Below are 137,736 nucleotides of genomic sequence, written 5' to 3'. Positions count from 1 at the left end.
TTCTAGAGTTGATAAGTTGTGTGAATCGATGGAGAAGGTGATGTCTGTAAGTCAGAACGTTGTGTTGAAAGAGAGAAGGCCACAAAAGAAATGAAGACAAATCTTGACACTGAGGTGGGAATTCTGTGTGCACGAATGGAAAATATCGAGCAGAAAATGTCTAATAAAGAGGCGAAGAAGAAGAGTTTTGATCCAGATTTTTCGCTGATTGTTGTGTGGCTTCCTCATTCAGAGGGAGAGGATTTAATTGCTAAAGTGAAAGACCTGCTGCGCATTGGCCTTAGATGTAACACTGCACTCTGCCCCGCTGCGGTGGAGCGGATGCGGGCGCGTGGAGACCGACCGGGGTCCGGGGCTTGTTAAAGTGGAGCTGAGCTCGGTTCAGGAGAAAGTGGCCGTGTTGCACAGAAAATCAGAGCTGAAAGATAACGACAGCTTCAAGGACATATACATGTCTTCAGCGAAATCACATGCCGAACGGATGATGGACTTTAACTTTAGAACTTTGATCCGTGAAACTGCAGTCGGGAGGGACTTCTACTTGGCAGCCAATGGACGCATGGTGAAGCGGACGCAGTCGCCTTCGAGAGAGTGATTGGCAGCTAATGGCGGTCATACTTGAGAAGGGCTTGTCCAGCCCGTCAGGTTTGTTAATGAACAGTTTTTGTTAGCCCACTGGAATGGGTGGACGTTGTCAAACTGTGAACTCAGGAGACTGCTACTTGAATCTTTAGACACTGACTTCATTTCCCTTAACGAAACTCACTTATGCAATGATACACTGGACTTTGATGGATTTACTTGGTTTGGACATAATCGTATTGCCCATAAGAGGGCTGTTAAAGCCTCGGGTGAAGTTGGATTCTTGGTTAAAAATGCTGTGTTGGAGCGGTATTCAGTTAGCATTGTTGATATAACATTTGATGGAATATTTTGTTTACGCTTTGAGCATAGAGAATCGCAATTTTTTTTTATTTTAATTTCATGTTACCTGTCCCCAGAATCATCTGTCTGGGGCAGGAATGCAGATCTCTACTTCAGCCATTTATTGGCATTGCTATATACTGTACTGTTTCCGACCAGGTGGATTCAATTTATATATGTGGTGATGTTAACAGCCGAACCGGGGGGCTTAAGGACTATGTGGAAGGAGATGACCTTGCTCCTCGAATAGTTTTGGACACGAATGTAAATAAGCATGGTCATACCTTTATGGAATTTTTGAAGAACTCTAAATGTTGTATACTTAATGGGAGGTTAAATTCTGAAAATGACAACTTTACTTCGATTTCTGTAAGGGGCAAAGCTGTTGTTGATTACATAGTGACACCTCATGTTGATTTGAAAACATGTCTTGGATTTAATTTTTATTCCCCTTCTGAGCTTACTGACAGGGTTGGTCCAGAAAGTTTTAATTTGATTGGTGATCATAGTAGACTCCCTGACCATTCAGTTCTTTGTTTACGTTTTCAAGCTGGGGAGGTAGTTAATATTCAGAATAATTTTGACTGTTTACAGCATGCAAAAAGACGAGACAGGAATTACCCTGTTGATTTTATGTCTTCAAAGATGTGTTGTAGGGCCCTTTTGGAGGTAATAGGCCAATTACAGATTGTACAGGAAAATCAGGAAATGCTGGACCAGTGTTATACTAATCTCTGTACTCTTTTACATGCTGAGATGGAGAAATATTGTTCTGTAAAAATGGGTCCTACAAAGAAATATTACAGAGCTAAACAACCTTATTGGAATAATGAATTAAATGAGTTATGGTTGAAGTTGCGTTCTGCAGAGAGAATATTTCTTAAATGTGGTCCTGGGGAACCTTGGAAGAGGAGGAGGGCCTTGCATAGTGAATTCATACAATGCCAGACTAATTTTGATAGAAAGCTTAGGTTCTTCAAAACAAGGTTTAAAAGAGGCCAAGCCCTCAAATTAGAACAGTTACAAACTGGTAATCCTCAGCAATTCTGGAGGGAAATACATAAGTTAGGCCCAAAAAAGAAAACATTAATACCGATGGAGGTTTTATTAGAAAGTGGTGGATCTTCTTCTGAATTTGGTAAAATATTAAAAAAGTGGGAAAAAGATTACGGTGATTTATATGGTTATGGTAGTTCAACTTTATTTGATGATCATTTCTTAGAAGAAATTTGTAAAGTAAAACTAGAGCTGGAAATGGGTATGAATATGATATACTATCAAAATGATATACTGAACAGTGATATTACATTAGATGAGGTACTTTAAGTGCTAGACAAAGCCAAGGAAAATAAAGCTGTGGGCATTGAAGATCTCCCTAACGAGGTACTTAAGAACCCTAACTTGTGTAATGTTCTACATTGTTTGTGTCACATGTGTTTTCAAAATGGTATTATCCCATCTGAGTGGAATAGATCAATTATCAAACCCATCCCGAAATCTATAAAAGATGACCCTAGAGTCCTGTTAAACTATAGAGGGATTAGTTTGATCAGCGCAGTCTATAAAATTTACTCTGGAGTCCTTAACAACAGACTTAATACTTTTTTGGAGGTTTATGGAGGGTTGGTAGATGAACAGAATGGTTTTAGGAAGAACAGGGCCTGTATTGGTCATATTTATGTGTTATCCTCTGTGGTGAGAGCTTGTTTGGACAAGGGTAAAAGTACTTTTGCCTGCTTTGTTGACTTCAAAAAGGCGTTTGGTTGTGTTAACCGAGATCTTTTGCTGTTTAAATTACTTTCATCGGGTATCAATGGAAAATTTTATAATGCTATAAAAGCCCTTTACAAAGACCCCATTGCTTGGGTACAAATAAATAATTTAAAAACGGATTGGTTCCCAACGCCTTTTGGGGTGAAGCAGGGAGACTTACTCTCCCCTTCCTTATTTGCTTTTTATATAAATGATTTAGCTCAAGAAATTAAGCAGGGTAATTTTGGTGTGCCAATTGAGGACATGAATCTAAGTATTCTGCTTTATGCAGATGACATTGTTTTGATAGCAGAAAATGAAGTGAATTTACAAAATATGCTGAATATAATGAGTTTATGGTGTAGTAAATGGCGTCTTACTATTAATAGCGAAAAAACACAAGTTGTTCATTTTCGGGGAAAAAGTGAATTACAAAGTATTCATATATTTCAGTTTGCCCTGTGCCCTTAAAGTATACTCGTTATTATAAATATCTTGGTTTTGTTTTTGATAAAAATATGAAGTTTATGGAGCGAAGGAAAATACTAACAGAGTCTGCGGGAAGAGCATTAGGTTCCGTGTTGAGCAAAATGAAACTATGTACAGATCTTGGTTTTTCTACATTTACACAATTGTATAAATCTTTGGTTGACTCCGTTTTGTTTTATGCTGCAGGAGTTTGGGGTTTTGAAGAGGTTTTTGATTGTAACTCTGTTCAAAATCGTGCTTTAAGGTGTTTTCTTGGTGTGCATAAATATGCAGCAAAGGTAGCTGTTAATGGGGATGCAGGATGGGATCCATGTATTGTAAAACAAAGGTGTGAAATGGTGCGATTGTGGAACCATCTTGTCAGTCTGCCAGAGGAAAGGCTAACTCGGAAAATTTTTAATTGGGACAGAGTAAAGCATCACCCCTGGTCTGCAGAGGTTTCAATAATACTGTTTGCGTCTGACTTGCATATAATGTATCAAAATAATCTCCAATGTAATATAAATGTTGTCAGACAAAGATTGTTAAGTAATCAATGGAAACAGGATATATGGAAGAAGCCAAAATTAAGAAATTATGTTCAGTTTAAGAATGATTATGTTACAGAACCTTATATTTTCCTTAATCTAAAGAGAAGGCAGAGGTCCTGGTATTTGCGGCAAAGTATTTTGTATCCCATATGACAAGCCATCTCTATTTGTATGTGCACTTATTTTTATTGGTTTAGTTATGTTATGTTGGGTTCTGTGTTACGTCACGTGTCTATCTGGAGATAATTGTTAAATTATTACTGTAGTGTCTAATAAGCCCATGAGGGCTGGGCACCTTGGTATTTGGCACTTAAATAAACAAATCAATCAATCAATCTTAGCTAAAAAAAAATGCTTATCCCAAAGGGATGTGTTCAAAAAAATAGCAGTGTGGCATTCGATCACTGAGGTCATCAATTTTGTGAAAAAAACAGGTGTGAATCAGGTGGCCTCTATTTAAGGATGAAGCCAGCACTTGTTGAACATGCATTTGAAAGCCTGAGGAAAATTTGTTGTTCAAGACATTGTTCAGAAGAACAGCGTACTTTGATAAAAAAAATTGATTGGAGAGCGGAAAACCTATAAAAAGGTGCAAAACATTATAAATGTGTTGTAAACCAGAGAGACGTGAAAAAAAAAAAAAACTCAAGACAACCATCAAAATGGATTGAAGAATAACCAGAATGGCAAAGGCTCAGCCAATGATCAGCTGCAGTATGATCAAAGACAGTCTTGAGTACTGTGACAGTAAGAATACATCTGTGTGAAGCTAATCTATTTACAAGAACCCCCCGCAAAGTCCCTCTGTTAAAAAAAGGCATGTGCAGAAGAGGTTACAATTTGCCAAAGAACACATCAACTGGCCTAAAGAGAAATGGAGGAACATTTTGTGGACTGATGAGAGTAAAATTGTTCTTTTTGGGTCCAAGGGCCACAGACAGTTTGTGAGATGACCCCCAAACTCTGAATTCAAGCACCAGTCAAAGTGAAGACAGTGAAGCATGGTGGTGCAAGCATCATGATATGGGCATGTTTCTCCTAGTATGGTGTTGGGCGTAAATCCAATCCAATCCCTAGTTAATCCAATTTGTGGGGTGATATCAAAAATGCTGTTTCTGAAGCAAAACCAAGAAATGTAAATGAATTGTGGAATGTTGTTAAAGAATCATGGAGTGGATTAACAGCTGAGAGTTGCCAAAAGTTGGTTGACTCCATGCCACAAATATTTGAAGCAGTTTAAAAAAACTGTGGTCATAAAACTAAATATTAGTTTAGTGATTCACAGGATTGAAGGATCCTAGAAACAAAAACGTTTGTGCAAAATAGTTTTGAGTTTGTACAGTCAACGGCAGACACTGCTATTTTTTTAAACACACCCCTTCAACTAATTGCCAAATTGCACAGCCTTACGAGCGTGCATATCATGAATGCTGGGTCTTGTTTGTTTTCTGAGAATCTACTGCACCTACTGGTAACATGTTTGCCACCTAGCAATAACAACTATACTAAAAACCTGGATTATTCTGGTTAGTCACATTGGATAAGAGTATTCTTCATGGATATCAAGGTTCCGTGTGTTATGCTAATATATACAGAAATGGGCATTTAAAAATAAAACCAAATATTCACTGGACTAAATGTGCGTGACAACAAGCCCCGGTTCCCTACATATTCTGCATTTTAATTGTTTATACTGTATTGCATATCTTATGCCACAGTGTTGTAAACCCTGTTGATTGATTTCTGCTGCTATTCTGATAGATAATTCTCTATTAAGGATTAATGATGTACCTACTTTCAGTGTTTTAAAATCCTGTTCTACATCCGTGTTAGGTAAATTACTTACACCAGAGCTGCGACCAACCTGTTGTCCTGTCCTGTCCTGTCCTCATTCAGGTCCTCCTAATGCTGCTCAACATAATAGTTGTAGCAGTGTGGTGATGATGCCACAGACAAAGGCTCCATTTATAAACTTGAAGGAGGTTGGCTACAACACTTCTGACTGCCTACCTGCCCAAGACTTTTCCGTATGGCAAGCCAACTGAACATTTATTCATTGAAAGCTAAGCTTCTAAAAAGTTAAGGCAGTGCTCGAATTGAAGTGGGGCTGGGGGTCCCGGACCTCCCATAAGCATTAAGGGACCCCCCATAACACCCAAACAAATATACTTGGTGGGTCCCCTAGTTGTCCAATAAAACTTTAATACTTAAAATGAAGTTTTGTTTGCTGTATTAAAGTTAGACCTATTTTATTTGTATACCTTTTTGCGACGTTGCTCATTATAACCAATCACACACGATTCTGTTGAGTTTAGGAATGCAGTAGCCAATGAGAGGCGTTCAGATTAGTCATCGCTGAACCCCAGAGTTTTTTTCAGAATGAAACTTGCGAATTCCCTCATCATAAGCAACAAAGTGCGTATGTATGTTGGGAACTCAGAAGCGAAGACCAGGGGACGTTGGGGTATCTTTCATACAGAAGTTACTCTTTATTGAGCACTCGCTGTGCGTCGCTGCAGTCATCCAAGTCTCACCAAAGCAGTGATACTTTGGAGTTTATATAGATTTCAAGGGGGAGGGATACATTGAGGTGGAGTCAACTGGTATTTTCCCAGCCTTGATCTCATCAGCATACAGGATCATTAAAATGCATAGGTGCTAATTCAATCATTCTTAAAAAGCCAAATAGCAAGAAAGAGTACAAAGACAAAAGGTCATTATAGGTGCTAATTCAATCAGTTAACCTGGGTTGCTTGATTTGATCATCTCAGAATGTCATCATCTTAACCTCAAAATGTAAAAACACAATGTACATACTATTTAACATTTAACATTTTATAAATTTGTAATCCCACAGTACATACGATGTAAATTAGAGATTAATTTAATATCACACCATGTATGGTCAGCTTCATTGATTATAAGAGGAGTTATGAGTGCTTCAACACTAGCTAGTCTGAATGCTCATTTAGAGTGTGTTCTTTCAATGATTGATTCAGTCTAATAAAATGCATTTAGAATCCTCCCAAAATTCAAGATATGGGTGGCAGAAAAAGTATATATTTATAACATTTCATATAGAGTGCAAAGAGTGCAATTATTTTTTCGCAAAAATCTCAAATGTGATATTGATTTTATATAACAGCTCAATAACTATTTATATAAATAATTAGGGGTGTAACGATACGCAAAAATCACGGTTCGGTACGTGCCTTTTGAAAACCTTAGGCCGGTGACACACTGGCTTATTGCACCTGTCAAACATAGTCTATTTTGCCGTCAATACTGTTGACGGTGTCCTTTATCAGTAGGCTTTATATTTATGCTCAACATGAAGTATAGATATTGTTGTCGTGAAGACAAGATCCTGTTCTTTCGGCGGTCTCCCTCTATGTCACCTATAGTAGCAGCAGCACACCAGCACCGTGTCAGGCACGCTTCTGGTGTGTAAAGACAGAAAACACGAAGCAGTCGTTACGCAACTGACACACAGCAGAAACGCCACACTCACGCCACGCAGCCAATGTGTCACCGGCCTTAAGCCGCCTTTCCACTGCACACGACATTCGCATACGATTGTCGCATTTCGCCCCCTTAGTGTCACTCGCATTGAACTTTCATTACGATCGTACGCGGTAACATGGGAGAAAAGTTGATCCTTGGCGTCTCCGAATATCCCATTCTATATGATATTACGCTCGAATCATATAGAAACGTCACGAGGAAAAATTAAGCTTGGAAGAGAGTTAGCGAGATCGTCAGTCTGCCAGGTGTGTTTTGATTGACAAATGTGAAGAATGAATGCAAATCTTTGTCCCGCCTAAATTACCATCTAGCCTAGTATTTCAATGCAGTAGTATTATTCCACGTGGTTAACATAACAATGAACAGTGCTATCAATTTAAAAAAAAATATATATATATAAAGTTATGTTCATATGCTACTGTGATATGAACTAGCAGTATGGAATTTAAAAAATAGCAGTATTAGCTAGCAGTATGAAATTAGCAGTGTTGGGTGGAGGCTAATGCATTAATAATAACCTAAATTAAAATAAGGGATCAGTCTTTATGTTTTTGTTATTTGATTAGTTACCTATGATGTAAGTTTACAGTAAATTGAGTTAATTTTACAGTTATGTAATTGTTTTTAAACTTAACAGTGGATGAGTGCAGGAAAAAGTGGGGGGATCTCCGTGATGTATATGTCAGGGAAAGGAGAGAGGAGAAGAAGAGAAAAAGCAGAGCAGCGGCCAGCCAGAAACGCCCTTGGCATTACTATCATATAATGTCTTTCCTCCAACCATTTATCTTTTCTCGTCCCACATCTGGGAACATGGAAGTGGAGAGAGAAGAAGGGACAAGAAATGAGGAAGATAGTGCAGAAGTAATGGCAGAAGAAATGCATGTGCAAGAAAAGCAGGGAGGACAGGACACAACAGAAATAAGAGCAGAGTTCAGTGCAGAAGAGAGTAGGATGGGCTGTCTGGGAGAGGACATGACTGTAGAGGAGGATAGCAGAAAGAGGCAGTGTGGAACAGACTTTGGACAGCCACGACCACGCCGGAGGAGAGTTGAAGGAGGATCTATGTCTTCTTTTGAGCGGACACTAGTTGAAGCCATACAAACTTCCTGTCCTGTCCCAGCTGGATCAGAAGATCCTGACATGCAGTTTCTGCAAAGTTTGCTGCCAGCCCTAAAGAGACTCGATCCGAAATGCAGGGAACTCACCAAGCTGAAGATCCACCAGCTAATATTTGAGGCTGTTTAACTGTGAGTTTTGAAGATCTCTCTTTATTTTATGTTTTTTAATAAAATGTCAATAATGGTGCTAAAGTTATCTCTCCTTTTCTTGCAGAAATTTTCAACTATTTAGTATTATTTAAATAGGTTTAATAGCTTAAGCATGAACATAAATAATAGACATCATACAAACTGAACTGGAAAAAAGCCTTTTGTGAAACTTTGGTCTGTTGGAAGGACTTCTTCACCAGATGCTGCCATGGAACCTCACCATGTACCGAGGAAAAGTAAGATGCGTAGGTTTCCCTCACATGGACAGCCTCCCTCGAGGAATTGTTAGCACCTTGACGGGCGATGCTTTGCATGCTGCTGTTTGTTCCATCGTTGGTGCAGAGTGGTTTTGCTTCTCCGCAGGAGATTGTGGAGGACACATGTCGCTTTAACACATGCTTCAACATTTTGAGGGTGCTGACCCATTACCCTATGGTACATCCTGAACCTAGATGTAAGAATGCCAAATGCATTTTCCACAACTAGCCTGGCCCGGGACAGGCGGTAATTGAAAATCCGTTGGCATCTTTGCAGGTTCATTCCTGGATAGGGCCGCAGGAGATGGCGTCGGAGTGGGAAAGCTTCATCCGCAACGAAAGCATGAGGAAGTGGGCCTAGATGTTCAGCACCTGGTATCTGGTGGGATTGTCAGGGTGCCGTCTTCAAGGGCCCTGCCAAAAGCAGAGTCTCTCAAGGTTCCACCATCGCTTCCACCGCCATAAGCACCCACATTTATCACCCTAAAGCAGTAGTTGGCATCAACTACTGCAAGTAATACGATGGAATAGGTTCCTTTATAAATGTAAAAATGGGAGCCTGAGTTGGGTGGAGCTTGGATGACCATATGCTTACCTGGCCTCTAAACAATTAGGGAAATTTCAGCGCACATTAAAGTCCTGGGAGATCGTCTGCCAATCTTCTTCTTGTGGCACTGGCATGTACTGATGGACCAGACCCTCCCAGATAGCGTTTGCCACCTCAGGGACAATGGTGGACACTAGACCAGCCCACTCTGAAGCGATAGGACATTGAGTGGTATGAATCTCCAGTTGCTAGGTATCTGAAAATATAATCTGTGTGTGAGTGTGTGTGTGTGTACACATGCACACATGGGCCTATATACAGTACATAATCATATATACATATTTATATTGTTTCTATATTACTGATTTAAGTTTGTACCTGAGACAAATTGCCAGGCGCTCGGCTGGGCTGATGGATTCCCGGAATGAAGTATCCTCCCTGATAATTTTTGGGCCAACAGCCTGGAGAATCTCATCAAATTCCTCTCGTGAGACCCGAAAATACTCACGGAAATCTTCCCCGTTTTGGTGTAGACACATCTCTTGCACTAAACAGTGATACTCGCCGAGATGTTTCCTCCGAGCCAGATAGTGTTTTACCCACACTGATTTGGAGTATTTCTTTTTGCATCTCCAGTAAATGAGTGCAACAACAAGAGCCTTTATTCTCCATGCATTTGCCATGGTTGAATGAATGAATGAAAACATCAAAAATGACCGCCAATAATTGTGGAGGGAAAATGAATACAAAATTAAAAACAATAATATATATTAAATTAATCATTTTTATACTAATGTATGAATAAACATGCCTTTTTAAAAAGTATTAAGTGTTTCGGATCAAGATTTTTAAAAAAAGTATTAATAATTCTTAACTTGCGCACACTGATTTGATTGTACTACATTGGAATACATCACATCCGGTCGGCCGGTCGCATACGGTCTATTCGCAGAAGTTCAGATATTTCAATGGATCCAAAGCTCAAATCGGATCCGAAATTTGCGCATACGCATATGATCGGAAGTCTACGCAGCTCCTACACGACTCTCCATTGGAGATGAATGATTTCCGGTCTAACGGCTATCGTTTGTCGTGTGCAGTGGAAAGGCGGCTTTAGAATCAGCTGCAGGGCGGGATTTGTGCTGAACGCGGAGACTTCCGCCACTTAATATGTTAGTTTGGAAACACGAAAATGTACCTATGTTCCGCACACAAAATTTTGCATTCGGTCATTCAGTACACACGTGCACCGTACCGAAAGCCCTGTACCGAAACGGTCCGGTACGAATACACGTACCGATACACCCCTATAAACAATAAATAAATATAATATAATTTTATAAATATAATAATATATAGTTAATATTAAGAGACTCACGTTTTAGACACCATATTGCCTATTTTTTGTTGTTGTTGTTGTTGCTCTATTTCGCCAACAAAAATGGTTCCAAACAAAGCCACAGCACTGTTTTGAATCTCTGAAAAACATGACGGGTTTTGTTCCTTAATGAATCAACCTTTAAAATGATTTGGTTCAATTGCAATGATTCTCTTATTAACAGTGTCTTGCTGCCACCTGCTGGCGGTTTTTTAAATTCACATGGTAAAGTACCTTTTTATTTATTTTTTTTAATAATTTAAAATATCAGTATTCAATGTTTTAGAATTAAAATATCAAAATATTATTTATGGATTTGTAACTGCAGGTTAAAGCATTCATTTCTTGCATTAAACAAGACGTGTATATATGCATCTAAATGCCACTTCAGATGCAGCTTCTGTGTTCCCTCTGCATTGCATTAATTTTGTTGATAATGATTCTTATTTGTTTGGTAACAGCCCCAAATGTCTTATTATTGTAATTAACTTTGATTAAATGTAAGAATTTGACACTTCTAGAACAAAATGGCTTTACAAATGTAAAAAAAATCATTTAACTGGGTGTAAAATATTAATTTCTGTCACTTCTGTGAATGACCATCACACAGAATCAGCTATCCATGGCAGTCCTGCAGTGCAACACAATCAGCAAATTATCATCTGTTTATCTATCTTTATCATTAAAATCCCAGAAAATATAGAGATATCATGTTTTGTCAATATCACACACTCCTAGGTTGGATATTTAAATATTCTTTGCTTAGTGAGAGCTGAAAGGGGGCGGGGTTTATGACCCGTACTGCAGCCAGGCACCAGGGGCGTGCAAAGAGCCTGCATACTGCATATCCTTTCAACACAACAAAAAAAGCTAATTTACATTTTAACCTGTAAAAATTCAAATCATAGGTTCTAATTTCTTCATTAGTAACTACTCAATTTGTTAGCGCATACACTACATGTCAATCATCTTACAAAGAGGTTCATAGGGGGGTTAACACCATTTGAAAACGGCTCATTAATGGGACTGTGACAATGACTGAAATGTATTAGCATTTTTTATTCAAAGAAAATAGAAAGACTCACAATAGCAAGATCTTTTATCTTTTCAATCAGACACCACCTGCATTACAACAAACAACCTATAAACAATTATAGATCTTTCTGAAATCTTAATTTACATGACACTGCATCCATACAGTTCTTTACTTAATTGTTATAAAATTATAAAATCATCTTTATACTTGTACATACAAACACGTGGATGTAAAAATGCACAGCTCTTGCATTTAAGAAAACGATTCATTCATTCCATCGCTGATAAAGAGGCGCATGCCAGCACTGCTAGCAAAAGAGAAACCCATTCTTGATATAAATGACCTTAACTGTTCAGTCAGAAGATGAGGTGATCAAGTCCTGGGGTCAGATCTGCCATAAATGGCACAAAGAAACAAATTAAGACAGCAGACAGGGCCAGAGGACAGGGCGGCTCAGGGCTGGGTATCTGCATGGCAGCGGTGAGCGAGTGAAGCTTTCTTAAAACGCAGGCACTTAGGAATATCGGTCCGAGTCGCTGCTGTCCCGGCTCAAGTCTATGCGGAGAGCGAGCTCCTTGAAGGATGGCCGAAGACTAGGATCGTTGTCCCAGCATTCCTGCATGATCTCCCACATCTAAAAAAATTCAAAGACAATACTTTACAATTTGCTGAATAGGAATCGCCAGACATATCATACAATTGTCCAATACAATTTTTAACATGTTTTTGAAGAAAAAAATACAGTATAACATTATTATTGTGAAACATCACTTATAATTTAAAAGAATGGTTTTCTGTTTGGACTGTAACAAATCGTCCCCTTGGAATTTTAAGGTTCTTTCTGACCTTTTTGTCAAAATTGAGTTATTCACATAGTCCTATTCTGACAACTTACTTACATTCTGTGATAGATTTTTTTTAATGTTGTGTACATTTTTGGAGTTTATTTAAAAAAAAAAAAAAAAGTTGAATGGAACGCATTAACTTTGAAGCACAAAACTACTCGGAATGCAGATAGAATCTTATAATTCCAAGGGAACGAAATGTCAAATGTCTACAGATTCTTAATAGGATTTTTGTACTATACGTTGGCTAATTGTTTGTAAATCAACCTTATGACAACTGTACATTAGCAGTGACGGTCTTGATCTGATTAAGACATTGTGTACCTCTGAAGGACAGCCCATAGGCTGGGGTAAACGGTTTCCTCTTTTCAAGAGCTCAACGAGATGATAGACTATTGTTTGTCCCTGCTTGTCCCCTCCCATCATACTCAGAAATACCTGGACACAACAAAACAGAGATAAAAACAATTCAAAACAAGCAACTGTTAAAAGCTGCCCTTAAGACGTGCAGAAAAAAAACAAGAAACTTACTGTAGGTGGGCTACAGAGCTTGTCACTGTATGTAAAGAGTTCGTACAGAACCACTCCAAAACTCCAGATGTCTGACGCTACTGAGAACTTGCTCTCAGTTAGAGACTCGGGTGCATACCTGTCACAACGAACAACAATTCAACTACCTAACAGACACAACAGTCAGATCAAAAGCACAACTTTCTTCTGTGAATCCTTCTGCTAAATGCGTTTCACAGAAGCATAAAAAGTTGTATGGGTTTGAATGAAAACAAACTAAATAAAATGTACCAGAATATTGGACTCTCTCCGGGTTCTTTAACCTTGTAGTACTCTTTGCCCTGAGGTAAAACCTTGGTCAAGCCAAAGTCACCAATCTTCACCTTGAACTCACTCTCCACTAGGATGTTACGTGTGGCCAGGTCTCTGTGAATGTACCGCTTTGTCGCAAGGTATTCCATGCCCTTTAGAGACAGAACAGCAGATGTGACAATTTCAGGAGACTCAATACTGACTTGGGAAGAAGAAAATGCAAAAGGGGAAAGACATGCAAGTTTAAACAATAAAAACATGTTTGAAATGAAGCAAAAGAAAGAAGAGGTATACAGACCAAAATTAGTAGAGATGCAAGTTATTACTACTATACGAGTTGTTCTCAACCTTAGAGTTCACAACAATATTCAAAGACCCCATGACTTTTCTAGTTGTTTGTGATTTACTGGATTACGATAAAAAGTATTTCTATCCGATAAAATATTTTAGAGCTTGGCATAATTATAAAAATATATATTTATAATCAAAATGCCCATGGAGTCTTAAAATTGTATGAAACATTTTCCAGGTTTAGAAATCACACTTTTATATGAGACTTAGTTGTCCAAGAAAGTAGGAATGCTGGTTTTTCCAAGAAAAAACAAGACAGTTGCTGACTGAATAAAAATAAAAACATCTGAAATTATTTTATCTTAATTCAAAGCATATTTTAAGTAATTTTTAGTCATCTTGAGGTCCCAGGTTGAGAACCACTGATGTAAGAGTAAAAGTCCTCATTACCTTGCATATTTGAGATGCATAATGCAGAAGTTTCTTGTGGTCAATCCTGTCTCTGTTCTTGTTGAGATAGTCCCGTAGACTGCCGTGAGGCAGGTACTCCATAACCAATCGTAAGTTTCTCCTTCCTAAGAGAACAAGAAATCATGCAAAAGCTTACAATTACAGAAATTTCTTCTTCTTCAAAAAAAAAAGCTTTGGCTAGATGAACTTTCACATTTTAGACTTTAATATGTTTGAACTGCACTGCAAATTTTCATTAACAAATGTAATCACTCTGTAGTTCTTTATAAATGCAGTTACTGTGCTGGTCAGTTGGGAGACTGATGTCAAGGGTTTCAACACCATAAGCATTATCTTAAAGCTGCATTCCATAACTATTTTTCATGAAACATTAACCAAAAGTCTAAAATTTTGAGCAAGTATATAACCAATCATTGTACAAAATCATAGGTTACTTGGGTATTCCCGGTTCTTTGATGGCATTAAGTGAGGTGTCTCACTATTGGATAGGCCCCTTCTTGCATATTCCACAGAAGCCCAATTACATTTCGCCAGCCCCCATTAGCTGGCAGACATGATGCGGTGTCATGGGGGGGCTCTCTCCTCTAAAGCACGACATGCGCACCTTCATAAACTGGCATACTAAAGGATGCTGCCCAACAGTTTTGTTATCAAACCCTACATGACAAGCAGATGCAGTGGCCAGAAACAGCTGAATGGTTAAAAACAATTTACCCTGGTCTATCAGATCCTGCATAAAAGATCGAACACTGAAAGGGAATTACTACAATTTAACTGCACACCAACACTCAAACACGCTCCATTTACATTCATAAAGTGACAAGAGTGGACAGCACTAGAATTTTGTATAGTTCGGGTTATAGTGTCTGGCAGACCAGTCACATTCAAACTGAACCACTCACTCGCTAGGCCCACAGATGAAAAATCTCCCCCCTGCCTGTGCCAGCAGATCCCTGCGCAGCGGCAGGGACCATGGCTCTGCATATAGCATTTGATCTCCACCAGCCAATATTTCCCTGGCCACCAAGGAGCTATCAGTAACATGTTCAGTCCCTCCTCCCTCACTCTGTGAAAGGCTGGGGATGCGTAAAGGTGAGTGCGAGGTGACTCGTGTGCTAGTGCATCTTGAGGTGCGCTCTGATCTTTCGGTAGATATTTAGGACACCCTCAGGCTGAGGAAGAGCCTGAAAGGAAGAACTAGATATTCTTAGTGCATGTACAGTACTCTCTCCACCCTCAATACCACGACTTAGGTGCCCTTGAGCAAGGCATCCAACCCCCAACTGCTCCCCGGGCGCCGCAGCATAAACGGCTGCCCACTGCTCCGGGTGTGTGTTCACAGTGTGTGTGTGTGAGAGTGTTCACTGCTCTGTGTGTGTGCACTTCGGATTGGTTAAATGCAGAGCACGAATTCCGAGTGTGGGTCACCATACTTGGCTGAATGTCACGTCACTTTCACTTATTCCACACAAAGGAATGCTAACCTCAGGAATTTTCTGCAGATTGTAACCAAACTGTACTGTTCTCAGTACCCAGCAGGAGTGTGTGCATTCTTGCCATAAGGTTACTTGTAATGTTTAGGTGCCATCGTGTGGAAATTAGTTTGTGGTCTGTACTGTGAAATGTGAACATGCACTTGGACAGAATTTATGTGGTTCACCACCTTTATGGGCTCAGTGTACTGTTCTGTTCTAGCTGACATGAGGGCATCCTGGCCTAACAAGCAAGCTAGGCATGCTAACCTGCGACGGAGGCTCTTCATGGTGAAGCCATCCACTGCTCACAGGAGCCAGGACTTTTGATTACCATTTGAGCATGTTTCAGCCCAAGACACGAAGAGCAGACCTGGTGTGTGTCTTTGCATGAAATGTTGTTCCTGCATGAGCAAAGAATCTCCCTCGCTAGCTAAGGGTAGTCTGCATTGCTGCGGCCATATTCGTGGTACTGAGTGACCCCTGAAACGGGCTGGAGTGCCAATTAAGGGTGTAGGTGCAGTACCAAATGACTAGCCAACAACCAGCGTGGAGAGCAGTTGATGGCTATCTGAGTAGAGTAGTCTTCTGATGTAAAGTGAGAAGAAGTTTTTTTATTGTCACAATGATGTTGCGTCCATTGGTGTTTGGGGGCTTAATTCACCGATGTTTTGTCAATGGCCCCTGATCTTTTTGAAAATGGAACACGTTTTACTTACCAAATAAAATGTGTTTAATAACTTTTAATTTGTTCCCAATGTATTAGAAATCCATAATGCAAAGTCGGCGCTGCTGGCTGTAATAGATTACCGCTTATTTTACAGAGCTTTCTCCAGTGTAGAGAAGTCTGCAGCAGTATTTTTTTTCTCTCAGTGGATGCATAAGATTTCTTGACAAAAATTAAGAAATTACGGTCATAGATCTTTTTAATCAACATAATTAAATTTTTTATAATAAAACCTAAGACATTTCTAATGACCGCTAGTTATGGTTCCCTGCATGTTATCAGGTCACCCTGCAGTTTTCTGTAAAATAAACGATTCTCTAAAATACAGTTGTATAATAATTATAATATTTATTCTTAAAAACTTTGTTTTGTAACTGATAGTGAAACAGTGTTATTAAAATAGTGATATTTCTTATTTTGTTTAATGTTTTATATAGTAAAAGGGGTATATTATAGTAAAAAAGCTGTAAAAGTAAAACATTAAAGGGGTCATATGATGTTGCTTAAAATAACATTATTTTGTGTATGTGGTGTAATGAAATGTATTTATGCGGTTTAAGGTAAAAAAAAACACATTTTCCACATAAAGTACATTATTGTTGCGCCTCTATGCCTGCCTTTCTGAAACGTGTCCTCTTTTGGAAGGCCAAACAAAGTAGTTTAGCTTCCACAACGAAACACCCAGCGATTCCACAACAAGGTGGTGGTGGTGTTGGCAGCAACAATAAAGTTATGCCTTATTTCTTTTGCGTGAACATTTGGACTGCTTTATGCAAATCTTCCCACATCGTGACAGACGTGGGGGTGTGTTCAAACGAGGCATTTTAGGAGAGCGTGGACAAGTCTTAACTTTTATAAAGATGATCTCTTTGGGTTTGAGACTTTAGTCTTTGCAACTTTAGGGATCTGTTCACAAACTGCTTGTAACAATCCAAAGTAGGGTTGGGCCGATAGATGATGCCATCGTCCATCAGCGATGGCTGATATACATCACAATGTTGCACTGGTCACTGCATTCAAAGAACTGTAAATGCTGAAAAATGAATAACTTATGCAGATTTGCAGACTGCAGATTTAACTAGAGGAATATTAATATGAAGCAAAATATGGCCTTTATAATGCCCAGTCACTGGCGTTCAAAGAAATCTCAATGATGAAATATGAGAGGAAATTTTTCTGGTTTGACCACTAGTGGTATAGACCATTAAACCTTTGGGGGCAGTCATGGCCTAATGGTTAGAGAGTCATACTTGTAACCCGAAGGTTGCAATTCCAGTAGGAATTGTAGGTGGGTGGTGGGGGATGGGGGGTTGTGAATGTACAGTGCTCTCTTCCACCTTCAATACGAATGAGGAAAGCACCGAACCCCCAACTGCTCCTCGAGCGCCACAGAAATATGGCTGCCCACACCTCCAGGTGTGTGTTCATCGTGTGTGTGTGCTCACTACTGTGTGTGTGCACTAGGATGGGTTAAATGCAGAGCACAAATGCAGGCTATGGAACACCATACTTGACCACACGTCACTTCACTCACTTCACACTCGCTCAACCGTCTATATATCCTGAATACCACTAGTTTAATTACTTGTTGCTTTTCTGGAATCAAACTTTGATTCAGACCAAGCAACTGAACTAAGTGTGGAAACAAGGGTAAGTTCACCCAAAAATCAAAATTATGTCATTAATAACTCACCCTCATGTCGTTCCAAACCCGTGACACAACAGAACCGGAAGAGAAGACACTGCTGAATAAAGTCGTAGTTTTTGCTATTTTTGGACCAAAATGTATTATCGAAAATTCTAACTGACCCTCTGATGTCACATGGACTACTTTGATGATGTTTTTCTTACCTTTCTGGACATGGACAGTAGACCGTTCACACAGCTTCAATGGAGGGACTGAGAGCTCTCGGACTAAATCTAAAATATCTTAAACTGTGTTCCGAAGATGAACGGAGGTCTCACGGGTTTGGAACGACATGAGGGTGAGTCATTAATGACATAATTTAGATTTTTGGGTGAACTAACCCTTTAAATATTACTGAATGTGCTAATGCAGTTGACTATTCTAGACTCTAGTTTACTAGTTTAGCCAAAAATAACAAAATATTTTTGAAATGACATTTCAAAGTTCTAAAATGCAAAACAAGTGTGAAAATATTTTTGTCTGCCATCCAAATTCTGTGGAAATGTGTGGGCGTAATGACAAGGTTTTCAACACAACCTTCCAATCCCGTACCTGCACTGTAGCACACGCCTTTGTATTTCACAATGTTCTCATGCTGGAGAGATTTGAGGATCTCGATTTCCCGCTCAAAGTCACGGATGTGCTCAGTAGTGCTGTGTTGCAATTTTTTCACTGCCACAACCTCACCGGTGTTGTCCTGCAGTGGGTCGTACCTGCACATTTCCACACTGCCAAAATTTCCCTGAAACAGAAGATGATTACTGTGATTAGTTGATTAGCACGCACATCTATTTGTACTATTTTCCACATATTAAATAAAATAACCGTGGTAATAGAAATTATAAACACTATTTTTATAGCTTAACTTCTTGCTTTCCTTTAAGAAATAAAAAAAATATTCACATATACACAACCATTAAAATGTTTTTTTCAGTGTGTCTCTTAAGACTCTTAAGCTCGCCAAGACTTTATTTGATCAAAATGGCAGTCAAAGCTAGCCTGGTTAAAACCAGACCCTTTTCAGTTGAAACTGAGTTAGTGTCTGGCAAAGCCTATTAGACGTCTCGTTTCTAAAGGGGCGTCACCGACGGACCTCGTTCAAAATGGATAGACCTAAAACCAATCAGAGCGATGAAGGAGATGACGTATGCAGACTTGAAGGCTTCAAGTGTTGTTCTTTGCTCGGGTTTTAACGCAAAGTTAAAGTTTAAATCACTTAAAACAGACGCGATAGCAGTTTCGAACGAATGTTCCTCTGCAGCATCCATCTTTGTAATGTACAAAATCTGCTTTACCGTCGCTGCGCTGTCGTCATCGTGTAAACCCCGCCTCAACGTTTCTGATTGGTGCCGCGATTTCGGCGGCACAGAAACGAGCTAGATAGTCCTCTTTGCCAGACTATTCTGTAGAGAGAATTGAAATTCGCCGGAAGTAGTCTGGGTTTTCCCAGGCTAAGTCAAAGCAGTAATATTTTAAAATATAAAAAATATGCAAAAAAAAAGTTTTTCTTTTGATGGCAAATCTACATTTTCAGCAGCCATTACTGCAGTATTCTTAGTGTTCAAGAAACATTTATTATTATTATTATTATCATCAATACAGAGATCAGTGATGCAGCTTAATAATTTTGTAGAAACTGTGACACAGGATTCCTTGATGAATATAAGAACAGCATTTATTTGAAATATAAATCTTTTGTAACATTATAAATGTCTTTGTTGTCACTTTTGGACAATTGAATGCATCCTTGCTGAATATACTTAATTTCGGTCAAAAAAATAAAATAAAAAACATATAGAAACTATTGAACATAGGTTATATACAAAACAAAAAGTGATTCCACAGGGTTGTTGGTGTCTACCTTGCCAAGCTGCTGCAGGAAAATGAGATGTCTCTCCTCGAACTGCACTAGATCTTCATTCTGAAATGCTCCAGTACTCAATGCAGATGCTCCTGCTCTACTGGGTAAAATGTCGCTCTCCTTCACAATCTCATAATCTGCACACACATTTCATTACTCAAAATTATGCAGCAAGTCCAAGAGAAACAACACAATTAAATTGCGATTTCAAAATGCCACAAGATTGTGTGTATTATAGAGTGACTGCACTGACCTGGGCAAAAGAGACTGTTGAGGTCTCGTATGATGGCTCTGAATGAAGGTCTGTATGTTGGCTCGTAGTCCATGCAGCTGTTGATCAGGTTAGCCAGCTCTGTCCACTTGGGAGCAGATAGCTGGTGGCGATTTTCATAGAACAAGTGTTTCTGAACACAGACATACAGAAAGACAATGTTCTTTGAGAGGTCCGGCTTATTCTTTTAACAGCATTACTTCAAACAGGTTTTTTTTCTGATTTATATTTATTGTATTAGTGTACTGAGGACACAAGTGTTGCTTTACCTTGGAAATGTCCATGTTGGCAAGTGGTTTTTCTCCTCCGCTGCAAATCTCCCATAAAGTTGCACCAAAGCTCCATTTGTCTGAGGCCAGACTCAGGCTTTTGGGGTCTAAGATGCATTCAGGGGGCACCCAGGGGATCCGCTCCACCAGAACTACAAAAATAATTGCAATTCATTTTAAATTAAAATTTTAAATGCAAACATTTTGATCGAATGTGACAATATCTGTTACCTAATGAAACCACTGGTCAGCATAAATATTAACAATTTTAAACTATCAGCATGGAAAATAAATTCTCCCATTTGACCTCGTTTGTTTGTTTGTTTCTTTCTTTCAGCTTTAGGTCACAATTTGAAAAAATGTATTACATTAAGTTTATATAATGTGGTAAATTTAATTTAGCAAATACAATTTACCATGTTTATTTAAATGTTATTTGCATTCATTAAATTATGCAGTGATACAAATGTTGGGCATTGGACACCCACATTGGTTGAGCACTACATGTAATAGACCAAATTAAGAACAAATCTTCAAGGGAAAGTTCACATCAATATTTAAATTCTGTCATCACTTAATCAACCTCATGCTGTTTTATTCAAACCCATCTGACTGACTTTCTTCTGTGGAGATTTTTTTTTTTTTGGTCCATACAATGAAATTGACTGGGTTTCAGGGTTGTTTTGGACCTCAATAATTGTCACTGAGTGGAGAAATACATTTTATGGAGTTAAAACATTCTACAAAATATTTTTGTTTCTGTTTCATGAAACAATGTCATACAGAACTTGGTGAAACAAGGGAGTGAGTGCATTACCAAACCATCCCTTTAATAATACACTGCAAACAGGAACAATTCTATTTGAAACTATGCCCTCTACTGGTTATTGTGCAGATATGTTTATGCTAAACCAGTTCTGGCATTGACAGTCTATGAATTTGTCTTGTTATTTAAATCTAATTACATTAATTTGTTTTGAAGTACATTATTTTTTAATATATTTCTTCAGTCTGAGCTAATAGCAATCATTTTTAATGATGCTATAATTGAGAATCTCAGATTTTTAGATATAAACACTTTATTTAAATTATTTTCATTAAGCACACACACACAGGGGCAAATTTCATTTTAGTGGGGCTCAGCCCCAAACGAGGGTATAATATATGTAAAAAAAATGTATATACCAAAAAGTGCAGTATTCCACTGTATTGCATAGAAAGGTATAACATATAACCGAACAAACCAAGCACAAGTCTTCATTATCTATCTCTCTCTCTCTCTCTCTCTCACACACACACACTCACGCATACACTTGTTTACTGTACACACATACAATTTTAGTGTCTGCATTTTTAGTAGCTCAAGTATGCAAACCTCTTTGCCACCTGCACTGGAAAATATATTACACTGAAAATTATGTGATTCATTTTCCATTGAAGGAAACACGTGTGTGAATGCAGTGAAAACTTAAGCTACAGTAGACGGGGAACCAATTGATATTTTTAAAACTGTATTTATGACAAAGAACAAAACTGCACAGATGCAGATATTATCGCAATCTATCGTCAAACACACCATGTCCTCCGTTTCTCGCTCTGCGCTGCCGCGGTCTGTGGATTGACGAACGCGCAGAAAGACGTGGAGGAGCCGATCAATGTCTGCCGCAAATTTCATTAAGAAATTTCAAGGGGACTGAAAATTTGCATACAGTTTATGGAGCTATAGCCCCCCTAGAAACGGCCCATGCACACAAGTTTGTTTTACTGTAGTGCATGGACTTCCATTGATTTGATACCAGGTTAATGATACTTTCTATCCCCTAACCAAACCCTTACCTCTTCTCCTACCCTCACACAAGAACATGTGCAAAACACATATGAACACAAATAAATAAAAACATATTTTTGTCTGATTTATAAGCCTTTTTTAGTAGTGAGTAGCTGTAAAATGTTCACTATATAAGTGAACAAGTACACAAGTGTACTCAACAAGTACACTTAAACAAGTACACACAAGCAGCCATTTGTTTTGTGTGGATAAACTCATTCATTCACTTTATGGGTTAAGCTGCATCACGAATGGTAAGAAAGTTCAGTGCGAATGCCACTAGGAGGGCAAAATGCACTAATCATAAGCAAATGTGGGCGATAGTGAAAAGGCATCGACAGATTCACACAAGTTCTTCAAAGAGTCTTCACACTGCTGACTCACTCTCTCTGGGCAGCACTGTGATGCTGATGCCAGGGTCACTTAGTTTGATGAATGGAGGGTTTCCCGATGTCCTGTCCTCCTCCCTGATCAAAAGGATGTTTTTAGCACACACGTTCCCATGAGTCAGATTCTTCTCTTCCTGTGTGTGAAAAAACAAAATGGATTAGTCAATTTTGGCTCACAAACCCACATGGTTATTCCTGATTTGTTGCGGTTTCGTACCAAAAAGAGCATAGCCCAGGCAAGCTGCTTGGCCACGTCCAGCTTCCACAGGATATTAACTGATATTGAGTTCTTGTTTTTCCTTAGGTACGTGTCCAAGGACCCAAACTTCACATATTCCTGCACCATGATATCTAAGACAAAAACCCCCCCAAAAACTTCAAGTATGCAGCAGTAAATCATTTCGGTCACATGTGAGCAATGTGAACACTTACTCTCTTCTCCGCATACACAGACACCGTAGGTCAACACCAGATGCTTGTGGGTGAGCTGGCTCATCATGCTGGCTGCCTCAAAGAAAGACTAAAAGAGGGAGGAAAAAAAAGAGGAGACTGAAGAAACCACACGATAAATGGTTATCAAGCACAAACAAGTTTATTTCCTGACATGTCAACTCGATGATAAAGGGATAATTTCAAGGAAAGATTACGGTTTAAATGACTTGAAAAATGGGGTGTCTAAAATCATATGAAACTCCCCTTACATTTATGAGGAACACTCTGAAGAAACCATCTCTTGAAACAAGAAAATGAATCTCTTATCTTACCTCAGAGTAATTTCTGTGGGCTTTGTCCAAGACTTTGACAATGACTTCAGTCTTATGGGTTTCTCCGTAGTCTCCCTGCTCTTTCCGAATCCCTTTGAAGATCTTGGTGAAAGTCCCCTGACCTTGACTCTCGCCCTGAAAACAATGTTGCCCACACATAATCATATGACACATGACATTTACAACACTGTTCAAAAGGTTGGGGTCAGTAAGATATTTGAATGTTTTTAAAGAAGTCTGTTATTCTAACTAATCTTACATTTAAACTTACTGTTTCTATTTTAATATTATTTTAAAATATAATTATGTAAGTTTTAGCATCCATTACTCCAGGTTTCATTGTCACATGATGCTTCAGAGATTATTAGAATATGCTGATTTGATGCTCAGGAAACACAAATGTTGAAAATAGTTATATATATATAAAAGAATAAAAGTATTGATTTCTTTCCAAAAACAAAATAAACAAAATAAAATCTTACCAACCCCAATCTTTTGAACAGTAGTGTAACATACAACACCGTTTGTTGTACACAAGCACAGTTTAGATGTATTAAGAAAGTAACAGGATGCTTACCAGATCAAGGTCTTCTTTTTTGATTTTATGAAACACCATCTGACTGATGTTGTGTCTCTGCAGTGAGGAGGACAGGGGAACCTCTAAACCCCGGTGACTCCGGCACACCAACAAACTTGACTTCTCTATTTACAAATACACAAGGCAAACAGATTTAAGGATGATACATTTAAGGTACAAAGGGATAAAGATAAACAAGAATACATTTTCAGAAAGTTGTTTGCCAGAAGATGATACTGTAGAGTTGTACATTTGTGGTACTCGTATATCATAATCATGATGAGAATATCAGCTCCTTTACTGACCTTTGGCCTTTGGTGAACAGCACCTGCTAAACTGAAAGATGACATCATCTGATTTCACAGTTTCCTTCTGGTAACACTTGAGCAGCTCCTTTAAACTTCTAAAATTCCTTTTGGTTCCACTAAGATTGTAGTCGCCATTCTCAGACCTGGTGATCAGGCAGTGTTTGTACTCTACATCCTCATACGCCTGGTGGAAACAAAAGCTGACGTCAAGCAAGACTCAAGAATCTAATAATATATATATATTCATAATTTTGTGGAAACCACGATACTCTGGATTTTTTTATAGAAAATGTCATATTTAACTTTCTATTAAAAAACTAGAGTATCATGGTTTCCACAAAAATATTAAGCAGCACAACTGTTTCAACATTTTTATAACAAATGTCTTTTGAGCTACAAATCAGCATATCAGAATGATTTCTCAAAGATCATGTGCCTAGGGATGGGTATCGATTCAGATGATCTGATTTGATTTTGATTCACAAGCTCTCGATTTGATTGGTTCAATTCTCTTTTTTAATACATTTTTTTTATTACATTCAGTCAATATACTTTTAATACATATTCTATGGCTATTTCTAAAAAATGAACAGTAAACATCAGTTTACGAATGGTACCCTTTTAACCCTTTTATTTTTTGTCAAACAAAGTGCTGCACAACAGCGGTTTACTGTTAAAATGATAAAGAAAAACAAATGTGATTATTCCTTTAAAAATAAAGTTTTATTAATATATATTATTAGTAGTAGTAGTAGCATTGTTGTTACATTGAGTCTTAAGACTGCTAAATAGTAATATATTTCTGACAGCAGCTGGGGATGATGATATTCATGCATTCATATTATCATAGTGAGACGACAGAGGCTGAAAATACCGCGAGCGACATCCACGCTTTTGTAAGTGTGTAGTAAACAAAACATTCATTAATTCATTGCAGAAATCATGGTGCCTTTACGTGTGATGTCAAATGCTTCTGCAGATTTGTAGTATTACTACTGCATTTCACCTGAGCATTGCAAATGGTGCATATTGCTTTGTTCTTGGTTCTTGTCAACAGTATCTCTACCATGACAAGCACCGAATGAATGACAGGCTTCTGTTGTATCATTATGCAAGGTAAATAAGACGCTGACATCTAGTGGAGAAGACTGATGAAAAGATTCACATTAATCAGATCTTGTTTTAAAAGTTTGCTGCAATAAATACCAGAAAAGATTGATTCAAGGCTTTTGAGAATCGATGTCCAATCGACGTCATTTAAAAAAAACGAATAATTGAAAAATCCGTTTTTTTTTTGCCCAGCCCTATAAATTAAGTTTCAAAATATATTTCAAATAGAAATTTGTTGATCAACATTCTTTCAAAAACATTAAAAAAAAAACATTAGTGCAGGATTACAGTGGAGGAATATTTAGTCTAAAGTCCTATTCTATCTGTTTTCTTTCTTTTTATTTATTATATTATTTAAAAGCCCTTACTACGTGTACTGCGTTTAAGCTAACTGAGACTTGTTATAGCACTGTATATGCATCATTGCTCTTTTGTTGATTTTGATTGCTTCCATTGTCCTCATTTGTGAGTCGCTTTGGATAAAAGCGTCTGCTAAATGACTAAAGGTAAATGTAATATAAGTACAAATCGCTAAATTGACAATTAATTATTATTATTTATTTATTTATTTATTAATAAGTGCTTAGCAAAAACATACCCCAACAGCAAGTGTCAAGAAGTATTTGTTGAAGTCTTTGGGGCTGCACCGAAGCACAAATAGACCTTTCTGGTTTCCTGACTTGCGTAGTTTACTGATTGCAAAGTCCATTCTGTCAACACAGACAGTGAAAACAATGATAATGCTTACAAATGATGCTTGACTGCAAATCTTCCGAGAATTTGATGAATAATTTTACCGGAGCCTGGAAAAAAACTAAATATAAACCAGGGCCAAAAATGTTGCTCTGAATAAGATCTTTCATTTTAGTTTGTACGAATTTCCTGTAGTTCTTACGATATTGGCCCGTGGCAGTAGCTCTCAATGGCCTCCAGCAGATGGGGTGGAACGACATCCTTGCAGAGGTAGTGATGGGCATCCGTGGTCAGTCTGTAGTAGCCATCAATTAGAGACACAAAAGACAACGCCTCCATCGAGGAGGAGAACTCCAGCTCCTGTTAAACAAAAATAATTTTAAATATTCTCTCCAATAATAGCAGGAAGAAATCCAGAAGTTCAAAGTCACTGTGAGCCCCTTTGACATGGTGTGACAATGAAAGGATATCCCAGTGAACAATGCAGCAGAGTTTCTCTTCCACAACAGACTTACTAGAATTTTTCCATCCTGTCTGTTGATGGTAACAATGCGGTTCATGTTTGTACCCTCTTTGCTGGCTTGTCTGATACTGATATCGACAACTTCCCCAAAATCACAATACGTCTGCAGGTCCTTGGGAGAAAAATACAATAGTGTTATGAAATTTCACCAGCAGAAAAAGAAACCTCCCACTTTATTTTGGCATGAATACTGAAATATTAATAAAACACAACAAGACTGGCATTTCCTTCAGAATATGCCAATGCATTCACAGCTGCGAAAGAATTCTTTCAAAGTTCTAGGTAGGTTTAGGTTAGGCTTTCATGGCACGCAGCATGCGTCTTGTTTTCCGCCCACTGCGCAGAAGAATTGACACAGGACACAACACAGTCTTTGCAGTGTGAAGGCAGCTGTAGATTCTTGAACAGATGCCAGAAACAAATCGCAACTCCAGTAGTTGATCAATTGCAACTCGTTATGTAAATAAAACTGATATAATTGTGACAATTAGAATTTGAAAGATGAGAGATTTGTCTTAAAAAGTTTACAGAAAGAAATAACAATAGTGTAAGGAAGATTTAAATTATGTAGAAACCAAGAATTGTATAAAGTATGCACACTTTTGTTAAAATATTTGGGGTCAGTAGAATATATATAATTGTTACATTTTATTTTAATTTTATCTAAAGGTTTTTTTTTTTTTTTTTTACACATCAATCCTGAAGAACTGTGGCAACGTCTCCAAGATGCTTGAAGAAACCTACTTGAAAAACCATGCAAGTGTTCCCATGAGAAACGACAACAAATGTTGGCTCGATTTAGTTTATTAAAGTTAATTGATAAATAAAATCTATTTATCACATGCTTTTTGAAAGCATTCCTCACTTTACATCATTTTTACACTTTTTCACAGTACTGTAGCTTTGCAGGTACTGTAGGTTTTTTTGAAGTGTCTTGGAGACATTGCCTCAGTTCTTTTGGATTGAGTCTGTCTTAGTTTGTTCGGTTTCTTCATGTTATTTCAGACAGACTGATGATGGTGAGATCAGCTCTCTGTGTTGAGCACTGGCTGCTGTCAGACTCCTTGTGCAAACATAAATCTCACTGGATTATTACAATTAATGGCAAAAATAATTTTTGGAAATGTAAACTGCCATTTCCTACTGACACACTACAGCAAAACATAGAAATAACTTAAGTCTTAAAACATTTTTTTTTTTTTTCGGTGAAAATACTAAGACTTTTGCACAATAATGTACATTAAAATATCAATCTGCTATTTTAAATTTTAATCACATTTCCCTATATAACTGCTGTTTTTTTTTGTTTTTTTTTAAATTATATTTTGGATCAAAGTAAATGCAGATGTGGTGAACACTTCTTTCAAAAATGATAATAATCTTAACCGACACCAAAGTTTGGATCAATAGTGCATGTTGACTGGTTTCGAATTGTGGACATTTTTTAAGAAAAATAACAACAGACCTATTAGTGCTGCCTTCAAAACACTGTAATATCAAATTTAAAAACAGGGTTACTGGCCTGGCTAGAGCTCTACTTAATCTAAAGACTGATCTATTTCATCTGAAGCGGGCAGTGCGTCCTACAACAAAAAGAGCTCATACTGTCAAAGCAGTTTAAACATTTACTCATATCACTAAAATATATTTGTGACCGTATCAACTTCAGTCACACTGGCTTTAATCACTGGCGTTGTGTATCAGCATGGCCAAAGGGTGAATGTTATTTTGAAGTATTCATGGATTTCGAATGAAACGTTTTGGTTCAACATTTTATGTTGGCTACCTCAGACTGTGTTTCTTTGTGTCGTTCTCTGCACCACTGGATGCCATGGTCTGCAGAGACGATGATGGTGACCTGTTCGGCCGAGTGCTTTTTGACCTGGAAACATTCGGTGTAGAAGCCAGAGTCCAGAGACTCCAGGCTGATCAGGTATTTGAGCTTTAGGTCGCGGGCTGAGGCTCGGCACTGGCTGAGCTGCTGCACGACTTTCCGAAAGCGATAGCGGATGCGCTTCCTTGTGACAAAATGGCAGTCTTGGATTTGCTCCCTCATGTCTTTAGGGAGGAAGAACTTGTAACTGTGAATAAAGCAGATAATAAGAGTTAGAATCAAATGCTATATTTTTTTTTTAGGTTGTTTTGGATAGATGGAGGTTTTTGTAAAAGTCTTTGTACCGTCTGTGTTTTTGAGACATGGGACCAATGTTACAACATGTTTTACCATGAAATGATGGCAGTGTTCTAGATAGTATAGGTAGTGTTAAAATAACATGACAATTTTAATTTAAAAAAATAACATTCAGTACCATGGTGTTTATGTGTGTTTAATAAATGTGAAATGAGAAATGTTTGGAAAAAAGGCAAATGGGTCCATCATTTTTCACAGCAGATATATGACACATTCCAATACTAGTACCTAATGTCATTATAGATGTCCAGTGGGGAGCACTGCTTCTCTTTGGCAATCCTCATCATGTCCAGCACAGCCATGCCAAGGCACTCCTCCTGAACCTCATGGGCACTGGATAACTTCACCCAGCCGTTTACAAAGTCACTCCTCCACTGCATAAGACACAGAGGAAAAACCCATATCAGCATGACAGTATGAGTAAATGTCAAAAACGTGTGGAAATCAATGAGAGGGAGAGTATAATGACATGGTAGTAACTCTGTGGGCACAAGGTTTGTTCACCAAGGCTACATTTATGTGATGAAAACATCGATGAAAACTTATAACAACTGTTTTCTATTTTAATATATTTTATTGTGACTTTTCATCAGCCATTACTGTCTTTGATGAAAGTTCAAAAGAATTCATTGGTATATAATGTAACTCTTTTGTTACTACATTACTTCAACATCCGTTTGCACGTCTTCCGCTAACCCACATTCAGCAGAAGTGAGAAAAAAAAAGTGTTTATTACATTTGAAATCTGGATATTTATCTTACAAAAATGCATTGATTTGCTACAGAGGGCCTTTATTTCACCCCCCGGAGCCGTGTGAGGGACGTTTTATTACAAATGTGTGCACTTTATTACACGTCTTCTGAACTGTGACAACAAACACCCACTTACCCCTATTGAAAGGCTTGGAAGAGCAAGGACAATTTTTAATATAACTTCGATTGGATTATTCTGAAAGAAGAAAGTCACATACACCTAGGATGCTTCGAGGGTGAGTAGAATATGGATGAATTTTCATTCTCGGGTTAACTAACCCTTTAAGAGAAAACCCACATCAGAGCTAAAAGCAAACACCCATTGAAAGCATCAGCCATGAACAGCGCAGCCACAGACTGACTGAAAAGTGTACACAAGATGACACTGCAAAGCTTCTGTTTAAAAAGGACTCCTGCCTGTGTCACACTTGCACATTTGCAGGACATAAACCCATGTAATCCAACTGGGTGGGTCAGACAGAGGTCACCTCCGAACACATCACAGCTTTATTTTAAACCCCGATAATCCTGCTCTCTCCCCGGATAACCTCAACATAATGGTCGTCTGACTTCCGCTGAAAGGATATTTCTTTTAATATACTGTATTTTCCGGACTATAAGTTTTCATAGTTTTTTTCATAGTTTGGCTGGTCCTGCGACTTATAGTCAGGTGCGACTTATCAAAATTTATTTGACATGAACCAAGAGAAATGAACTAGGAGAAAACATTACCGTCTACAGCCGCGAGAGGGCGCTCTGTGCTGCTCAGTGCTCCTGTAGTCTACACTGAAGACATAGAGCGCCCTCTCATGGCTGTAGACGGTAATGTTTTCTCTTGGTTCTTGGTTCTAAATAAATGCGATTTATAGACCAGTGCGACTTATATATGTTTTTTTCCTCGTCATGGCGTATTTTTGGACTGATGCGACTTATACTCAGGTGCAACTTATAGTCCGAAAAATACGGTATTTATCAAAGATATTTCTTGCTCCGATTAGCTAAAAGTGTAACTCCAGGCCATGACTGTATAAAATATTTTAGCAAAGCATGCTGGATATATCGGTACTGTACTGGTTATTGGCCAATATTGAGAGATTTATTTTTTATTTTTTACTTACTATTATTGGTCAACACTGGATATTCAGTTGTGCAGCCCATTTCCAATATCTTTACATTTAAACTACCTAGCTAATGCTCACTTAAAGCCATTTTTTAATCACATAATTTAATAACACTGTTACAATTTTGATCTTAATTATTTTTTTAACTCACATTTAAAACAATTTTAAGTTTTAGTGTTTAAACACAGAAGTCTAGAATTTTAATATCCAGCATTCACATTCACAGTATTCACAAAAATAACATTATTAATTATATTACAAAAGGGATTTTATAACCTTCATTGGATAAATCCCATACATTCCCATTAAAGTTTTTTAGCTTTGACCATTTTTGACAATAATAGTCAAGTAAAATTACAGTAATTGTAATAATAATAATAATAAAGAATACCCAACCATCAGCAAACATTCCCACAACCAAAACATTTTAATCCAAGTGCCAAGTCACTAAACAGCCTGATTTTATTTTATTCCTCTAAACATAATCTGAAAGTAAAGAGGATATATACTCAATGAAAACAAATCAGACTGCAACCTTAAAGCATAAGTACGCTTCTCCATTACCAAAATATAATTTACTATACTACAACCCGAATTCCGGAAAAGTTGGGACGTTTTTTAAATTTTTAATAAAATGAAAACTAAAAGACTTTCAAATCACATGAGCCAATATTTTATTCACAATAGAACATAGATAACATAGCAAATGTTTAAACTGAGAAATTTTACAATTTTATGCACAAAATAAGCTCATTTCAATTTTGATTTCTGCTACAGGTCTCAAAATAGTTGGGACGGGGCATGTTTACCATGGTGTAGCATCTCCTTTTCTTTTCAAAACAGTTTGAATACGTCTGGGCATTGAGGCTATGAGTTGCTGGAGTTTTGCTGTTGGAATTTGGTCCCATTCTTGCCTTATATAGATTTCCAGCTGCTGAAGAGTTCGTGGTCGTCTTTGACGTATTTTTCGTTTAATGATACGCCAAATGTTCTCTATAGGTGAAAGATCTGGACTGCAGGCAGGCCAGGTTAGCACCCGGACTCTTCTACGACGAAGCCATGCTGTTGTTATAGCTGCAGTATGTGGTTTTGCATTGTCCTGCTGAAATAAACAAGGCCTTCCCTGAAATAGACGTTGTTTGGAGGGAGGCATATGTTGCTCTAAAACCTTTATATACCTTTCAGTATTCACAGAGCCTTCCAAAACATGCAAGCTGCCCATACCGTATGCACTTATGCACCCCCATACCATCAGAGATGCTGGCTTTTGAACTGAACGCTGATAACATGCTGGAAGGTCTCCCTCCTCTTTAGCCCGGAGGACACGGCGTCCGTGATTTCCAACAAGAATGTCAAATTTGGACTCGTCTGACCATAAAACACTATTCCACTTTGAAATAGTCCATTTTAAATGAGCCTTGGCCCACAGGACACGACGGCGCTTCTGGACCATGTTCACATATGGCTTCCTTTTTGCATGATAGAGCTTTAGTTGGCATCTGCTGATGGCACGGCGGATTGTGTTTACCGACAGTGGTTTCTGAAAGTATTCCTGGGCCCATTTAGTAATGTCATTGACACAATCATGCCGATGAGTGATGCAGTGTCGTCTGAGAGCCCGAAGACCACGGGCATCCAATAAAGGTCCCCGGCCTTGTCCCTTACGCACAGAGATTTCTCCAGTTTCTCTGAATCTTTTGATGATGTTATGCACTGTAGATGATGAGATTTGCAAAGCCTTTGCAATTTGACGTTGAGGAACATTGTTTTTAAAGTTTTCCACAATTTTTTTACGCAGTCTTTCACAGATTGGAGAGCCTCTGCCCATCTTTACTTCTGAGAGACTCTGCTTCTCTAAGACAAAGCTTTTATAGCTAATCATGTTACAGACCTGATATCAATTAACTTAATTAATCACTAGATGTTCTCCCAGCTGAATCTTTTCAAAACTGCTTGCTTTTTTAGCCATTTGTTGCCCCCGTGCCAACTTTTTTGAGACCTGTAGCAGGCATTAAATTTTAAATGAGCTAATTAAGTGGATAAAAGTGTAAAATTTCTCAGTTTAAACATTTGCTACGTTATCTATGTTCTATTGTGAATAAAATATTGGCTCATGTGATTTGAAATTCCTTTAGTTTTCATTTTATTAAAATTTAAAAAACGTCCCAACTTTTCCGGAATTCGGGTTGTATATAAAGTCTTCAAGATTAGGCAAAACTGGTTGAAGCCATTTTCTTATGATTGTTTTCTTGCTTTCTATAGTAAGGATTCTAAACAAGGATTTGTTTCAAAGGTGGCTTGGATTTTCATGAAAACATGTTCTTCAGACGATGTAAAACATTTAATTATCTTAATATGTCCTTGCGAGAGTGACACTTAACAAGAGACACTATCATAGTTATGTATAAAAAATATAAAATAAAAAAAGGGGATAAATCACGTTCCCCTCAGTGACAGTCATCACATACCAGACAGTTGGGGGAAGACGAACAGGCGCCACAAAACAAGCCCACTCAGTAGAGTCAGAGAGCAGCCAGCATGAGTTTCCTTTATTTATCATTTGTTTAGTAAATAGGGGCCTTTATCCGTGCAGATATACACTGGCGTAACTCACATTAGCACACTTTAAAAACCGAAACCAAGAAAATGTATTTTCTTTGAGAAGATAACCGAAGTCAAACTGTAATTAAATTGTATATGGATGTGCTCTATTACCCAAGATATGCTCAAATTTCAGGCCAAGTGAAGCGTAACTGTAAAACACTGTTGCTATGGTGATTTGAAATCCACGACAGCACAAACAACACTTAATTCACAACTAAAGGTCATTTCTTTATTGCAAAGCTGTTCTTGGCAGGCCTCACCTGAGCAAAAAGGTAATACATAACATAGTCATCCAGGATAGGACTCTCAGATCCTTTAGTCACTCCATAGCGGTACGCTCGGGGCGCCCCACAACTGTACCAGCCGGGAAAATAGTACCTGACGGAAAACAGCACAGTCATTAAATTGCAGGCTGAAAAACTGCGATGGAGACAAAAGCCATAAAATAATATTAACCAGAGTAATCAAGTGAGTGTGTTACCTAATTCTGAATAACAAACTCTCATTGGCTGATCCGTCTAAATGGAGAACATGATTGGGTGATAACCAGACCCTTTCATCTTCTTTGTACAGTCCGAACAGGCTGCAGTAGACTGGAGACACTCCTATGAGAAACACATGAACACAAAGAACAGGTGCTTATGAGACAAGACAGACAGACACAGCATTTTCACACCAAAACAGCCAGAGTAAAGTGAGAAAAGTCCCTTTCACACTGCACGTCGGACCTGGAAAATTGCCGGAACATTGCCGGGTCGCCTTATGTGTGAAAGCAAACACGTCCCGGGATTGATTCCGGCATTGAACCCGGGTCGGGGACCTAGTAACATTGCTGGGTTCAGTCCCGGAACGAGCTCTGTGTGAACAAAAGCCAGAACTAATGCCGTAAAGGGTGTGTCGTAATGATGATGTGCGTTATTGCGTGACTCTTTTAGCGGGTGTTTTGAAGGCAGATCAACATTCGCGATGAAACAAATATGTACAAACTGTAATGAAGCAGAGATCAGTTAGTTCCTCACTATCCGTGGTGAAGCTGAGATCGTTCGCTAGCTTAAGTGAAAGTTAAGGTGTCTAGCGTTTTCGACTCGTACATTACACGTCACTTCCTGATGTTACATGTCTTTACGGGACCTTTACGGGTTGTGTGTGAACGCACACACATATCCCAGGTAATCACTGGCAGTGTGAAAGTGAAATATTTATCATATAAATTAATCCATAAATGACTTAAATGTAACATGTCAAAAAAAATTACGTAATGTTTAAACCATACACACACACACACACATCTAAAATCTCATTGATAAAAAAATGCAAAAAATTCATGCTAATTGTGAAATAGCCTTTACTTTTAATAGTTTCATTTTAACCTTTAGGTTTATTGGTAAAAACTATTTATTAGTTGATGTCTGGGTGCAAGAAAACCCTCTAACTAACTAAAAATGAAGTGCATAGAGAAATTAAGTTGCTTCTATAAATTCCCCAAGATGACTGATATCAATCACATGCATTTACTAGCCCTTTCAGATTATTTTAATAGCAGCCGCATGTGTAGCAGATGAAATAATTTAAAGGAAGTCTACGGAAAAAAACAAAAAGACATCTTGAAATACCATCACGCATCTGTCACCAATACCCTGCTGGGGACGAGCTGATGGCTCCTGGGCTGATGTTTATCTTTATTAAACCGTAAACACGGGTGGACTGACAGGATCTTATATTATATAAGCCATCAAAACTGCACCAGATTGATGTGAGAATCCCCAATAACTGACTGTTTACACAATAATCACAGTAAGTACAATAAAAACATCTTCCCCTCATAGGTATAAAAAAATCTAAAGACACTGTGGTATCAATAATCAATTTGTATGAGTATTAATAAAATGTCAGGTGGGTAAAGGCTTTTTTTTCGGGGGCGGGGGGGGGGGGGGTTACTTCAATAACCAGGAGCAACATGACAAGTTTTCCTATTTCTGTTCACACTGAAGGTGAAGATGTCGAACTCACCATCATTTTTGTTTGATATACAGCTGTGAGCATCACAATTTTTGATCAAATGAAATTTCACAGTGAAAGGGCCTACCCAGTGCAACAAAACAAATATAGATACCAAGCAACCGATAAAATGTCTTGTTGTGAGATGATTGTCACAGTCATGTTTCCTTTGGACAAAAACGTCATGGAAGAGATTTATCACATTGCATCCAGGCAAAACACAGTGCTTACTGTGTTATTCTTTATCAGAATGTATAATTCACATTTACTTTATAAACTCAACACACATTTTTTGCTTCTTTTCTATATTACAGGATGGGCATGACTGACCGCACTCCTTGGCAGTGTTGATGATGAGCTGTTCAGTAACGTATTCTCCCGGTGGGTAGCAGAGAGGGGCGCAGTGAGAGTCGCTCTGGCTGCTGTGGTAGAGGTGGATCCTGAGAGCGGTGGGCTGCTTCGGGACAAGCTCCTCATGGGGGACGGCACCGTTCTGGTAAAGCGGCTCACAGACAGCTGTCTCCATGTCCATCACAGAGACACAAGCGACGAGAGACAAAAGAGCAACATTCACCTGGTGGTGGACATGTGGAGAAAGAGAACACAGTCAGATTACCAAATTAATGAGCGGATGGCTAGTAATTCGGCAGAACATGCTTTTGTTGCACGAAGACAATACAAGGAAATGAATGGATTATCAAGCTCCTCCTTCAAATGAATGCAGAAAAGCTGAGCATCAGGTAAAGTGCAAATTTCACCTCCAAACTTCACATCCAATGTCTTTTGAGGAGTTCAGAACCAATTCAATTGATCACATCTACCAACAAATTACAAAAATAATTATAATAATGTTAGTCTGCAATAAATGGGAAAACTGAATGATTATTGATGCCGATATTAGAATTGTTGTTAATGGTAATTTTAACGAACAACTTGCTAGGTACGATATACTAGCTTGTATCAGGTTTCTGTACGTACGACCTAATTCATGTTTCATGTGTTGTTCAACATGTAAGCATGAATTTAACTGATGACCTGATGCTTCATAAGATTAATTTAAAGATATGTCAAAAGCTTGTCAAAGCCATATGATTTGTATATGACCGGTGGGCTGTTCTCACTATTCTTGTTTTTTTTTAATTGGACAGACAGACATCTCTGGCTCTCCACTCCCCACTCATAAATGTATCCTGTGTGTACACTCGCATACATCTATTTACTTTTTTCACATACCTTCATGTGTTTTTTTTTTTTTTTTTTTTTTTACAATAAATTATTTTATAAATCATGAAACCATTTTTTTTATTTGGCAGCAATTTCAAAAGCTAAGTTAAGAGTTATACTTAATACATGCAAGCAAAATTCAGACTCTTGACAAATGTTTCTATATCAAGTAGCCTAAACATTTTTTCCATGTACAGTAGCTAGCTGCTCCAGTTTAAAAGATATAAAAGACTGGTTACCTGCATCAGCCACGAAAATATATAGATTGTCAGACATCAATATCACTTCAGAAATCCCATATAAGGTCATCTCAAACAAATCTCTGTCACTTTGGTATTTACTCACATCTTATGGATCAGAGAAGGGATCCGTTCCACTTCTGTCTGCTGTATGTACTAAACCATCTGAGAGTCATACATATAGTAAATTTGTCAAAACGCTGACTGTGTGAAAACATACTTAGAAGAATCTGAAGATCAGAAGAATTTTACCTATCTGCGTATGAAGAGTACAATACTGGGTTTCCAACAGTGTGTGAACGGTACGTATTTACAAGCTTCCACTGTTTACTTGATATACAGCCTATTGCAACACCCTGCGTCATCCTTTAGATTTCTTTTTATTTTCACTTCAGGGCTTTAGTGTTTTGAGTGAATATGAGTCATTTGATGTTGGTCAAGTCATGCAGCTCTGTAGTTTGCTCATAAACCTCTCCCACTGTCTGATATTACATGCTCTTCGCCATTAAGAGAAACATATTGGGAAAAAAAAAACTACAAGAAAAACTGACCCCTCTGAGGATTTAGAAAACAATCCTCAGTACGGTCAATCCTCAACCAGTACAGGGTATAATACAACTAAAAAAAAAGATGAAAAGGAAGGAACGGAGACCAGGGAGCTCAAGAGAAGAGTTGAAAAATCAAAAAGCCACATAAAACTAAAATATAATATAAAATTACCAAACAGTCTAGAACTGTAAAGTGAAATCATAGCCACAAGCAGTGATTATCAGGGTCTGGGCACAAAATGCTCAGGTTGATGTTAAATGAAGACGGACAGTTTTTGTTTTATACAGCTGTATTTACTCAGTGCAACTTAAAAATAATCCAAGTGAAAGATATAACACCAACATGTCAGAAAACATTAATAGATAAAAAACAGAATCACCGAGTAGGAAAAAGTCTTATTTCCTATTGAAAATTTGTGGGTATGGTTTATTAATCCATGGGCACGATTTGTTAAACCGAGGGAGGGAATTTGTGAGTACGTTTTATAAACGGAGGAGACGAATTCCAAAACAGACACCACTGATTGTTCATTTTTTTTCCTACAGGTGACTTCCCGTATGTTTGAGAATGCATACACGGAAAAGATGGAGTACTAATTATTATTTAGTCTGCACAATTGACTTAAAATGAGGGAACTAATTAATAAATCGTGTCCACGGTTTAATATGCTGCTTCTAACCTGATTCCCAGTAGCCCTATTAGTAATTGGACTATTACCAGTCAATCTCATCTCCATCATTAACCGCTGTCATGTTTGCTCTCTTCCTCTTGCTTTTTTCCCACTTCTGGCTGCCAGACGGATAAGTCTCTTCATGTTTAAAGGTGCACTGTTTAAGTTTTTGACTCTACTAAAGCATATAGATACCATAATTTGTCTGCAAATATTTAAGAAACTTGCTAAGTTAACATACTTCAGGGCTCGCAAAATTGCTAACCAGACGTCCTGGGGCTTTTGTTTTCCAGTCGGGTTACCAAAATGTCTCACCGCCCTGCCTGACGAGCTATCTTGAATAGTGATATAAATTTACTAACTTGATTCGCATTATTCACTCACTTGTAGGGGTGAAACGGATCATAGTTGATCGTTTGCGGTTCGTGTATCTTTTGGTCATTTGATTTTCATTTGGTTTCAGAAACGGAAAAGAAAATTGAGCTGGATTTTTCATATTTTTGTTCATTGGTAAAAAATTAGGCCTGCTTTAATATTTGTTTTGAATGTGTGGGCGGTGCTGAAACACCCCTTTTATACCTTCTATACTACACGATGCACGGGCAGAGTTTATTAATACTGCAAATTCAATGCTACCGGCGCTTACAAGATAAAAAAAATATATATATTTTTTATGGCTCCTGTATGTTATTTACAAAACAGAAATGACTTTATTCAATGGCATTTTAATTTTACTGTATGTGATCTACAACGACATGGAATAAGATAGCCTACTGATTTTTAGCCTAAGCATTTTATTCTATGCCTATTTATGAAAAACCTCACAGGTAACATGTTGTCCTTTGCTTAACAAGTAGGCTATTGCACTTCTCCTGTCAGCACGCACCATCCCGAAAACAGCGGAAAGAGCTTCAGCTCCATCAGTTTTGGTCATAAGACACCCTCGTTAACAACAAAATGTTACAAAATTCTGTTGTAAAATAAAGAAACCTAACAGGGTGTGCTTTCTGCCATCTCAGTCTCCCTTTTTCTGAAGCGCGTCAGAAATTAACCATGCTCATAGCTTACATCAAAGACACAGAACCATGTCTATAGAAAGCTTGGCATGTCTACACTCAGTCACACTCTATTCATACGGTCATCATCCACTGAATTTGTGAATTCAGATCAGAATTCCAAACTCAAGTAAAGATTTATTATAATTAATTATTATAGTATTTTATTATAATATTATTATAAACATGTATGTGGGGTTGGGTTTTTCCCATGTAACTGTTATGTAAAAAAACAAACAAACAAATTTTCTTTAGTTTGTAATGAAAACGCGAACTTTTTTATTTTATTTTATTTTTTTATAAGCCTAGAATAAAATGAGTAGGCTAAAAATTATCATATTTTATTCCATGTCATTGTAGATCCCGTAGGCTAAAATAAAATTCAAATGCTGTTTTATTGGTTATGAATAAAGTCATTTCTGTTTTGTCAATAACATATATATATATATTTAAAAAAAATTTAATCTTGTAAGCACTGCTAGCAACAAAACCGCAGGATTAATAACCTCTGCTCACCTGCCGCTCTCGGTTGCCGTGTATCGTGGAGTACAAAAGGGATGAAAAAGGCATTCAGCACTGCCCACACATCAAAACAAATGTTAAAACATAATCTAATTTTTTACCCATAAACAAAAATATGAAAAATCCAGCTCAGTTTTCGTTTTCCGTTTCTGAAAAAAAAAAATTCTCATTTCTCTTTATTTCTTTTTAAAGTAGAAAATCAAACGACCAAAACATACACAGACCATTTGCACTTGATTCTAAGTCTTGCCGATTTAAACATTCAAGCTTTTTAAAACATTTGCACGCATTCGGAGCTAGGGCGCTTATTTCTTTGTGCACTCATTCAAAGCAAGCACAGAGAGCCGCTTTACAGACAATGTGCGTACACAGAATTGATATCCTGTTATGGGGATAGAAGGAAAAATGGAGGAAGCAAAATAAAAAAAGCACACAGTCCTCGCATTGCCTAGTCAGAGCCCAGATTTAAACCTCACAGTAAATCTGTGGAGTGACCTGAAGACTACAGTCCATAAATGGCCACCATCCAACTAAACTGAACTTGAGCAGTCCTTCAAAGAAGAGTGGGTTCTTACATCTGACTTTCTTGAGAATCAAAACCATCAGCTTTTGAAAAGTGTTCACTACCTTGGGCTGATGATTTTAGATAGCTTGACTAGTGCTATTACCAAATACCACATGAAGCACAGCATAAAAGGAACTGATTTGAGGAAGTGCAATAATATCAGTCCTGGGACGATCTTCATTGCTGCTGTTTGCTATGACAACAAAAAAAAAAAAAAACTGGACAAAGACAATCAGAACATTATGAAATTTCCTCCAAGATGTGAAATGTTGTGACTTCAACTAAACTGACAGCTGTGCTTTTACAGTTAGTCTATAGGGTCATTTTGAGTAAAATCAACCAAATTTTGGAAACTTCCCCGGCTCAAATTTTGGATTTTGAATATTTTTTCTGTAGAAAGACAAACATAAATATTGATGTAAATTAAAACATTTAACATCACAGATGTATATTTACTGAATAATCCACTATTTTGTGAGGGTGTTGTAAAGGACAATTTTCACCTGAGATTTGGAGTCAATATACAAGATTATGTTAGTATAATCTGTTGACTTCAATCTTTGTTGCATTATATGCCAATTGTGACAGTTCAAGTTTAGTGTTTTTTGCCTCAAGTGCTCAGTGTGAATATTCGATTGTGCTATTGCACATGAAACCTTGATTGTGTTTATTTATTAATAACTGATTCAGATTCCCCTTGAGCTCTTTCTATATTTCAGAATTCTCTATGTGATGCAGGTACTGCAACATGGATGGTTGAAGAAAAAATAAGAGGGCTTGATGGCTGCAAACTCAAGCGGAACAATATGAGGGGCAGTAAAGGCCATAATTATTGAAAAGCCTCTTAAAAACACTAGTGAAGCGAAAAACATTGATCGGCCTTAGTGAAATTCATTCATACACAATACTGAAAAACCTCTTACATTCAGTAGTGAAAACATTGATAGTGAGATTCATTCATATGCATAACTGAAAAACCTCTGACATGCACTAGTGAAAACATTGATCAACCTTAGTGAAATCTATTCTTATGCATAACTGAAAAACCACTTACAAACACGAGCTAAATTCACTTGAAACGGAAACTGTGCCCACACTTCCGTTTAATTTTGCGCGTCTCACAAACTCTTTTAGGCAATGGTGGTTATTCTTAACTAGTTGTTTGAAGCTATTAATAATTTAAGCAACATTTTATAGATACGTATCACTTACTGCCCAATGCCCAACAATACATAGGCTATTAAAGGCTATGAAAACAAATAAAGTGAACGTCACCATTCTTTATATTATGTGCAAAAAAGGGTTAGAAATCACATTTCTGACAGAGAAATGGAAATATTTCCATGGCTTCCTGACATTTACAGAAGGAGGATATACCTGTGAAATAGGGCTGGACGATTATGGCCTAAAATCAAAACCTCGATCAATTGAACATTTCACCTTGATTACGATTAATGAACGGTTATTTTGTTACCGTTTTTTTTTTTTTTTGCCCTCATAGTTCACTGACAAGGTTTGTACTGTAAATATGATTGACTATCAGCAGTTATTTTATCTATGTTCGTAACATTTCTTACTAGGGTTGGGTATCGTTTGAATTTTATCGATTCCGATTCTTATCGATTCGTAGTTTCGATTCCAATAAGATAAAAAATCCAATATAAAAAAAATGAAGTCAAACATTTAGATGTCAAACATTTTTACAAAGCATTCTGTTGCAGCAGAATAACATGAGCAAAAATCAGAAGCCTACAAAACACTGCAAGAGGAATTTTGCCTGTGATTAAAAAAAAATACCATAGCAAAAACAACTAGATTAATATAAATCTCAAATATTAAAGTGTTAAAGACAAGTAAACAGTCAGTAATAAGATAGGAACAAACAAATCTATTAGACTACATAGTTTTCTTTGATTAACATGGGGGAAGTCGTGGCCTAATGGTTAGAGAGTCGGACTCCCAATCGAAAGGTTGTGAGTTTCGAGTCCCGGGCCGGCAGGAATTGTGGGTGGGGGGAGTGCATGTACAGTTCTCTCTCCACCTTCAATACCATGACTTAGGTGCCCTTGAGCAAGGCATCGAACCCCAACTGCTCCCTGGGCGCCGCAGCATAAATGGCTGCCCACTGCTCCGGGTGTGTGCTCACAGTGTGTGTTCACTGCTCTGTGTGTGTGCATTTCGGATGGGTTAAATGCAGAGCACAAATTCTGAGTATGGGTCACCATACTTGGCTGAATGTCACGTCACTTTCACTTTCACTTTCATTAATGACAGGCAGCGCGTTTATTAGGCTGTTGTCTCTTTAAGCAAAAATACTGCACATGTGTGTTTTCTTTCTCATCTGTTTATGTTCACGTAAGACAGAAACGGCTGTGTTTATGATGATATACTTATGTAGTTTTCTGCATCATAGTTTCGACTCGGAGCAACCTTTTCTACAGTTAAAATACACAAAACAGTCCGAGAACGGACACAAACCGGGAACCCGCAGCGCGACCGCTGCTCTCTGTGCACGCGCTTGTGCTTCATGTGCGCTGCACACAAACATGCTATAATAAGTTTTGAGATTCTAAGCTACTTTAGTGATAAATCACAGGAAAGCGTAGACAACTAGTTTCTGTGTTCCTCTGTGCGCACGATCTTCACAGCTACTGTTTATGAGTGTTCGTGCCACAATGCAGCTGCACGAACATGGTCGATATAATAATACACATCCGATCATCTAATCGCTTGAATGTCCAAACCATAAAACAAATACAACTGACTAAGTTTAGTGAAGGCTCACCGCTCATGCCCCATCACTATGTGTTGAACCGGCGTTCATCTCCATGTTTTGCTTTTATGCCACTAACTGGATGGGGCAGAGTCATGTGGCTACAGACGCGCTAGTATGCTTTTAAGGGGGAAGTGTTAACAGGATTAAAAAACCGAAATAACCGACATGGGAAAATTACATCGGTTATAGGTTATTAATTTCGGTTTTGATTACTTTTCAATTAATCGTCCAGCCCTACTGTGAAATGTAAGTTATGCATTCAGGAAGACCGCACATCTCAAAAACATTAAACAGCGCGAGTAGCCTAGTGTAATATTCATGTCCTCAGCTATATTTTGATAGTGTTTGTATCAAACTACTGTATACCGATATAAACTGTATTGCCACATATCAAATAGTTTATAAAGAACTAAAAATTGATATGTAACACAAAAGAAAGAAGAAAACTAAATCAGCAGCCTACAGAACAAAAATCAGCAGCATAAAAAACACAAACTAAAGGCACTAGACATACAGATTTCAAACATTAAATACTAGTAACAGTCAGCAATAAAATAAGAACACAAACAAATGAGCAATATCACAAATAGATACAACTAAAGGTTCAGGAGCAGAAATTGAAATCAAATGTAATTAGGTGTAAAATAACACTGGCTTTGGTTTTATAAATAAAATCTCCCCCGCAGGAAGTTGAGCGCACTCACTTTTGTCTTTTTCTGCAGGTCATCAGTCTGTTAAAGGTATTTTCTCTTTTCTGTTCTCTAGATCTTCTGTTCAGTGTTATAGAGTAGATTAGAAGTGTAGCTCGTTTCATCATATGTTTTGTCAATGTGTAGTCTGACAGACTTGTTTTGAGGTTCTAAGGTTGTCGAGTTTGCAGTTTGTAAAAATAACCAGCCAAAATCAGAGAGTGAATTTATTTTGTCTTTTGTTCTTTGATTAACATTAATGGCACATACTGCAGAAGGAATATTAGGCTGCTGTCACTTTAAGACATAATGCATAAATTTAACACGGTTTACACATGCATTTTCTTTCTCGACTACTGACATTCATTTAAGACAAAACAGACTGTTTACAATGATATTTTGACAATTCTCTGTGTATTTGTCAACTGAATTGCAAGAAGAGATCTCAATTCCGTATTCACACTCAATATTGTGTGACACCCAATGTGACACCCAGCCATAGTATTCATAAACATTCATAAAACCCCAGGAAAAATGTCAGACTGAAATCTAGGCCAGGTTTCTTATCACCCAATACCTTCCACTGATGGATGTAAATGTGTTGCAAAAGTTCAGAACAAGTCATCTTGGCTTCAAATAATGCTCTTTGTGCACTTCATGTGTAGGGCTCCAAGAGTTACAGCACCTTTTCTCTTGTATCTTATCAGGCTTTTAAATTGAATCAATACAAAGACATCTCACGTACAAACTGCAAACAAGACAACCTTAGAAGTTCAAAACAAGTCAAAACATATGATGAAACATGCTATACTTCTAATCTATTCTATAAATACTGAACAGAAGATCTTGGCAAAAAAAATAAAAGGTTAAGACCTTTAACAGACTGATGATCTGCAGAAAAAGACAAAAGTGAGTGCGCTCAACTTCCTGCGGGGGAGTTTTTTTTTACGAAACATAGCTTGAACATCACCTTCAAGCACGGGTGCCTAACCACAACACATGCTTTATTCCTTACATGACCATTTTGCAATGTGAAAACTTAAGTGGTCAAGATGCAAAGGCAGATTTGAGCTGACAGAGGTTTATAAGAGTTCCTTTGAAAGAAACCAGTATGTGGGTGTTTCTTTAAATACAGGCACTTTTGTGTCACAGGGGTTGATTTGCATTAAAATGTTTTTAAAACAGATTCAAACTTTAGTCCTTTTGAAGAATGAAGTGCACATAATTCTTTTTTTTTTTTGGCATGCCATCGTGAGTTTTTGCTACTTTCCAGACCTAGACTTTGAATCTTAAACTATATAAAAAACACATTCAAAGGGGTCATTTGATGCGTTTTCAAGTTTTCTTTGGAGTGTTACAAGTTGTTAGTGCATGGATAAGATCCCTAAAGTTGCAAAGACTAAAGTCTCAAACCCAAAGAGATATTCTTTATAAAAGTTAAGACTCGTCCACGCTCTCCTAAAACGGAAGATTTGCATAACACCACCCAAATGTTCACACAAAGAAAGGAGTAACTTTGAACTTTGTTGTTGCTGCTGCCGCCACCATGTCATGGAGACGCTGTGTGTTTAGTTGTGAAAGCTTAGTTTGGCCTTCCAAAAGAGGGCACAACTAGAAATCAGTGGTTAAGTTGTATTTACAACACTGTTCCAGAACAGTTCAAACCAAATATTCATTTGTGTGCAACACATTTAATGGAGGACTGTTTCCTGAACCTACAATGCCAGCTGTTCTGACTCACAGCCTGTAAGTATGTTGTCATTAGAGATCGACCGATATGGGTTTTTCTATAGCCGATGCCGATGTTTAGAGGTCAGGGTCAGCCGATGGCCGATATGTGCTGCCGATTTTTAGGGCCGATATCTTGAAGTTTTCCCCTTCATTTGCATGCTAAAATGTCATACTAATAATAAGTGGACGCACAATATTTCTAAACTTATCATCATTTATTGAGCACTGACTTGAACCATCTCTCGAATCTTAATTTTGTGCACTGCACGGTATTAAAATAAAAAATGTATCCAAAGTTAACCAAACAAATCAATAAACTGACCAAGTATTACATATATAAAACAGGTAATTATATATATATATATATATATATATATATATAGTTTTAGAGCATTTATCAAGTAGAATTTTTCAAGTTTGTTGGAACATAAATGTAAACTTAAATATACATTTAAATAAATACAATTTTAGAAATAAAAATCAATTAAACTGAAAAATCTAAATTAAATATATAAAAAATAAATAACAGTAGTGCTGCAAACACACTAGCAACCAGCAACATTTGTGTTTGGTATAAATGATACAGAACATCAAAAGTGCATTCTAATTTCAAACTTGCATTGCTGTCTGTTCATTATTAAAATAAAGTACAGTCAACCAAACATATAAAAGGTTACACTGGTCAGTTTAAATAGACCGTAGTACACCGGTCCACTCTGCTGTTATGCCAAGGACATTTTTGCTCATGTGAAGATTATCTTTTCCGTATAGTTTACATTACAAAAATAAAAATATTATAGTTTAACATTCAGATACACTGCGAATATGGAAACATTTGGATATGTGCAGAACGAGACGTGAGTAATAACCTCCAAATACATCTAGTCAAACCCGCGCTCGCTCGTCCTCGCATGGATCGGATCATTTTTCGGATCAGCAAAAAAAAAAAAGGAAATCAACTTAAAGTGAACATGGCATAATATCTTCTTTTTAACTTCTCATCTCCCAGTGTGCTGTGATGAAGTGAGCAGTTATCGTCACATAGCTCTCCTATTATTTAAATGCGAGTTTTGAGAAGTGTAGAGCATATATATATATATATATATATATATATATATATATATATATATATATATATATATATATATAATAACTTTGGGAAAAAACTAACAAAAATAATGATAAGATAATGATACGAATTCTACTAATAAGAACTATAAAACACACTAAGAATTTCTAAGGGTTAATGAGCTGCTGGATTCATGAATATTAATCAGGTTTTGTGCATTCACTTTACTGATTTGCTGAAATCAAAAAAGGGACGATAATAGGTGAGCACCAGCCAATGAGACTGCCATTTGCACATTAACTCCACCCACTACTGGAAAACCCGGCTGTTCTAAAAAGCTGAAGACCGGGTCGCCGTTATTTTGACAGGAAAATACAACAAATAATTTTTTTTAAATGTATTGCGTCAATTCACCTGGACCATAACAACATGTATGTTAGGATGTTATTTGTTGACTTCAGTTCAGCATTTAACACCGTCATTCCCTCCAAGCTGACCACAAAACTTGGAGACCTGGACATTAACACCTCCCTCTGCAACTGGATTATGGACTTTCTGACCAACAGGCCTCAGCATGTTCGGTCAGGCCACACCCACTCCACCACCATCACACTTAACACTGGCGTACCACAGGGCTGTGTGCTGAGGCCATTCCTTTACTCCCTTTACACCCACGACTGCAAGCCTGTGCATGGATCCAACTCCATCATTAAGTTTGCAGACGACACCACGGTGATTGGCCTCATCACAGACAGCGGTGAGACTGCCTACAGGGAAGAGGTACAGCACCTGGCCACATGGTGCGCTGACAATAACCTGCTCCTTAACACCAATAAGACTAAGGAGCTCATTGTGGACTTCAGGAAGAAGAAAGGAAGCACGCATGACCCCATCCACATTAACGGGATGGTTGTTGAACGTGTCTCCAGCTTCAAGTTCCTGGGAACCACCATCTCGGAGGACCTGTCCTGGGCCACAAACACCTCCAGCCTGGTCAAGAAGGCTCACCAGCACCTTTTCTTCCTCAGGACACTGAAGAAGAACCAGCTGTCTTCATCTATCCTAGTGAACTTCTACCGGTGTGCGATTGAGAGCATCCTGACCAGTCGCATCACAGTCTGGTATGGGAACTGCTCAGTGGCTGACCGCAAGGCACTGCAGAGTGTGGTGAAAACTGCCCAACGCATCACAGGGACACCACTTCCTGCTCTTGAGGACATCCAGAGGAAACGCTGTCTACGTCGAGCTCGCAGCATTCTCAAGGACTCCTCTCACCCTGACCATGGACTGTTTAACCTCCTGCCCTCCGGGAGGTGCTTCAGGAGCCCCCGGACAAGGACCACAAGATTCAGGAACAGCTTTTTCCCTAAAGCTGTCTCCTTGCTGAACTCTGCCCTCTGACACCCCTCAACACACCCCACACCACACACAGACTCCTCCCCCTCTTCAACACTCTGACTGATTTATTTATTCACAACAAGCAAAAAACAGTAACTTGTTATTACTTGCACTACTGTCTGTTCATCCAGGAACACTGAATAATCCATTTGCACACTGACATATTTTCTATGCACTTTACTGTCCATTGCAATAGTGTAATTATGTTCATATGTTCATAGTTCTGCCTATAGTGTACATACACTTCTACATAATCCATCTGTATAGTATGTTCATACTAGTACACCTATCTGTATATCATGCTAATATTATTTAAAATCTGTAAATTATTTCCATAATACTTATCTGTATAGTTATTGTACATATTATAGACCTTGTATATTCTGTATTTCCTGCTTATTGCACTTCTGGTTAGATGCTAACTGCATTTCGTTGCCTTGTACCTACATGTGCAGTGACAATAAAGTTGAATCTAATCTAATCTAATCTAATCTAAAAATTCTCTCTCTCTCTCTGTCACTGCGTGCGTGTAAGAGAAAGTGACGGTGATTTGTGTGCCTTCACACTAGAGTTTAAGGTACATTAAATACAGTGCGCTGCGTATCCAGTGAAACTCTAAAGTTTTTAGTCAGAGAGTGTTCGCGAGTGAAAATATATCTGTGCTTAACTTATACTTCAGAAAATCAGAGAATTTATTAGACATTGGCTAATATTGGACATCATTCAGTCGCCAGAAAGAAGCTTAAGTCGCACATGCCAGTGATTTAATCGCAATGTAGAGGGTTGGTTTATGCGGCAGGATATGCAATGCAATGAATAAAAAGACAGTCTAAGTCAGGGGCCCTCAATTAGTTTTCACCGTGGGCCGAATTCTGACAACAATACCAAGCCAAGGATCACTGACCTATATAGATCTATAGGTCTATCTATTTTATTCAAACAAATATTGCACTTAGATACAGAAGAAATTTTCCTGTTGAATATACAAATGAAAAAAACAAAAAAATCTGGATCTCCATGTCTGTCATCCAAATCAACTGTTCCTGCTGATCTCCAGACTGGATCTCTTGTCTCCACTTTCCCTAATTGCATATTTAATTGTTAGATATGTCAGGATTAATATTTTAATACTTAGATTTTTGAAGGGGATCAAACTGTAACACTGTGTGTCCCAACCAGACGTGACGCGACACAATAAAAAGTATTTTTTCTATATAGTCTTTGTCCTAACCACACGCGACAGTGACACGTGACAATAAGCGACACGGAATTCTATTTTAGAATGTTTTTTATTTTCTACGACATCGCTGCAGAAACAACATACAAAAAAATATGGAAGTGATACTCTCAGGTAATGATTATGTGCTTTATTCAATGTTAAAAGTGTCTAATGTGAGTTTAAATATTATTTTGCATGATCTTTATAGCCATAGTGAAAGCAACAATAGATATTTTACCTCAGATCTTGAAAATAAATTAGGCTAAAGAAAACCTACGTTAAAACTGTGAACTCACTGCGAACCAGAATCCATAACAAAGATGGTACCAATCACTTACTCAACTGTTCAGTCCAGGGCCGTGCACAGACATTTTGAGGGGCAGTGGCCAAAACCAAAAATGGGGCACTGGGTGGTTGGTGCTTGTTAATACAAATTATAATGTTGTTACAAATATACAAATTAAAAGAGAAGACAGCACACTCTGTAATAATTTCAGACTTTATTGTAGATGTTGTGATAAGTATGGGCTCTCCCTAACTCTCTGAGCCTACTTCTGCCTTATCTTCAATGGAAGTAGGGGAGAGTGGGGTAAGTTGAGCCAGTGGGTAAGTTGCTCCACCTCCTGTTTCTTGGCAACTATACATTTTTACTGTCACGTGAGCATGTATTTTGGAACCACCCATCATTACTGCCAGACTGTGAAAAGGAGAAACACATGGGAATGGAAGGCACTCATTTACTTTAAAAACAGTTTTTGGCTTGTCAGAGTAAAATTTTAGCATAACAGATGTAATGGTTGTTACGCCAAAGCATATTTATCCAGGTCTAAAAATATTTATGATACATAAAGATGATTTAGCAAAATATAAAACCATGCAAATAATTTAGCTAAATATTAGCTTGAACTAGTTAGCAACAATAGCTAGTTTTCCAAAATGGTCTAAGGGGCAAAGTGAGCCAAATGCTGTGGGGTAAATCGAGTCAGCATTTTAACTTACCCCACCATAAGGCACTGTAGTTCAGTTAGGGACTGTGTACAAGTGCACCAAATCCTTCTCTGATAAGAACCAGAAACTTTTTTTATCGCATTATAATCAGATAAATATTTCCACCTGTTGTCCCTAATGGCCAACAAACTCTCTGTTTAGTCTGCTTTTAGGAAGGCTACAACTTTAGTGTTCAACATATTGTTTCAGAAATGCAAACAATTAAATACTGAAATGTAAACTAAATTTGGTTGTTTTTATGTTGTTAAAGTTAACTTCATGAAAAAAAAATACAGGAAATTAGTAAATTAGTTTTTTTAATTATTATTATTATTATTATTTCACATTGGTTTGAATCAGATTTGGTCGGATGGTCATTTTACACCCAGATGGTGCATCTACCCACTGACTCAACTTGGTTCAACTTACCTCAAACCAAACTGAGCCATGAGAACACTTTTTATAAGAAACCATATTTTTAGAACCCTCTGTCATAGATACATTCTGATCATATAAAATGATAGGAAAACTTTTATTAGGATAGGATAGATACTTTCATTATACTTCTGCATAATTTTAACTTATTTGAAAATGGCTAATCTTACCCCAATCTCCCCTATAAGTATTAGACATTGAATTTAATATTTTACAGAACAAATCTATATTATATACTAAGAAACAACTCATCTAGAACATTTATATTATTTTTTAACTATTTATAGGCCTACTTTTAATATTGTTTAAATAAAATGTGTTACAGATCACTAGTATCAAGACAAGTGATTATAATGGGACATATACTTAAATACATGCTAGCGTAACAAAACGTACAGTATTTACTAGTTGCCATATAAACACTAGCCTATATAGAAAATAAGTGTAATACACAAGTTTCACAATTTGATTTGAATTACTGAAATGAAACTTTTCCACGACATTCTAGTTTATTGAGCTGCACCTGTATTTGCCATCGTTTTGAACTATGCTGTATGTGTTGTGATCAGGGCCGTCCCAAGCATTGTTGCAATGTGTTCTTTATAAAACTTCAAAATTAGATTATTTTTAATTCTTAAATGAATTTTTAAATAAAACACTATTATTTTATTTGAAAGAGTGATTTTTTTTTCTATTGACTAAAAAACGAAAAAAAATTTTTTTCATTAGATCAGATAACATTTTAAGCTGCCATATGATCATGTTACACATGCCCCTCAGATGTTACAATGTACCCCCAACATACGGGGCATGTTGTCACATTTCACTTCCATTATTTTGGGGTAGATAAAGTAAAGCGTATACATTGTAATTATCAAACAAAGCAACATATTTGTACTAGACAAGTGGGAAATTAATGTGGAAAAAAAACTATACTCTGAATTATGCTCAAACTGACAAAGTCCAAACTTGTTTGGTTGTGCCCCGCTCTCCGCTAATTTCACAAATCCATCTCTCTCAAAATACACATCAAGGCTTCAAATCACCACATCGCGCCTGCACTAAGCGAGCTGCACGCCGCACAGTCGACACAGGAATTGCCACTTGCACAATCGTCAATAAAAATCATAATTTGCAGTTCTTTTAAAGTCTTGCTAGCATTTAAACCATTCAGCACTCTCGCGCACATGCACACTTAAATCTCTCACATATAAGGCCACCTCACATACAGCTCATAAAATCAGGTTTGCACTGTGTAAGCTATTGTGCAGCAATTGCCCCCAAAATGTACTGCATGATCAAACACCATATTGCATCACTATAAGTAATTCTACATGATAAAAAGAAGGCCTCAAAAAGATTGGTATCGGTGATCATATCGGAGATCAGCTTCAAGCTTCTTGTTCGGAGCACCATTATTTTTTACTTTCAGCCAAGCTAAGATTATGTAAATGTAAGAAAACTTTAAGATAAACAGAATGCTAATGTTAATTTATATATATATATTTAAAAAAACTGTTTAAAATGCTATTCTCAACACACTGTTAATGACTTTAAGAAATAAAACAAAAATGTCAGTTCTCCTGTGATGCTTATTTCTCCAAGGTTTTACAAATTAAATGGTTAGGGTTTGGGTTATATTCCAGATTAGGGGATAGGGTTATTTATTTATTTTCCAGGATTGCACATAGCCGAGCAAACACCTAAATTAGATTTATGCATGCACAGAGGTGAAATGAGCGCAGCTGACATTTCCTTCTGGTTACGGACTCATGTAACGTTACTCGGTTAATTTATCAACAATCAGAGTAGACATTGCCAGTGTACAGCCAGTTACATAAAAATCTGACAGCATGCATTGAATCTAATCTACAACATAAGCCTTTAAATTCTGCAATACACAAGGCCGAGTGTTTTAAAGCAAGAACCACATTTGCACAATAATAAAAATAATAATCATAAAACAAAAAAACTAAGTTACATACTTACTTGCTTGTTTGGGGTTGCTGAGCTAGCGAGCACTGCTAGTCAATTCGAGTGATAACCAACGCACTTGAAACTTCAAATATCCGAGCGAAACAGTCATTTAATCCATGCTGCTGTCTTTACTCCAAATATGTTGTCGCTCGGTGTCACTTAGGCAAGGGTCGAGCGTGTGTCCACCCCGTAGGTGTCGTAATAGTTGTCTTGTTTGAGCACAGCTCGCTAAGATGTTTTGGGTCGAGTATAGACGGCTAGCTGAGTGTTAGCTTGTGCTGCTACTGCTGCTCTTATTTACAAAACACGACCACATGAGCTTCGCACTTGTGCATGCTGTCTCAACTCCAATATGACCACAAAGACGACGGTGTATGTTCTTTAAGAAAGCCAAGTGAGGATGGATATGTTAAGGACGCGCCATGTCTTAAGATCATCAGAGGAGTGACAGCTAGCGAGCATGCTAACTTACCCGAGATGACAGCTCAGACTACCAGCAGGTCATGCTTTACCAAACATCATCTGTGTCTGTCTTTAAAGTATCGTTGCTTTGTCTGTCCTCTCGAAAGGAGTGCAGTGAACACGATTTCTGAGTTCCAGCACGCAGTCTGTATGTTTCTCTGCTGTCTCGTGTCTCATATGCAGGTGGAGCCCTGTGGTTTACTGCAGAGTTGACACACTACTCGGAGTCTCAGCGGGATGTGGCTCAATACCTAGTGTGCTGCCTACTTAGACAGCATGTTTGGACGGCACAGGGTTATATTTCCCCCGAACCTGTCGATGGCGCCCTGAAACGCTTGAAGGTTTTGAAACACAACCCGTTTATAACGGTAGAGTGATTCACTGACCCTTTGCTGTATCACCTTCATCAGACTGCAATCAATTATTAACTCTAGACCCTCCCAGCACAGATCCTTGTTTAATCGTGCATTTTATATTTGGTCATTTTGAAATGCATGTTCTTGGCAGAGTGACAAGGAAATGAAAGTAAGGATCAGAGGTGGGTAGAATACCCAAAGACTGTACTCAAGTAAAAATAAAAGTACTTATAGAATTATTCACTGAATTAAAACTAAAAGTAATAGTCTGAATAGATACTTGAGTAAGAGTAAAATAGTATTGGATTAAAAAAAAAACTACTCAAGTAGTTAGTTACTAGTTAGGCTACTTTGGGTCACATACTGAATATCTAGTCTAGCCTATATTTATTTAGATTTATTTAGATAAAATGTACAGTATGTAATGTATGTATATATATATATATATGTGTGTGTGTGTGTGTGTGTGTGTGTCTTTTTTTCAGCCTTTTCTCCAGTCTTGCAGTGTCACATAATCCTTCAGAAATCATTCCAATATGCAGCTTTCTATTCATCAAAGAATCCTAAACAAAATGTCCCAGGTTCCCTCCAAAAAATATTAAGCAGCAAAACTGTTTCCAGCACTGGTAATAAATCAATATATTAGAATGATCTCTGAAGAATCAAATTACTCTGAAAACTGGAGTAACAGGTAACAGATGATGAAAATTCCGATTTGCATCACTGAATTAAATTACAGTATAAAGTATATATTAAGTATTAATTATGTATTATATATGTATAAATAACCTCTGACATGGAGAAGATTGAAAACCCCTCACATGACGGCTAAGTTACCGAACATCTAAACACAACGAACCAAATGCACATTGACGGATCTTCTTCTGTCTGCTCTGCAAAATGTAAACAAATTGATATTTCTGCAAACGTAAATATTGTGGAAATATCAATATTAATTGTGTCTAGGCATTCCTCCTGGAACAGAGCTAACGTAGTTTTAGAGGGTATTCATTTCATACTCTGTGACAGCTTATGTAATGTAAAAATTATAATAAACGGTATTATTATTACTGTAAAATTATAATAAACTGCAACCGAAAGTAGCCTGTCTATACCTGTTGAACCGTAGACAGAACACACTGTGTTAATATAAAAAAGATCTTCATCGCTAGCAAACAATAGCCTTTTCTATTTGTTTTAAATTCAGTGCAGATCCAAAGCCATGTCTTCAACACCCTTGATGTTCTTAAAATTGCTGTTACAACTCTGAGTGAAATTGTCCTTGATACTGATGCTCTCTGTTTGACCTCTCAGTTTGGTTTTAGGTGAAAGCAAAGTATGTTTGGTATACACACGCTCCACTGCATATTCAAACTAATAATGTGCTCGTAGAGTTTTATGATTTATTTATTTATTTTTTATTTCAATTCATCAAAATGTCAGTCCATCTACCCAAACACGAAACAATGTGATGAACACATCAACAGCAGATTCTGCCCTGGATTTTTGAGCTCAGAAAGAATTGGAACTTTGCACAATTTATAAAAACAAAAAATAACCAAATTTTCCTTTTAGCCTATAATAATGGTTAATGGTTCTTTAACCAAGTTGTTTGATATAATCAATGAAATAAGTCAATTTCAGAGCCTAGGGTCTAAGAGTTTGCTAATAATACAATAAAGTTATGGAAACATTAATGTTCATATAAACATAAAATGTTATTTTTAAAAGCTTTTTATATTTTATTTATTTATTTATTTTGGGGTTATGTGAAGTATAAAATCTGTGGAGGTTCTGTCCATTTTGAACGATTCTATCAAAAAAAATTAAGAAAAAGAACTTGTAAACACCATGGGAATGTTGCCTTTGAATATTCGCTTAACTTTATAAAACTAGTAAAACATAATAAAACATAAATGTTCAAATAAAACGTTTCAGGTTTACAAACAATGTATAAATAATGATTCTAAGAGAGACCATCATGTTTTTTTTACAACATACATTCTATTAACATTCATAACTTTGAGAGAACCCTGGCAAAACTTTAGCATTTACATTTTACGATTGATTATCATTGTTTATATATTTAAACACTTGGATACTTGAGTTGCATTTGGAATGTCATTGCATCAAATTACAACCAATTATTTTAACAAAACATGGGGACAAAAAGATGATCAGTTCAGTTTTTAGTGCATGTCAAAAAGAATAATTTGTTTACAGATATCACTGGTTTGATTTTTTTTTCTAAGGCAATTAAATTCAAACAGTTTGCATAGTTTACAGGATTTGTTTATATATATATACACTGTAAAAAAAAATCCCGTAAAAAAACAGTAAAATTCCGGCAGCTGGGGTGCCAGAAAAATACCGTTAAATAACGGGCACATTAAGTAACGGTAATTTTCCGTAATTCAAAAATACAGTTTTTGAGATTTTCTGTATTTTCTTCAGCTTTTAATGTTTAATAAGATGTTTTACATAAATATTGCGGAAAGTTTAGAAAAAAAACATTAAATTATCATAAAGTTTGAACACTTTAACTTCAAATAATCAGCCATGATTGCGAAAATGTGTTTTAATAATTTATTGACCTAGCTGCAAGAATATACCAATAGTTTGTTCATAACTGCAATTTACTAATATTCTTTGTTCAAAACTGCAACACTATAGCTACCAGTATAAAGATTATAGCACAGCTGCAACAATATTCCAATAATTTGTCCATAACTGCAATAGTATAGAAAATATATTTACAAACGATCATAACTGCAACAATATTCCAGTAAAAAAAATAAGCCCAAAGGTTTAAATTACTGTAGATCACAACTGCAACAACATACCAATTCAGTTTGTTCATAACTGCAACAGTATATATAAAAAAAATTATATATATATATATCTCATAACTGCAACAACACACAATAAAAGAATTGTTAAAAACTGCAACAATATAGCAGTTTGGTAAACAAATAAAAATTAATAATTAAAATTGTCCTTAAAACTGAAACACCTGTGAACAGATTAATTTATCTTGACAACAGATAATGCATGAAAAAAAAATAATTCAACCATGAAATCAAATAATCAGCAAGTATTTTAAGTCTGTGACACTGTCAAGAATTTCTGCTAGGCAATGTAGGAAGATCTGACACTCAAAGTTTTACTCCATCCTTTCATAGTCCGCAATCTTGTTAATCAGTGAAAGAACCTTTGGACTGACTGACGATTTCTTTCTCGATGTGGTCTTATCCACTTCCGGTCGCTTCTCGGGGTTCATCTTAAAAAGGCATCTGTTGAATGAAAAAAAAAATCCTTAGTAATAAAACATGGACTGTAACATATGCTGTGAATATATTTAAAATAAAAGCAGAACAATAAGAACTTGTAAAGGGCATGCTTGTGGTGGATGTTTGCTATAAAGAAGTATGTGAAAGGTTGTTGTTTGTGAGGCAGACTGAGAAGGTTGTGACAATGTAAGAGAGTGTGTTGTGTGAGGATGAGAGTGTGAGGATGCATGTAGGGCTGCACGATTAATCACATGCGGTTGTCAGATGCGTTTGCAGATGAATCGCATTCGATTATGAACAGGATATTGTGTAGCTTGTCAGTGAACTACAGCTCTGTGTATTAAATGTTGCTCGATTTGAAAACAGGTGGATATTTACTACTAATCACAGGACCGGCTTTAATGACGAGACACGCCTGAAAAACGCATGTGATTAATCATGCAGCCTTAGAAGCGTGTGTGAGGATTGCGCGTGAGAGTGTGTTAGTGTGTGTAAGGATGCATGTGTGACTGTCTATGTGAGAGTGTGCTTGTGAGAGAGAATGTATATGTGAGAGTGTGTGAGTGTAAGGATGCATTTTTAAGAGTATGTGAAAGTGTGTAACTGTGTGTGTGAAGATGCGTGTAAGAGTGTGTGTGTTGATGCATGTGTAACTGTCTGTTAGAGTATGTGGATGTTTGTATTAGAATGTGTGTGTGTGTGTGTGAGAATGTGTATGTGAGATTGTGTGAGTGTAAGGATGCATTTGTAAGAGTATGTGAAAGTGTGTAACTGTGTGTGTGTATATGTGTGTGTGTGTGAGGATGTGTGTGAGAATGTGTATGTGAGAGTGTGTGAGTGTAAGAATGCATTTGTAAGAGTATGTGAAAGTGTGTAACTGTGTGTGTGAAGGTGTGTCTGTGTGTGTGTGTGAGGATGCATTTCTGAGTATGTGTATGTAAGTGTGTGAGTTTGAGGATGTGTGTGTGACAGTGTGTATATGAGAGAGTGTGAGGATGCATGTGTGTCTGTGAGTGTGTGTGTGAGAATGCATGTGAGAGAATTTGTATGTGATAGTGTGTGAGTTTGAGGATGCTTTTGTGAGTCTGTCTATGTGAGTGTGATGATGTGTGTGTGACTGCATGTATGTGAGTGTCTGTGTGTGTGAGAGTGTGTGAGTATGCATGTGTGACTGTGTGTGAGTGCGTGTGTGACTGTGTGTGAGAGTGTGTGTTAGAGCAGTGGTTCCCAAACTTTTCCATTCCACGACCCACCTAGACAAGTGTAATCTATTTCATGACCCACCACAATATTTGAGGAAAAAAAAGGTTGATATTACTTTAAGCCTAATCTTACTTAAAAGTTTGATGACAGAAATGAAGTATTTAAGAAAAAAAAACTTTTTATTTTAGAGTAGGCCTACACCTGAAAAAAATCACTATTAATATTTAAGTTTTAATTTTTGTTTACAGACTTTAGAATATGTAGTGTCCATAAAAACGTTAAACAGGCTCACTCCAGTGAACTGTAATCTGCGCTGCTGTGTTTTGTTGCAGAAAATGCATTCACGATCCTTCCGTGTGTGTCGGTGAGAACGGAGCACAATCCAACACTTTTTTTAGAAAAAGCATAAGAAGCAAAGCAGAACTATCTTAAACTGTTTGGAGATTAAAATAATTGTGAAATAGGTAAAAAATAATAATAAACATGTGTCTCGTTTTAAATAAACAAACAAAAAAAAAACTGGATGACATTAAGTTCAGGCAGAAATTTATTTTAGCAATGGTTAAATTAATGTTCAGCAATATCTTCAAAAGATTTCTGAACTTTGGCAAATTTTTCTCTAAAAAGAGATGATACGTCAAGGAGTATTGCATTATTTTTTTGTGCATTTTGTTATGTGGAAATGTTTAAATCTTGTAGTGTTACAATTAACCCTGCGTTTGTGCACTGCTCACCCTGTACATGTGAAATGCTTTTTACAAACCGTTTCCCGAACGAAAAAAGTGCACAGAGCTCAAACGGACGATAGAAATGAATGAACATGGCCTACCTGAAACCGTTTTCGTAACATTTGTTTTCTGGTGTATGCAATCTCATGCGGAATATAGTGTATTGAAGTGAGCAAGTTTTTCTCTTTTAATAATGCGGACCGATTGAACCTTTTAATGACATTGCTCTGAGACCTTCACTGTTATTACAACTCGTGCGCGCCCGCGCTTCAAAACACGCAAAGCACGCGGACTTAATTGCAATTCGAAAATCACACTAAGGATATTGCAGTCCTTATTAATGTTGGTGGGCTATATCATTGTGACGAGTGGGTTCCCGGTTCCCGCCTCCTCCTTCCCGTGATTGAGAAGTTTTTAATGTGTTAGACTGGTGCCGAAGCCTGGGAGGAAGGAGGGACGCGCTGCCGAAGATCCCTCGGCACTGAGGTGAATCCGCAGTGCCATCGAGTAGGGCGAAGGAGGATGCTCGAGGCGGTGGGCTGGAGTGAGTTGCCGGGGAGACGGACGCTCCTCTTTTGTATCCTTCCGATCTCCTCCGTGGTTCTCGAGACTGGTGAGTCGAGCAGGTGTCGCTCAATTCCAATCACTCCACCGGCCTCGCACCGTTCCCACTCGTCACTTTCGTGCAGCCCTAGACTGAACTGTGTGTGTGTGTGTCATTGAAACGCAAATTTAGCTGCAGCCAAGTGACTTTGTGCGACCCACCTTGTTCCATTCTGTGACCCACAAGTGGGTCGCGACCCACAGTTTGAAAACCCCTGTGTTAGAGTGAGTGTATGTAAGGATGCGTAAGTCAGTGTGTGTTGAAAAAGTGAGTGACTGTGTGTGAGGACACGCGTGTGAGTGTGATACGTGTGAGAGTGAGTTTATGAGTGTGTGTTTTTACCTTTGCACAATCTCTTGCGTTTCTCCTTGGTTTCCTGGGTATGAAATGTTCAAGCAGTAGTATGAAGCAAACATCAGCTTCAGAGCGTCGTAGAAGATGGTGATGTGGCCGTTAACTATGATTTGGTCAACAGAAAACAAAGTTCTCTGCAGTCAAAGGGGGAACTTCCTGTTGTCATGCATAAGAAAAAGAAGAGATCAGTTACACTGTGATAAACTTACTGCAAATATTAAATTGTTTTCCTTTAAATATATTCAAACATACCACACACAATTATTTTTCTGACAGCTAGTAAATTGACATGAAAAGGTCCCTGCCTGTGACACAGAAGATAACTGCTGATGCTGACTTTTAAATGCATCGTAATTTCTGAACCGTAAGTGCAAGCTGCTAGCCAAAAAACCAATAGGTAGTGTGCCTCATTTCTGTGTAGCCCTTGATGTTGTGAATTGTGAGTTTTCAAAGAAACACCATAACTATTACTATTAACTATTAACTATTAAGTGTAATCTGTGAACATCTTTGCATTTGCAACTCACCCTTTCATGTTGACATTGGTTTTAGCCACTCACAGAACTTATCTGTAAGGAGAAAAAAAAGCATATAAATGTGAAATTTTAGGAAATCTACAAAAATACAAAGAAATATACTGATATTTAATATACCTGTTCACCCCATCAGTGAGTATCAATAATCCCTATAAACTTCAATAACAGTCTTTAATTATAGAAGGGTGATTTTAACTGTCATGAAACAGAAGTTGTGAAACTTTTTTCCCTAGGCTAGATTACAAGATTACAAGGTTATATGAATTCTCAGATGACACACTGCAGACATTGTTTTTTCATTCACAATTTTAACTGGTCAAAGGTTTTAGTCACCAGCTTTTTTAAATAATTTTAATATTTTTAATATTTGCTTAACCAATAGACAGATATAAAGGGTAACCAACATATATAATTTATTAAAAAGTGATTAAATACTGACTGTAACGATATTTCAGACCATCAGTGAGACTATATCTGGAATTAAAAGAGTAAAACATGCAGACAAAATAAAGTAGTTAAGTGAACTTCATTATACAAGCGTAATAACCAGTGCTTGAAGAGGGATAACGGTTAAGTGCCCGGCGAACATAACGTTTCAAATCGCGCGTCACTTTAAGCGCTGGTCCTAATGAATCTTTTTCTAAATTCAGAATTTTCATCCAATCTCGCCTCGAAAAATATGATTTTTTTTTTAGCTTTTAGACGACGCCAACGATTATGTATATCAAAACCGATTAAAAACACTGCATTATGCGTCGAAGTTCGGTAAAGTTGGCAACATATCTACATATTCGAACTTAACGTTAACTTACCTTCGCTAACTGTTAAATTCATGAGTTCTTAAACCACAAATGATAATAATATTCAATAACAGCATCGTAGACAACCAGCCAACGACTTTCCTTAAATTCAGCCTGTTTTTCCCTCAGGGACAAAATAACGTTAGAAGTTAGCCACACTTAACGACCAACGGCACTGGTCAGCGCCGAAGTTTGAAACACTGGTTTAACGATTCAAAAAGGTAAACATTCTAAATGCTGGAACTCAAATATAGTAGAAATAACATATAGTAATGACCAGAATTAGAAAACATGGACTTAACCTGCTTTTTTCGCCTCAAATCGAAGATTGACAGTGAAACTGAAGGTCGAGTGATTCCTTCTGCGCGGCGCGCGTTGCAGCCCCACTGCGTGCTTGGAGGAGAATGTATCCTTGCGCTAGGGCGGGAATTCCTTCAGTTCGAATATTTAAAATGTTTTTTTTTTTTGTAATTTAAATATCAGCATATTATTATAGTATTATATCACATTATGAAACGGTACTATGAGAATAAATGCGTAATAAAACACCAAACTGAGCAGAACTATTTTGACAAGCGGAAGAAGATGAAGATATCAGTTGACAGTACTATGGAAATACGATTCTTTTGCTCGAATTGTTTCTTTTGGGAAGGATGTTTCAACAAACCGGTTCAAAAACTGATTCACCTGCTCTTTTATGCAAACACGCAATGTAGGCAACATATACATATTATATCAATAATAATAATAATAATAATAATAATAATAATAATAATAAAAATAATAATAATGAACGTGAACTTTTGTACAGTTGTTATTTATATTTTTAATCTGTTAAAAATATGGCATTATATTATTAATGCCACACACACACACACATACATACTGCACATAAACATACATATAGCGCACTGTTTTTGGTGTGTTATGTGAAATAAATCTTCAAAAATATTTTTGTGGCGTTATGCACATTGACATGTTTTTCATGTGATTTTACATAGGATATGTAAATATACAGTCTATTTCTGTAATTTTACAATTTTAAACTGTATTTCAAAATTACGTGAAAAAACTGTAAAATAAAACAGTAAAATTCCGTAAAATAACAGTTTTTTTACAGTGTATATATATATATGTATATATATATATATGTATATATATATATAAATATATATATATATATATATATATATATATATATATATATATATATATATGCAGTTTGTGTGTGTGTGTGTGTGTGTGTGTGTGTGTGTGTGTGTGTGTGTGTGTGTGTGTGTGTTTGTGTGTGTGTGAACATACACACACACATTTATATACACACACCTTAACCATTATATGATTATAGTAATTCGCCTTGCTGTCTAAGGACATAATAATTGAACGTAAGCAACGTAGAGTACGTAAGACTTTAGTGTCTTTGAATATTCAGTCACTAGAGGGAGCCTTTTTTATTCTATAACAGCAAGAAAGCTTCTAGGGCTTTGGAAAGAGATATTTGGCTTGTTAAAAATACCTTACTGCTACAGACTAACTTTATTAAAACCAAAATCGACATATATGCGTGATCTACATGAAATGTAGGTATTTAATACTCTATGAAGGAATAGATTTACAAGGAGAAATCTTTGAGATCTCTTAAAACTCATTACTTAAATGGGTCTTCCATAAGAATATTTCTGCTTCGTTTTTCATACAGCGCTACACATAGCTGGGCATTATACTCCAGTGATCAGGGTTACTGCAGTGCAGCGTCTGACATCATGATCAGTGTTGCCTTTTCCTGGGGATATCCTTCACAAACACAGAGCCTGAGAGTGGGACGGGAACAGGAAAGCGTTCACTTGGAGGAGGGTGGGCTGTGGCGAAGAGGTGAGATTTTTAGCAAGGACGAATATTCCTTCAGACACAACTTGGAAAGCTTCTGGTACTCTTATATTTTGGACTTTAATTCACTTTACTGTATTAATGGTAATTTTCTGTAGGATCAATAGACATACATTTTATACAGTAAAAAGAGTGAGAACATATGTAAAAGAAAATGCTCTTTAAATTATTGATGGGCCTTAATTAGTTTTAACTTTGTGGTGAAAAATATATATAAAGACTGCAAAATATCTGATCTTTCCCTCAACTAGGCATAATCTCTCTCTATCTCTCTTTCTCTCTCTCTCTCTCTCTCTCTCTCTCTCTCTATCTCTCTTTCTCTCTCTCTCTCTCTCTCGCGCTCATGTCTGAACTTAAGGTTGAGCAAGTGGAGCTCCTGCCCTACAGCTGTTGTGGTTCAAGGGCAGGAAGCAGCTTGGTTCCCACACAAAGGTACACATCAAACACACAGACCAGTACAGACTCACTTACACACACACACATGCACAACTGCACGAATTGCCAGCCTTGCAAGCATAATACGAGGTACAGTGAACAAATACACACCAAGACAAACAGGACATTCCTACTGTCTGACGCTACAAACCAACAGATTTACAGGTCTTGTTTCCACTTAAACAAATGCTTTAGCTCGCAAATGTCAGGAAGTCTCTCCTTATGGATCACAGAGTGTCTACAAATTTGTCTCATTACATATGTTTATTATACATGTGTCCTCCCTAATATCTGATTCTGACTGGTGAAATTAGTTGTCAGTTATTTTGACTATATAATAATTGAGCTAGATGACTCTTGTATCACTTTGCAGACTATTTGTTCTCAAATACTCTACTGTTCAAAAGTTTATTTGTTTTTTTTTATGAAAGAAATTAATACTTTTATTAAGCAAGGAACTGATAAATTTATCGCAGTTGACTTTAAGTAACTTTTTCTTTTTTTTTTTTTTTACAAAAAAATTACTTCAAATAAATGCTGTTCTTTTAAACTTACTATTTACTCAAGAATCCTGAGAGAAGTTACTGAAAAAATGAAAATATAAAATAATCAAAGTTTTTAGAATAGTATTAAGTAGCAAAATTGTTTTTTGAGCAGCAAATAAGCAGCAAATAAGCATAGCAGAATGATTTCTGAAAGATCACACTGAAGACTGGAGATGAAAATTCAGCTCTGACATCACAAGAACAAAATACAATTGAAAACATATTTAAATAGAAAAGGTTCTTTTAAATTCTAATAATATTTAACAGTATTACAGTTTTTACTGTATTTTGATCAAATAATGCAGTCTTGGTAAATAGGCTATAAGCTTATTTAAAAAGGCTTATTTAAAAAACTTTTTAAAAAATTGGGCTTTGGAAAAGTAATGTATATCACCTATATGTTGGACTTAAAGTCAGACTTAAATGGTGGGAAGAGAGACACCCATCACTAAATTTCCCATGCAAAAATATTTAGGCAAGCAGAAAACATATAGCACACTAATTGCAAGGGCAGTGCCTTTGAGCAACATGGGGTTAAGTGCCCTACTCAAGGGCACTACAAATGACCGCACATAACCATGACCTGTTTAACAAGGATTCACATTTAAAAACACACCATCTGCATGCTACTTTTAAAATTAAATTAAATTTTTGCATTTAGCAGACGCTTTTGTCCAAAGCGACTTACAGTGCATTCAGGCTATCAATTTTAACTTATCTTTTGTTCCCGGGGAATCGAACCACCAACCTTGCGCTTGATAGCGCATTGCTCTACCAACTGAGCTACAGGAACCCTATAATAAACTTTACTATAATAATAACTTTTACATAAATAAATAAATAAATAATAAAATAAAATAAACTCACAAGTAAATTTTAAGTTGAACAAAATATATCAAATGTTATAAATTGAGTTAAGATACCCATTAAACCTTCATAAATATGTACACTTTTGTTTGGTACCAAATCACACAACCAAATTAATTCATCACCCTGTTCAGTTTTTAAAACCTGTACAACATGCCAACTTTCCACAGGCAACTGTTTTGAAATATCTACCTTCTCTCTCTCTCTGACTTTCTATCTGTGTAAACGCCTATGCTGGGAAGAAAGGCTCAACTCTTTCCCACGGTCATAGAGCACGTGGTTTAAAATTGGATCCTGAATGACCCACCCTCCCTATTGAAACGTCACTGCAGTTCAGCCATTGAGATCCTGTTACACTGCCAAAGATTTTCAAGGCATTTGAATGAGAGTCTATTGACCTGGCAAAGCACAGTATAAGACACATTCAACAAAACCGCAGAACCTACAGACAAGTTAAGTCAGGTTTTAGAGTTAAGAGACTATGAAATTATGTTTTCATGTGTTGAATATAGACAAGTTCCACCCTTGTTTCTCATTGCAGAGCATGCAAAATTTGTTCAGGCAGTGCTCCATCAATTGTGAACAATTGAATAATCTTTTGTGTTGAAATGTTTATGAGTGAACATCGGTGACATTGGATTATGGACCACAAACAGACAGACATCTAGACAGACAAACGGATGCACAGAGAGATTACTGTCATTTCAACTATTTTCTTCATTCAAAGTGGTTGAAAAGTTTAATAAAGTGAATACACTTTACAGTTTGAGGCTATGTTTTCTATTTGAATGCATTAGCAAAAACATGCAGTGGAGTTGACTATGACAGGGTTGAAAATAAACAGTAGGTTAGTATATTTAATTAACGTTTAAACTACTATATATATATATATATATATTAAAATAAACAGTAGGTTAGTATATTTAATTAACGTTTAAACTACTATATATATATATATATTGTAGTTTAAACGTTAATTAAATATACTAACCTACTGTTTATTTTAATATATATATATATATATATATATATATATATATATATATATATATATATATATATATATATATATATATATATATTATATTGTGCAGTTACTAGTAGCAGCATGATTCCATCTGAAAAGTAATTATTCACGAATTCCACAGACATTCAGCACTTTTATTATTGTATAATTATTTGTAGCATTTTCTCTGCAATGCAGTTTGCTAAAAAGCATCCTATGAAACGAACACAGTCTCCGCCCCTGAAAGACAAACTTCGTAACGGGTGATTGTTATTCAAATGAGCCTCAATAGGCGGAATCAAGTCGGTGAGCTATAACGGAGCATACAGACAGAACACAGCGCGCGGAGCAGGCCATTCAACACCCGCTCGTGGGAACCACTATAGGTAAAGCCCCAAACATCCGTTTACTATATTGATTGCAATACTATTTTCCCTGTTTTTTTTTTGTTTTGTTTTTTTCATTTGCAAAGATTAGCTAAATAACTGATACATTTTCTATTATGAACAGAGTATTGGAGCAGCATATGCAGCATGGGATACTGAAGTTCCCAGCTGTATAAGAAACGTGTTTTATGCTTATTGAGCGTCTACTACGGAACGCATAAACTGGGGGAATTGTAAATAAGCTACCTTGGAGCTTGGTCTTCGAATAAAACTTCCCATTAGTGAATATTCCCTCAGGTTATTTCGGAGAGTGGACGAAGATCTGGCTCATTATCTTCTATCAGATACAGAAGCGAAGGGCTGCAGTCATCTACCTGTTGAAATCATGAGTCAGGCGGACATGGCTTGCTCTGCGCGTCAAAGAGTGTTTCAGGAAGCGCTCAGGAAAGGGAATACTAAGGAACTCCATTCTCTCTTGCAAAACATGACAAACTGTGAATTTAACGTGAACTCTTTCGGACCCGAAGGACAGACGGCGCTTCATCAGTCCGTGATCGATGGCAACCTAGAGTTAGTGAAGCTTCTAGTGAAGTTCGGTGCAGACATCCGTCTGGCAAACAGAGATGGATGGAGCGCCCTGCACATAGCAGCTTTTGGTGGACATCAAGACATCGTTCTTTACCTCATCACACGGGCGAAGTACTCATCAAGCGCGCTCTGAGGCAATCAAAGAAGATCTGACGCTGTACATTTAAGCCTATATGACCCTTATGTGCCAAAGACAGTTTGTTTGTGATGTATTTAGGAGATTGATTTAATATCGGTAGGCACAGAATTCAAATCCAAAAGGTTATTTTTGATAAGTTGGGTTGGTACAATGTCATGGGTGTGGTTTGCCAACTTTGGATGCATGATGAAAATAATCGCTGTGTTATTTATAGATTTTTTTTTTCATGACAAATTGAACAGTCGTAGGCTATCAACGTAAGAAAGACGACTTTAGTTGGTCCAACAGCTTGGTTTGACTCAGGTTGCGAATTTTGTGGGGGTGGGGATCTGACTCCTTAATTAAGGCTTGAACATCCAAAAAGAAAAAAAACAACAACGGTGGTCCTGAAAGTAGGAAGGCTATATATAGCTATATAAGGCTATATATGCAGCGTTTTAAGAACCACAAAAACTACAAAAGATTGTATGTAACTGACGTTAAGCTATACAAAATTTATGCGCGAGACCAACTTAATCATTAACATTACTGACAGACATTTCTCCACAAAGTCGACCCCCCCCCCCGCCCCAATTCACACACTGACTAGACTGACATAAATATTCCTGTACAGAATAACACTATGTACACATTCTCTTTGCATATTGCCTAAAACAGGGACTGATGTCCGATACCTCAACTGTAATGCATTAACCTATAACGGTGACAAAGCATGTTGGTCATCAAGTTTAGTATCATTCAGCATCTCTCACCTCTTAATGGAAATATTTATACACATTTTATTTCACTCGCAACTAAATAGGTCTGCATTTTGGCATTGACTGTTGTGTCATAATCAGTAATTTGTTATTGTTTTTATTTTTAGCTGATCCACACATTTCAAGCCACACTGTTTTGTAATTCAGAGGTTGAGCAAATCTATAGATCAGCGTATAGACTGCATTGTATCCTAAAGCACGTTGGCCATGTCTTCTTAGACCTCTTGTCAACTCAGGCAAGTTGTAAGGTTTAAATATGTTGTGACTTATGAAATGCTTCAAAGCCAGTATAAAAATATGCATTACTTATACTTGAGAATGTTTTAAATATTGCACTGATGGCTGTTTTATGAGTTGTTGGTGTGATGCCAACTTTTAAAGATACTATTTTTCTAAATGGAAAAACTATTCTTATTGTATGTAAGCTCCAGGGTGGGTTCCACTCATTCTTTGCAAAGGTTTTTATATGCCTATGAATTAAATTACTGTATGTGTAATTACGCAACACACTCTGCTTGAATGTCCCCCCCATAAGTAATGTCAAACATATTTTAGACCATGACAACTGTTGAAATGTTAAAATATGACAGTGTTACTGGGCATCCTTTTGACATAATGGGAGAACAAACAAGTAAAGTGTCCAGAAAAAGTCTTGGAGCACTTCCTATCTGAAGTCCTATCCTCCTCTTTTTAAGGGGGATGCTACATGGTAAAACCAGTGTAACAAGAAGTTGCACAATGCACAAGTCTTTACTTGATAATGCCATAACGTTTATGACATGAAAGTAAAAGTAACTTCTTATAAAAGTAACTTCGTGATATTCTGGACCAACTTTTGAAATATTATTTTCATCAAACAGAAGTTTGGAAAAAGGGCTCTCATAATGTTTTTGTGAATTGTTATTTTGTTGTGTTTTTATATTTGTTTAGCTGTTTTGTTTATGTTTCGAATAATGTAAGTGGTCATATTTTAAATATATTACTTGCTGTATTTTGTACTTTTTGTACAAAGCCATTTTAGATTAAATTCTGTGGTTGTAAGAAAATGACTGGTGCAATGCATAGACTTGCATGTGACTCAGTGAGGATTCTTCAGAATGTTATTGTTTCTTGAGTCAGCCTTTGCCTCTTCCTGTGCCTTAGTTGCAGAGCCATATAGGTTGCTTAGTATTTCCGAGAAACACAAGTGGTTGTGAAAAACGGACTGTGAAGGATGCAGTTAGCCTAAACAAATGTCTTTATACAGTGTTACGTAACTTACAGAAAAACATGTTCCATATGTGTGTGCAGAGCCTTGACCAGATAGCAGTTAGTTCCTTGGTAAACACACGTTTGGCACGTGTAAAGTGTTCATTATACATTCAATGTTTTTGATATTTTTTTGATATTTGATATTACAGTTAAAATTAATATATTTCACTTTTATCAGTACATTCAGCAGCACGTTTTTACCATATTTCAAAGAAAATAGAAGTAATTATAACATTGCATAGATGTACCTACATTAAGTCCTGTTGGGTCAAAAAAGCAGCTCTTAAGTTCAACTAACTGCATTTAATATAAATGTAATAAAGTACAATTCATTTTAATTTAATTGTAAGCATGCAATTAAGTGTCCAATAACACTACATTCAGTTGACACTGATGTCTTTTAAAGTGTAATATTTCTGTAATAAGTACTCTTTTTTAAGTATGCTTAAGTGTACTTGATTTTCACAAGGGAACACACACTTTCAAAACTCTTGTGAAGTTAAAGTCATCATTTACTAGCCCTCAATTATTTCCAAGCATGCATGAGTTTCTTTCGTTTAGTAAAAAAGAAGATATTTTGAAGAATGTGGGTGACAAACAGTTTCTGGTAGCCACTGACGTTGAATACAATGGAAGTCAATTGCTATACCAGCAATTGTTTGGTTACCAACATTCTCCAAATTATACTTTGTGTTCAGCAGAAGAAAGAAACTGATAGGGTTTTGGCACAACATGAGGGTCAGTACATGACAAAATTTTAATTTTGTTGATGAACTATCCCATACATACATACTTACCTCCCACTGTTGCTGAGGTAGAACACTTATCAATACAAAAAGTTTCACCTTTATCTTGAACTTTAACTCTTAAAATGTCAATTCTGCAAATTAGTTACACATTTGTACATGTCTGTGTCCCAATAACTTTAAATGGCTAATATACTGTAAGCTACAGATGATACCAACTGAAATTAATTACCACCATTATAAAGTTGATGCAGCTAATGGTAAACAATGTTTTAAGCCCAATCATGCTAGCTGCCTAAAGAGCAGGGAATGTTAACTAAATCCAAAATACTGTTAAAGCTGATATGTGTCAATGTAACCAAATTACTGGTTAGAGATTAGGGGTAAAGATGATAGAATTGGCATGCATTTCCTTCACAACAACAAGTAAAAACAACTTGTTTATATCAGTTCAGGAACTCATCAGTGATTTTTTCATACTCCTACATCGAATATTCTGAGATGACAGAATGTGCAATAGGAGTATGAAAAAAATCAAAAGTGCACTGTTACTCTTAAGTAATATAAATATAAAACAATATTTTTTTTAGTTTTGATTTGGCTGATCGTTTTCAGTCACACAAGAGAAAAACTTTATTAAGCACATCACATGTTGTGTGTAACAGTTGTTTACGAAATAGTAAAAGCATTTTTTTGGGGTGTACTCAAATATTTATTGCTTACAAGGCATTTTTCTGCCCAAGTCACACTCTCATGCTTCCAACCTTTAGTCTCTCCATTGACAGAAGGGGCAAAAGACAGATAGCGAGAGAGACAGCTGGCCCGACCAATCCTTGCATGCCCTCTGCTCCTTTTAACTTTCTTTCACTATTTCACTCCATTTTGTGTGCTCCAGCTCACAGTGACAAGCCACCCAATTCACTCATCCATTCTTCTCTCCTCTTCTCTTTTGTTCATCCAGTGCATCTCATTTCGGCTCTATTCATTCCCCAGACGGTCCACCATTGACAGGAGCCCCTGCTTAAGTCACACTGCCCGACCCCGACCCCCTCCCTCTGCACACACACACACACACACACACACACACACACACACACACACACACACACACACACACACACACACACACACACACACACACACACACACACACACACACACACACACACACACACACACACATACACACACACACACACACACAGCTCTGCAGCTGCTATGGTAATGAGAGAGGGGACAAGCAAGGGAGAAGGTTGGAGAGCACAGAAAGAGAAAGGGAGATCCTTCCCATGCAACTCAATAACTATTGGCCCTGTTTTTTTTTCACAAATGCAAAATCCGTCTACCTTCTTTTCTTCTTCCCTCCTGTCAGTTTCCCACCCTGTTCCCTTCGTTTCCCTCCTCTAGCCTCCACACCTCCTCTCCTGACCTCCTCTTCCTCATTCAAATCCATTTCACACTGTGAAAAGGGATGTTCAAAGGTGTGTAAAGTAACCCTGATCCAGCCCTTGAGGTCTGAGAAAGCTGGGTGTTTATATGTGTACTCACTTGCATGTGTGTTTTCCTCAACGTGCAATTGTGTGCTTTTTTAAACTCTGTGCTTGAATTGCATAGTACATAGACAGCGGTGGTTTATACTCAAAAATAGATTTTATTGATATTGGTTTAAAGCAAGTGGAATCTTCAAGTAACAGAGCTAGACGTTTCTCAAAATTAACTTCACTTTTCAAATCCAATTTTTGCAATGACCTTTGCCCAAGTAGTCTCTGGGAAACTACAGTTTTAAGGAGAAAAAACTCAGTAATGGTGTTGACAAATGGATTGGCACATGGTTTGTCTAAAAGCATATTAAAAACACTACATAGACAAATAAACAACATAAAAAACCCACAGGGGGACTTTAAGGGAATGTAAACAGTTGCAAGATTTTTGCAGATACGAAGACGGCAATCAGCTGTAGCAGAGTGACCGCAGGTGTAGCTCAATAAATTAAACATTTTAATTTATTCATACAGAGTTAAAAGTGCAAATATTCCATGCAGCCTCTCTATTATTATGAGGCCATTAAAAAATTTCTTGTATAATAATAACAACATAAGTTTTATGCATGCTTATTATTAGCAAAAATTTATTAATTTAGACAAAACATAGTATGTCAAAGACCATATTCCCAAAAGCATTTCATGCCATATGCTCACAATTTTTCATGCCATATGCTCACAATTCAATCAGTTTGTCTTATGTTTTATATTTAATAGTTTGTAATTTTTTTGAAATGTAACGTATTGCTTGAAAGTATTCCTACAATCATTAATATAATTATTTTTTTCTAAATAAAATATATTTTTTTAATTTTCTAATGTATAGGGCCTATATATATATATATATATATATATATATATATATATATATATAGATATATATATATATATATAGATATATATATATATATATATATTAGTGCTGTCAATCGATTAAAAACTTTAACTAGATTAATCACACATTTTTTCTGTGATTAATCGCAATTAATCGCAATAAAAAAAGAATTTTTTTTGTACGTTTTTAATATATTTTTTAATGTAAGAATTTCACAGTTAAATTGAAATACTTGTTTAAATGACATCTTTTTATGGATGAAGGCCAGTATTACTGATATTAATACAGCTACTGATTTTTTTTTTTTTTTTACATTTATTATTAGGCTTCAAAAATATAACAGTTTTTAATTTAAGTAAACTTAAAACAATGCTAACATAAACCCATAATAAATGTCATGTTTACTCCTGCCCTTCCTGTCTTAACAGTTAGGAAATATACAGAAATTTAATAAAGTTATCAAAGTTATATGCAGTCTGCACTGCATAAACTATAAATTAATTTAGTCCTTATTAAAGCTACAAAAGTTATTTAGTCAAGAGCAGCGAGTCATTTTCTCTGTTCCCTTTGTTCTTTAACTTTACTGACAGGAAGCTTTATTGGCTGATGTCCCTTTAAGAGCAGACAGACACTCGGATCTCACCGTTTATATACTGTCTATGGATCTCGCCTCATTCTCTCACAACTCTTTTTTTTTCATTTTAGACTTTATATAAATCATTTAAGATTGCTCTTATGAGGATAATCGACAAAACTGGCACTTTGGGATGTTTATTGTTAGTTCAAGCGCTTAAGAGAACTGGATTCTGGCGCCCTGTCTATGCATTGTGTGTGTGTGTGTGTGTGTACGTGTGTATGTGTCACATAAGGGCATTCACAGACAGCGCATTCTCTTTTGTCTTGCCGCGCTTGAAATGTTTAAAAGCATTTAAATGAATAAGAGCGTGATCATATAATGTAAAGCTAGCCAACGGATGGCAGAAAATACGGATGCTGCGTTAATTGCGTTAAATATTTTGACACGTTAAACCAGACAAAAATTAATCGCATGCGTTAACGCGTTAACGTTGACAGCACTAATATATATATATATGCATCTAAATTTTTTTGAATATCATGGAAAAGGTCTTTATTTTTTGTAATTTAATTAAAAAAGCAAACTTTCTTATATTCTAGATTCATCGCACACAAACTGAGTTTTTTTGTTTTAATTCTGATGGTTATGACTTACAGCTTAGGGAAATTTACAATTCAGTATCTCAAAAAATTTGAATATTCCATTTTGAGCTTGATTAGTTTGATTAATTTTGAATATAAATACTGGGTAGCTCTTGGGCTAGTTTAGAACATGCAACCACAATTATGGGAAAGATTACTGACTTGACAGTTGTCCAGAAGACAATCATCAACATCCTCCACAAGGAGGGGAAGCCACAGAAGGTCATTGCTGAAATGGCTGGCTGTTCATAGAGTGCTGTATCAAAATATATTCATAGAAAGTTGACTGGAAGGAAAAAGTGTGGTAGGAAAAGGTGCACAAGCAACAGAGATGACCACAGCCTTGTGAAGATTGTCAGGAAAAGCTTATTCAAGAACTTGGGAGAACTTCACAAGGAGTGGACTGAAGCTGGAGTCAGTGCATCAAGAGTCACCACACTCAGACGTTTTCAGGAAAAAGGCTACAGCTGTCACATTCCTAGAACAAAGCCACTCCTTAACCAGAAAAAAGTCAGAAGCATTTCACCTGGGTTAAGGAGAAAAATCATTGGACTGTTGTTCAGTGGTCCTCAGTCCTCTTTTCAGATGAAAGCAAATTTAGCATTTCATTTGGAAATCAAGGTCTGGAGTCTGGAGGAAGACTGGAGAGGCACAGAATCCAAGTTTCTGAAGTCAGTAATTATTTGGGTGCCGTGGCGTCTGCTGGTGTTGATCCATTGTGTTTTATCAAGTCCAAAGTCGATGGAGCCATCTACCAGGGGATTTTGGAGCATGTTATACTTCCATCTGCTAACAAGCTTTATGGAGATGGTGATTTCATTTTGCAGCAGGACTTTAGCACCTTCCCACAGTGCCAAAACCACTTCAAAGTGGTTTGATGACCATGATATCACTGTGCTTGACTGCCCAGACTATATTATATATTATATAATATAATAATTTGAGACACTGAATTTTTTATTTTCCTAAGCTGTAAGTCATAACCGTCAGAATTAAAACAAATAAACTCTTGAAATATTTCAGTTTGTGTGCAATGAATCTAGAATATAAGAAAGTTTCCTTTTTTGAATTAAATTACAAAAAATAACAATAACTTTTCTATGATATAAATTTTTTTTAGATGCACCGGTATATATTAATAATTTGGACCTTATTTGCCTTTTTTATAAGACATGCACTCACAAACAATACAAAATAAAACAAGAGCAAAAACAAGATCACCTTATAATAATGCATTAATATAGGAACAAATACAGGAACTATGGAGTGGTAAATTATAACAAAACAAACATGTAATATGCATGTGCATAATGTGTGTATGTGTGTGTGGAGTGGGGTGAACTGGGGGACTCTGCTGGCAGACGGCTGAGGGGCCCCATGCAGTCTGTACTGCACAGCTATTCGTCTTATGTCTGTGCACGGTGACCTGTTAGACCATGACATCTGCCTGGCTGCCAACACAGAAAAGAGATGCAGGAGTGCCCATATGGGGCCTCCTTTCTCCAAATACTAACACACAGCTCAGTCCCACAGTGTGTGTGTGTGTGTGCGTCTGAGTGTTTCGTTTTGATTAATAAGTGCAGACGAACTCAGATGGGGTTACACATCTGTGAGGTAAAAGGCGGAGAGGCCAGGAGTGAAGCGATAGATTTCATGAACAGCACCCCAGACAAAAAATGTTTCATTTAAGTAACTTTAAACCATGCCGAGATATGTCTGCCTGAGAGTTTTGCAGCGTTAGTCAAATATACACTCCATATAAGTGATGCCAAAGATGATGCTTTGGCACAAATGCATTTCAACCGTTTCGTGGTTATGCACCCTTAAAAATTTTTTTTAACAAAAATGTAACCCTTCTTGTCAAGTGACAGCCATATTTTATTTTTTTGGAGACAGATTTAGGGTCATTTAGGGTGTATCTGCAGGAATATATTTTTTTGTTCTCCATACAATGAAAATCGGTGTGGCCCAAACAACTGACTTTCACTGTATGCACAAAAAACACAATTGGGTGAAATATCTCTTTAAGTGTTGTGGAAGTTATGAAGAGTTTACAGTAGAGGTCTAATTTGTGTTTTGTTCCATATTAATGGTGTCAGATGTTAACTGACTCTGTTACAATGATGTTTAATTAACGTCTGTCACCCTAAGACATTAACTATTTACTGATAGATTGTATAGTTTTCTGTATGTGTGTGCTACAGAAACAGCTCTGCTTGCATATGCATGTATGTATGTATGTATATGCTAGAGAGTAATTATGGAAGATAAAGACCCAGTTGTACTAAATGAAACTTCTGGGTTTGGGAGAGCAGAGCTGGTTTTCTGTTTGGCTGGCTTTGCTGAATGGAGCCATTCACAAGCCTCTAGCCACATGCTTTCTTTATCTTCATTGTTATCCCCCTCTTCCCTTCACCCACCGCAGCATAATGGCACTCCGTAAATGGGGTGGAGGAGCAGTCTGAAGGGGAGCGAGGGGGTAATTGGGTGAAAGTGAACAGTGGGGGAGGGACATGGAAAGGCGAGGATGAAGCAGAAAGGGACGGAGGACCCGAAAGTTGGGTATATGGTGACAGAACAAAACCAAACTAAGCCACCATTCATTTGTGGCTGACAAGTGATGATAGTAGAGGAATGCTTTTCAGGAACCAGTTAATTGATTGATTGATTTACTATTTCATTGACTAATTGAATGACTGATTAATTGGCCTCATTTTACAATATGACACAATGTTAACCAACAAAGCCATTGTTATTATGAATAATGGAATAGATAAATTATAAATGAAGCTAGACTTATTAGTACCAGACCAGAATAAATAAACAGATATGTGTGGTCTATTCTATTAGCTGCACATTGTCTTTTAGGCAAGCACCAGTTTTGGGTGTCATAAAAAGAAGTATCACAATTTAATAAAAACACTGTCAGTTAGGCAACTTATTATAACGCTTTCATTTCCACGGTTATTCGAAGAGCGCATTAACTGTATAGAGAAAGAAAGCAAATAACATGGCATTATGAAAGAACATTATCTAGCCTGCAATTAAGCTCTCTCTCTCTCTCTCTCTCTCTCTCTCTCTCTCTCTCTCTCTCTCTCTCTCAAAAAAACAAACAAAAAAACAAAACAAAAAAAAAACCTATCATCAATCAGTCTGTCTACACTGTAAAATTAATCGCTTACATTATACGTATGATGAGATAATTCGCGAGAGTTCAGGATTCAGTAAGGAGCGCGCGCACTGAACAGATCTGCTCAGACTCATCTGAACGCCTCTGATTGGCCATTGCATTCATAATCAAATCAAATAAAAAAATATTCATTTTTGTGAAACGCGTCATTTTTATTTATTTATATATGTATTTGTTTATTTAATTTCCAATCAAAAACAAACAAACAAAAAACAACAACAACAACAACAACAACAACAACAACAAAAAGGAAAATTGCATGATTCTGTTAAATGATGCACTATGCACTTTGCCACTATCAGTCAAAGCACTCGTTTTTGCCCATTTGACAGCAAGAAGTTTGAAATCATTTAAAATATAATAAAATTTAGTAGGCCTACTTATACTTTTATATATTTTAATAAGTATCAAGAATTGAAGAAATAAGTAAGTTTTTAATAAGGTCAGTATAAGTATGTTGTTTCATTGTTACAAAAATATAGCTAGCTGTTTTCACTGATTGATGATGGAACATTATTTTACCCATATTTTGACATTTTATTTACACATCATTTAACCCTGAAAAAAAAACATTTTTTTTTTCAAAAAAATATTAAGCAGCAGTGTTTTCAACATTGGTAATAATAAGAAATTATACTTGAGCAGGAAAGCAGCATATAAGAACGATTTCTGAAGGATCACGTGATGCTAAAGACTGCAGTAATGACTGCTGAATTCAGATTCGTCATCACAGAGAATACATTACATTTAAAATCATATTTGAAAAGGAAAAAAACAAACAAAACAAACATTAAAAATAAGCCTGTACGCTTTGTTTAATTGCACAAAACATTTTATTACTCATTTTGAAAATACTGTGGTTGTAATCACAAATGATCATGATCACAAAGATTTGACACAATTGTTCTGTAAACATTAGGCAAGCAACCACAGGAATACACGTGGTTCATTATTAGTAGCACTCTGTCTGTGTTAATGTGTGGAACACTAGACAAGCAGAGGTCAACAGTGATGCTGGCTGATTGTGTCCTTCTACAACAGCTCCACTTGCTGGCTTTACGAGCGTAGCACAAACAGTGTTACACTGACGATGCGTTATAGTGTTGCATTTCTCCAATCACTGTTTGCGTTAAATCAAACACTCTTCCCCAAATGTTTAACAAAACCGAATATATGTAACCCAAGGTCTGAATCCACAGCTGGCTGAAAGATGGTGAAAGTATACAGTTAGTTATAAAGTGAGTTACCGATTAAAAACATCCTGTCCAATCACACTTTGGAAAGATTCTCAGTGCCAAAGACTGATTGATTAGGAGATTGTGCAGATATCTCCTCTCTGAATTCTGCTGTATTCCTGCAGGTGAGTGAACAGTAGTGTATACTTTAGTGTATACTTAGGTCTATACTTATGTATTTCAGCAATTGAGAGACTGGGGCTAGATGTCACAAGGGCTATCTAATAGTTTTTTTCTGTATAGAAAACACTTTTCTTTTTTTTTTTCTTTTTTTTTTGGAGTTTTGCATGTTGGTTTAAAAAACGCTGTGATTGTGAATGTCATGTTACTCTTACAGTAACAAGAAGCTAATATTGAGTAACTTACATTTTAGACACAATACTACTGGATACTTTCCACTTTTGCTTGGCCAACGAGAATAGTTCAAACTTTCTAATAAATCCAAAGCAGGATCAACCATTTTGTCTCCGAGCAAGTTTAAAAGGGTTTCTCTGAATCAGTATTTTTTAAGGATTGTTTGATTCACTGACTCACTCATAGACGGTCGCCACCTACTGGTTAAAGGATGTTATCATAGGATTTACTGTCAATCCCCTGTCACTGTAAACAGGTTACTTACCCCTCTACAATGCCTAACCATAAATTATTTGTATGTTACTTCTTAGGTAATAATGGTGGAAAGGTTAAATTATTCCCATACAGACAACTAACCCCAGCCTCTCATATGTACGATGAAGTGGTAAATCCATACCTTGGTTCTAGGATAGGGCAGGGATCTAAAAAACATACAAAAATAACAAATGCATGAAAAATCTGTACATTTATGTATAATTGTATAATGTAAACATGTAAAACAACAACTAAGAATGATCCCTGTTAAAGGAATGGTTCACTCAAAAATGAAAATGTTCTCAATTCATCAAATATAGGTGTGGTTTTTTCTTCATTTGAACATATTTTATGAAATCTAGCATTACTTTACTTGCTCACCAATGGATCCTCTGCAGTGAATGGGTGCCATCAGAATGAGGGTAAAAACAGCTGATTAAAACATCACAATAAACCACATGTAATCCACACCTCTCCAGTCCGCCAATTAGCATATTGTAAAGTGAAAAGCTGCGTGTTCTGCATTCTGACGCCACTCAGCAAGTAATAGATTTCTCCATATCTGTTCTGATGAAAAAACAAACTTATCTACATCTTGGATGGTCTAAGTGTGAATACATTTTCAGCAAGCTTTAATTTTTGGATGAACTATTCCTTTAAGAGGGATGTGCTTGTTCTGTGTATGCATGATGTGTTGTTTATTCAGCAAACTTTAGAGGACCTATTTAAGGTCACATAAACATTAAACATTATCCTCAGACACAGTGCAGTTTATTCCTGCTCTTTTGCAGTGTGGCAGTATCACATAAACAGTTTATGTTCGTTATATAATATGCAAACTTACCAACATCTGTTGGAGTGACAATGGCCTCCTCAGAAAAGCCCAGAGTTAAAGCAAAAGATCTGAATATCTGTATTATATCGGGCCTTAGTATGGATGACCGTCCTAGGAGCAATGTTACTGACAAATTAGTATGCTTCATTAATGTCAAAGACACGTGATTCAATTTATCGGTGTAGACTTACCGTAAAGAGCTACTTGAGTGTATTCTTTGTCCATGCTCTTGTATTTAAGGACCAAACTATAATCAGTGTAATTGGTCTCCACTATAGTGATGTCTTTTGTTATCTTGTGCCCTTGAAATGACAAAAAGCCAGACGTCTCATTTTATTTTAAAGTTAATGGATTGATTTGATCGGTGTATGTTTGCATAACTGCCATAAAATGTGCTTATAGTAAAATTGAACTAAATACATTTTATAAAGTATAAAGAGGCTAAAACCTACACATGAAAATGATAACTTAAAAATTGTTATAACAAAATATTATTTAATATCTCTGAATTTAACAGGTTAGATCACCGAAAAATGAAAACTCTGTCATCATTTACTCACCCTCATGTCGTTCCAGACCTGTATGAGTTGCTTTCTTAAGTTGAACATAGAAGATATTTTGAAGATTGCTGTTAATCAAACAGTTGGTGGTTGCCATTGACTTCCATAGTAGGAAAAAAAAAATACTATGGAAGTCAACTGTTTGATTAACAGCAATCTTCAAAATATCTTCTTTTACATGTTTGGAACGACATGAGGGTGAGTAAATGATGAAAGAATTTTCATTTTTGGGTGAAATATTCCTTTAATCCTAACACATTCATTTATACCTACAAAACAATTTATTATAAAATAGTAACAATCACAGGTTAACATTTTTTTTCACTCTAAGTTAATTCAGTTTCATTTTATTTAGTTCTATTTTCCAATATATTCTACTCAATATTCTATATAGAATACTTGAGAAGTAATCTCTCATTTTTCTTGTAGGTCTGATGAAAAAGTGCAACGGACTTAAATGTATTTGAAAAGCTGCTGATGTCAGATCTCACATTTCACAGTCACGAGTGTGAATAATGACATCATGTGATAAGAAAGATGTTTGAGAGAGGAAGTGAGAGCTTACTTTTGCTGAAGTAAGTGAATTCTCCAGGAACATCTGTCATCTCATATGAATAAACACTGACGGAGCATCCATATGGTCTGTTAGTTCAAGTATATACAGATTGTTAGCGCAGAGTTTAAATATTTTGATTAAATGTGTTTTCCCATCACAATATGTTTTCCCTTTGTTATTTGAGATGGTGTGATAATATAAATATGGATCAACGTCCTATCCAAAATTGTGCATGCACCTCATGGTCCACATGGTCAGATTCATATTTCCCTTGGCATCTTGTACAAGAAGGCCTTTAGAAACCTTCAGCTGGTTTTTGAACATTGCAAAAAACTGTGACTCATCTGCAAGTCCAAGCCGGTACCATTCACCTGAAAACTGACAGTAAATGTAAGTAAACATGGTTTGCAGTTTACTAAAGGCCCCAAGGGTTCTGTAGTACCAGGTGTTGGTTATATAGCCTAGATAATTACTGTTATTGACAGAGAGAAAAATCTTTTCACAACAAGCTCTCATTTGTTAACATAAGTTAGTTAACAATGACAAAGTATTCTAAATCATTTATTAATAATATTAATTTCAATATTTACTAATACATCAATGAAATCAAACATTGTGTCTGGTAATATTACTGAATGTACCAGAGCTATCATTAAAAATGAACAATTTAATTAATAAATACTATAACAAATGTATTATCCATTGTTAGGCAATGTTAGTTAATGTATTACATAATGCTAACAAATGAAACCTTATTGTGAAGTCTTACTGAATTTACTCTATAATTTTCAGTTATCGTCTATTACTAGATGGCAGATTTTCTAACAAAATGTAATGTGGCACAAGGAGAAGCTTTGTTCTTTGTGTAAACCGCTAACTCATTACCAATTAAAGCATGAGTTATTAATAATTTTAAGATCTGTTCAATATACACCAAAAACATTGATTTTCATTCTTGTACAGAAATAAAAACTGATGAACCATGATCCGTTCTTTAAGTAAACTATTGTGATATGTGACACTGATATCCGCCTCTTCACTGTTTGCTTTTGAATTTGAACTTTTGAACAAATGCTATATAAACAAACAGCTTCACTTGAAATGCCTCTGCTATTAAATGAAAAACATGCATTCGATGCTTAAACTACTTACTCCTAAAATCTATAAAAGCACAACCCGAACAACTGAAAACTTATACTCACTTTCTCCGGATCAAAGTTGGGCTGAGGTTCAATAACATGCTGTGTGTTGAAACCGTGTGTCCCCAAAAACATAAAAAGCAAAAGTGCTAATGCCAGAGTCATGCTGAAAGTTAAAACACCTCTTAAGCTGTATGCAAAAGTGAGGAACGCAAAACTAATGACACATCAGAGAAGCGGTGGGAAACTGTTGGGATTATATTTGCCTAGAACGAGGGAATGTTTGAGGAGGGTAGGAGCCCGGCCCCTAACACACAATGCATGTGTACCGTCAGTTAACCAGCAGTACAGACTTTTAAAACAGCACACATTTTTCTATGTTAGAGAATTGCCATGAAATTATTTAAGATTTATATAATACACAGAGATTCAAGATGATTATAAAGCACATTTGTCAGACACTCCTCCAGCGTGTAAAAACAGACAGTTAAAGACACTGCACATGTGACACTTTCCACATTATGATTCTTAAAACAATCTTTGAACAGCTGTTTTAAATGTTCCTCTACAAACTGTGAGTGTAAAATGACCCTGGACTTTGACTGGCTCAAAGCCCAACACAAATTGTTACGACACCAGTCTCTACAAAAATCACCATTACTCCAGTGTACACTTATGCCTGAAAAATTAAATTAAACAGAGATGGTATAATGACTGGATACTTCTGAAGAGACCTCATAATAAGTCTCTGATGGGCCAATTTCTCAGGCTTTAAACAATAGCTGGAAGCTTCTAGTAATGAGACCACATAAACTATGATGGCTCATTACTGAAAAACATTACAGTACACGTAATGAAGTCTGGATATCTAGTAACATGGCACCAATTTTAATAAAAATAATTTATTAGGAAAAATAATAGTCACTTGACAAATATTAACATTGTTAGGATTGTTCATTTTATCTGTATTCATCAGCAAAAATCATATTTTAATAATAATTCAAAATTGACAAAAACTTGTATTTGTTGCACATTATTTATTGTCCTTGTCATTATTACAGAACAATGCATTAAACTTTACGGACTCCATTCCACAGTTCAAATCAACATACGACTTCACCTTTGAGACTTCAGTTTAATTTTGCTCACTTTCTGAATGAAGCCAACAATAGAGTGTGTTAGGTAAATTTGTATTAATACCGTATTTGGTTCAACTTCTTCGTTAAAAACAAAAAAGTGAGCAAGTTAATGGTAGATGAGGTCAGAAAAAAAATTATGCGGTCACTAATGCAGTTCATTAATTAGTATACATTTATAACAGCATACAGTACCATCACAATACAAATACAAGATTTGTTTTAAATTCAACATTTCCTATAATATTCTTTTTGAGATTGACTGAGCTTCTAATTAATTTATTCTTGATGCAGAGGAAATTGCAAACTAATAAAGCTTATATAAACTCTGCATGTGTCAAATGAATAGTTGTATATTTAGACCTTTTTCAAAAACATCCTTTATATTGCAAACAAGTTAAAATGATTATTCACGTCATCTCTCATTTTTAGTATCAACTATAACGGTATTAAAAGATTCTTGAAAATATATCACATCAGCCGCTATTTTTGCCAATTCAATGACAAATCATATTAAAAAAAAGTATCAAACACACATATTTAATATGTAAATGTTTACATTATTTGAAAACATAATGAGAGGCTTCTAACATGGCATTGCAACTAGTTTGTTTTTTCTAAATTTTGGTGTTGGCACCAAGGAGAGAACTTGTCTAGTGCTGTTGAGTCCCCTTGAAACGAGCTTGAATCTCCTCCAGAGTTCTGCCTTTAGTCTCAGGGACAAAAAAAAAAAACAGTGAAGATGACACTGGGAGCACACAGTCCTGAGAACATCCAGAATGTCCCTGCACTTGTTATGGCATCCTAAAAAGAAACAACACTGATCCTTTATCAGACCTTTTTGTTAAACCTAGAATGTTTCTGTGGAAAATACATGACCATCAGCTCACCGTGAGGTTCTGGAAAGTCTTGGTGACAATGAAGGCACAGGTCCAGTTGGTAAGCACACACAGAGCACTGCCCAATCCCTTCACTCGTGTGGGAAAGATCTCTGACATCATCAGCCAAGGAGTAGGACCCCAACCAAGAGCAAAACCTGATTAACACATATTTATGATATCCAGATTAACTGCAGTCCATTCACATATTTAAGATTATAACAAATCTCAGATTTGATTGATTTTTGATTGATATGACAATGTTAATATATTTGGTCTTGGTGCAATATATCTGCTGAACATTCTGCTGCTGTTGCTGCAGAGCATGTATTGATTTGCTACTGCCAATAAATGCAAAGACAAGCTGTTGTGAGCAATGTAATCTGGTAAATCTGGTAGCACATCTAGACAGGTGGAGCTGGGGGAGGTGGAGGGTTTCAGACCAATCAGCTTGTGCCATACAGCAAATGATGTGGCCAATCAGCCTGCACCATCAAGAGGTTCATAACTAGACCTTTTACACAAAATATGAACTGGACAAAATCTCTAGTGCAGCTTGATATTGCATAAAAAAATCTAGACCGCTGTATATTTTGTTTTCTTTCTAAGTCACTTAGCATCTGTAAAATAATTGGAATTTGGATGGCCATAAATTATACTTTATCTTTATAGTTATTTTTATTTCAAGTGAATTCAGCTGGCTAATGACACTATTGTCTTCTGTAGAACTGCTTAGAACTTGTTTCATAATTGATGAATTTTACAAGAACCCCTATTTTCCTGTGTATTACTGTGAAGCTGCTTTTCAACAATCTGTATTGTATAAAGTGCTCTCGGACTAAATCTAAAGCAAATTTTAGTGCAGCTGCTAAATACTTGGTAAGTTTAGTAAAATAAATTTCTTCTAACCTGCAATGAAAAGGCCCATGCTTCCCACAGCCAGCCAGGCCAGGTCTGTAGGAGGCTGCTCTGCCAGAGAACCCTGGGCGTCTGTTAGTATACTTATCAGTGTAGAGTTATTATGCTTCACAGTCAACTTGAAATATACTCCAAACACTGCTTCACTAACACACATGGTGACACCTTGTGGGGGACACAAATTAAGGACAATCTATTTTTAGTCTTTTTAATAATAAAAAAAATTATACAGTTGTGCAAATATAGTAATTAATGATGTTTCTACCAGACAAGATGAGGAGAACTTTCCGCCCAGCCTTGTCCATGATAACAGCAGCAATTGCAGTGAAGACCACCTGTGTGGCTGCAACAATAACAGTGGCCACATCGCTGCTCTAGAATATAATGAACATCACAATATGCACAATAAGATCTTCATGAATAAACTTTAAAAAAAAAAAACCCTCACTTTAAAATGGGCCTGCTCGAAAATCGTCTCTGCGTAAAACATGATGGCATTAATGCCGGTCATTTGCTGGAGGAGCATCATCGTAATGCCTATGCCCAAAGGCTTTAAGACACCAGGGTCCTTCAAATCCACCAGACTGAAGCTTTGCTCCTGTAATCAATTAAACGTCAACTTTAGTGACTTGTATAAAAGTTGTACACAGAACAATATTTATTCAATTTAAAAAAGCCCCAGTAAAGTGAGGTAAACTTAAAGTTAACAAAATTAAATATTAATTCTGGTTGGTAACACCCACATTTAATTATTCAATCAGTTCCTGATGAATACAATTTAAAGTATAGTTGAGCCAAAAATCTCAATTCTGTCATTTCTCACCCTCATGTTTTTCAAGACTTTTGCTCCTATTCGAAACACAATTTTTTTTTTTTACATGAGAGATTTCCACAGAAAGTCCACACAACAACAAAACAGAAGCTTTGAAAAGTTCATAAAGACATTTTAAAATAAATCCAAATGATTTGAGCAGTTTAACCCAAGTCTTCTGAAGAGACATGATCATTTAACAAAATTAATAGATTTTTTTTTCACATACCAACATTGATCTTTCACAAGAACAAATAAGGTTTGATGATACTATATTTTATGAGCTCTATGTATGTGCATTGTTCAATGTTTATATATAAATAAAAGCATAAATTAAATGAGTTTGTCATATAAAGTGATCATGTCTCTTGGATTAAACCGCATGCACGTTTTGGTGGAATAGACTTTCAATGCAGGAAAATAAATCATCATTAAAACAATATTCACTAGTGTTTCAAAAACGAATAAAAAGTCGTATGGGTTTGGAACGACGTGAGGCCAAGTAAATGATGACAGAATTTTCATTTTTGGGTGAACTGTTTCATCACTGAATACCCAGTTCACTCAAAATTATGTCGTATTAGAAAAGGAAAACAGGGTGCAATAGAAAATTCATGTCGGCTTTATCCTTGAACATAAGCTCAGCATATAATATTAAATTTGAGACCTTTGAACTCTGAGATGTGAAATTAGAAATTTGTGTTGGCCTAACTTCATTTTTGTAGGCCTCTTCTATTCTAGCACACTCCCACTCTGCCGGGGCATCAGGACCCCTGAGGAAGCGCAGGCCCTCCTCTGCCTCTCTCCTCTTCCCTTGGCAGAGCAGGAATCGTGGCGTCTCCGGCATGAAGCACATACACACCAGCATTAGTGTGGGAGGGATAGAGGATGTGATTGCCAACCATTGCCAGTCCAGGAACAAACCTTGAAAAATAAACTTTACTTAAGTTATTTAAAGCGATAGTTCAGCCCAAAATGACAATTCTGTCATCATTTACTCACCCTCATGTTATTGTTTAAATTCTACTACATTAATGGAGGTACTATAAGGTATATACAACTACTGATCACACAGAATGGGTCAGGTTTTCATACACAGCTCAGATTCAGGATCTGTGTGTGTTTAAGAGGGACATTCCTGAGCTAACTTGACTTATCCATTAATGCAATACTGAAAGACAAGAGTCTTTCACAAGGATCCTCATCAACACAAATTAGGATGGCATTCAAATAAAGTACTGATTGCATCATAACTCGTATGTCATAGTTAAATCACAAGTTTAAAATGAGGGCCTAAATACCTGTTATATAGGCTCCCATAATGCCGGTCACAACCATTAGTTGCAAGCATGATCCCATAGTTCCCCTAACACGCTCATGAACTGTTTCAGAGATGTAAAGCTGTAGAAATGGTGAAAACAAAAAACAAGTCAAATGGATAATTTTCTACTAACTTAAATTTCCCAAATTTACTTAAAAACATGGTTCACATAATTTAAATCGTGTTAAAGGGTTAGTTCACCCAAAAATGGAAATTATATCAAAATATATTATATTCAATCCTCAACCACATCACATCTTTTTGGTGTGAATTATGTCTTATTCCTCTCATCACGAAGCAAACAGTAAAATAAAAAGAATTTGAAGAACAGTCTGGCTGCGTTGTCTTCTGTTGTATGGGCGTATTCAAGCCGCGCACTTCAGTGAAACATTAGAATCTGAATAGAACGTTCAGCGCGGGGGCATGGTCTCATTAGAAGATAATGAAGGGAGATGTGAAAAATGGACATCGCGTTGTTTTCATATGGATTACTTTATCACAGAATATCTGTTTTCGGCAGTACATAGTCAGGCTATCTATAGACATATCTCTCATGTCTCTTCTTTTGAGTATTCACGGAGTTACAGTTCATTTTAAGGACGTGTTCATAATGAAGATCAGCGCAGACAAAGGCTGCAGACAGCACACCTTGTTTGTTATCTTTATGTTATAAGTGCACAAAGTTCTGTTGTTATCATGTATGTATACAAAAAAAGTAGACCCTTTACAGATTCGATTGATGTATTGCTCTTATCTGTACGATCATAAAGTGTCATTTAAGTTCTTTTCGGGGTTATCAGGAGAAAATGACTCATAAGTGAATGAAAATGAAACCCGTAAGACCTCCGTTCATCTTCAGAACACAGTTTAAGATATATTAGATTTAGTCCGAGAGCTTTCTGTCCCTCCATTGAAAATGTATGTAAGGTGCATTCACGACGCTGCTGACGTGTTTTCTGGTGCGCCCAATAACAAAGATAACACGTCAGCAGCGTCATATGTCAGCAGCGCCACTGCAGTGTTGTGAACGCGCTCACAACAGAACCGGAAGAGAAGACAATGCTGAGTAAAGTCGTATTTTTTGTTATTTTTGGACCAGAGTGCTAAGTCGATGCAGAGTGCTCATCGACTTAGTTTAAGAATTATAAGCCATGAAATGAACCAAACCGATGCTTCAACAAATTCTAACTGACCCTCTGATGTCACATGGACTACTTTGATGATGTTTTTCTTACCTTTCTGGACATGGACAGTATACCGTACATACATTTTCAATGAAGGAACAGAAAGCTCTCAGACTAAATCTAAATGATCTTAAACTGTGTTCTCAAGATGAACGGAGGTCTTACGGGTTTGGAACGTCATGAGGGTGAGCCATTAATGACATTATTCATTTTTGGGTGAACTAACCCTTTAACTGTGGTCTGCAGTTCTTAATACAACGACAGTAATAATAATGTGCAGAGTGCTCATCGACTTAGTTTAAGAATTATAAGCCATGAAATGAACCAAACCAACCAGCTATGAAGTGAATCACAATTATAAAATTTGATTTGAGACAAAAAAAAGAAAGAAATTGGACAAATAGGTACAAGACTGTGTAATTAACAACTTTAACGGGACAAAAAACTACAGTTCCATGAAGCACTGTGAATGACAGTCAAATTAAAAGATGAAGAAATATAAAACTATTCTTTAAAACGCATTGATTTTATATAAAAAACAATATATTTTAAGTTTACGTTTTATACCTATAATAATATTAAAATCGTTTGAGAGCAGAAGGAGACACGATTACAAAGATCCCATGGTTCTCTGCAGGATCATGGGTAATGCAGTTTTTACCAGGAACTGTGTGAAGATTTAAAAACATAATTGAAATAATTAAATAATGCAGACTGATGACGAAAGCACATACCACTGACTAATAACCTCAATGCCCACAGTAAGCCTGTCTTTAAACGTTTAGAATTTACTGTTAAAAATCAATTCCCCTATAGAGAAAATGAATGGGATTTTTACCTCCAGCAATACACCTAATACTTACAGGCACCACAAGAGAAGTCACTCCACTGGCCAGACCAGTGAGCACTCTTCCCACATACAACATCCAGTGGTTCTGAGCAGCGATAATGACGGTGAACCCACAGATGAATGGTACTGCACAGAACATAAGGCCCAATTTTCATCCAATCCTCTCCACAACCCATCCTCCAAGAAGACCCCCAAAAGCAGCACCTATGGTCACCACGGACTACAAGACAGAAAAATATCTTTTTGTAACATTTGAACTTGGACATCAGCATTTATATATATATATATATATATATATATATATATATATATATATATATATATATATATATATATATACATACACACACACACACACACACACTGACAACTAAATTTGGATTTTGATATTTAAACATCCTCCAACTCTATAATGACATTGTAAGTTCTGGGGAATTGAAAATAAAAATAAATAATACTTTAAAAAAAAACAGGACAGGAACATGAACCCCAAACCAGGAAGCTTCCTCTGTGCTGAGATGCAGTCTTGGGTCCTGAATTCTGCGGAGCTCAGGTATGGCAGGAGAGCTGTAACCCAGGACAAACCCAAAACTCAGGGGTCCCAGGACTGCTGCAAATGTGGCCATGTACAGTTTCCCATTCTTAACTTTACTGTCGAGCAAAAGTAGTTATGGACAAATTAGTTATGGACACGGTTACCATTCTTGCTGAGCAGGTTTTGTTTGCATGAGCAAGGGTACCCTGTATGTTAAACCATTGAAAGAGAAAAAAGTGCCCATAAAGTCGGACTTACTCTAGATATGAGTCCTGCTCCGATCTGTCCTCGTCTGTCAGCTCATTGTTGACCAGCAGTGGTCTGGTCTCCCGGAAATCATCCATCGTGTCTCCGCTCGCAAACGATAATCAAATCATCAAGCAGTTCGTAGATAATCGCCACTGACAAACTGTGTTTTATGTCATGAATACAACTGACAACGCACACACAAGTTTAGCCAGGGATGTATCAAAGGCTTTGTTTTTCCGCATCCCGAGAAAAAAACGCTTTATTTCGCTAAACCCATAGACAGTAAAAGAAACCGGTGTTGTCAGCTGACATTAATAAATAAATAACGTTACTCGCTGACCACAGACGTCCGCACTTGGTTTCAAAATAAAAGTCATTTACTGTTTCCTTTGACTTGTATACACAAATGCAAACAAAATATTTATAACTTTAAAAAAATCATTTTATCTAGCATAGTATTTTTTTTAATCATTTTACAATTTTGTCACTTTGCTCTAAATAGCATTTTGAATATGTTCAAAAAAATAAAATCCAAAATATTCTTCATGCGACCGTTTCTCTTTTGCCATTCAGCTGTTCCCATAGTTACTAAATGTTTTCAAAAGTGATTTTAGTGTCAGGGACTGCACTGTTGGTCGACTTGTTTCGGTTGTAGGGAACAAACGTGATGACTCTAGAAGATTTTTGTTTTCTTTAAGTGATTTTATAAACTTTTACTTACACTTGTCTGTTGTCAACATGACAACAGACACTGCTGGCTGTGCCGAGGTTTGTGTTTTTAAATCTGTGTGCAACATTTATTTGCTTTGTGTGTGAGAAATATAATAGTGTACATACTCATGCGTGACTTGAAAATGTTGATGTGTTCTCAGAAGGAGAATCATTTCTGAATCATGTCTCTATTTTTTTCCATACAAAATCTGTATTTTTCAGACCTCAGCACTGAAAAAGAAACCGGATATGTATGGGGAGCGCATAATAAAAGAAAAGGCTGAGAAACAGTAAGTGAACAGATGCTTATAAACAATATTGTAGAGTCTAACTGAGAAACATATTTACTGTATATGGATGTTTCTAGTTATGAAGCAGGTGTTGGTGACATGTCCCAGTCTCACTTTGACAAGGCTGTGTCCTGTTTCTCAAAGGCCATACTACTCCAGTCACACCAGGTAGAGGCCAGGCAGTAATATGGATTGTATGTACAGTATATATACTCTATAATTATTTAGCCTGAAATATTAATCAGATTTAAGATTCTCCCTCACCTACAGACTGAGTTTTATGTGCAGCGAGCAGAAGCATATCTTCAGCTGTGTGACTTCCAGTCTGCGGCACTAGATTACAAACACGCCTGCAGTCTGGAACCCCAAACTGAGGCCTACCCTCAACGACTTGCCTTCGTCTACTACCTGCAGGTACAACAATTCATTTATTCAAAGATGACAGAAATCAGATTATGAGCTTTTGCTGTTTGTGTTTTGAAATGTATCCATCCATCAGTACATTTATAAATCATTAAGCATGCAGTCAAAAGGTCATTAGAATAAAGATTATTGTTGTTGTTTTTTTCTTTTGATCTTTACCTAATGCCTGTTTTATTAATATTTATATGCATAGTTGAAATGCACAGTTTTCCTAGCAATGAAATGTGAATTAATTAAAATCAGACACCACAATAATTCTCTGCTGTCATTCATCATTAAAGGTGCTCTAAGTGATGTCACACATTTTTTAGGCCAAAACATTTTTTGTCACATCCAGCAAACATCTCCTCACTATTCGCTAGCTGCTTGTCCCCTGAACACACTGTAAAAAAACGGGGTCTCTCTAGACACCACAGGCTCCACAAACAACAAGAAAAACAAACTGGGCTCACCCGCACCACAAAACACAACAAACTGTTCCAGCCAATAACCGACAATAAAGATTTGGGGGGTTAGTGCACGGATGAGGTGGAGGGAGGGTCTAGCTAGCCTCCGTTTTGTTTGACAACAATTTGAACGTCAACAAGAAGTTACGACTCCCGGCATCGCTTAGAGCACCTTTAATGACCACTTATCTGAGTATGTTTTTACTGTCGTTATAGGGCCAGTGTTGTTTTGATTTAGGGAAGTTTCTGGAGGCTCTGGAGTCTTTCACAAAAGCTGCAGAACTCAAACCCTCCTTCCGGCCGTATCACATGAGAAGGTCAGTGCAGACTGCAGCAGATAATTAAGTGCATTCAAAGAGATTTGAAGTCTAAATGTGTCAGGTTAGCATGTGATGGCATGAAATAGCACCAGGTGGCGCTACAAGCTCTCTCTTTACCTAACAATCGTCACCTACAATTGCGCCCATTATTTAGTGCTATTCCTTTTTTTTCATTATTCCATTGTGTGAGTGTGTGTGCAGATTTGAACAAAATGCAATATATTCTTGATATAATTGATAAGTTATTATTTAATAAAAGCTATCTCAAAATGTATTTGGACAATCAAGTTGTTTTAAAATATTTGAATGTTTTTGTATTCTCAACAAAATATCAAAGTAGCATTTATTTTTTAAGAAATATAGCTTAAAATATCGCTATATATCACGCAAACACACTTCTCATGAAAAACAAATTAAGAATTTAATTAATTTTTTTACACAAAATTTTAAAACAATAGACAAATTTTTCAAAAAAAAAAGAAAAGGTTTTTGGACACCAAATAATTGATCTTACACCAATAACCAACTTGTTATTAATGCCCACCTCAATAAAGTTTAATCTTATTTAGCATGTCGTTTGAAAAGCTGAAAAAGGCTGAAAAGCCAGATTGCATTAAAACAGCAAAAAGGTCTACAAAGGGTAAACATTTGCCTCAACAGTCTAAATGAGTTAAAAGTAATTGGCAAGAAAATTGCAGTTAGTCATTTATTTATTTATTTTTTTTTTTTTATGCTGACGAAACTTGGTTTGATATTTTGGATCTAATGGAATGCAGTTCAGTTCAGTGTGATGTAAGTGTTCAAAAGTGTCTATTCAGTAGCATATCATAATTTTTTTTTTTTTGCATTTTTGTATTTGTATTCATAGTTTGGCTTGTCTGACCGCTCTGGGCCGTTACTCTGACTGTCTTCAGTTGGTCAATAATTGGCTGAAGATGGACGGCCAGTCAGCAGACCTCTTCACTCTGAGAGCTCGCCTTCACCACCAGCTCAGTCAGGTCCGACTCACATTCACAGCCTTCAGAAAAATGTTTCCCTTCAAGTAACTGTAATAAACAGGTAAGAGGGCTGCGTGTCTCCTCAGATGACTTTATGCTATCATGACTTGAGGTCAGCACTCAGATTGAAACCATGCTGTCCAGAGGCACAGGCACTGTTGAAGAGGATGAAGGATGCAGCGAAGGATTCCCACCAGGCAGCTGTTAATAAGGCTTTGAAGGGAGAGCTTTCAGATGCACTGGGGAAAATAAACACTGCTCTGGAGTATAACCCCAATAAAGCACAGTACTTCCTCTTTAGGTGAGGCTCCGAAAAGCTGCGTATTTACTGCCTGCTAAAGAATTGGCCATCTGTTACAGTGATATTATTCCATTTAAATTAGTGCTTTGATACACACAAACTAAAATCACTAAATTTTCTGTTAGAATTATTTTATTTTTGCTTTTCTATTACCAGTCAAAAATGTAGACACATTGATTATTTATTATTACTATTTTCCAGGGTTAGTATTATTACTATTTTCCATGAGATATGAAAAATGATTGACACAAATCAGATTTTTTACTGTGTATTTATAGCTATTTAAGTTATATAAACTTCTTCAAAGTTTGCCTGCATGATGTCATGGCACTAGCATGATTCATGTCCACAAAACATGGTATTATTATGGTACCATGTCCAAAAAAAAATAACTTCCAGGCAGTGTATGCCAGTTTACCTTCCAGACCAGCACTAAATCAGCATAAACCAGCCTGGTTCACAATTTTTATTATTATTAATATTATTTCATGATATTAACATTATTTGTATAAAACTAGCACGAAGTGCGTTACAAGCAATAACAAAAAGTGTATTATTACCAATAACATTGATAATAATTAATAAATGTATAAAAGGGACACAAGAAAAAGAAATTAAAATATACTTTTTGGATGAAACTCAGACCAACAATATTTGATGAACTGAACTTTTCAGCAATGTGTTGTAAATGCTTTAATACAAAAGTTAATAAAAATCAATCAATAAATCAATCAATAAAATAAAAAGATGAACTAGAAAGCAGACTTAAATGGTATTAAAGAGATAGTTATATAATTCATACAGGTTTTGAACATTTTGAGGGTGAGTAAATGATTATGGGTGTAATTTTTGGGTGAACTGTCCCTTTAAAATGCACATATTTTCTGCCTGCTCATAGGGGGATTCTGTATCGGCGCCTGAAAGACTTCACTGCTGCTATCGAGGACTTGGTCCTTTCTGTTGAGTTCGGTGGAGGTGGAGAAGATCCTCCTCATGAAGACATGCAGGACAACTCTTTAGATTTAGAGGAAGATGCTCAGACCCAGCTGGTGCTCACGTACAACGATTTTGCCATTCAGTGCTTCTCCCGGGGTCTGTACGGCGAAGGCATCATGCTGCTGAACAAGGCCATAGAGAAAGACAGAAACGCAAGTGAGCTGTTCATCAACAGAGGAGGTGTGGACTGAGAAAGAAAGAGCTTAATGGGTGTTGGACTGAGAGTGGCGTTAAGATGGTGCTATTTTTCAGAAAAATAATCAGAGAGGAGTTTATTGAATTAGAAATTCTTGAATGGCTTGGTTGTTTCATATCACTCAAAGTAATAGGGCAGAATTCGTATCATACTGAGACAATCTGTGTCTTTTTCCCACAGATTGTTTTTTTAAGCAGTGTGAGTGGACTTTTGCTCTGGCTGACTATGAGCAAGCAGAGGAGATGGACCCTGACAACACGGCTATCTGGCTACGACTAGCTATTATTCACAATACACTGGGTCTGCATTGCTATAAAGACAAGTAGGTTTAAACTATGAGGTTAAATATGATATAAATATTATATACAAATTGTAAACATATCTCTTTATCTTGTGCCTTTTGATATTATTTAAGAAATGTGTTTGTTCCAGGAAATACCAGGAAGCAGCAGACAAGTTTTCTGTTGCAATAAGGTACAACCCTGGAGTAGGTCAGTATTATGAGAATCGAACCAAAGCTTACAGCAAAGTGGCCAAAATGGAAGCGGCCAAGATGGATGCCATCAGAGTCCTTATCTTAGAGCCAACCAATGATCAGGCAAGTCTCTCTTTTCACATTCCCAAGCTACGATAAGTGTTCCTAATCAAATATGGTTAAAATGTCTCAATTTTGAGGATGCCAAAACCCCCAAATATGATAATCCCCTTGCGAGAAACTATATAAAGTGGCTATAAATTGTCATGTACAGATACTTTTATACAATGTGAGAAAAATATTATGTCATAAAAAATGACTTGAAGAAGAGCAAGTGTATAAAACCTTATTTAACTGTTTTACATGGAAAAAGGCGATCTTTAAATGTAGTTTATTATTCCTAAATCTCATTTTAGGTGGTGCCTTTGCTGTTGAGTCTGCTCCCAGGATGCTCCTTGACTGATATTATGTCCTGTGCCACTGCACAGTCAGTCAAAACCCAGCTGATGGCAAAGATTCAGGCTTTCAAACAAGCAGGATCCAAGGTGTCAAGGTTTGCGAGCATGTGGTTTAGTTCGATTATACTGATACCTGAGTTCTCTTATCCTCAGAACATTTTAAGCTAGATTGTGTGAATGACGGTTTGCTAGGAATCAACTTTTAGTTTTAAGAGCACCATTTCTTCTGCTAGCACTGGCAGGATGGCCCTTGTCAAGGAGGAGAGTCAGTCACAAACATCCTCACAGAAGTTACAGGCTGAAGATGGTTCAGAGCAGTTGATGAAGCCATGCATCACTTCAGGAGAGGTGCAGTGTAAGCTAGTCAAGAGAAAACAACAGGTAGACATGTGGCAGATCTACACATAAAATTGTTTGTTACTGGTGTTGTAAATCCTGTCCAATACAGTGAGAGATCCCAGTTTTTAGAGAGCACAGTTTTTCTTCTTATAGAAAAACTATTAACTCACCCTGAAAAAAAAAAAATTTTAATCTGCTAATTAAGTGCTACAGAAACCTTAAAAAAAAAAAAATTCTTAGCACAGTTTGAAATGGCTGTACATGGCTGTATAATTTTTAATATAAACTTTTCAAAACGTTTCGAATAAATAACAAATTATTTGCTCTAGTTATATTTCTTTCATTTTTGATGATATCATTCTCAGTTAAATGTGTGTGTTTTCTTGGAAAGACTAAATCCTTTAACTTGTGACATTAATCTCTTCTGTTTATGGTGTCAGTTAAATCAAGCTGTGAAAAGAGCCCTGCAGCAGAGGCCGCCCCTGCGCTATGATGGGCCCCGTCTGGCCCCTGTCCCCCCCGCACATGAAGAGCCTGGCGCTCAGGAACGGCCATATGTATGGAGGACATTTGGGGGCTTTGGGCTCAATTGTTAAAGGCTCACTGGAATGAATCAGTCTCAGTTATCCTGGTGACCTGGGTTATCTGTGACTCCCCCTTAATACTTTGGGTTTTATTCTTAAAGGGACATTTCACTAAAACATGAGAATTATGTCATAATTTAGTCATTTTTGTGAAAAAACTTTTTTTGTGTGTGTGTGTTCCTACAGTTTTGGAACGACAAGAATATATGAATTATATATGATATGTCCTTGAAGGTTAGAGATTTGGCATTGTATTTGATTGAGTCAATTCCTTGCTATAGTGGAGTGGGAGTTGTTTTGTCCATAGCAGCTGTTGCTGCTCAGAGGTCCTCTGCAGTCGGGGAAACATCTGAGAAAGTGAAGTGAGAAAAGACAGCTAGAGAGAGAATAGTTTAAAAACACCACTGGCAGCTGATCCCAGGCTTTTATCACAGACATTTACACTCCCTTGCTAATAGTCAAACACATGTGTTCAGCCCCTAGAGGAGACAGCCTGAGATTTTTTTGGCATTGTAACAATGGAACAATCAGACGTCATTTTCTCACATTTATTGTCCTTGTGCAAAAACAAAACACATGAATTAAAGACTTTAATTTCTGTAACCGACCGTTTAATGCGGTCTACAGTTATGTAGACTGTGAAGAGGGCATTTGCTCAGCTGTGTGGTAACTTATAATCTTCACTTGATTTACAACTTTTCTTTGTAGACAATTGAATTATTATCATCACATTAGACCTTAATCATTTTAGATGCCTTTTTAGATTTTAACATTGAATTTATTATGATTTAGATTGAAAATGAGGCAGAAATGAGGACATAGACTTGCAGTCTTTACAAAGGCACGCAGTGTGATCATATAATTTTCATCAACTCCCAACTTTAAAAACGTTTTAAAGGAGATTTTGTCTACTGACAGCTTTTTAGGAAAGACGTTTCATTAGCTGAACAACCAGTACCAGTAGGCTCTGACTAGCGTTGACTCCTCTATATTGTGAAGCATGGCAGAAATAGCATTGTTTAAAATAAATACATAAATAAATGATGTGCAAAAGTTGTGCAGTGTATTCCAGCCTGCATTTCAGTTTAGTGTACAACCAGAACACACACTGTGTCATTTTGTGTCCCACAATGCGATACACTTGGCTTGATCTTACATTTCCAATGTGACAAAAGAACCAGAAGTGATGTTACCCACAATAACTTATCCTTCTTAAAGGAATAGTTCACCCAGAAATTAAAATTTGCTTAAATTTTACTCACCCTCTGGCCAACCAAGATGTAGATGAGTTTGTTTCTTCATTGGAACAGATTTGGATGAATTTAGCATTACATCACTTGTGCATTAAGCAGTATGCTAGTACTCCATGTCAAACCTAATCTAGGTCGCAGTTGGTTAAGATAATTATTCATTTTCAGCTCTTATCAAGCATATCTAATTAAGATGTTTCTTTCTTAGCCTTTTCCTGAAGAACATTAGGAGCCACAGTCCAAAGCATTCTAAATTCAAGTCTACATAGAATTGTTACAGGCTGCTTTGTTTATTTGTCATCATTTATATGCATAAAGCAAATGAGCTCATGTTCATCTCCAGGGTACTGTGAGCGGTCACATAAGGCCTCTTTGCTCTAGAGGACCTCGTCTGCTGTGCTAACAACTCATTTTCATGATGTTTGTTTTATAAAAACTTTATGCTTATAATGTATGTTTAATTCTTTCTCTAATCAGAAATCTGAACATCAGGCGGAGTGCTTTTGGATGAGCACATTGAAAATAAGTGAAATGGCTGTATCATTCATTTAATCAAACGATTGTTTCTGGTTTAAACATGTTTTGTTCAGTTCAGTTCAGTCTTTTTTTTTTTTTTTTTTGATGACGATTTAAAAAACGTCAACACAATAAAAAAAAAGTATTTTCAAGAGTATATTCCCAACTTTATTAGTACATAAACTAAATTAAACATTGACTAACAAAATGCTTTTATCTTAAGCAAATAGCTAACTGAGCTGTTTATAATGAAATTAAGTTGTAAAAAGTAAATATTTTGGCTTAAGGAAGATATATTGATTAAGTATAGTATAGCCTTTCTAAAAACATTGTTTCTACTTTGTATGGATGTTTTGTTTTTGTGAAAATGCATGTTTTTGCCATTAAATTAACATTAAATCAGAATGTAAGGATTGAATATGAATTTGAGAAAAACAGTTTAGAGAAGATTTGGTCAAGAGTACAATTTTTTCAGTGCATATATGCGTATTTTTATATTTAGGCTCATTCAGGAATTAACATACAATTAACATCAGCATTACTTTCACTTCTTCTACTATATGTTCAAAGTGACAAGTACAGGAAGGTTATAGTTTTTAAGAAATGCACAAAGTTTGACATTTGTCACCAAAGAACACTTCTGAGGTAGAAGGAAGTGGAAAAGAAGTGGAAGAGGGCCATGGCAGACAGGATTTCATGCAGCCAACCAGCAGTCTAGATCCATTTGCTTTCGACACACACGTGAACCACATGGTGGTGGGGCTTGGAGGAGTTTCCTCAGACAGTGTGTGTGTGTGTGTTTTTGTGTGTGTGAGGGGGCTGAGACCACAAACAAAGTGGTTTTACAGAGACAGTGGTCATAAAGAAGCCCAAAAGTGCTTGACACTGGTGCAATAAAAGTGTAAGTTTACTCTTTTTGGCAGATTAAGGCAGACAGCCAGGAGAGTCACGAGTTGCCAGATTCTCCCCCAGACAAAAACACCTTTCTCTGAGCACAGGAGCTGGTGGTTTTGTCTGAAACATGTCGTGTGTGTTTGTAATTTTTGGAGAGTGTTAGGAGTGTGCAGATGGACTGACTTAAATGGACTGAAGTCTATAATTCAATGAAGTTTTAACAAAGCCACACAATACTTTCACCGTTGTAATATAAGTTAATTTTCCTTGAATATACACAAACAGAGTGTGTTGAAAATAAATACTACAATAAATCATGAAAAAAAAACATTTTAGTTAAAAATGAAAAATGTCAATTAATACATAAAATTAAACTAAGAAATAAATATATTTACATAAAAACAAATTGTAAAAATCTCCCGATTTACTTAAAAATGTGACCTCCCTCATTCTGCTTCTATCAGACCATTTGTTTGCTTCTTCCTATAGTAGGTTTTAGTTGTACCCAGATGATGTCTGACCTGTCTGGCACAAACAAATGAATGTGAATAATTAAATGGCCTCTTTTACAGTCTCTTAAATTGACATAGACAAGTGATTCCTACTGAGGAACCTCTGATAGACAGTTTATTCATTTTGGATAGATAATGCGTCTGCTGTTTTTTTTTGTGACTGATAAACTTTCCAGTTGGATTTGTTGAGTCAAATCCAGCCTTGGTCTTGCTCTTTTCTTTTCAGATGAACTCTTCTTGTCATGGAGATTTTTCTCTGTCACAGTCCTTATCTTGTCACTAGTCATTAAACGCATGTTTTAGTACCTGTTTTCAGTGATTCTGATGTCAAGCTGGCATCATGCAATCCCTACAAATAAGTTGTCCAAGGCACACTTGGCCTGCTGGGAGGTCGTATAACTGTCCTCACTTTCAGGGTGCTGCTAACAAACACAGTTTCTAGCATTACATGGTGCGTGGCTGGGATTTGTATAATGGCAGGCCAGGACCACAGGTCCGCATCCAGGGTTTCTGAGGAGTAGTCCAGATAGTCCGTGTTTTTTCCTTCATCTGAGGTTGTGAAGTCTGCTGTTGAAAAAAGGAGTGTGATTAACAAGATGGACAATCTCTGGAAAATTAAAGGCATAATTCAACCCAAACTCACAATTCTGTCATCATTTTATCACACTCATGTTGTTCCAAAACGTTATTTATTACTTTCTTCTGTAAAGAAAAAATATGTGCTGGTAGCTTTAAGCTTCTAATAGACTCAAAAGCATAATTCAAGTATCATAAAATGGTCCAAATGTCTCAAAGACTATATTCCAAGTCTTCTGAAGTTATATGAAAAAGTGTAAATAAAGGGAAGTAGGTAACATATTTTCATTATGAAGAATAATGTTTTTACAAAATGCTGGAGAGAGTGACATCTGATTGAGACCACTGTTGTCTGTACAAATTTTGCTTTCGCAAAGTCTAGTGTGACCACGACTTAACCTTAAACTGTACCCCTTCAATAATATTCAAACTGGAGAAAACAATCAGAATGAGTTCTATGAATGAACTGCTATGAATTGAAAACCAAGTCCAATTCCTGGCTAAATGATTCTTATGAACTGAATCAACTGATTCACTGAAAAGGTCAAAAGAATGTTTATTTGCAAATTTGACATTGCCACTTCTTTTGTGAGCTCTTGAGAACATGCAACGGAGAACTAGGATGGATATGAAGAATTGAAGAATGACTTTTATGGTCTGTTTCTTGCATAAAGCGACTCCAAAAGACTTGGAATATACAGGTGCATCTCAATGAATTAGAATGTTGTGGAAAAGTTCATTTGTTTCAGTAATTCAACTCAAATTGTGAAACATTTAACAAAAACCCACCAATCTCAACAAATTAGAATATGGTGACATGCCAATTAGCTAATCAACTCAAAACACCTGCAAAGGTTTCCTGTGCCTTTAAAATGGTCTCTCAGTTTGGTTCATTAGGCTACACAATCATGGGGAAGACTGCTGATCTGACAGTTGTCCAGAAGACGACCATTGACACCCTTCACAAGGAGGGTAAGCCACAAACATTCATTGCTAAAGAAGCTGGCTGTTCACAGAGTGCTGTATCCAAGCATGTTAACAGAAAGTTGAGTGGAAGGAAAAGTGTGGAAGAAAAAGATGCACAACCAACTGAGAGAACTGCAGCCTTATGAGGACTGTCAAGCAAAATCGATTCAAGAATTTGAGTAAACTTCACAAGGAATGGACTGAGTCTGGGGTCAAGGCATCAAGAGCCACCACCATACAGAGGTGTCCAGGAATTTGCCGAACTACAGACAACGTCAGAGGCATCTTACCTGGGCTAAAGAGAAGAATAACTGGACTGTTGCCCAGTGGTCCAAAGTCCTATTTTCAGATGAGAGCAAGTTTTGTATTTCATTTGGAAACTAAGGTCCTAAAGTCTGGAGGAAGGGTGGAGAAGCTCATAGCCCAAGTTGCTTGAAGTCCAGTTTTAAGTTTCCACAATCTGTGATGATTTGGGGTGCAATGTCATTTGCTGGTGTTGGTCCATTGTGTTTTTTGGAAACCAGAGTCACTGCACCCGTTTACCAAGAAATTTTGGAGCACTTCATGCTTCCTTTTGCTGACCAACTTTTTGAAGATGCTGATTTCATTTTCCAACAGGATTTAGCACCTGCCCACACTGCCAAAAGCACCAAAAGTTGGTAAATTTGACCATGGTGTTTGTGTGCTTGACTGGCCAGCAAATTCACCAGACCTAAACCTCATAGAGAATCTTTGGGATATTGTCAAGAGGAAAATGAGAAACAAGAGACCAAACAATGCAGGTGAGCTGAAGGCCACTGTCAAAGAAACCTAGGCTTCCATACTACCTCAGCAGTGCCACAAACTGATCACCTCCATGCCTAATTGAGGCAGTAATTAAAGCAAAAGGAGCCCCTACCAAGTATTGAGTCCATGTACAGTAAATGAACATACTTTTCAGAAGGCCAACAATTCACTAAAAATGTTTTTTTTGGTATTATGAAGTATTCTAAATTGTTGAGATAGTGAATTGGTGGGTTTTTGTTAAATGTGAGCCAAAATCATCACAATTAAAAGAACCAAAGACTTAAACTACTTCAGTCTCTGTGCATTGAATTTATTTAATAGAGGAGTTACACAATTTGAGTTGAATTACTGAATTAAATGTAAATGTAGTGGAACTTTTCCACCACTTTCTAATTTATTGAGATGCACCTGTAGCAGGAGTTGTATGGACTTCTTTATATGGTGGTTTTATGTAATTTTTCAAGCTTGGCAGATCCAGTCCTCATTTGCTTCAGTCGCATGAAAAAGAACAATCAGCACCTCACTAAAAATGTAACCTTTTTTGTTCCACAGAAGAAAGCAAGCCATACAGGTTTGGAACATCATGACTGAGATTTACTGATAACAGAATTCTTATTTGTTGGGTGAACCATCCATTGAAATGCTCACTATGAGAGTATTTGCCATCTGAGTGGCTTTCAGGGTCACTTCTAGTTTCGCTCAGATAAAAAGATGCATCATACACAGCAGAAGAGGGTGTAGCAGTTGAGTTTGGCTGCGTTGTTCCCCGTCCCGGCATAGCGGTTCTTCTTGGGTAGCAGCAGAATGAAGGACACAGCCAGCGACACATGGTAGAAACTGTGGACATAAGCATAGTCCCACTCCTGCAGGAGAAAATGAGCAAGTCATTACTGCAGTTACACAAACATGCTTTTGTGTAATGTGTTCCTCCAGTTGCAGTAGCTGTTTGAGAGCTGCACATTCATATTTTTACCTCAAAATAGAAGTGAAGCATCAAAGCAAGAGCGCCGAAGCAGAACCCTGGCCCCACTTGTTGAGTGTAAACACTTTTGTCTGGATAAAGTCCTTTCTTCTCCTTCATTTTTTGCAACTGGAGCAAAGCAAAAACAATATTGTAGAACCTTGTGAAAGCATTTGTGGAAGATCTTGAGTTTCCATGTTGTCAATATGAGCAAAATACAGTTCCTCATTAAGTTTATTTGGAGCTCTGCCCTTAAAAAGCATGGTAAGAGTGACATCTGATGTCTCTCAAACTCACCCATTTGACTGTTATCATGAAGACAGCTGTTCCAATGGGGCCGGAGTAGATGCCGTAGCCTAAGCGGTCCTGGTAGATTCTCACAGCCGATGTCAACACCCCAAACATGGTGAGCGAAGAGCGCTTGGGTTCATCAAAATCTCCCAGCGCTGGATTTGATCAAATGGACACATATTCTTTACTTGACACAGTGTAATGCAAGATATAAACACTTGTCACACTGCTCACAAAAAATACTGTTTTAAATCACTTTGTTTGACTGTTTGACCCGTGTGGGAGTGCATATCTATGTCACACCTTCACATGCTCGCCAAAAGGATACAGGAATGCTATTATTTGCTCACCTAGTAGCGTGACCCACATGGAGATAGCTGTGCCATACACGCTGAAGTACTCCAGGATCTCATACTTCATAAAACAGAGAATGGACAAGCCTGGACCATCACATGCATGGTAAATCTGAGCACAGATGTAGAAAACACATGATTGCAAAGTCGCCTTGATAGAAAAGTTCTGGCTTACAGGTGCATCTCAATAAATTAGAATGTCATGGAAAACTTAATTTAATTTCAGTAATTCAGCTCAAATTGTGAAACTCATTTATTAAATAAATTTAATGCTCACAGATTGAAGTAGATTAAGTCTTTGGCTATTTTAATTGTGATGATTTTGGCTCACATTTAACAAAAACCCACCAATTCACTATCTCAACAAATTAAAATACCTCACAAGACAAAAAAAAAACATTTTTAGTGAATTGTTGGCCTTCTGGAAAGTGTTCATTTACTGTACATGGACTCAATACTTGGTAGGGGCTCCTTTTGCTTTAATTACTGCCTAAATTCGGCATGGAGGTGATCAGTTTGTGGCACTGCTGAGGTAGTATGGAAGCCCAGGTTTCTTTGACAGTGGCCTTCAGCTCATCTGCATTGTTTGGTGTCTTGTTTCTCATTTTCCTCTTGACAATATCCCAAAGATTTTCTATGAGGTTCAGGTCTGGTGAGTTTGCTTGCCAGTCAAGCACACCAACACCATGGTCATTTAACCAACTTTTGGTTCTTTTGGCAGTGTGGGCAGGTGCCAAATCCTGCTGGAAAATGAAATCAGCATCTTCAAAAAGTTGGTCAGCAAAAGGAAGCATGAAGTGCTTCAAAATTTCTTGGTAAACTGGTGCAGTGACTCTGGTTTTCAAAAATACAATGGACAAACACCAGCAGATGACATTGCACCCCAAATCATCACAGATTGTGGAAACTTAAAACTGGACTTCAAGCAACTTGGGCTATGAGCTTCTCCACCCTTCCTCCAGACTTTAGGACCTTGTTTTCCAAATGAAATACAAAACTTGCTCTCATCTGAAAAGAGGACTTTGGACCACTGGGCAACAGTCCAGTTATTCCTCTCGTTAGCCCAGGTAAGATGCCTCTGACGTTGTCTGTAGTTCAGCAAATTCCTGGACACCTCTGTAAGTGGTGGCTCTTGATGCCTTGACCCCGGACTCAGTCCATTCCTTGTGAAGTTCACTCAAATTTTATAATTGATTTTGCTTGACAGTCCTCATAAGACTGTGGTTCTCTTGGTTGGTTGTGCATCTTTTTCTTCCACACTTTTTCCTTCCACTCAACCTTCTGTTAACATGCTTGGATACAGCACTCTGTGAACAGCCAGCTTCTTTGGCAATTAATGTTTGTGGCTACCCTCCTTATGAAGGGTGTCAATGGTCGTCTTCTGGACAACTGTCAGATCAGCAGTATTCCCCATGATTGTGTAGACTAGTGAACCAAACCCGAGAGACCATTTTGGAGGCACAGGAAACCTTTGCAGGTGTTTTGAATTGATTAGCTAATTTGGCATGTCACCATATTCTTTCATCATATTCTTCATATTTTTTTTTTAGATTTGGTGGGTTTTTGTTAAATATGAGCCAAAATCATCACAATTAAAAGAACCAAAGACTTAAACTACTTCAGTCTGTGTGCACTGAAATTATTTAATACACGAGTTTCACAATTTGAGTTGTATTACTGAAATAAATTAACTTTTCCATGACATTTTAATTTCTTGAGATGCACCTGTACATTTAAAAGGTTCTAGGATAGATTAGAAAAAACTTTCCCTGTTCTTGTCTGGAAAAATTTCAGAAGAAGACCTTTCTTATGGCCATAGTAAGAGATGCATCCAGTTATGCTATCAGTTATGTTTCAGATTGAGCAAACTGAAGCAGCTTGAGTTTTGTGAACTTTTCTTGATTGGTTGTTTTGTAATAAATCAAGAATTCCAGGCCAGTTTACACAGAATGTGATTTCATGTTCTCATGCACTTCCTTTTATTTGCTTTCTACATAGAGGTAAATATCTGGATATGGCTATTTAAAATAACTTAAATCTAATATAAAACATATTAAGATATTTAAATAAATAAATAGAATTTTACCTCACTTTAATTGAAATTTAAATATCACACCTATCATGTCTAAGTTTATTTTTTCTTATTTTTGCCTTTTTTAAAGTTTACATTTGTATTCAAAATTGCGTTTTTACATTGCGCTTTGTCTTGCTGCTTTTTCAACCCAAGATGTTGTTTGTGAACGGTACAAGAAAGGTATACTACATATATATTTCCACATAGGGTTATATAAAATAAAAAATATATCCTATGAAATCATATAAGAAAATTATGTAAATAAATACAATTTTACTTAAATTTTAATTACAATTAAAATACCTATGTAAACATTTTAGCATCTTATTCATTAGTGCCACATTTTTAAGATGGCGTGTCTTTTAAAAGTACATCTCTAGACCTTGCTTCTTTGTTCTACTTAAATGCAAGACCACGTTCTGTGTGAAAGGCCCCTTAAGCTCAAATATATCATTACTAATGAGTGATACACAAGCTGTAAATATGATTTCTTCATATGTCTTTCAAATAATTTTCAATTCTCTTACCGCTGTGAAGAACATTGTGAAGAAATAGACGATGGCCTCCATATGGAAACCCCTCTTGGCGGCCACACTGGCTGCAGGGATGAACACCAAACTGCTGATGGTAGGCAGCAGCATCTTGGCAATAAATGCTCCCATTCTGACTCTGATTAAAGGCCTCAGGATTTCTGGAAAACTTGGAAGGAATTAAGAGATTGTCTGGTTGTTTCAAGCCACCAGATCTTTTGGAGAAGCGACTAAGAGAGACTGAAGGGTTGACTCTCACACACTCGCATCCGCTTCTAGAGGACCTTTAAAGTTTAAATGACTCAGAGGGGTCCGTGTGCGCACTGTCATCAGAACAGCAGCTGTCTGCATGAGGACTGGGAGAGGCCTGCGATCACATGCCACGTTTCTGTCACACATGTTTGGGATTGTAGTACAACAGTGGGTGGGGGTGTGAGGAGTGAGATGTATTGAGTCTCAGATGTCAATTTTCTTCATGGGTGAATCGATCCTCAGCAGTGTCTGTAGAAACAACTGTCTCTATTGGGTTATTGACATTGGCCTCGTGAAAACACCTGTATGCGTCATTGCCATTCTGTGTTTGACGTGAATGTGGCTCTGAGGGTAGAAAAATTTAAATGATTAAGGTGAGTCGTAGGCTTAGGATTTTGTGTTAGAGACCGTTGAGTCTTGTGTAGACCCATACCAGGTGTACAGATAGACCAGGAGCCTATTAAATGAGTGAAGGGAACCCAAGAACAAATTCTCACTTTGTACTGGTCACATTTCATGTGGTCAAAATATATCTTTTATATCTGTTAAATCTCTTACTTTTTTTTGCAGCTGAAACATTTTAGCTTCTAAAACGTTCATATTTACATTCCAAAGTCGGCAGAAACGCATCAGATGATCTGCATCAGCATCTTTAATTCAGTATACATGGCAGAAAACAAAAACAGATGTCAATGAAATATGTTCAGTCTAACTCAATAGGAAACAGATGTGACTTAGTGATGTTTCTCTAGTTTAAACTCGTGTTGTTGAAATTTTAGCGCATTAAAAGACAGCAAGACGAACTGTGAATGCTTCTTGATTTAACCTACAGGTACATAACACAAAGGCATGCCCATTGTCTTATTTCTGTATCCTGTGGCTTTTTTGATGTGGCTTTCACGACTTTCTAAATAAGACATCACACAGTCCGCAACAGTCAGGAATGTCCTTGTTTTGTTATTTTGAACATGAGGGAGAGTCTTGCTATGGACTTTGTGGCCTGTCAGTCACAGCTGTTCTTCTCTCAGCTGTTGCACCTGCGAGAGGAACAGAAAGGGTGCAGTGTGCTGAGTGTTCATCACGCCCGACATTCTCTACGTGACTGTAACATGATACTCAATGACACCAGAGAGATTGCAAACCTTAGATACTTACAGATGAGTTTACTTTCTCGACCAGTCACTGTCCTGGAATGGCTGAGGAATGAGGAGTCACATTTAGGGTCACTTGCTGAAAGTACAACATCACTGCTTTCTCTCGTCCAACTCACTGTGGCCACATTCTTGTGTAGCACAGCTACTGAATTTGGCATTAGTCAATTTAGGTATAATCATAAAGTTCATCAAATGCACATTTTTTTTTTGGTGTGCAACCCATTTTTTAGGTTCCAGAATTCTAAATTGTAGGTATTCTGGCACAAACTCATTAGCTGGATTATAACATTGACACAGCCGTTGAAATCTTCTGCACTGTCATCTGAATTCCTAGATGAGAACCTCTGGTCTAAAGCGTGTGTATTTTTGAATGGAATATACACTGTTGACCTTAAAATCTCTATGTTATCTTTATCAGCTGATTGAAATGAGAATCTGAGAAAATGATCATTATTCACTATCGGGAAAAACAGTAATGCAAGCGTTTCTTTTACTGATGACTTAACAGTTTCTTCCAGACATTTACAGTTTTCTGAAGCATTATCCATTTTAAACAGGACCAAAAATAATAAATATAATAAAAATGGTAAAATATTACTTTAATTAATTTATTATTTTAATTATTAAAATATATCTATCATGTTTTCCCCTGAAATTGAGAAAAAGCAAGTACAGAATTTTTTCTTTGCTTCTGTTCAACCCTGTTATACTGTGATATTTACCCCTAATTAAAAATAAAGGTTTAACCTTCCGAAAATAATATTTAAGGCAGTGATCGCCATCATTATTTTGATTTTGAAATTCCAAACCACAATGGAGCCAAACCGAAAACAATGTCTGAATAGCTACTATAAGTGTATTTTACTTTTGGTTAACATTAACCAAATAGTCTGTGTATCTTAAGGTCCTATGACTATTACTATTATTCCATTGGAATAACCATCAGTGAATAATTCAAAAACAGACCAGGAGCGTGGATTAGGCACTAGAATTCCTCTAGTCTTGTCCTGTCATCACAGTAATTGCACTCCTGTTAATTGCACCAGGTGCAGTCTGTTTATTGTCTTTAGCCTCCCTTTAAATACCAGTCTTTTCCTGTTGTTTGTATGGAGTCCTTACCCTTCGTGTATCCAGCCTTCTCGTCTCCCGAGAGTCTTCCTTGTCTTCTCGTCCTCCGAGTTCCCGTTCCGTTCCCTTTCCTGTTCTCTCTTTTGTTTATTTGTTTTGGACTGATTGTTTGGTTTTGACCTTGGCTGTTTTTGCCCTAGATTTGGATTACCCCAATAAACATGTGCGATTGGATCTCTCTCTCTCCCTGTGTCTCTCTGGTTCACGATCGTCACAGAAGGACTCCATCCAAGAGATCCAGCGGTATGTCTGTTCATATTTCCTCCCCAGTCACCGAGCGGAAGAGGAATGGTTTCGAGGGTACTCGCCTGGTCGTGTTTCGTGGGACCAGGGGAGGTCGTTTAGGAGAGAGTGGTCGAGAGGAGGTCCGGCATCACTCCAGAGTCGAGTCAGGTTCCAGTTGACCCTCCAGAGTCGAGTCAGGTTCCAGTTGACCCTCCAGAGTCGAGTCAGGTTCCAGTTGACCCTCCAGAGTCAAGTCAGGTTCCAGTTGACCATCCAGAGTCGAGTCACGTGCCCGTTGACTTTCCAGAGTTGAGTCAGGTTCCGGTTGACCCTCCAGAGTCGAGTCAGGTGCTCATGGACCCTCCAGAGTCAGGGTTAGTCACCATCGACCTTCCAGAGTCAGGGTTAGTCACCATCGACCTTCCAGAGTCAGGGCTAGTTCCTGTTGACCTTCCAGAGTCGAGTCAGGTGCCCGTCGAATTTCCAGAGTTGAGTCAGTTTCCAGTTGACCCTCCAGAGTCGAGTCAGATGCTCGTGGACCCTCCAGAGTCGAGTCAGGTGCTCGTGGACCCTCCAGAGTCAGGGTCAGTCACTGTTGACCTTCCTGAGTCAGGACTAGTCACCATTGAGCTTCCAGAGTCAGGGCTAGTTACCGTTGACCTTCCAGAGTTAAGTCAAGTCAATGGTGATCTTCAAGGACAGAGCCAAGTCACTGGTGATCTTCAAGGACAGAGCCAAGTCACTGGTGATCTTCAAGGACAGAGCCAAGTCACTGGTGATCTTCAAGGACAGAGCCAAGTCACTGGTGATCTTCAAGGACAGAGCCAAGTCACTGGTGATCTTCAAGGAAAGAGCCAAGTCACTGGTGATCTTCAAGGACAGAGCCAAGTCACTGGTGATCTTCAAGGACAGAGTCAAGTCACTGGTGATCTTCACGGACAGAGTCAAGTCACTGGTGATCTTCAAAGACAGAGTCAAGTCACCGGTGATCTTCAGGGACAGAGTCCAGTCACCGGTGATCTTCAAGGACCGAGTCAAGTCACCAGTGATCGTCATGAACAAAGGCAAGTCACCATTGATCTTCATGAACAAGGAAACACCATGGGAGTACCAGAGCCTTGTCATTTCCCTGTGGAACTACCAGAGCCTCTCCACGTCTCTGATGAACTACCAGAGTCTCTTCATGTATCTGATGATCTACCAGAGTCTCTCCTCGCTTCTGCGGAACTTCCAGACCCTCGTCACTTCTTAGTTGAACTCTCTGAGCACCCGACTGGTCCTGCTGTGGCCACGGAGGCTACCCTTAACTTGTTCATGTTTTTTGTTTCAGACTTGCCCAATCAGACTTGTCCTCCTGTTTTTGTTTTGGACTGATTGTTTGGTTTTGACCTTGGCTGTTTTTGACCTAGATTTGGATTACCCCAATAAACATCTGCGATTGGATCTCTCTCTCTCTCTCTCTCCCTGTGTCTTTCTGGTTCACGATCGTCACATAAAGTGTTGTTTTTTTTATCCACAAAATACACTTGATTTTCTGTGTTTTTCATTCCCTAGTTTAGAATGAAGAAACATTTCTATTTTCTTGTCTGTACATAAAAATGAATATGCATTTTCCCTACACAGCCATTCATCTCAGAAGTATTGAAGGATTTCTCTCCTTCTCTGTGTCACACACACAGACCTTCCCTGTGTTTTCTACCTTTACTTATAGGCTTTTAAAAAGCGATCATTCCTCCAGACTTCCAGACTGTGCAAATCTCCTTTGTATGTCTGTCACCATACAAATCTGTGGTTGAGAGGAGTGTTTGATTGAGCTTTAAGTGTAGCGAAGCGTCCCTAATGTACAGAGCAGACAGACAGGCAATGAAGAGAATGTGGTCTATAAATGTGCACGTCACTCACAGGCATGGTGGTCTCAACTATCTGCCTGCTGCCCAAGCCTTTTTCTTCATTCATCACTCTCTTCCTCACACTCTTCTGAGTCTTTTATAACACTGCAAAGCATCACTCTCTGAATCTGTATAAAAAATAATCATACATAAAACATGAGAATTTTATCTATCTGTCTGTCTGAAAAAATGTCCCCATTTTTCGAAACGCTTATAAATCATACATAATGAATTTTTGAGAATGTAAAAATGCACAAAGTTTCCTGTGAGGGTTAGGGTTAGGTGTAGGGTTGGTGAAGGGCGATAGAATATACAGTTTCTACAGTATAAAAACCATTACGCCTATGGGATGTCCCCACTTTTCACAAAAACAAACGTGTGTGTGTGTGTATCCAGAATAAGTACCCCCCCCCCTCTCTTTTGTAGTGTATGTTTTAATTTGTTGAGTTCTCTTTTCTTATTGGTTTGCCTGGTTACCATTTCTTTTCAGATCCACCAATCTCCATCTTTGTTGTACTCTTTGTTGTCAGTGATTGTTATCAGTGGTCCCATTAAGAGCTCTACACTGTGGCCTGTGCTGGGTCTCAGTAGTGGGACATGCAAGGTAAGACAGAATTACTGCACAGCAGGAAACACAAGAGAGGATGATCTGGCTTAGACAAAGTGTGTGTGTGGAGGGTGAATGGACTGATGTGATGAGGAGGGGTACAGTGGGGGCTTCTCTATGGGAAATGGTAACTTCCTCCTTGTCTGTCTGTGAGCGGAGACCAGTAGACAGCAGTTTAGCTGAGACTGTGGCACTTTGGCTCTGCTCCACCACACAGCAGCGGCAGCCCATGAGCTTGGCACCAGCCGGGAAAGTGTTTTCATGTAGGCGTTCCCTAATGCTGCCACTCTCTTCCTGCTGGGAAGAAAGTGGGAGGGAGGAGGAGAGGAAGGGAGGAAAGGGGAGAGGAGGGATGCAGGAGCACACCTTACCCTCTTTACAAGGCACATCCTCAAAGCACACCATTAGAAACCACCACTGCACCACCCACACTGTCCAAGCAGAACTCAGCTCCAACACTGCCCCTGGACTGCAGGTAAGGGCAAATATTTACTGTGGGACTGACTCTCTCTCTCTCTCTCTCTCTCTCTCTCTATCTCTCTCTGTGTGTGTGTGTGTGTGTGTGTGTGTGTGTGTGTGTTTCCATTTTGCTGAATCGTTCTGAATATTTTGGGAAAGAGTATTGGAAGCCAAGCAGACTAGACACTTGTTCCACAAATCCAAACAATCAGTGTTAATAGCTCTGCTGAAGCAAAGAGCTGGATGAAAGTGAAATAAAGTTACAGCAATGGTCACCTGGGGTGGGGGGTGGGGGTTATTCTTTGAGTTCAGCTGCAGAGAACAGCTGAGACTTGCTTTAAATACAAAGTAGAAAAATGTTTCTTGGTACATTTTTTTTAATGATAACTTCTGTATAAATACAGAGAAAGTGTGCTTTGCAGCAGTGGCATGCACAGACCTCCGGAGGGGCAGGGGAGAAGTGGCTTTAGTCAGGCCATAATGTTATTAAAAGTTATATGTATGTTAACATATAGTTAGCAATGATAAGTCATGTTTTGAAGTGTCAACTTGAAAAGCCCCAAGAAAATGAATGTGTGGTTTTGAAAATGTGTAAGTCAAGAGGAAATTAAATTTGATATTAATCTTAAAAATTGCTACTCAACTAAATAAATCACAGTGGATGATAAATGGAAGAGGAGAACCACTAGAAATCAACGAGTGAGCAGTTCAAGTGTGGACATGAGCCAAAGCAGCTAAATGAGAAAGATGGCACCCCTAGAAAGTAAAGAGCCCTGCACATAACATGCAAAAAAAGAAAAACAAAAAGATATTGTGGCAATGGATTTGTTCCTCTGTTTTAATTAATTCATGTCCTCTTTGTATAATTTTGTTCCCTTGTTTTAATTAAGATATCGTTATTGTTAAGATATGAATGATTTCTCAGGATTTAAATTATTTAATACGAGGGAACAAAATTGTATAAAGTGGCCATGATTTAACTAAAAAGAAGGAATTAATTCTTAATTCATGGCCATGATATCTATTTTTTCTTTTGCATGTCATGTATGGGTCTCTGGAAGTAAGGTAAACAATTCTAAAGTAAGTTTTCTATTTCATCTGTTTACTTTTATGTGATAATGAATGTACATTATCTTGATTACTTATTTTAACTTAATTTTAATTTGATTTAATTTTAAATTTAATTTGCCGTATAGTCTCCAAAAACTTCCAAAAACGATCAATTAATGTACAAAACAATTTGCCTAGCAACAAGGTGATCACTGTAAAAGTATTACAGTAATGTAAACACTTACGTAAAGTAAAACACCTGTCACCAATATTTAGGAGACATGAGATGCAGCAGAACTGGAGAACTGTGTGTGATTTGGTGATTTGTAAAAAATGTTTTTATGGTTGTTATATATTTGAATGCAGCTATGTGCATGTAAGTTGTTGCTGCATCATTGGTCACTTGAAATACAGGCTAGAGAATCTTGTACTTTCTTTCATCTATTCACCTCATTTAACTTGAAACTTATACAATAGAATACTTAATTCTATTGTATAGTCTACACACATTCATCCATTCAAATATATCCTTAGAAGATATAGCAGACATGAACTGAAGCTCCCTTGTGCTTAGACCTGTAAAGAACTAACTATACCTCTTTTCTGAGAGATTATTCAGTTTCTTTTGTCTGAATCTCTGCAGGATGAGGATCTGGTCAAGGGCCAAGTATCTGGAGAGCAGTCTAGTGCTGCTCGGTCTTGTAACGCTGGCTCTGTCTCTGGGTAATCTCTCAGGTAGAGGACAGGTTTGTAAAGTTCTTTTGTTTTTGTTTTTGTGTGTGTGATAAATCAAAACCTACGTCTCACTAGATTTATGTTAAAAACAAGAAAGCCTGTTTTTGGCAGTATATGGTAAAAAATATAAGAGATGTTGGCCTCCAATGTTAATTTTCTAAATGAACTCTTTATTTGCCAAAGGAAGAGGGTGTTGCCTCTAACAGTCTAGAGGACGGGCTGGAGGTGATCACGCACTGGTGGGGAGAGTGGACAAAATGGACCGCCTGCACGCGCACCTGTGGAGGAGGAGTCATGTTACAGGAGAGACACTGTCTACAGCAAAGGTCAGTGGCTGTCACACAAAACACTGGCTGCACATATTACCTTATATTATACATTTTATAAAGCTATTACAAAAACTATCAAAATTACGGTATATAATGCCAGTAAGATTTAACGGCAAGATAAGATTTGTACAAGGTTTCACACCACTCCACCTGCAAAATACAGCAATAAGCTTGCTAGTTAGTATGAAATCCCAATTCCACCGCATAAGAAAACAGTTCATGCTTTAGTAAGTCATAATTGTGAAAAGGTAAAAGTATGAGATAAATAGTCAAAATTATGATATATTAAGTCTCCTCTTCTTCTAGCCATTCAGTCGTGTCCAACTCTTGCCTACTTCATAGGCCTGGATCCTCCATGTCCTTTTACCGCATCCTTGAGGTCACTCATTCTCATGTTGGTGTTCATCTGGATGGTATCCAGCCAGCGTATCCTTGGGCGGTCTCTAGTACTGTGTCTTCCGCTGACCAGTCCCAGCATGGTAGATTTTTCCAATGAGGAATCAGCTCGCATGACATGTCCAACGAATGTTAACTGGTTAACAGAATGTGCCTGGTGATTTTGGCTTAAAGCAACATTTCTGGCTTGATTCGGTTTAGGACTTTCATCGTTGTCCACGGAATTCATAGTAGCCTTTTCCAGCACCAGAGCACGAATGCATCAATCCATCTTCTGTCAGCGATTTTTATTATCCAGCTTTCACAACCATATGTGACGATGGGGAACACGATGACCTGGATGGTTCTGCACTTCGTGGGGAGGCTAATATCTTTGTTTTTCCAGATCTTGGTCATATTCGCCATTGTACCAACCCAGTGCAATCCTCCGCTTGATTTCAGATATGCAGCCTCCGTCCTGCTCAATCATGAATATATTAAGTCATACAGGTGCATCTCAATAAATTACCCAAATGAACTTTTCCACGACATTCTAATTTATTGAGATGCACCTGTAATTAGAAGAAAAGTCACATTTATGACATAAATGTACTTAGTCAATTATGAGATAAACAATGTCATTATTGTAAAAACATGAGACAAAGTGTAATTTTTGTGACATGTCGTACAAATACATAATTATGAGATTTTAAAAAAATCATAATTATGATATAATACGTCCAATTTATGGCATACTAAGTCATAATTTTGAGATTCTAAGCAATAATTATGACAGAAAAGTCACTAAGGTCCAACTTGTATATAACATTTTGTTTCAATTTGCTTGACTTTACTCAGAATTTCAACCTTTTATGTCATCATTATTATTTATCCTAGCATGTTTTTTGGCCTTCCAGCATATTATGCTAGCCTATTCGAATTCAGTGTTTTTGTACCACTTTTCTATTATATTTTGAAAAAAAAAAGTTTTTGGTTTTAGTCTTCTTCATTGAACCATTTTAATGCTTAAATCTTTTCATTTGTTTTTATTAGGCACCAGGAAAAAAACTTGTGAGTGTAATAAATGACATCTTGTATTCAACTGCTACTAAATGAAAACAATTATTTTCAAAGAAAGAAAATAACCACCAGTGAAGACAACATGACATGCACAGGCAATGCAAAAAAGTATCATCTCTGTAATGCAAAGGTCAGCTCACGGTATCTGTCTTTCCTTTCCTCTTTCTCTCTCTTTCTCTCACACACACACACACACACACACACACACACACACACACACACACACACACACACACACACACACACACACACACACACACACACACACATACACACACACACACACACACACACACACACACACACACACACACACACACACAGTGCATTTGGACAGTCCAACAGAAAATGCATCCCAGATGCCTGACTTGACAACAAGTCTCACGTTTTGTCCGATGACTGAAGCCTTTTAGTCTGAGGCATGACGCCTTTTCATTTGATGATTGAGGTCTGAGGATGTCCTAAAATGTACACCGTACACGTTCCACTTCCACCTGAGGCTTACTATTAATGCATGCATAATTTGCTCTTTTTGGTCAGTTTTAATGTCTATTGAAACCAAGTAGACTACAAAGCAAGATTCCATTATGTTCAACTGAATGTCTTTCTGTGAATTACAGGAATGTCCTTCTACAGGAAGGAGCTTCAGAGAAGAGCAGTGCTGGTCATTCAACTCTCAGGTTTACAATGGAAAAAGTTACCACTGGAAACCTCTCTATCCCGGTATTGACTGTTTTATTTAATGAAGCTGTGTTGTGAAGGTATCATTTACATCAAAACAATGAACTGTTTTATATTCCTGTAGATGACTACGTTCATATCTCCAGCAATCCATGTGACTTGCACTGCACCACCTCTGATGGTCAAAGACAGTTGATGGTACCTGCACGTGATGGAACATCTTGCAAGTACAGCAACTACAGGGGTGTGTGTGTAAATGGGAGATGTGAAGTAAGTAGCTTACATTGCTATAAGATTTATCCTCATTTTCTCAGGCATGTGATCTAAACTTATAAGCTGATGTGTAACTTTGCAGCCCATTGGATGTGATGGTGTCCTCTTCTCCCCCAACACACTGGATAAATGCGGCGTGTGTCAGGGAGATGGGAGCAGCTGCACTCGCATTACTGGGAACTTTCGCCATGGGGCTTCTAGTTTAGGTAATGTCAGTTCAGAGTTTTGTAAAACGGCTTTCATATTCAGTGGTTCTGAGTAAATTCATAAAGGAACCAGAATTCTAATGAAGTGAACTCTTTTTTTGAAGGCTATTCTTTCATAACTCAAATCCCAGAAGGATCATGGGACATACAGATTATAGAGAGGAAGAAGTCTGCAGATATCCTGGGTGAGCAAACCTTTGAATGGCTTACAGTGTGTTAGACTTTCAGTCTAATGACGATACTTCATACTTCACCTGCAATATCATGCATGTTCCATGACACGGGGCACAAATCTGTGCATTGAAGCTAAGGCTAATCAGTGTTATTGTTGATAAAAACCTGAAGAAAAAAAATGTGTTAATTGAAATAAAGCTGAAATAAAATAAAATATAAGTAATATAAGTAATATATATATTACTTAAGGGGGGTGTCTGCGGTCTTGGGTGATGGGATGGGGGCTTATGATATTAGACTTCGTAGCCTATAATAAAAGATAATGAATTTCAAACCTTAACTAAACACATTTTTATTCAAAGATCAACCGTCTGTCATTACTCTTTAGTCTGCCACAAGAAATAACAACATTAAAATCATGAACTCATTGTCATTGTAAAAAAAACACAAAAAAATGACTGTTAACGCTAATGAGCTTAAACATATTTTTTGTACACAGTGCCGCAAACTGTCAATCACTCCTGTACGCGTGCATCACTGTCCCCCTCGCAGCTGCAGCAACTTGCACTCTCTTCATCAAGCTTGAAAACAAATAGGGGACAAAAAGGTCGTATTGTCTTTGTGCATATAGATTAATTAAATAAATGAATATCTAAATTCGTGCCTAGCCGCCTACAGTATTTTTTTAGAACTTAGAAAAAAGATGCTGCAGCCAATGAGCAGCCGGCGGGGGCTGGTTGCAGGACGACTCAACCTCCGCAGACAGTTTTTAATGTTTATCAGACAATAACTACTCAAGATTTTGCTTTAGTATAATTTTCGGGACAATTAGGGCCAGATTCGGGATTCGGGACAACAGTTTAGATTTCGGGACTGTACCGAATTTTTCGGGACGTCTGGTCACCCTACCTGAAAGAGCTACTGCATTACTTCATTAGCATGCGTCTGACCTGCAGCGATATTATTCAGGCTTGGTGGGGTGTCAGCCAGCGATTCTGACCATGTTCTTTTAGTACTCAGAGTCTGAAGCCAGATGAGCATATTAAGTATTGTTCACTGTATTTGAATTTTTATCAAACCGAGCGTTTCACACATCCTCTCCGGCCACGTTGAGTTGTTACTGACAGCGGCAAAAGCGACGCATGCGCTTTTGTCTTGTAAAACTCAAGGGTGTATGGGTAATGTAGTCTCTGCTCTCGGTGGGACGAATTAGGAAGCTTGCATTGTGAAGGGGGCGCACTGAAAAGCGGCAGGGCAGGCAGGGGTTAAAACCTCTATTAAAACAGATGTCCAAATGAGCGTACCGGTACGCTAAAAGCACGTTCTGGGCGCACGGAGTGGTGGCGGTACGCTCAAGAGCTATATTTGGAAGTGGCGGTACTGAGTACTGGTGCGTACCGGCCCACTTAAAGCACTGAAAAAGGGCATAAAAATTACTAAAATAATGAACTAAAATTAAAGGAAAACTGAAAACAAAAAATAGGCCTGGAGGCTAATCAAAAATATATACACAAAACATAGGCTTTACATGCGACGTGACAAATCAATCATTTATGTTTTGTCATAGTTTGTCTTTAGCTGCATGTAATTGATTTTTTAAAATTATTTTTATATCAAAGATTGCATTGGTGGATGTGTTCGGGGGGGGGGGGTTGGCTGTTGATTATGTAACATTTTAACTCTGCTCAAATGAAAGAAATTACTTGAATAAAGATTAGTTCATTTAGCTGAATGAGAGCAGATGAGTGAATCAATAAAATCATCCAATCTTCCCATCACTATATCTCACCCTTGTTGTTTTCCAGCTGTGACTGACCAAGCAGGGAACTTTTTCTTCAATGGTGCATATAAAGTGGACACCCCTCAGAACTTCCACGCAGCAGGGACCATTTTCAAATACCGGCGGCCTACTGATGTGTATGAGACGGGGATCGAGTACATCGTGGCAAAAGGGCCCATCGATCAGCCCATCAATGTTCTGGTACTGTAGCCGTGGTCCTCTCTTTACCGCCAAAGGCTTATGGGTAATCTCACTGGCTGGCAAACCATGGCTTTGACTTAATGCAAGCCAAAGGTCTAATGTTTCGCTCTGCGTAAATGGTAATATTCTGATGCATTGTCCCAGGAAGAATGACTCAATCGTTTCACTTAAATCTGGGTTAATGGGACGGATGCAAACGATGAAAAGAGAAATATTGTATTCTGGACATTTTTTTTTTTTTTTTACCTCTGTGCCCTTTTATTGCCATGATTTTGGGCAACATACTCATTAACTCTGGGAAAGAGTAGTCCAGAATGTTTGTTTCCCATCAAGTGTAAAATGAGATATTATCATAACATAGTTGTCTTAATTGTCTCTTAATTGTTGGACGTCACTGTCTCTGAAAGGTCTGGAACCAAAATGGCCAAAATCCTTATATCACCTACGAGTACACAGTGATGAGGGAATCTATGGCTTCTGTCTCCCAACCCCCCATTTACACGGGCCCCCAAGGAGGATCCAGTCTGGTGTCTGTGGAGATCGGGAGTGTTTTACACCATAATGAGAGCATGTATGATAAGACAGTCCCTGAGATGAAGGGAAACCAGGTACGGACCACTGGACCACGGGCTGTGGAAGGACAAAAGCCTGGCCAGGAAACTAATGAAGTGTACGAGACAGCGAACATTAATTGTGAGCAGGATAGTAACACACAAGTCCAGTATACAGGTAAATATCTGTTTTTGTCTATATAATTATTTAATACGCTTATAAGATTGTGTTAAATGTTGGGCTGGTAATTTAACACGTTAATTAGATTAATCAATTATGGAGAAAAATAATGCGTTAAAATTATTAACGCATTTGACACACTTGCCCCGCCCCTGACCTATGTGGATCATCTGCCATTTCATACAGTCGATTGATGACTACTATGAGGCAGAGCAACAATTTACTGTGCGATGGAGCCTAGAGAATATCCCTAAAATTCAAGATATGGGGTAAAATGCTGTAGGCTAAGTGCAGTATCACACTAGTGCAAATGTGATACTCATACAACAGTTCATTAAGAAGTTAATATTGTGTTATTTTAGACACAATGTTGTCTGTTTTGCTCAGTTTTGCCAACCAAAGTATAAAGACAAATCAGAACTGCTCTTCCCCGAGCAACCCACAGAGGCATTTCATTTCTTAATCCATGTTTTGAATGAATTTGGTGAACCATTTGGCACATTGAACCATTGGCCTATGCATTGGCTTTTAAATGGCACTGCACAGACCGATCGGTGTATGACATCAAATATGCTGATTTGATGTCATACCGTACCTGCTGCTGCACAATTTAACAATGAAAGAGGACTTCAAAAGTTTACTGTGACCTTTTTATTAAAGAAAAAAAATGCTTTCACTGTATCTGAAGTAAGTGGAGAATAGACAAGTCAGAGAGAGTAGATGACTCACTGAGCAATCATCACTGGCCCTATAGGAGTTCTTTATAGTACATCATCCAAAGGGCTCTGTGGAAGTGTCAGAACATTTGACTTTTCTGTGTGTGTTTTTTCCGCCCTGTCCACACGGACACAGGTATTTTTTATAACCGTGACTTTTTTTACGCGGTTCGGCCTTTCGTCCACACGAAAACGCAGTTTCAGGGCACCGAGACCGAACATTTTTGAAAACTACGGCCCGGGTGAGCATTTTCAGAAACGCCGGTTGCAGTGTTGTCGTGTGGACTGGGTTTTTGCCTTGCGACGTCAGAGTGTGCGCAGTTATCCGCTGTGTTTATCATCAGATTGTGCGCTGCTGACTGCTTCTGATTGGCCAAGGTGACTTTACAATTTGGGTTATATCGCCGCCTGCTGGTGTGGCATGCTCTTGACAGCGCTTGATAGCATGTTTTGGCGTTTTCATGTGGACGGGATTTTTTTTTTAAACGCAGGAGGAAAAACTCCGGTTATAAAAATACCCGTGTCCGTGTGGACTAGGCCCCAGTTTCTGTCTCCTTGATTGTTGATTAGTTCCCAGATGTGTGTTCTTAGTTTAGGGTGACCATATGAGCCATTTTCCTAGGACGCGTCCTTGCCAGGATTTCTATATTGCCTAAAACATCCAAAGTAGTTTGACCAATAACATGCAGGTATGGTACATAATCAACCAGTCGTGGCGTTTGAGAAGGTGAGATCTACAGAGAATGATCAAAGCAATGCAAATACACGTACATGTTAGGTGTTTGTTTGTTCATTCAACTTGGAGAGTCGCTGCGCACTGATCATTGTTTGACAGCAAAGTACAAAGAGAGTGATTTTAATGCATAAGGAGCCGTCTGCTCTGCTCTCTATAGCTCTTATGAATGTCATACAATGAACGATCTGCATGTTGGATTTACTCCTGTATTGGATTAATAAAGACTATTTCAAGTATTCTTGGTCGGTTCCTTCTGGGAGCGTAGTGTGACAGGAAGTCAAAGAATCTCTTGTTTATGTTTTCTGTCTTTCTGACATTAATTATTATAAATGAGGTTGGGTGTCCTAATGAAGGCTATGTCCCTGTCTTGCATTATAGTCTATGATACTACCTTACCTTATTTCAGAACTGTATAGAGGATTCACAACAAAAATGTAGCTGTAATCCTCTTAAACGAGTTGCTATTGATTGCAGTGATCTGCAGGGATCTGTTTAAAACCCAGACTTTGTTTTGGTTTGGCACTGACCAAGTTTTTAGGATCTATTTCAGATGTACCTTAACAGGTACAGCCCTCAAGCAAATTAAATTATTCTTCATTGGAAAATGAATCCATCTTTTTGTTTTATGAATCAAACCTTCTTTTTTAAAAAGAGGGGAACTGCAGCTGGCCGAGTGGAGTAGGAGCCCCTGGTGTAGCACCCGCGAGCAGACCTGCGGAGGACATAGAAAACTCTGAAAACCTCATCTGGAGAGTGCTGCTGGGAGAGCGGATTGGCTCCAATGGTGTTCTTGCCAACATCTCAACCAATCAGCTACTTACTCGAAGAGATGGCTTGTCCTCTGAAGGCCCTCTGGAGTTAGACTACAGCAGTCTTGAGCAATCAGGTCTTAATGGCTCACTGCTTGAGTTCACCATCGGGCACCGGCGAAATGACACAGGGGACGTCCTGCTCCTAAACAGAACTGCTACTACCTTTTCACACAATCGCAGCAATCGCACCAGGTAAACATGATCATGTACATTACCGGTTTTGTTTTGTGTCTTATGCTTACAAAAACACAGTACATTTTCTGAAATACCAATACAATACAAAATAACCATTTTCTATTTTCATATATTGTAAAATGAAATTTATTCCCGTGATGGCAAAGCAGAATTTTCAAAAGTCATTACTCCAGTCTTCACTGTCACGTGATCCTTTAGAAATCTTTGGTGCTCAAGAAACATTCATTTTTATTATCAATGTTGACAACAATGTTTATAGTGCTGCCTAATATTTTTGTAGAAACTGTGATATTTATTTCAGTGTCCTTTGATTAAAAAAATAAATAATTTCACATCAATTTAATGCATTCTTGCTGAATAAAAGTATTCATTTTCGACCCCAAACTTTTGAACTGGGAACTTGAATTTTTATAATAATTATTTCATTTGTAATATTTTAATAATTCTATATAAAAAAAGAAAACACCCAATAGGCTTTACTCATATCACAGACATGAAGCATGATTTGCTACTTTCTGGTCAGTGGTGTTATGAGAGGCGTTTTCTCATTCTAGAGGGCATTTGATTGGATACGATTCTGTGCAGTGCAGGATGAGTCATCAAAACTCCAAATCCAACCTCAAGATCCTGCCAAAGTCTTCCATGCACTGAAACAGTGGATATCTTTTATCAGTTGGTTTTCAAATGTTAGGAGTAGGTCTTAGCCCTCCACCCTGGCATGCCAAAGCTGTTCTGGATGGGCTCGGGTGGGACAGCCCTGATCGTGGGAGAATGGAATGTACTGCAGACTCAAGCTCTGTCTTGGTTTTTTTTGTAACGTTCTTTGAGACATTCAAAGAGCACCGAGGGGAGACAGCCAAGCAGAGACTGGCGGGATTGCATTCCATCATATTTATAATTCATGCTGGGTTCCCTCCACCACGTCCATAAACTGCATTACCTGCCCCTCTGCCAGAGATCATAAAGAACATCTCATGAAATGCCTTTACTCATATCCGAAGCAGAAGAGAAAGATTCCAGGTGGGGAGAAGAAGAGAAGGCCTGAATGTAAGGAAGACAGACTTTCTGAGAAACATAATTCAAGATGTTTTGTTATTTGTGGGAAAAATAAACGTGCCATAGATCACTCGGGAACAGACTACGATCACAAGGAACAAATTTTATTGGCTCCTGTCTAGTTGAGGGAATGTGCTGTTTTCCAGCCTTGACATTAAGGTAATGAATGTGACCAGGAATGGTAAAAATGTTAGTGGTTTTATGACTGGAGTGTCAGTTGGTGTCTCGACATCAACAAACGTGAATGGTCTGCCTAATATACAGTGCAGGTGGCTGAACTGTGGCCTAGTCTGAGATGCTCTGTTTTCTTTGCCGCAGGAATAACCAAAGACTCCTTCAGAAGAACAAACCGAGTGCTGCTGACATGTACCGCTGGAAGTTGTACTCACAGGAGCCCTGCAGTATGACCTGCTCAATAGGTAATCAAGGTATTGTAACTTAAAAGTCACTGTGCACGCAAACATGCACATAAACATTCCTCATAACCATGTTTGTTTATGTGGGGAGTTCTTTATACAATAACTTTTTCTCAAATAGGTGTGTCGAAATCACTTTCCATGTGTGTGCGGTATGATGGCATTGAAGTGGATGATGTTTATTGTGATGCTTTGACTCGACCAGAGCCAGTTCATGATTTCTGCATTGGCAGAGAATGCCAGCCTAGGTGCGTGTGCTGCAACTGTCACAAAAAATATCATGGAGCCCCGTATATGGGAAATTTAATTCAAGTCTTGTGAAGAGATATGACCGCTTCTTATGATGAACAGATTCAGTTTAGGCTTTTATTTACATCTAAACAATGATTGACACACATGCATAGAGCACAACACATATGGTAAACACGGAAGCTCAATTGTGCATGTGTGTGATATATGAAAACCAATGAGTTTTTTTCTAGCATGTAACGTATGCATAAGCTTTCGTGTTTTCCAAATGTGATGCACTTTATGTATGTGTTTATATATGAGTTATATTATTTGTATGGGTTCATTTTAGGATGCTTTTATGACCTTTCTGGATCTTCTAATTTTTGGTTGCATGGACTTGCAATGGAGGGACAGAAACCTCACGGGATCTGTAGAAAAGACAAGAAATGAAAAGAAAACAAAAAAGAAAAATTCATCATTAAGTCACCCTCATGCCATTCCAATCATTTTATTATGTACCATGAAAACTGGTACTTGAAAAAAAAACTCTTACTGTGGTCTTTATGTGTAGATGGGAGGCAAACAGCTGGAGTGAGTGTTCTCGGACCTGTGGAGAAGGTTTCCAGTTTCGCCTCGTGCGTTGCTGGAAGATGCTGGCTCCTGGCCTAGACAGCTCAGTGTACAGTGACCTCTGTATAGAGGCACAACTAGAGCGCCCCCCAGAGCGCCGGTCATGTAAAAGCCCCACTTGTGGCCCTCAGTGGGAGGTAGCTGAGTGGTCTGAGGTAGGTTAAGAGCAGATTTAGTAAATTCTCCATTATAACTGCAGATAAACAAATAAAAACAAACATTTTTTTTCTGTTTTGGTCTTGTCCAGTAAAAATTCCCAAACATCATTTTAACAAGTTCAATTTATATGAGTAGCAATACTGTGTAGTATGAGATTTATTTTGTGTTGAATTAGGGCCTTACCACATTGGCAATATTTTGTCTCATTTGAAGCATAATCAATACATTTCTTACATTTATTTTGAAAACAATAGAACAAAGGTACATTTTATATTTTTGTGTTGGTTGTGCAGTGTCCAGCTAAATGCGGTCGCAGGGGTCTTATTACTCGAGATGTCAGATGCTCAGATGAAACCCATGCATGTGATGAGACAACTCACCCAGCATCTACCAAAAACTGCACCGGACCTCCTTGTGAGCGCCAATGGATAGCGTCTGAGTGGGGACCGGTGAGATAGGAACACTGTCACGATTGAAATGAAATGTACACACATTATGTTCGACAGTTAAAAAATCTGTAACTCTCTGTTTTAATCAAGCGCAATGCAATAAAGCAACAAGAGATTTAAAAAGTGATACTAATATGAAGCAAAGTGACATATAAAACATATATAAACATATATATAAAACACAGCATCCACATCATAATACAGTGGAATCTCATTGGTCCAAAATCACTCTCCACATAACTTCAAGGGATTATCCACCCAAGAATGAAAATTCTGTGCAAACCCATATGACTTTTCTGCAGAACATGAAAAGAAGATATTTTAAAGAAGTAAACAACACCCAAGTCCATTGATTTCCATCGTAGCATTTCTCAAAATATCTTCTTTTGTGTTTCACAGAAGAAAGAAATTTGTACAGGTTTAGAACTAAATAAATTCTGACAAAATGTACATTTTGGGGTGAATTTACCTATTAATATCCAATATGATTCTGATTAGACACATTACTCCTTTTACTTTTAGTGTAGACCAACAAATGTGCCTGGTTAGGCTCTAATGTAATCTAATGTAATGTAATGTAAAGTCATAGTAAGATCAGAGGCAAGACATTTAATATTTAAAATGTTAAAAATGTTTTTTTCCATTTCTACTCAGTGTTCAGGCATCTGTGGGCATGGAAAAACAGTGCGGCATGTGTACTGCAAAACACTAGAGGGTCGAGTGGTACCTGAGTCTCAGTGCCCACCTGAGAACAAACCTCTGGCCATTCACCCCTGTGGAGACCACGAATGTCCTCCACACTGGCTGGCCCAAGACTGGCAGAGGGTGAAGATGACACTCATATGTTTGGAAAATGAATGATTTGTCAATATTTCTCCAGTAATCTTTGTCTTCTGCCTCCCAGTGCAACACAACATGTGGACGCGGTGTGAAAAGAAGGGCTGTGCTGTGTGTCAGCATCACGGACGGGATGGTCCAGATCCACGAGGATGAGGAATGTGACGGCAGCAAGAGGCCAGTAGATGAGGACACCTGCTTTGAGAGGCCTTGCTTCAAGTGGTACACAACACCATGGTCTGAGGTGAAACATTTAAGAATGTATCCAATTTATGATGGTGATTTGTGTCTGTCAGACAGTTTTTTCATATTACTAACAGTTCTTTCTTCTTGATTGTACTCAACTGGTTCTCAGTGCACCAAGACTTGTGGTGTCGGTGTGCGAATGAGAGATGTGAAGTGTTATCAGGGAAGAGAGCTTGTTCGTGGATGCGACCCTTTGAGCAAACCTGTTAACAAGCAGACCTGTGCACTCCAGTCCTGCCCCACCGAACCTCCAGGTGTGCCTTAAACAGATCACTATTAAAAAATAAAGTTCTGTCATCATTCTCACATTGTTTTACAGTTAATTATAGGCTTAGATATTTTATGCACCTCAAAAATCTACATCATAACAGGGGTTCTGTCACAAAAAGTCTTCTCTGTTGCCTTTTTCTCTATCACACTTTAGAAATCATCAGAAATTATATATCAATTGAAAACTTAAAACCTCAAAATTCATCCTTTAAAAACCATTTTAAAAATCAAAATCATGTTACAAAATGTTTTCACTCATGAATTAAAAAGTTTGGATAGTGCACTTTCAAGACTATGTTCAAAAATGTGAGTGACAGTTAAGGGGTTAAAAAAATATTTTAAAAAATCTTACTGACCCTCAACCAAAATATACAGTATTTTATTTTAAATACTATATTTCACACACACACACACACACACACACACACACACACACACGCACGCACGCACGCACTCTCTCACACACACACACACACACACACACACACACACACACACACACACACACACACACACACTTTATTAGGTAAACCTATTCAATTGCTTGGTAACACAAACTGCTAATCAGCCAAACACATGGCAGCAACTCAATGCATTTAGGCAAATAGATGTGGTAAAGATGACTTGCTGAAGTTCAAACTGAGCATCAGAATGGTAAAGAAAGGGGATTTAAGTGACTTTGAACATGGAATGGTTGTTGGTTACAGAAGGGCTGGTCTGAGTATTTCAAAAACTGCTGATCTACTGGGATTTTCACGCACAACTATCTCTAGGGTTTAGAGAGAATGGTCCGGAAAAGAGAAAATATCCAGTAATGGACAGTTGAAAAGCCAGGATGAAAATGCCTTGTTGATGTTAGAGGTCAGAGGAGAATGGGCAGACTGGTTACTGATGATAGAAAGGCAACAGTTAACTCAAATAACCACTCGTTACAACCAAGGTATGCCGAAAACCATTTCTGAACACGTCAAACCCTGAAGCAGATGGGCTACAGCAGCAGAAGACCACACCGGGTGCTGCTCCAGTCAACTGAGAACAGGAAACAAATGCTACAATTAGCACAGGTTCACCAAAATTGGACAATAGAAGATTGGAAAAACGTTGCCTGGTCTGATGAGTCTCGATTTCTGATGTAAACAAGCAGCATGAGAAGCACATTGGGGAACCGTGAGAGACGCACTGAATGAAAGCACATTCACTCTCTGACAGCAGATGGTGCTAAACTGCAGAAAATGCAGCCCTTACCCTGGAAACCCCATACATAAAGCAGCTGCACTACTTTCTAAAACATATAAATTAAATAAAATAAATTTAAATAGCCATTGATATTTTTGTATTCACTAAGATGTTCATTAGTATTTAGACTTAATAGGCTATTTATTTTCAAACGTCTTTTAATTTTTTTTATTTTAATCTGGACTACAACATGCCCTTATATATAGTTTTAAAAGTGTTTTGATTCTTTATTGTTAATTCACACTAACACTAGGGCTTCATAAGTTAACATTAGTTAATTCATTAGTTTACATATACTGCCAATGAAAAATTATTCTGAACATTCATTAATCTTAGGTATTCCAATTTTTAATAACACGTTAAAATCTAAAGTTGCAACTGTATTATTTAATAAACTAACATGAACTAAGACTTGTATTTTTAACAAAGAATAATAACTTCTGTAGCAACTGTAGCTATTGCTCATTGTCAATGTTAATGCATTAACTAGTAGTTAATAGTTTCTTGAAAATGAGTCCACTTTACTCAGATGGCCTCCACAGTCACCAGATCTCAGTATAAAAGAGCAGATTTGGGATGTGATGGAATGGGAGATTTGCATCATGGATGTGCAGCCTACAAATCTGCAGCAACTGCGTGAAGCTGTCATGTCAATATGGACCAAAATCTCAGAGGAATGTTTCCATGTTTCCAACACCTTCCAACACCAGAAGTTATTATGGTATATATATATATATATATATATATATATATATATATATATATATATATATATATATATATATATATATATATATATGCATAGACATTATTATTATTAAATAGCTTCATTTTAAAAGCTAAATATGTGCTTATATATAATATGCATAAATAACATGAATTTAAACTCCATTATTGCTTCACCAGATGAACACTGCCAGGATCGTCCCACCACCAACTGCTCGCTGGCTCTGAGGGTGAATCTGTGCAGTCACTGGTATTACAGTAAGGCCTGTTGCCATTCTTGCCATAGTCTTCGAGGTTCCTAGCTCATCTCCACCACTCAAGTTTTCATCCGTTCATGTCATCTGCATTGAGATTGTTCAAGGATTGCAGCAAGGGAAGTTTGAATCCGAATTTGTTTATATTTAAAGCTAGATCCATAAAACTGCATTACTGTCATTATTACAAATGGATACCTATATGACAGTGTCCTGGGATTGTGGCATACAGTAAGGAAATATTATTTTATTATTGCTCAGAGGATAATATTGCATGTCTTAAAAGTATTTATAATTTGTCAGGTTTTATTGGACAATTATTATCTGGCATTGGTGGATACTGAATGTTACCTCTGGCTGAAGACGGCTGATTTAGTACTGTACATCCAAACACAGGCTGAGCCTCAAGCCACTGCGAGCTCTTACCCTCTACTGTTGACTTTTATCTAGTTAAACTATTGTTAGAGCTGTTGTTATGTTAATTTATTGGTTAGAGCAGTAGTTCTATTGGGCTCTCTCATGTATGTATCCGATTTATTCATTTTTTGTATTTCATTCATTTGATTTTAATTCACAATTAATTATCAGAAATTGACATAGCCATTTTATTCTTGTCATTGAGTCCTGACACGTGAAAATGCTATTGTTGAAAATGTATCTAAATCATATATTTTGTTTAACTAAGACACACTAAACCTAATATATTGTACTACTTTACCTCAAGTACAAAAGGCAATCAAATGTAAGTCATTTTTTTTCTTTTGTAGAAAAACTTTTGTGTACCTCTCAGAATATTATAAATATAAAATATTATACTCCAATGAAATGCTGTGGTGTGTGTTATAATTTTTTTAACATAATTTACATTAATAAGGTGCAAATCAGTTTTATTTTAGTATGCTATTATAGTTTCAGATGATATTTTGGATTTAATTTTCTTTTTATAGTTTCTGTTTTCATCTTAAATTTAGGTAGAATTTTAGTAATTTTGTTGTGTGTTTTTTAAATATTATTAGCTTTTTGTATGTTGATATTAACATGTTTTTATTAAGTTTTATAATTTATTTTTAGTTAAGTACTTCAACTTAAACTAAACAAAAATGAAAAATGTTGCCTTGGCAACTAGCTGAAACAAAATAAGTTTTATTTCAGCTAATGTTATAATGCATTATAAAAGTAGTTGCATTCATTAATGCATTCATTCTGCCTTGTTATGCACCTTATAAGCATGGAATGGTCTCATGAGTATTTTTAGTTAATTATAATAACCGTAATGTAAATGGAATTTATTTAAGATGATTAAGATTATAAAACATTTAATCAGTTTCAGGGAGTCAGAAATCATAGTTACATTCAGCAATATTCATCTCCATAGTTGCCAGCATAACATAACACACAGACACGTTTTTCTCTTGTTTGATGTTTTAATTAACCAATTATAGATCATTTTTTCAGTATAAGAACTGATGCCACCTGCTGGCCAGCAAACAGCATGCGCACTTAAATATGTGCATTTATCACAACATAACAGCTTGAAACTCAGTCACTAAATTCTCACACAGCCGATGTCAATATTAACAAAACTTGCATTTATCAACAAATGAAAAAGATAAAAGACAATAACAGATCATTATTCTGGTGACTTCAGAGTTATTTTTGATCAAAATCAATGCAAACTGAGTTGCACTACACACAAATCATAAAATCAGTCGATTAGATTACACAGACACACGAATTTACAATCATGCAAAACTATGACTGCAGTTGGTATTATAATTGCACAAATTAAATATACCATACATCCACACCATTTCATCATACCATATATATATATTAATAATCTATTTCACTACAGCAGTAAATATATGTGACAGACAAAGGAATGTGAAATATCAAAAATTTACTCCAGTTCCCATGCCCTTAAAAATCCCTGTTAGTTACATAATAAATAATAATAATTATATTTATATATATATATATATATATATATATATATATATATATATATAGCAAATATTTTTATTACACACTGTCAGAAAAGTCTATAAATAGGGCACAATTTACAGTGTTAATATGAATGATTTTTCACAGGTGTTTCATTTGTATTTTGAATTATGGATTGCATTTTGTATGTTTGAGGGTTAAAGGAAATATCTGTAAACTTAACAGACAATTTCCTGTACTACCAGTTATCTTACGTTTTTCTACAGATGTTTTTTTTAATAGCATCTCAATGATACTAAACAGCCCTGTAGCATGACTATCCTTCTGGGTGAGTGTGATTTCACCAGGTACAACATGTTCATTGGAACATCATTCCAATCAACCAATAAGAATTGAGAGATAACTTTTCAGGAAATGTCAGTTTTGGGCTTATAATCAGGGTTAGGTGAATCTACACCCTTGTTAATCAGCTATCATTTCCCTCTGATTTTAGGAATAAATTATGGGTTAGGTTAAAAGGTAAATGGACTGCATTTATATAGCGCTTTCAACAGACCACATGGCCATCCAAAGCGCTTTACAATTTGCCTCACATTCACCCATTCACACACTCATTCACACCGACTGCAGTGTGTTAGGTTAGGTTTAGGGGTAGGGATTGGGTTAAGTCTGTATTTTTGGAAAGTAATGTTGATCCAGGATCAACAAAAGATGTTGATCTAGGAACATGTCTTACTTGGCAAAATCACGCAGACCATCCGTCTGATAGATAAATAAATACATACATACATCAATTTTATCTATTGGATACAATGAATTGAACAACCGGGTACAGCAAAGCAGCACAATACATATGAATAACACAATGCTTCAGGTGAATATGAGGTGCTACACATCCGTGCTGATGCTGTGATGAGTCAGCACTTCTTGCATGGTGACAGAGCGGACAAGGTTGAGTTTGTGGAAGCTGGGCGCCTCCATTGGCAGGTCTAACTCCTCCTGCTGCAGAGTCCTGTAGCTGATCCTGCCACCTCCATTAGGCAGCCCTTCCTGTGGGCTCATGTGGAGCGGCAGATACCCCGAGCAGGATGGGCAAAAAGTGTACGAGCGGGGTGGTCTGTAGGGCGCACGAGGGAAGTATTGAGGATAGCTTACTGGTCCGTTGTGCTCCAAGGGCTCCGCCGTCATCAGCAGCTGATTGGAGGATGCGTATTCAGGGAAATGTTGAAGATTCAGTGGACTCTCCGGTGGACTCAGTTGGCGCGGTGGATTTGGCGATGCCTTGGCCACGTCAGCCTCCTCCTCCCCCTCTTCTGACTCGTCTCTTTTACAGCAGTAATACTAATGGGCACACTCAATACGTAAGTAAGTACAAAGAGGGAAGTTACCTATGAGATGAGCAGTAGAGGAGATTTACCTGCAGCCTACAGTAACACAGAACTGTGACAATTGTTAGCAAGATAATGGCAGCCAGAATTCCACCTGTGATGACCACTGTGCCGGCTGTCATTCGAAATCCTCTCCATCAACAAACTAAGCAATCCATAGAGACAGAAAAACAGAGATACCATGAAAATTCATATTTACGATGCTGTAATGGCTGGACCAATCAGACACACAAGTATTTGTTATATTTAACAAACTTTAAAACCCACTCTGTGAGCTGCATGAACCATCCTCACACTTTAAAGATCACTGATCAAGATTCAGAGAAAATGAGGGTGCTGAGCTAGAAGTCTTCTAAGTTTGTGCCAGGCTGAAGCTTTGTCTTTCTATTCACCAAAGATCCTCGGATTTCAGCTGGTTCTCCTCAACTGCTGGGTTAACAGGTTTGCTGATTGTAACATTCTAAATATTTATAATTATAAAAAGTTATTATTAATTATTAATATTTGCCCTTTTGTATTAATTGCTACAATGCAAAACAATATTGCCTAGTATATTGCAAAGACTGACACACAGTGAAATGTTTAGATAAGACTCAGGATTAATGGTCGACCCATAAGGCAAAAGTTTGGAGTGAGTAAGAATTTATTTTAAGAAATTTACTTTTATTTAGTAAGGCTGCATTACATTGGGAAAAAGTGACAGTAAAGACATATTGTTACAAAAGCTTTCTATGTCCAATAAATGCTGTTTAAAAAAAAAAAAACAGCACAGCTGTTTTAAACATTGATAAGAAACAATAATGTTTGTAATGACAATAATGTCATCTTAGAATGATTTCTGAAGGATCATGTGACACTGAAGACTGGACTAATGATGCTGAAAATTCAGCTTTGCCATCACAGAAATAAATTACGTTTTAAAATATATTAAAATAGAAAACTGTTATTTTAATTTGCAATAATATTTTCACAATATTTCAGTTTTTTTGCCGTAATTTTAATCAGATTGCAGCCTTTGATGAACAGAAGAGATTTCTTTCAAAAACATTATCAATTTTACAGCAGACCCCAAACTTTTGAACAGTAGTGTAAGAATATACCTATATATACCTATGTATACACTTAATAGTATTAAAACAAAGAAAATGATAATCTCACAATTGTCAAATATCTGCAGTATATTGGTCTAATAATATACTAGCACTCATGATGCTTGAGCATTCCACTCTCTATTAAATAATAGCTATTGTTTAAATTTTTTCATGCTCTTTGACTTTACGGAACTGTATTCAAACACATACCACAGCAGTGGAATAATAAAACTGATCAATGATGCATTTAATGTTTTTCCATAAATAGAACATTTGCACAGTTTCAGCAGGATGTGAAATGACGGCATATAACATGTCCATATACACTCAGGTTATTCGGTCATAATTAGCCACAGATCCGTGTCAGTAGTCAGTGTTGTTCACTGTTAATAATAAATAATCTTGTCTCTGTATATGTGCAATGCTAATGAAGGTTCATCTGGACACAAGTGAATCAGAAAGAGACCCTCAATAAGACTTTTAGATTTTGTGATGACAGTATTTGGTCTTACCTCAGGCCAGAGACTCATTCGAGCCCTCATAAACTAGTCATCCATTCGCATAAATCACTGGCAAAAACATTTTATAACCAAATCTAAACGTCATCATCAGTTAAGAAATTAAACTTTCAACCACTCTAATAACCTACTCAGAAATCTGTTCAAAAGTCCCTCAGATCACACAACAAATAAAGCTCATGACTTTTGTGTCACAATTATAGCTCTATAAACCTAGAAAATCAATAGGCTGACATGTAAAAAAGAGATTTGAAATCTGGTCTACTATTAATTATGGGCAACTTTTAGTCCGGTTTAATTTAATTTCTTTAGCATTTTTAATGTATTAAAATGTATTAATGTATTTTTTTTTAATAATACAAGCGAGCGACACATAATTAATATTATTAACTTAATAATTATTACATTTGTGCATTACAGATAAATGTGATATAAGTACATCTTAAACTGCATTAGATCAGAAGAGATTTTGTATACTCACATTAAGGTATCTACAGAACGTAGGGCAGGTGTCCAATGCATCCGGCGAACTTAACTACAAATTACCCACAAAATCGCTTTCACAAGGTTACATCTCCAGACGGAATGACATTTCTATGATAATAAATGATCAGACAAAATGATAGGCGACGATAAGGGCTGAACTTCATGAGCACTGTAGCTGTGAGCAGAAGAGTGTCCGCTGGAGTCACGCACGTCCCACATCAGTGTGTGTTAACCTCTCCCCACTCATCACCATGTTATTCTGTTATTCACTCGTACACAAGTCCTCCATTCCACTGATATTGACTAATCCCTTTAACATCAATTTCAGAGGTGGCAGCATACTTTATAATATCAATCTGAATTTCATCTTACAGCTGCAGGTTCACTGATTTGTAACTTATATGTTTAAAATGAATATTACTGTTTTAATGGACAAGATATCCTCAAGATCAGTATTACTTAAATGTATGCTATGTTATTTTATTCAGATAAAAGATGAGGATGTTTTGACAGATAATGTTGCTAATCAGTGGCATCATATGCTCCGAGTGTTATTATTGTGATTTTTGCACGATTCAAGCTGTCTTTCAAATGCAGAAGTGTCAAAATGATCAGTTGCAAGATTATTTCAGCAAATTGTGCAATTCTTGTACTTCTTATTTCTTTCATACACGCACACAGTCGCAATCATTCACTCATACTTTAAGTCCCCTTTTAAACTCTTTCTTACTGTTCCTCCTGTTGGACCACTTTAAGTGCTGCTAAGAGGGGATAGTTGGAAAGTGGAGAAAACCATATTTTAGTATATGAATTATTAAACCTTCAAATAATAAAGCAGGCTGAGATTCTAGTGTATTGTACAGACACGGTCATGATAAATTTATAAGTAAGATGCAGTGTAAGGCAAGGTTATTTTTCTCTTTTCCCTCTCTTCCTTTTCCTCTGTCAAAAGCTGCTTTCAGAATTCCCATCGGACCATCCATGCCTTACTATTCACTGGAATATTTGGGGTGAAGGGCTCACAAAACTGACTGTAATAATACAGGTTACACAGAGTATATACACTCCCTTTCCACTTTATTAGGTACACCTTGCTAGTACCGGGTTGGACCCCCTTTTGCCTTCAGAACTGCCTTAATTCTTTGTGGCGTTAAATTCAACAAGGTGTTGGAAACATTCCTCATTTTGGTCCAAGTGCACTTAATAAAGTGACCGGTGAGTTTACGTTTGGACTGACACTTGTAAAGAGACAGAAATGTTTATTTCAGTTGTTTCTTTGTTGTATGACAAATATCAGTCTATGAAAAGACAAAATCGGGTGATACTAAATATGAGACATCTATCACTGCCAGATTGATCAGACACCATAATAGATGCTAGAATGTCAGTCTCAGTCTCAGTGTAGTCAAAACTAATGCTTGGTCTTCAGTACATGATAAGCTGATTTAATTAACTACAGACATATGAGCCAGAGGGAAGCCTCCGAGGAACACAGTCAGAATGTGACTCAAGTTACATGAAAAGTGTATCATGCAAGATAATGAGAATAATGCTGTTGAAAAATAAAAATCCTTCATGTAGGTTCATCAAGGGCTTCATATATGTATGGTAAATACATTACATTAATGTTAACAAAGGCAGTGAACAATATTCTGTATTTAAATATATCCAGAAAACCTATTCTGCCATGAGCATAATGTCTGATGTGATCATATGAAATATGTGGCATGCAACTTATTCTTCCTGGCATTATTTTCATTGTCATTAATGAAATGCTGGCATCATCTTTGTGATGGAAAAGGGAGAAACACTGTTGTAAGGATCTGTGCTTGATGACTGAATCATTTCATTAAATCATTTCATGCTTAGTGAGCTTCAGGACATCCTTCAGCAAGAAACAGTGAGAGAATTTTGAAACATGATGTGCTTTCTTGGTAAAACTCAGTGATGTCATTTGCTCTGGCAGCTGAGCAAGTTCTGTTTGACGGGGATTACGCAGTCTGCTCGTTTTGACTGCCCCACAAGAACACAAATGGGCAGTGAAAGGTATTTTTGCAGCTTCACTATGCAGATGTGTTAGGAGACAAAGTGCATGTATATTTGATGAGGAACAAGGCAGCCTTGCCACATTTCGGTGTGAGAGACAGAGCTTGAAGTTCAGTGAAGAAGAAGAAATGACATCTAGCCACACTGAAAGTAATATGCCATGTCTGCAGACGCAGAGTTTTTAGAGTTCAGATCAAATCTTCCTGTAATTTCAAAACTCGTGAATTATATTTTAAAAATACTGGGCTTAATCATAAATCTCAGGGCAACCCAATTCTTTACCGCTTGAGACATACTTGTCTGTAACCCTGAAGACCTTGATTAACTAGTTCAGATGTAGTTGAAGATTGTTGGCATTTCATTTATGGGTTGTCCTGTTAGCATTCCACTGTTCCACCCGAGGATCACTGCATATTTAGGCAAATTTTAGAATGCTAAGGAGTTAAAAGAAAAGAGATCTTTCCTGTAAGCATAAACTGTTGTTTCAGGCATGCATAAAAACTCATATAATAATAGTAGTAATAATAATAATATTTGTTATTATTGTTGCTGTTATAATTGTTATTATTATGCCCACCATTATGCAAATTTAATAAAATTATTTCAATAATAATACAATTATTGTTGTGTTTTTTAACCATTTTTCACTATATGGTAAATTACCAATTTACAGGATTTTACTGTAGCATTTTTGCATCCTTTCCACATCACACTAAAAACATATAAACAAATATAACAACTTCCCTTTTTCCCATCACGTTGTTGGGGATCCTGATAAAAAATGATCGGCCTACAAAATTGTTTTTTATAAATTTGTTATGCTATAGACCTAATGTAACATGTATTTTACAGCTTGAAAGTAGGGTCATACAAACTTATGAATGAACATAACATTTGTTATGACATCCTTTTCAAACATTACAATGCACATCTTGGAAATCTTAATTTTTTGGTTAATATTGACAAAACTATCCACAAATGATTTTTTCACTCAAGAGCTGAGGAATATATGCTCAGAACAGTGAAGGCTATGACCAGTCAGTTTAATAAAAAAAAAACCTGTGCTAACTGAAAACTTCATCAGAAAAAATAAATAAAAAATGAATACAACATGTAGTGAAAACAAAGCATAACGAGAGATCAAAAACTATTTTTAAAAAGGCAGGTTATTTTTGACTGGGACACTACAATTTTCAGCACAGCACAAATGTTAAAATAATTTTAGATTATTAAAAAAAAAGAAAAAGAAAAAAAACTACAAGAAAATGCTCTTTGCTTCATAAGTCTAATTATTAGATTAGATGTTTAACTGTTAAATCAGCCAATAAATGTGACTTTTAAGATTTATGAACATCAGTCTATACCTACAGTATAGCTATATGGTACTGAATTGTTCAGAAAAGAGATGAGAGGAAGAGAGTGATACTGAGCACACCTTTACCATTATTCCACATGAGGGAAAATTTACTGAAGCATTTCATATCTGTAAGAAGCATAAGAGTCATCTTTTATTTATTGCGTCAAAAACGCAGCAGGTATAGAATCATTTGCTGAAAAAGCACTCATGGCTTTCCATCTCATCTCATCTCAGAGACCAGAAGATCATCCATCCACCATGTACTTAAAAGATCTGTTAACGCTTAGTAAGTCAGAACGAGTTTCTATAAATGACATTCAGATTCAGATACTGTAAGTCTGGGTAAGTGACACTTGGCAATGCACGAACAAGCCTTGGTCCTGCTGTAGGGAGGCATGAGGACTGCAGATGTGCCCAGAGCAATAAAATGCAATGTCCATAATGAAGACAGACAGGAGAGACAGCTGATCAGAAATGTCCAGGAACTTGTAAGTGTGTTGGTGGAAGAGTGGGGAAATATCTCACAGCAAGAACTGGCACAGCTCAGAATTATCAGCTGACAAAATGACATTGCTCTTTAGTCAGTTTGAATGTACTTTAGTCGTGTGAAGTTGCTAAGGAAAGTATAAAGAGGACTGGCAGTCATGCTCTGAACTTTATGTTTCTTTCACAGAGCTCTATCTTCTTGGGAAATGGTTACACACTTAGTATCCCTCTTTCTCTCTTCTGATTTTTCATTCCCAGTGGCTTTTTTGGGGCTTATGAACCTCCTAAAGGTCACAAAGCACCATAAATGTACCATAAAAATAGTTTGTATGAACCCTGTCCTTCTTCTGCCTTATGATATCATTAATCATTGAAAATATGATATTACTAGTGCAGTTTTATATACAATTTTTTGCCATCATTTAGTCATTTCAGCTCTGCATTACTGCAGTGAAAGCCACTTTTGTACTATAGCTTTAAAGCATTAAACCTATAAAAAAACTATGCAAAATGCAGAAGATCAATCCATATTTAGGTGCTTTGTGTCTTTGTTTATCTTAAACCACACAGAATTAACATGACCGTTTCTAAAATTGAGTTCAATGTGTTATTTTGCGATATCGCCCTCTGCTGTTCACATACAGTGCAGATTAGTTTCAGATTTACTACAGTGTGATGTTCCCCGATTTCCTCAGAAATACAACTACTGTACCTTGTAAAGCCGAGGAGACACACTAATGAACGCGCGCGCCTTCAAAATAAGAGGTATTATGGTAACATTGTGCACACATACACAATACACTAATTATGACTGACTTCCGTTAGGTCTTCAGACATATTGTTCTAAGCTTTTTTAAGTTTTTGATGTAATTCCTACAATAACTTGTCTGTCCAACAACGGTCCTTTCAAAAAAAAAAGTGTTATAGCCTACTGACCTACATGTAAAA

General features: G+C 37.2%; 7 protein-coding genes, 1 long non-coding RNA gene and 1 pseudogene across 14 annotated transcripts; 4 read left to right on the top strand and 5 right to left on the bottom strand.

Annotated features, from left to right (window-relative positions):
- Positions 1 to 11,709: 11,709 nt before the first annotated feature.
- jak2b (Janus kinase 2b) lies at positions 11,710 to 53,123 on the bottom strand. The gene is made up of 24 exons (XM_059547637.1): positions 52,403 to 53,123; positions 35,612 to 35,855; positions 33,765 to 33,888; positions 33,544 to 33,661; positions 29,034 to 29,179; positions 28,401 to 28,695; positions 26,607 to 26,726; positions 26,294 to 26,451; positions 25,997 to 26,108; positions 24,286 to 24,472; positions 23,981 to 24,105; positions 23,404 to 23,538; positions 23,072 to 23,159; positions 22,857 to 22,990; positions 22,635 to 22,773; positions 20,423 to 20,574; positions 20,136 to 20,286; positions 19,883 to 20,019; positions 18,574 to 18,763; positions 14,115 to 14,239; positions 13,353 to 13,525; positions 13,083 to 13,200; positions 12,876 to 12,989; positions 11,710 to 12,340 (listed from the first exon to the last, which is right to left on the bottom strand). The coding sequence occupies exons 2-24, from the start codon at positions 35,811 to 35,813 to the stop codon at positions 12,221 to 12,223; spliced, it is 3,363 nt and encodes a 1,120-aa protein (XP_059403620.1). The 5' UTR covers positions 35,814 to 35,855; positions 52,403 to 53,123; the 3' UTR covers positions 11,710 to 12,220.
- LOC132138008 (uncharacterized) lies at positions 52,746 to 65,214 on the top strand. Its single transcript, XR_009432326.1, has 4 exons — positions 52,746 to 52,886; positions 62,419 to 62,591; positions 62,965 to 63,038; positions 64,700 to 65,214. It is a non-coding gene; the product is annotated as an uncharacterized LOC132138008 (long non-coding RNA).
- Positions 65,215 to 65,570: 356 nt separating this feature from the next.
- Positions 65,571 to 66,857, top strand: LOC132137975 (notch-regulated ankyrin repeat-containing protein B-like). Its single transcript, XM_059547638.1, has 2 exons — positions 65,571 to 65,845; positions 65,970 to 66,857. Exon 2 carries the CDS (start codon positions 66,231 to 66,233, stop codon positions 66,564 to 66,566), a length of 336 nt encoding a protein of 111 aa, XP_059403621.1. The 5' UTR covers positions 65,571 to 65,845; positions 65,970 to 66,230; the 3' UTR covers positions 66,567 to 66,857.
- A 10,064-nt stretch (positions 66,858 to 76,921) lies between these two features.
- Positions 76,922 to 81,331, bottom strand: lcn15 (lipocalin 15). Of its 2 annotated transcripts, none has more exons than XM_059547619.1 (7): positions 81,109 to 81,331; positions 80,145 to 80,284; positions 79,916 to 79,992; positions 78,982 to 79,092; positions 78,800 to 78,901; positions 78,098 to 78,122; positions 76,922 to 77,314 (listed from the first exon to the last, which is right to left on the bottom strand). In XM_059547619.1, the coding sequence occupies exons 1-7, from the start codon at positions 81,208 to 81,210 to the stop codon at positions 77,191 to 77,193; spliced, it is 681 nt and encodes a 226-aa protein (XP_059403602.1). In that variant the 5' UTR covers positions 81,211 to 81,331; the 3' UTR covers positions 76,922 to 77,190. The 2 variants fall into 2 exon arrangements, with proteins under 2 accessions (XP_059403602.1, XP_059403603.1); XM_059547620.1 differs by having other exon boundaries at positions 76,922 to 77,465; positions 81,109 to 81,328.
- A 1,371-nt stretch (positions 81,332 to 82,702) lies between these two features.
- On the bottom strand, positions 82,703 to 89,277 carry LOC132137773 (solute carrier family 2, facilitated glucose transporter member 8-like; annotated as a pseudogene).
- A 587-nt stretch (positions 89,278 to 89,864) lies between these two features.
- LOC132129926 (tetratricopeptide repeat protein 16) lies at positions 89,865 to 96,218 on the top strand. 2 transcript variants are annotated; one of them, XM_059541574.1, is made up of 12 exons: positions 89,865 to 89,928; positions 90,006 to 90,096; positions 90,217 to 90,342; positions 91,014 to 91,114; positions 91,986 to 92,115; positions 92,202 to 92,416; positions 93,315 to 93,592; positions 93,789 to 93,930; positions 94,041 to 94,206; positions 94,500 to 94,636; positions 94,775 to 94,922; positions 95,321 to 96,218. In XM_059541574.1, exons 1-12 carry the CDS (start codon positions 89,888 to 89,890, stop codon positions 95,474 to 95,476), a joined length of 1,731 nt encoding a protein of 576 aa, XP_059397557.1. In that variant the 5' UTR covers positions 89,865 to 89,887; the 3' UTR covers positions 95,477 to 96,218. The 2 variants fall into 2 exon arrangements, with proteins under 2 accessions (XP_059397557.1, XP_059397556.1); XM_059541573.1 differs by having other exon boundaries at positions 90,199 to 90,342.
- Positions 96,219 to 98,654: 2,436 nt separating this feature from the next.
- Positions 98,655 to 105,707, bottom strand: LOC132129879 (protein myomaker-like). 4 transcript variants are annotated; one of them, XM_059541570.1, is made up of 6 exons: positions 105,171 to 105,707; positions 102,567 to 102,681; positions 102,223 to 102,371; positions 101,938 to 102,054; positions 101,687 to 101,827; positions 98,655 to 99,200 (listed from the first exon to the last, which is right to left on the bottom strand). In XM_059541570.1, the coding sequence occupies exons 1-6, from the start codon at positions 105,303 to 105,305 to the stop codon at positions 99,081 to 99,083; spliced, it is 777 nt and encodes a 258-aa protein (XP_059397553.1). In that variant the 5' UTR covers positions 105,306 to 105,707; the 3' UTR covers positions 98,655 to 99,080. The 4 variants fall into 4 exon arrangements, with proteins under 4 accessions (XP_059397553.1, XP_059397554.1, XP_059397552.1 ...); XM_059541571.1 differs by having other exon boundaries at positions 98,655 to 99,203; positions 102,567 to 102,630; positions 105,171 to 105,702; XM_059541569.1 differs by having other exon boundaries at positions 98,655 to 99,203; positions 105,171 to 105,698.
- A 4,950-nt stretch (positions 105,708 to 110,657) lies between these two features.
- LOC132129863 (ADAMTS-like protein 2) lies at positions 110,658 to 127,520 on the top strand. The gene is given in 20 exon segments (XM_059541568.1): positions 110,658 to 110,725; positions 110,727 to 110,870; positions 112,563 to 112,683; positions 112,856 to 112,998; positions 114,511 to 114,586; positions 115,077 to 115,179; positions 115,262 to 115,407; positions 115,493 to 115,616; positions 115,721 to 115,801; positions 117,596 to 117,771; positions 118,179 to 118,500; positions 120,608 to 120,959; positions 122,337 to 122,437; positions 122,556 to 122,682; positions 123,237 to 123,450; positions 123,748 to 123,903; positions 124,558 to 124,728; positions 124,808 to 124,984; positions 125,096 to 125,240; positions 127,399 to 127,520. Coding segments are annotated over 20 exon segments (3,069 nt in total).
- A 2,532-nt stretch (positions 127,521 to 130,052) lies between these two features.
- On the bottom strand, positions 130,053 to 133,217 carry LOC132129837 (protein FAM163B-like). 2 transcript variants are annotated; one of them, XM_059541566.1, is made up of 3 exons: positions 132,895 to 133,217; positions 130,834 to 130,949; positions 130,053 to 130,757 (listed from the first exon to the last, which is right to left on the bottom strand). In XM_059541566.1, exons 2-3 carry the CDS (start codon positions 130,924 to 130,926, stop codon positions 130,305 to 130,307), a joined length of 546 nt encoding a protein of 181 aa, XP_059397549.1. In that variant the 5' UTR covers positions 130,927 to 130,949; positions 132,895 to 133,217; the 3' UTR covers positions 130,053 to 130,304. The 2 variants fall into 2 exon arrangements, with proteins under 2 accessions (XP_059397549.1, XP_059397550.1); XM_059541567.1 differs by lacking the exon at positions 132,895 to 133,217 and adding an exon at positions 132,408 to 132,552.
- Positions 133,218 to 137,736: the final 4,519 nt, after the last annotated feature.

This window comes from Carassius carassius, chromosome 4 (assembly GCF_963082965.1).
Source record: "Carassius carassius chromosome 4, fCarCar2.1, whole genome shotgun sequence".
In the NCBI taxonomy this organism is placed as follows: Eukaryota; Metazoa; Chordata; class Actinopteri; order Cypriniformes; family Cyprinidae; genus Carassius; species Carassius carassius.
Note: the sequence above shows the minus strand (reverse complement) of the source record. Positions and strands in the feature narration are given on the sequence as shown.

Bases quoted from the DNA above. Each gene is read 5' to 3' on its own strand.
- jak2b (XM_059547637.1), bottom strand. From the start codon at position 35,813: ATGGACATGGAGACAGCTGTCTGTGAGCCGCTTTACCAGAACGGTGCC. The intron at 24,473-25,996 runs GTATGTTTTTGC...TGTTTCCACCAG, and splicing joins TCTTGACACTTGCTGTTGGG to GCGTATGAGGATGTAGAGTA. The intron at 14,240-18,573 runs GTACGGGATTGG...TTGTTCTCTTAG, and splicing joins AGGCGTGTGCTACAGTGCAG to GAAGGAGAAACTTACGATTG.
- LOC132137975 (XM_059547638.1), top strand. From the start codon at position 66,231: ATGAGTCAGGCGGACATGGCTTGCTCTGCGCGTCAAAGAGTGTTTCAG.
- lcn15 (XM_059547619.1), bottom strand. From the start codon at position 81,210: ATGACTCTGGCATTAGCACTTTTGCTTTTTATGTTTTTGGGGACACAC. The intron at 79,093-79,915 runs GTAAGCTCTCAC...TGTCATTTCAAG, and splicing joins ATTCACTTACTTCAGCAAAA to GGCACAAGATAACAAAAGAC. The intron at 78,902-78,981 runs GTAAGTCTACAC...CATTGCTCCTAG, and splicing joins CACTCAAGTAGCTCTTTACG to GACGGTCATCCATACTAAGG.
- LOC132129926 (XM_059541573.1), top strand. From the start codon at position 89,888: ATGTATGGGGAGCGCATAATAAAAGAAAAGGCTGAGAAACA. The intron at 90,097-90,198 runs GTAGAGGCCAGG...CCTCACCTACAG, and splicing joins TACTACTCCAGTCACACCAG to ACTGAGTTTTATGTGCAGCG. The intron at 90,343-91,013 runs GTACAACAATTC...CTGTCGTTATAG, and splicing joins CCTTCGTCTACTACCTGCAG to GGCCAGTGTTGTTTTGATTT.
- LOC132129879 (XM_059541569.1), bottom strand. From the start codon at position 105,305: ATGGGAGCATTTATTGCCAAGATGCTGCTGCCTACCATCAGCAGTTTG. The intron at 101,828-101,937 runs GTAAAAATATGA...TTTCTCCTGCAG, and splicing joins TGCTTCACTTCTATTTTGAG to GAGTGGGACTATGCTTATGT. The intron at 99,204-101,686 runs GTATGATGCATC...TTTTTTCAACAG, and splicing joins GCTACACCCTCTTCTGCTGT to CAGACTTCACAACCTCAGAT.
- LOC132129837 (XM_059541566.1), bottom strand. From the start codon at position 130,926: ATGACAGCCGGCACAGTGGTCATCACAGGTGGAATTCTGGCTGCCATT. The intron at 130,758-130,833 runs GTAAATCTCCTC...TGTGCCCATTAG, and splicing joins TGTGTTACTGTAGGCTGCAG to TATTACTGCTGTAAAAGAGA.